At 44.0% G+C, this 144,179-nt stretch overlaps 1 protein-coding gene across 3 annotated transcripts; it reads right to left on the bottom strand.

Moving 5' to 3' along the window:
- Positions 1-55,980: 55,980 nt before the first annotated feature.
- Positions 55,981-138,079, bottom strand: PHF2 (PHD finger protein 2). Of its 3 annotated transcripts, none has more exons than XM_065749764.1 (22): positions 137,894-138,079; positions 93,369-93,454; positions 88,485-88,599; positions 84,723-84,883; positions 81,838-81,979; positions 80,122-80,308; positions 79,422-79,584; positions 78,419-78,506; positions 77,816-77,922; positions 76,571-76,662; positions 75,180-75,269; positions 73,628-73,990; positions 72,605-72,724; positions 71,282-71,400; positions 70,470-70,648; positions 70,181-70,254; positions 68,350-68,507; positions 62,105-62,385; positions 61,557-61,652; positions 60,813-60,922; positions 59,409-59,670; positions 55,981-56,804 (listed from the first exon to the last, which is right to left on the bottom strand). In XM_065749764.1, exons 1-22 carry the CDS (start codon positions 137,989-137,991, stop codon positions 56,716-56,718), a joined length of 3,180 nt encoding a protein of 1,059 aa, XP_065605836.1. In that variant the 5' UTR covers positions 137,992-138,079; the 3' UTR covers positions 55,981-56,715. The 3 variants fall into 3 exon arrangements, with proteins under 3 accessions (XP_065605836.1, XP_065605837.1, XP_065605838.1); XM_065749765.1 differs by having other exon boundaries at positions 62,105-62,382; XM_065749766.1 differs by lacking the exon at positions 59,409-59,670.
- Between the last annotated feature and the right edge of the window lie 6,100 nt (positions 138,080-144,179).

Genomic DNA, 144,179 nt, shown 5'->3' with positions numbered 1-144,179 from the left:
TGCTCAACTTTATATCTTAGCAAGATATTTTCTCTAATGTGCTTCAGTGTCACTAATGACACTGCACTGTCAGACTTGTATGTTGCTAGCGTAACAGTCCTTTTCTTGTCTATCTGTTCTTTAGCCAGTTGTCCTTTCTCAAAATGTTTTCCTATGCTCTTGCATTTAAAGTCTTCACAATTCTTTTCTGATTGGAAAAATGAGCTCCTCCATCTCGTCATCAAGGGACTCATTCTTTGTATTCAGTTTTTTAAAAACAGTTCCTCCCAGTTGGGAGCTGGAACTGTGCATCACCTCACAAATGCAATAACTGCCTGTAGCAATAAGAGTGTTTTGTGTTGTATATATGATGAGTTCTTTGTGCTATATGCAAGAGACGACTGCTTTAGTTTCATTCCTAGTCATGCCATATGGAAATATGGAGAGTTCCTATTTACCCAAACATGCAATTTCCTAATGCTCTCAAGTTCATTTTTTCCCCCAAGTCTGAGTATGGTTAGCAGTGCAATTGATTTATTTATTAGTACTGTTGTTTAACTTCTATATAGAACTCGCTGATCTAATCCCTTAGGTCAGATTTGAGTAGATACGTTGGTAGCCAGTTTTTGTTCTTAACAAACCTAAAAGAATGTTATGTTCTGCATGCAATATTCATATCCTCTTAAATAGTTTCTGAAGTATTTCTTAAGGTGTTAGCAGTTCTTGAAATGCCCTGATTTTGAACGCTTTGGAGTGGGTTTGCCATACATGTTTCCCTCCTTTTTTTTCTTTTTTCTTTTTTTTTTAGACAGGTCACTCATTACGATGTTGGCCTTTTTCTTTGGTTTATCAGCTGACACACTAAAGAACATTCCAGTTCTTTAATTTCCACCGAATGTCTTTCCGTTCTGCACTTTATCGTCATTACTGCTGGATATTCCAACTTCATTACTACATAAACCAGCTATGTTAAAATACTGCAATTTTATTTTTGGAAGCAAGGAAAAAGAGCATCAAGTGCATTAAGGAAATACTTCATAATGACCTCTGTTATCATTCTTTCGGATCCATTAAAACTGTCTGTGCGTGGTAAGTGCCATAATCATAGAATAATAGGAAGCCTGTGGTAGCCCAGAATATGCTTGATGCTGAAGAAATTCATTTGCAGCTGTCCTTGATCCTTGACTGTTTATTACTGATGATATTAAATAGCCCTTGACTGAAGTGTCCATTTGTTGTTCAGGTCTATAACACAGATATTTTAGTGCTTAGGAGTACTTACTGTTACTCTTAATGTAAGATGGTAGTGAGAGCGTGAGAAGTTTCAGCGGTTCGCATCTGCTTCAGTAAAAAGAAAATGTTTGACTTCATGCCCAGCATTTCTAAATACAGAAACTTGGAAAAATAGGAATGTAAAAATACCCTTTCCCTTGAAAATGCTCTGTGATGCTGTTTCCCAGGATGTGTTTTTTGTTGTTGTTTTTAATAACACGGTGATGGACATTTTTTTACTTTTTTTTTTGTGCTAAAATGTAATGTTAGAATTCATTGTTTAATTAATCAGGTGTAAATTGTTACTGGGAATCGCAAAGATTGGGATTGCATACATGGCATACAGCAATTAGAGTGGCAGAATGGTATTCTGGTCTTATGTTGCATTCCCTGCTTCCCTACCACATGTTTGGTGAAGATGTCTCCATAAAACTTTTAAAAGCTGAATATTATAGCTATCCTCAGTATTATGTTGTTTAATACAGTAATAAAATATTACTTTTTCATGAGCACAGGCTTAAGTTCAGCAAAACAGTTCCTATTTAACAGCGTTCCCAGGATTAAATCCTCTCTGTATCAAATGGAGAATGAGGGTAATGCATTGTCAGAGAATGCACAGTGACTTAATCACATCTGGCTGAACTCTGCATTTCAGCTAGCCATCAAAACACTTTATCTTTAAACATTTGGGAGTCGCACAAGGACTGCATGCCACAGCACTGGGTGATTGCAGTGGTCTGGAGTGGCATCTCTCCCTGCCTTATAACTGGCTGGTTGGTGCTACCTTTCTTTTTTCGTAGCAAAGAACCTTTGGCAGAATAAAAGTTGGTGGCTACCTGGTAGTATGTACAAGTACTATATATAGCACAGTTCTTTTGGTTGCTCATTAGTAATTTCCTGCATGGTGGATGCAGCATTAAGACTAGAGTAAGGAACATAAATCTGTGGCCGTCTAGTCGCTCAGTTTATTAGGATAGGAAAAATCCTTATACACTGCAGCAAAAATTCAGCCTAATGCAAGTACCAGCTGAAACTGTTCCTTGAACTCTGTAAAGATTTGGCTTTTAGAACAATTTTGAGGGGATAAGAGCTCTACAGTCAGAAAGTAAAGGCAAAGCACATGAGTACCTTCATTGTTAGCCCAGATGGCATGACTTAATTAAATAAAATATCTGTGCTGCTTATGTGTTGATGTCTGACACTAGCCCTGGACCAGGCTTGCAAATAACTGTGGTTTGCTAACGTGTGGCTTTTCAAACAAAATCTGTATTAGCGCTCATGAACCGTGAGTAGTAATGTGGCCTAGGCTTGGGGCACAAGCTGGGTACTGAGAGATGAACAGAGTGAGGTCTGAAGGAGGAATTTCACAACCTTTAAGAGACGGTACGTTTGTGATGGAATGCACTTACTGAGAAACCCTAGAAATCAGTCTGATGAAAAAATAATGAGCATCCTTTGGTAATGGTTTTTAATTTGTCTCAGGTATGCTAAGACCTTGGTTTTTCGCTGTTTTATTTCAGTGGGAAGCACAGTACAAGGGTGGGTATTAACTGATGTTGTCTTTAGAATCTCAGTGAGCAGAACGCAACAGTGGCATTAAGGCACCCTTCCAACTTCAGGTTTGCCTCAAACTTCTGATTTTCACTGTGCTGCAACAGCTCCCAACAGGACACTGCTTTAACTCAGAGAAAGCATTCCAGCCTCCTCAACTGCTGGTGTTGGTGAGGGACTCCTGACCATTTCTCAGCAGGGGCAGCTAAGGAAATTTCTCTGCTTTACAGAATTGTCAACTTCCCTGGAGAAATATTCCTCAGTGGTAAATTCTGCTCTTTGTGGCCCCTACTCCCCATCAGAATTCAGTAAAGGATACCCAAGGAAGCAGAGTGTTTGGATTGCCAAAATGGTGATGGTTTTTTTCTGTTCTCCCAATGGTAAATATCGAGGTTCCACTTTCAGCTATAATGTGTGAAGTTACTGTGAAAAGATGCTGTCTGAGGAGCAAAAACAGACAGTGTATTCATGTCTAGACTAAAACATGTGCAAGTTTCCAGCTTGGAAAAAAGGTCTAAAGAAAAGTGCTGAAAGAGGACTAAGTAGAAGTTACCTTTGCCACCTGTAGCCAATCGAGAATGTGAATAGCAGAGTGGGGAGCAGGGAGTGGTACTCAGGACAGGGAAGCACTGGGTGGGAAGGAGTTCATGGAGGGCAGGTAGAAGGCTTTGGGGGAAGTGAGATGCCACTGCATTAACTGGGACTCTGCTGTGACTGTGTGAAGGTTTTGTCCGTGGAGTTACCATATCTGTGTTCTTGTCAGAGCATTTCTTTATTTCCTGGGAAATATATGTAAATAGATAAGAGTCAAAATGCTAAAAGCACCCTTTCGATTAAAATGATCTAACACAGAGATTTATTGCATGTAATTTCAATAGTAACTTTAAGTGATGTCTCTTAATTCCTACTTAAGAGGTGCACTTCATGCCATCTGGGAATTGAGATATTATTCTTTGTTACGTTAGCATTTATATAATTTGTCAACAGCACTGAAAAATCCAGAACATTTCATTCCGCAATACATTTCCTTTTTAACTACGAATGCCCTTTTATTCAGATAGATAAATGAATATCTGGTCACACTTTGTATTTGATAAAGAGTAAGCAAGCAGTTCTCCAGCTGGGGGAGAAAATAGCATTTGTGCTGGGTTTTCCTGCACTCCTGTCATCCTCATCCATTTTCAGTAGGGGTGCAATATCTCATTCAGTAAAACCTGGAAACACAAAGTACTGAGCTTAACATATTTGCTAAGTAGCATTTAATTTAACCCTAGACTTAAAGGACTATTACAGTTTCTTTTAACAATGTACTTCTAACCTTTAGACTCAATTAAAGAAGAAATGAGTTATGCTTCAGCAGTCAGACTATGTGGATTAAAAAGAAATTCTGACCTAGAGGAAAGCATGCAAGTGCGAGCTCCCCTGAGGCAGCCTTAATGTAAAAACTGACAAGCCAGTGCATACTTTCTTGCTTGCTAATTTACTTTTTTTTTCAACAAAATGGTGAACTGGTTATGGTAGCTCCCTCATCACAGAGCACATGTGGATAATCCTGTGAATGAAGTCAATGGATAGCAACTTATTCTTCCTTTTAAGAGTGTGAACGGTATTTTGTGAGCTAAAGAGAAAATGAATATCTAAGACAATAAAAATGCTGTAAATGATAAAATAAGATTGCTAGCAGGGAAATAAATCTTGCACTTTGTTTCATACTGTTGCATTCAGAGCATAATCTTGCATAATTTAGCTGGATCAGAAGAGTATCTTGTTTCTGCCATGAGTCTTTGGCTGTAATTATGCTGCTAGTATATTGTTTGGTATCTTCATCTAGTAAAAAATGGGCAAGCTACTTGTTCTGGGCTATTTTTTTCTAAGCGAAGGAGCCTGCTAGCATCAGATGCAGAGCACTATGGTGCCACAGAGCATTTGGCTGCTTCTTCAGAAGACCAGTGAATTTCTTAAGCAGAATGTTGCAGTCTAGGAACGCAGGCTCTGAACACATAAAGCAGGTTTGGTTTCTTTTCTCTCTGAGAAAGTTTGACAGGATACTAGCCCTGACCTCGAGCTGCTCTAATGGTGCAGTTCTGTTCCACGTAGCTCAGTAGTTCATCTGCCCCAATCTGGGTGGCTGTGTTACTGCAGCTGGGTTTGATTTTGGACTTCACAAACATAGGGTCTATGGATGTCCAGCTCATGTGTGCTGCTGCACTGACACTGCTACAGATACTGGAACATATAAAATTATAGCTGTTTTGGTTCTCGATGAAAGCAAGCTCGTCTTAGTTGCAGTTGCAGTGTGGACATACCCCATGGAAACCTTTGCATGTAGGTTTGTTCAGCCAGCACCAAGACAGCCTATCAGTTTGGGGGCAGCTTGTCTTCCAGTTTATTAAACTTTAGCAACAGCTTTATTGGCTTTAATTAATTGTTTGCTTTCTTTGGAGTAAATAATGCTATCTCAGTTAGAGTTGCACTGACAGAAATTACAAAAATCCTTCTAAAGCTTTAATAGGCCTGCTGGGCACTCTTCCTGTTTTCCTTGTAGCTTGCCAGCTCAGCCCTAGCAATGACATTTTAATCCTCTGTACCCACCAATGCCACTACCTTGTTTAGCCAGACCAAGAGGCTACAGCTCTGGTCATTATATTCATTGCTCTTCACAATAAAACATTTGTACTCAAGCTGTCAGTAAATGTTTCTCTTTAACTAGTGATTTAGTGTCCTGGATTATGCTGAAAATACTTTGAACTGATGGTTTTCTTAAAAGGCCAAACCGCTTCTTACATTGCATCCAGTACTGCTTTGAATACACTGAGAAGACTTATCCAGCACTGAATGTTTCTGCAGTTCCTAATGTTAGGAACAAATTCAAAGAATGAAGAATTGCTTTGAAGGTTCTCGAAAGTTCTCACATTTGAGGGAAGAAGTCGTATTATCCTTCCTTAGGATTAGCAGTACCCCTAATACCAATGGATTTCCCTGTGAAAAAGCAAGGAAAGAAGTCCCTTAGCAAGTATTGGCTTGCTTCTCAGGATATGTTTTCCAGGTGATTTGTGCAGTTTTCACAGTGTGCTTTCCATTAATCTTAGGATGAGTGCTGTGCAAATTCCTAGCCAGCACTTGGAATATCTTCACTTTATTTTTTAAAGTGCAGAATTCTTTGTAACTGGAGCTGTACTAGCAGGTACTGGTTTTTGCTAGCTGTCTAGAAAAGCATTCTCAAAAAAAAATGCTCCTATGCATAAATGTATATGTATGTAATTGTGTGCATCGTTTCACATGGCTGAACACAAGTACAAATCAAAGTAGCTAATCACAGGTTCTGGTAGGCGGGATATAGTAATTCACACGGGTTTAAATTGAAGCCTGTTGGAATGAGTGTGTCTTTCTGTCGAGCTTCCTGTGCTTTATATCTGCTTCTCAAACTCCTCTACGCCTGCACGCATTCATCATAAAGTGCTGCTGCAGTCTCGCAGCTCCAGTCCCCAGGATGCTTTCGGAAGGTCCTTACAGAAGCGTTGCTTGCGCTGGAGCTGCAGGGCTCCTCAGCGGACAGAAGTGCTGCGTGCCCTGAAGATTAACGTGTTCTGCGTTGTGCTCTGTGTTGAAGGCTGGTGTATAACAGTGCGAGCAGTCCATCAGCCTTTCTTTTATAGCTCTTGTTGTAGAAATAGTGTGTAAATGAACGGGTCGCTCGCGGGGCGCCCCGCGCCGCTAAAACCGCAGCGCGGACCGCCGCTCTCCCCGGCGGCGCTGCGCTGTGCTGCCCCCTGGCGGGCTGGCCGTGCGCTGCAGGCGGTGGCGCGAGGGCGCCGGGGCTGCCCCGCTCCGAAGCAGGTTTCTTTAGAAAACGGGCTGCACGCCATTGTCTTCTCCTTTTGCTGCTTCCAGACTCTCCTAAAGCAACCGAAGAAGCGTTGAAGTATCTGTCGTCTTGCGCCGAAAGAAGTGTTGAATCCTCTTTGTGTTTTCTGCCGTGCCTTTCTGTCCTTGGGGTGAATGCTTCCCGTCTGGTCAGCTGGTTCTTGAGGAAGCAGCACGAATGCTGTTCCTCAGTAATGTTTTGTCTGTCTCCAGTAAAACTTCGGAATACGTAATTGGTATGAGAAGGAGGCAGCAAAAAATGCAGCCTTAGCAGTGTAGAGCAGCAAATTCTGCAGCTGCTCATCACCTGATTTCTGGTAGCAAGACACAGCTCTATAGAAAAATATCGCGGAAGATCATAATAAGAATAGTAAAATTATCTGCCATTAGTGTCATTGCAACATTTAAATATGTACAAAAAGAAGCGAGTGCAATTTTAGTTGATGGATATATCCATCTATACAAATTTTTGGTGCCTTCTGATTTTATATTCTGCTTTATTTCATAGCTAAGCAGGAATCAAGGGAAAAAGTGTGTACAAAAAGGGATTTGAAGTGTTCATTAATAACATTTATTTGTCCACACGGAATGAGAAAGCACCACCTAATAGTGGTGAAAGTGGAGAAGTTGTTTTAAAGAGAAACTGTTAGAAACCAAAAAAGCATTGTCCTGATATTATACAGAACTCTATAGTATGATCCTTAGCTGTAACTCAAGATCAGTTCTCACTAGCTCAGTGTTTCACTTTCTGGTTAACTACAGAGAACCTTCCTAATGAATATGTGGCAGATATTCATTAGGAAGTTTCTCTAGGTATACGTCAGCATGGCAAATATTGAGCATTTGGAACTAATAGAATAAAAATGCAACTGTTCCAGTAATTGAGGTGCTCTTATTAATAAGTAATGTTCTCTAACTTCTATACATTGTGTGACAAGTGTAGCTTCTGAACTGCTGTAGCTGCGAGCCTCATTTGTAATTCTTATTTTCAGAAACATTGCAAAGAATTGAGATAATTTTCTGCTCACTTAATTTTGGAATCTGTACTATCAGCAAAGGCAGAAATCTGGGCGTTGAAGGGCTGAGCTGGGTTCTGGAAGCATAAGAATGAAAGCATCTCTCATTTAAAATGCTTTGAAGGAAATTCTGCAACTTCCTTGTATATTTGAGTCAGATTTTTGTGGAAAACCTCAGTGTAATTCCAGTGAAGATAATGCTTTATAGCAGCAGTGCATAGTAAACTTTGCACTTCAAACTAAATCAATGGGTAGATGAGCTTGGATTTCTTTTAAATATAATTACTTGTTTAATTGATCAGTCATCCAAGCAAAGCATCACGGCTGTGTTGTTTAAATGTATACACGTTATGTATTTCTTTGTGTTGTGCTCGTGAAGTAATGTGAATATTTGTGTTAACGTTGGCTTGTAATAACAGTAATAACTATGCAGTTCAAACAGATGATGTTGTGGATCTGTTTGCACAACAGGATGTAAACGGGACTAATCTTGTTTAAGGTTTGCCATGTTTTGTTACTTTTGTCTTGGTCTCTTTCGGCACTGCTCACGTAAAGGAGGACTGTGGCTCTTCCAGCGTAGCCTTGATGGTGCTCTACACCTGCTTGCACTTAGGAAAAGAAACATTTCTTGCTCTTATTTATGTAATTGCTTAAATTGCATTTTAATTTTAACAGCTTAAGTATGTTGGTGGAGAAAAATGTTTTCTGAATGAAAGTTGGAGCCAGTGCAAGTCTTTCCATTGACTCGAGAGATTTTTGTTTTGGGCATTTTATTTAAACAGTGCTGCTCTCAGCCATAGCCGAGTAAAATCACAGGCTTCTCATGGATAGAAAATCTGAATAAAAATGTTTCAAATGTTGATATTTAATTCAAGATTTTAAGGAAAAACATCTGAAAATTAAATCTGTTTTACATTTTTTGTGAAATTTAGAATATGCAGCAACTAGCACTTAAGATTTTTTATAAAGACAAAATGTATCTGAGTGTTACAAAACTCAATTTCTTGCTAAAATGGAAATTGGATTAGATTCTGTTGGAGTAAACTCAACAATTGCTTAACTTCTTGTGTGTTATTCTTCGTTCCCATTAATAGGAATAACATGATACCTGTACTCAGCAATTCCCATCACTGTGGGCTCTTAAATAAACATTAGGAAATATTAGTCTCAAAGTTAAAGGCTCCATTTAGCACATTGCCCAGCTATGTATTTTATATTTGCAAATAGTTCTGGCAGTCCAGCCTTTTCTGACCACTCATTGCACTAATGCTCACAAGCTTTCCTGGCGAAATTCTTTACAGATCTGAGCAGGTTCAAAATGTATCAGGGGCCCTTATCACTCAAAGTAAACATTCAAAGCATATTTCCCCTTTGCTGAAAGATTTACATTAGTTGCCTGTTAGACAGTGTATCAGTTACAGTGCTGTGTTTCCTCCATTTCATAGGTACGAGCTTCCCCTTTTCTGCTACCCCAGTGTGAGCTTAAAGCATGCATGTGCTACAAAATCAGGATCTGGCTGTGTGCGCTTAACAAAACTCTGAAATTATTCAGTTGGAATATTGGAGGTGTTAAATCACCCCTGTGTTTGCACAAAGGGCTTTGATGCCCTTGGTTGGGCCCAACAGCACAATGCTGCATGGTTTTCCAACGACTTTTCCAGTGCTACTGTGTAAACATCACTTTAGCTGATCTGATAAGGCTTATCTCCTTGCCTGTCCCTGAGATACGTGATCCTCAGCTAATCTGAGTAATAATTCAGGCCACGTACTTCCTCCAGTGTGGAGGAAAGCTATGTGTTAGAGAGGATTTTTCAGAGATTGAGATGGAGTAGAAATTCCCCTGCTGTGGGTGTCAGCATCCTCTTGCTGCCCTGGGACCAGGAGCCTGCACTCTGCAAGCTGACACGAGAGCCGAGGTGCTGCCAGCACAGGAATGTGCAGGGAGGTTCCCACGTGGGAATGTGACACCAGGAATGAGGATGGATGTATTTTGATCCCTGCGTGGATACTCTGCTTTATGTGTGAAGCAGCTTTGGATCAACATTAAACAGCAGCTCCTTCTCAAACGCATACCAGACAAATTCACATCACCCAGCTGAACACACAGACTTCAAGTAATTTCTAGTGATGTTACAGGAAAATCATAGTTGTTGGTGCATGGGAGGTTTTCTGGTTAGTTTTGTAGGTGTGTGTGTGGGGGGGGGGGTAACAGCAAATGTATTATTTGATATAAACATGTTTCTGTTTACAGAAATTGCTGTCATGCTGTACTCATGTTCTATACTTCCCAGGAAAGCTTTCCTTTTTGCCACATCTATTTATAAACTGTGACCCGATGTTTTTTTATTCGGAGAAGTTGTAATGGGAACCAGGTTAACCTAAACATCGTGAAAAATAAAATGCAATTAGGAATGAGAAAACAGAGAAGGCTGGGAAAAAGCTCTTGTCATAGAGAATGGAGAATTCTGCATTGTGTTTAGTGCAGGGCTCAATTCTTTCCCCTTTTCAAAGATTGAATTTTGTCCTAAGTGACTACTGGACATATCCATTGCCTGTGTTTATGTAGAGATCTCTTCATTTGAAATTTTTCTACTGTGCATTTCTATTAAAGATGTGTAATAGGTAAATAAATGTTGCGTTCAGACTATGAAGGTGAGAGCTAAAGTTCTATGTGAAGTGAGTTCACAGGAGGTCAGGAGAGGTCATCATAGTGGTCCCTCATTTGTCTGTGCCTGTGGCTCTGTAAAAGTTTACTTTTCTTCCTATAATTTTCATCAAGGACTCTAAAATACATTTTCTTACGACGTAAATTCAACTGAAAAATAAATTTATGAAAGTGTCAGCGTAAGTTTCTGTTTGTTGCATGTTTTACAGAGATGAAAAGGAAGGAACAGATGATTACCTGGGGGTATAAAGCCTGTGCGAGCAGGTCGTGTGAACAGGAGACATAGCAAAGGACTGAATTTAAAAGTTAAGAGTGTTAAAGATTCTGAGTAAGTCATCTACTGAAAGGTTGTCTTTTTTTCTTCCTCGGAGAATGTTCTGATTTTTTTCAAGATTTGGAATATCTTTTCTCTGAATGTGAAATATAAAATGGCTGTGAAAACTCGATTCTTACTCACCATGGAAAAACACAAGTTCTGAGGGTAACAGAACCTCCCCGGTAGTGTATGAACCAAAGTGTTCTGACTTAGTTTGTTACTGCTACAATCAGCATTTCTTGTGCTGAAGAGACAAAAAAGGAATGCTTGTACAATCAGGCATTCCCACATATCCATCTGTGCACCTGAAGCTGTTTGTAAAATAGAAATAAGGGAAAACCCATAAAAAGCCATTTCCTCCTGCAGCAGAATGTCTTTTGTCACTAGCAAGTGTTGTCAGCAGAATGAGGAGAGATAACTGTACCCCAGGATGGAGCTGTGATGAAGGAGGGAGACATCATGGGCGCAGAGTAGCTGCCAGTCAATGTCCAGGAGTGTTTTGTCCAAAGTTCAGCTCCATATGGAGTAATAATCCTGACCTTAAACCTATTCCAGCTATGAACTGAGTCCATTAATTCTTCAGTGAACCGAGAATTTCTATATTCTGTGTTTTGGAAGTTCTTGGTTTTAGGGCTTTTATAATTCTTGTTCTACATACTGACAAAAGTCTAAGTGAAACTCATTTCATTTTACACTCACTTTAAGCAGTGACTGTTTAAAATTCCAGTCAACGATTGACTTTTGATGTGATATTTTTGCTCTGAAATTCCACAGTTTAACTACTTACTGTACTTTATCAAGTAAATGCTCACTGGACACTTCATACCTAATCATTTTGATCTACCTTAATCAAGATTTCTTCTAATCTGTCCAACTCCTTGGCAAATGCCACAGCCAACAATGCTAACATATTAATGTCTATGGCTCTGTTATATGTAATGCTGTTTTAGTTTAGGATGTTCAAGAAAAAAATCAAGAAATAATCTGTTTTGTCTGCTTCCTGTCAGGGGTTTCAACTCCACTGGCTTCATTGAGGTTCTCAGGGTAGGGTGGAATAACAAAATTTGTGCAAAGGTGAGGAGTGTTGTAAGACAAAGTGTCACTCCTACAGAGATGACTGACAGAATGCTTCCCTATGTAGTATTCATATGGGGAAGAAATATATCCAATTTGCTCTCATGTTTGTCTAGAATTCTCATAAAGAATTCACTTTTATAGGGATTTTGTCAACTTTGCAAAGTCTAGAGATATCTCAGAACCAGACCTTATGTATACGTAAACATGAAGGCTAAAACAGAAGGGAATTGTGTGCTTACAAGGCAGGAGATGCAATAAATGTTCACTCAGCTCATCATAGAAACCTTTGTGGGTGCAGGTGCTATGTACTTGCAAAAAGTTTTGCTTCTCATAACTTATTTCTTAAATATGTCTGCTTTATTAACTGTGTACAACACTGCAAGAGATTTCAGTTTGAGGTGTATTTTTTTTTTTTACTCTTAAATGAGAGCAGGTGTTTCTATATGAAATTTTGGAATGAATGTGAAGCTTAGTCCAGTATTCTCCAGTTTGCAAATGGTTTGCTGAATGAATGCTGTGACAGTGCCTGCAGCATTCACATGTCAGGTATCAACCAAGCATTCATGGAATCAACCTCAGACTGGGGCTTAATTCATTATTCTCACTGATAGATATTTGTCACTTGAAAATATTTGTCTCGTGATTATTTGGCTTCAGCTGAACATGAGTCAATAGAACCACTGCATGACATTTTTTGATTGAGAACGGCTTGGAAAATAGTTTGTGGCATCAGAACCCTGGGCTGAGTATTAATACATCTAATTTTAAAAGGGGAAGGATGTTACACTCACAAATATACTTGCTCTTTCAACAAGCACAGATTGAAAATACTCTCTGCAATTTGCTTTCATTTATAGTATTTGTGGTGTTTCCGTGGTCAGTGAGTAATTGATCTTTCAAATAACGTTGCAGAAATTTGAATCATTTTCTTCCAGTGGAGATAAAGATGTCATTAAACATGTCATTAAATTAATGACAAGGAGAATCAGGCTGATTAATAGCGTTTCTAAAAAATTGTTAGAATTGGTAGAATTAAATAGTGGGTTATTTTGGTCACAGCTGGAACTGATACCTGCAGTTGTTTTCTGTTATGCTCCATGCTCGACTTTTGTTGTTATTTTTCTTGCAGCTTTAACTCACAGCTGTCAGGGTGAATATTTCTATGAGGATAACAGTGTTCAAACCATATATGAGCACTCTTGTCAGGTGGCACACAGTTAAAATTCCATTTGCAAAGTCCACAGTATATGGTATTGGAGTCTTCTACACCACAAACACTTCTTACAGGCAGTGGGAGACAGAGTACGTTGCCTGCTTGTACTTAACGTAATTGCAAATTAAAACAAAGCAGAAACTTTGCCAGTGATACTTAGAAAACAATACCAGTACATAAAGAGAATATTTTAGATTTCTGCTTCCTGCTTTTGCTGCAAAAACATAAACTCTTAAAGCAGACACTTGTATTTCGAAGCATCGCATGAGTGCTGTGTGTACATGAAGCAGAGCTCCTTCGAAATCCAGCCTGTCCGTTTCATTGCATGTAAACGATAGATAATATGGTTTTACTTAGGAATTGCTCTTCAAGAGTCTGTTCCTTCGTCACCAGTGATGAATGAGTGGGAATGATTTTAAGAGATATGAAAGAGTTATTTCATATTTTATTCACTGTCTTACACATACGCGCATATATGCACATGTTAATGTTTTTACATGCTTGCTCAAAGAAACAGTCTGCATGAAACAGTTTCATTTCTGGAGTTTCATGTGTTTGTGCAAAAATGCAGCCATATGAAGAGATGCTCACGTTCTGTCAGGTAGTAAACCACTCTCTTCTTTCCAGCTCTGCCATTTTGTTCTAAGTGCAGTTATGTGCAGCTTGTGTTTGCAATATTAAACTCATGTCAAAAAACTGGCAGCTTTGCTCGCACGGTTCCAGGGGCTGAAAACTTTTCCCATTAGCAGCAAAAGAGAACAATGCAGATACTTTCTTCATAGTGAATACTGGGACAGGCTTCAAAATGTAAATTTAGATTAAACAATCAAAAACATGTATAACTTGCTTATGTTGTCTGTCAGAGTATAAAGGCAAAATGTATTTGTGCTTTAATATCTTTGAATATAAATGGTTGGATCCAGAGATATATTTGGTCTGGTGACTGCATAAATGAAAAATCGTGGATATGCAAGCTTTTCCTTTAATTCTTCATGTGAACCTTTCTTAAATCTTTTTATAGTACGTGTCAGCCAATAAAGAAGTAACGTAATACATTAAATAAAAGAATCTCGTCAGTTCTTTGGGCTGGAACTGTCTCGTGTTAGATTTCACAGGCTTTGGAGAGGTTTGGATCCTTGTGACAGAAGATTTTGCATGCAATAAGCCAAATTTTACTCATCTTGATCATGTAATCATCCTGCTGATTTCAGTTAGTCATTTCCCCTGATGAAGTCTAGCTCATTTTTGGCACGTTGAGGATTTTTTTTTCTTACGGAAAGCAGCACCCTTAATATGACACAGCACTGGATTCCAGTTTGCAAAGGACAGGAAGAAATGGACGCAATAATACTTGGGTGTCTCAGCAATGCTATTAATAAGTGTTTTAAGATGTGGAAGTGGGAACTTGGAAACGGGACCACCACATACTCAAATATAGACATGGATTTAATACAGCTCATTTATAACTGCTGATTGCTCCGAGGCATCATGGACAAAATCCTTAATGTAAGAGGAAAAAGTGTAGGCTGTCACTTTCAGTTCCAGACTTTAATTTCAGTTGTATGAGCAGGAGCAGCTGCATGTTGCTATCAAGCGTATGAAGTTTTTAGTGCTAAAAAGGCAGCTGGACTGGAAATACCGCAGAAGTACATATCCATTTGTCTGGTTAACTTCAGCACTTAGACTATCAATCAGGTCAGCCTGAAGAAAAATGAATGACATCAGTCAAAACAATAGGATATCTCTGTGCAGTGATTAGCTCCATGTAGTACAAAAACTTAAATAATTTGTTCTTTGAAAATGTGATGATTGATTGGCTTCCATTAGGCTTGGATTTTAAAACATTCCATGAACTCTCAGATAAAATGGCACTAAAATGTTATTGCAATAACCAAATAAATCATATTAGACCATAGTATATATAAGTACTTTAAAACATTATAGATACTAGAACTCTGTGTATAATAAAAAGGTGAAGAATGTAATCCATGAATTTTTTTTTCATGCTCTCATCTCCCACCAGCATTATCCTGGGTTGTTTTCAGGGATAATGTTCCTATAGATATGATTGTTTGCATTTAAATTATATTATGCATACACATCTGTAAAAGTTGCACAGTTCGGGTATGCTTGGTCAAATGGAAAGGTATTAAACAGAATTTATTTGAGCTTTTGTTATGATGGCCATTTGAGCAGCTGAGAAGTATGCAGTTACCATTTAAACATGGTGCTTTTTTCAGTATGAAATATTTGTGGTTCTATTCACGGTCCTTTAGTTCTGGCTCTAGAATCTCTGACCTGTATTAATGTTTGGTATTAAATCTTGTGTAGAGGAATCAAACAAACTCTTGTCCTGATATTTAGGGTGGCAGTGCGATTAACAGTTGTGATTTATGATGCTTCTCCTAATATTTTATGTTTTCCTAATAACCCAGACTCCACAGGCAAATAGTTGTGCAAATCATCACTTCAAAATGAACTGTAGGCACAGTGCATGCAAGACTTGCCTAAATATTACAAACCTTAAGCATTATGAATCAGGAGGCGAGGAAAACAATCCCATTGCAGATGTTTTATTTCATTGTTTTAGGATTTCAGTCATGCATTTTAAGTTCTGCTGTTGGGCTAAAGTAATTGGTGACATTTTAAACTTTCAGAGAATCACAGAAAAACAGCATGCATGCACCATGCACATGCTTGCCTTTGAAGTCAATTTGGAAGTACATGGCATTTATACCACTTGCCAGTGTGTCATGGTATTTTGTAACTTGCTTTCCAATGAGAGAAAAATGAGTATATTTTGAAGGTCCAGATGCCTTCAAAAGAGTTGAGGCATTTACATTGTCTGTCCTCTTCTAAACAGTGCTACCCGTGATCTAGAATTTTGCTTCTTGCTGGAAGTAATTCTCACAAGTTATCGTGTTTCTGCATAGAATGACAGACTTGAGTGACAGCATCATGCTTTAAGATTATCTCACACTCCAAAGCTGATGAAAGCTTTTAGGTATCTAGTGAGATGGCTGAGGGGAAGATCTCAGATCCTCATGTATGCATTTATAAAGTCACTGTTACTAAATAAGCACATCAGTGCAGTCTTCAAATTCTACATTTTGAGAAGGGAAGGCTTAGGGGGATCTTAATAGTGTGCATAAAAACCTGATGGGAGATGGTGGAAAAAATGGAGCCGGGCTCTTCTCAATGGTGCCCAGTGGCAGTATTAAAGGCAATGGACATAAATCAAAATGCGAGAGATTCTACTTAAATGTAAGAAAAATGTGTTTATTGTTCCAGACATGGACTTTGTTGCTGAAAGAGATCTTTGGGTCCAATCCTTGGAGACAATCAGTACCTGACAGAACACATCCTTGAGAAACCTGCTGTACTTGACCCTGGTTCAAACGGAGGGTTTGGGATGGATGATCTCCAGAGGTGCCATTCGGTGATTTTGTGGCTGCAGTGTAAACATTCCAACAAAATTACATCTGCAATGAGAGGTGACTAATTACTAGTGATTAATGGCTGTATTATACGTTTCCTGATTTTGACATTAATGTTTTGTATCATCACTACAAATGAAAATTTCTTTCCTTGAATCATAAAACCGTATTCAGTATTTATTATTAACTTATATTTACATATTGTAGTTCTAATACAGGCTGTCTGAGATAGGCTTGAATTGCCACCTGGGCATTGGTATTATAGTCTGTACTTATGTAAGAAGCAAGTGCAAAGGCAGCACTATCCTGCTTGTTGAAGTGAGATATAATTGAAGCCTAGCTTCAATATTACACAGTAAAAAAATTGTGTCCCAAATTATTACTGTTTAATAAATGGTATAGATGTAACTTCTATTTCAGAGTAGAAGTCGTTTCCATTTTGAAACAAACCTGCATGTTAACAAAACTTAAGAGCTTGAAGTTTTCTTTAGTCTTTGTTGAGAAAAGTTGTATGTGCAAAGATCTTTTCCTAAAAATTGGTGAGATCAAAGCTAGAGCTGAGCAGTGTTGAATTTCCTGATGCCATCTGTTGATAATAACTTTTGCTGCTGGCTTACTTTTTTAGATTTTTCCTTAGTAGATTATTTTGGAATTGGGTGCTTTGAAGGGAAACAAAGGATTTGCTTGTGTATTTGAGCAGTTCCCCACTCAATGGGACTGCTGTGTCACAGACAGGGTTCCAGCACACTGGCTCTTGGCTCCTGTCCCTGGACCTTACTACCTGCAGCTTAGGCAAAATGAAGAGTTGACTGGAACCTTCCTGGAATCAGGTAGGGGAGTTATCTCTCATGCCTTGGTTGTCTTTTCGCTTTCACAACAAATTCTCAACTCCTCCTACTTCATAGCAAACTTCTCCTCTGCCTGTATTTCTTATGGCACTGTTGGGAATGCAGTTATAAAGTAGTTCTCATTCCTAAAAGCGTCAAGAAAAAAAAAAAGTGGATAATTACACTTGAAATGTATTTGTACGTGACTTTTTTTCTATATGAGTTCATATGGCTGCCTAGACTAAGGCTTAACTTCCCTCCTAGCATCCAACGCAAATTAAATAGGCTCATGGTAAGCACCCTTCCAGAAAGTACTGCCTTTCTGTTAATGTTTTGTTTTGCAGCCACGCATACAGAACCTGAGAGGCAGCCAACTGCTCAACAGCTCACTCTGTTGAGTGCTCATCTCCTTTCTGCTGTGCCACTCTTTTGTAAAACAATTCTTGTCTAACCTAACCTGCCTTACTGTACATTGAAATGGGGGAGAGTTGTCCATCTTGGCATTCCTGCAATCTGCAGAGAGATCTGCTAAGAATTGAAGGCCAAAAATAGCCCAGACTCAAGCTCTTCTACGCAGGCTGATTTGCAGAGTAGTAACCATGAAAAATACTTTGTAGTGTCGCTGCAATTAGATGTACCTGATGGGCACAAGATTCCTCACTGCAAATGCCAGCTGCCCTGTATCAATGGATGCTCCTGCTCTTGGAAGTATTGCAGATTTGCAGAATGGACAGGAATAATGCGATAAGGGGAAACTGATTTTCAGGCAGGAGAAGATGAAGGGAGAGAATCATGGCCTTGCCATTAGAGGTCTGGTGTCTGGAAAGGCAGTCTGGTCATTGTTGGTTCCCCCAGGTGAGATCTGTCCCTGCCAGGTGGGATCAGCTCCGCAGCAGGGCATGGCAGAGCTGCTGGGGAAATGTGGAAGCTTTCCAGTCTCACAAAGGGTTCAGGAGTACCTTCAGAAGGCTCTGGGCATCATTTCTTCTGAGCAACCAGGTTTTTGTGCAGAAGGGAGAGAATACTGGCCTTACCTATTTGGAATGAATGTAGAACTTTGTTCTGCATTCTTTGTTCTCAAAGTAGAGAAGTAAAGATTTCAAGTACTGTCCAAGAAAAAACCCAAACAGAAATTGAGTTGTTAGAGACTTCTTGTACCAAAAAAGCAATAAAACTAAAGCAGCATTTTAAAATATGCATTAAATCATTAGTTGCAAGTCTTGGTGGTGGCATCTCTAACAGCTGAATTTTTAACTATAAACATTTAAAATATAAAACCTTTTAAAATTGAGAACCTGCTGTCTGCAGTCCATTACTGGCTTTCTTAAAATGTTAAATGATTTTATTTCATTCATATTGATATTTCTATTCTACCATTCATTTCCATCCTGAGTTTGTGACTGAAAATAAGGCATTTTCCTCTGGCCCCCTTCTGGTCACTTTTTTTGCTTTCATTTTTCCTTACGTGTTAAGAGAAAGTTAGCTGTATCGAGGGAAAAGATATTATGCTACACAGAGAGATGGTCTTAAAACTTTCTTATTAGTCAGTCTTATTATTTCAATAGCTACTTCCGTGCTGAAAATTTGGCCAATGCTAGAAATCATGTTACTAGCAGAATCAAAAAACAGCACTATACTTTAGAAGAAAGCATTTTGGTGACACTGTCTTCCTGAACTAAATCTGCTGTTACTTAACGAAGTGATTTCTTCTTTCATCCCTCATGTATCCCATGTGGATGTCACCAGCAACGTTCCTATCTGAAGTGCTGATTTGTAGTGTAATACCACTTTTGCTCTGGCCCTTGCTTTTCAGCGTGGGTGACCATTCTCCCTTCTCCAGACTGGAATAAAATACCAAATGTATTTCCATTTCAGGCCTGTGAGTTAGTCACAGCTGCTCATGCTGGGTTTCCAGTTGTATTTGTAGTATCTCACTGATTTCAACAGCTTTGGAAATCAGCCTTGCAGTGTTACACCCTTTGAAATAAAGGTCCAGTTGTTAGAATGTTACTCTGGGACCACCTTGCACAGTGCTCTTTCTCATAGGCAACTTGGATGCCTGGAGGATTTCCATGCATGGCATCTGCGTGACAGAGCGAGTAATGAAAAATAGCAATAATGGCTAATCTGCTGGGGAGACAAAAATCACAGAAAGGAGACAAACTTGGGCAAGATCTTCTACATATTTTCACATTGGAAAATCCACCTGGGATATATACTGATACTGATCTGTTCAGTCTCAGTCCTACAATTATCCCTTCTGTTGCTTTTCTTCCACAAGCAGCAACTTCACCAAATGTTAGAAGCTTTGCTGTGAGTTCTTTCATGCTGGGGGTGACAGATCCAGTTTTTGTATTGCACAACACACCTGTTATTGGCACACTTCATTACGACTTCAGGTAGAGTATTAGACCATTGTGTAATGCAGTGTGGAGCACAAGCACTACCTGGAATACATTATACATGGTAATAATATTAAGACAGGTAATAACATGTAGTACATTATTACCTGAAGGTAAGCACCTTTTGGAAACAATAGTGATGGAAACAGCATTGCCTCTCAGGGGCATTCTGTAGGGGGTCTATGTTTCTGTTTTAAATGGTATGTGAATACTTATTCTATTACTGTCTATCTACTGGAAGCTGTGTCTTAAAGCTAACTAATAAACCACTTCTGCTTGGAATTAGCCAAATCTGTTCATAACAGATTACCATCAATAGCTTTTATAGAGGTGATTATCAGTTTCAATTGTCTGCCAAGTGGCATTAGGTTTAGTGTTTCCATCCGCCTAGTCATTAAGCACATGTCAAACTCAAAGTAGTTGGTAATTTCTGCAATTAAGATCACCATTATTGTTTCCTTTACTTAACAAGGAGTCCAAATTACATGGTTGAATATAACCACCATTTGTTCCTTCCCGACACTTAGGGTCTGTACTGCAGAATGGTGTTAATCCTATGGGAATATGTAGTTATAATGTATCTGAAGATAAAGTATTCTACTGCGATCTTAACATAATTTCTTAAAGGGTTGGAATTTGAGAAAAATCACAGATATCAGACAAAGGAATCTCCTGGTATCCTAAGAACAAATAAATTAAAAACTGCTGCTTAAATTTATATATTTGAATGCGGAGATGGAAATAGAACAAACAGATCTATACAGTCAGATCAAAACCTTTTTTATAGCTGATGTATGAGGAGCTGAGAAGCTCAGACTTACCTGAAAAAATGGAGGATTCATGATTCATGAATCAGCACGGAACAAGAAAAGATCAGGAAAAGCATTGCAGGGAGCTGATGAACAGGAATGAGACAAAAACCATGTGAGAATTCCTTGGTCAGTTTATACAGGACCGAGTACAAAGTCCGTTCCCAGCTTGTAGAAGGATTTCCTATTGGCTCCTTCAGTAACTTCAGTAATAGTTCTTAATTCTTATTTTTCTTAGCATTGATGGTAAACAAAGCCTATCACTATAAAAGCATTCATTTGGCATGACCAAATCCATCTGAGACAGCCCGTTTTGTGTTTGGATGAGTGATGAGAACAGGTTAGTCAATATTGCATTTACCACTGGCTACTATTAATTAGGATGAATATTCATAATTACAAATGACCATTTACTTCAGGGACCGATAACTGTTTAACAACTTCTAAAATAATTGTTCGCCCTTTCTCACATCCTCAAGAATGGAAATTTAATACAGTAAGCAATTACATGGCAGTGAGAACCAAGTGTTACTGGTGCAAAGCCACAGAGACTCCCAGGGGAAAGCTGGTAAATTGTTTCTGTTTAACAGTGGTGCCCTTCTCTGTGTAAAGCAGGACTATAGAGGAAGGTGGTACCACTGCAACCTTTTCTGCTTGTTGGTTTAAGCCTAGCTGTTACGTTAGTTAAATCTCAGTTTCTGGATTTGATTGAATGTGTCTTTATTGAGAGACGCAATGCTCTCACATGAATGTGACAGGTTTTGTTTTTTTTCCAAGAGAAAACAAACCTATTCAAGTTGCTTAAAGAAATGTGTAAAAGCCACAGTGAATTTAATTTAATTTGAGGCTATGTTTAATCACCTTTAAGGCACTTAAGGGACTTTGTTGATTCATGTATTTATTAACAGAGGCTCTTTTAGATCTTGCCTCGTGAATGTACGACCTCTACAAATTAAGAGTAAAACTTTGTGTCTATTCTTTAAATCTAGTCATTCCTGGAACTGGTAATGAGAGGGGTACATAAACTGCTGAGGACTCCATACCCTGAAAAGCTAGAAAAGGACCAGGTAGAGAAAACCAGATATACTGAAAAAGAAGAGGTGATACGTTCTCACCTGGCTGTGCACCCTACTTTCCTTCCATGCAGACACACTGCTTTTCCCCAGAAGCACTCATTTCTATCTTGTGGTAACTACAGGTAATGCCACATTTGACTGGGAGAATTTTCACCGTGAACTTTTTTTTTTTTTTTTTTAAGGACATAGATAATATTTTCAGTCAAATATAGGAAATGACATTTATTTCTCCCAGACATAAATATGTACCTTTTAACTTCCAATTTAGATAGAAAAAGGAGGAAAAAAAGTCCACAAAAACTATTACCCTTCCAAATTTTGAAAATATGTATCGGTGCTGTCCTGCAACATGTCTGTTCCTACCAGATATATTTCAAGGTGGTTCTAATATTAATTCCAGCATTAGCTCTTAAAGTTTTTTTGACTGCATTGCTGCACAGTTCCTGAGTGTATACACATACTAACACACCTAAACCATGCATGCAGGCATCTTAATGGACTTCATGGACATGACGTCTTTCCACAACTGTCCAGCATCCCCAGTCCTATGTAGATTAAAAAAATATATATTTTTATTCTTACTGATAGTGTTACCTAGTCCCTTATATCCATCAGTATTATCAAAAGATAGTACAAGGGATTATCATTCTCTAACTGAAGCATACAAAGAAACAGATAAATTAGAAATAAGTTTTATTCCTCAGCAAAATAGTGATGTTTTGATTGGCAGATACAGCTCAGTTCAGAAAATCCTATGTGCCAAAGCATTTGTGAACGTGAAAAACAATAGCACATGTTTGAACAGATCTAGTGACCCTGTTTGGGGTAAACACGAGGACTTAATTAATGTGCTTGTGTTCCAAGTGAAGTTCATGGAGAGGGACTGCTCCCACTAAATCTGGGCGCTTTCAGTGACTTCCACAAGAACTGGCCAAACAGCCCTTGTGGAGTGGATGGATGAATTCCAGTCCTCATGGGTTAGTAAAGTCTTCCTTCAGAGCCAAGAATTTGTAGGATAGATTAAGATGAGATAACAGTCACTGTAGAAGGAAACTCCACCACCAAGAGTGCCTCCGTGGCAAAGCTTTTCTGAGGTACTATGTAGGAAATACGCCTCTCCCTTCGACCACACATTGTAATTTCTCCCTCAAAGCAGTGTCACATCTCTTTATCGGGGGTATAAATATTGATAAGGCCGCTGTGTCAGGCAGAGTTGTGTAAGTGAACTGGAGAAGGAGGGGGTGCGGGAGAGTGGCCCAGGCCGTGACGAACTGCAGACATAGCAGGCCTCTCAGGCACTTGTTACAAGCACATAAACACTTGCTGTTTCAAGATATGGGAGAAGGGCAGCAGCTAAAAACAAGCTAAATCAGAGGGTCTGTGTGACTCTGCTATTTATCAACTCCTAATTAACTGTTAATTTGCTGGTCTTTGGGTTCAAGCACAGCCCTAATTCATCACAGGCAGCAATGACAATGTCAGAGCTGGGGGGGAGGCACTCCGCACAGCACTTTAGCTTTCCTTTCATTAACAAAAAAACATTATGTGAAGCAATTCATATTGCTGTCTGCAGCAGAGATAAGGCTGCATGTAAAACAGAGGAATATTCCAGCAGAGCTTGCATGGGACTGAAATGTGTGTGAGCTGGCAGCTGGCCTCCTGCTGCCACCCAGACGGTGGTATAACATAATATATAATGTATAACGTATAAAGTATAATATATGGTTTCAAGGTGTGCTGGATGGGACTTGCAGCTCCCAGTGCTGCAGGCATCAACCCATGGGATCCATCCCATATATTGGCCAAGTGCATAGCATTCAGCATGTGTAACCATGAGGCTGGTAATGTTTGTGGCAGGAAATGGTTTGTGTTGTATCCATAGCATTTGTGGCACTCTGTAAACAGCTTTTAATAGCAAGGTGTGTTTGCTGTTGGGCTATACACTCCCTGTTTCTTCCCAGCACTGTGATCAGTGCTGCCATCTCCACAAACCTGCCATACATGCTGCTGAAATTATCATTTTCACTCGTGTTACCAAAATTCCTTCCACTGTTGTTACTTGTAAGGAAATATTCTACCCAGAGAGGCTAAAATGAGGAAGACTTTTAACACAGTGGCCTCATAGAGAGCTTGTGACATTTACACACTTTGTGTCACTTCATATCCCCTTGTTATAACACCTAATTAATGTTTTCCCTTTATGGTCTTCCGGGCATAGAGCACCTTATTAATGTCAGGCCTCCAGCTCTCCCAGCCAGGGCTGCCTGCTGAACTGAGCCCTCCCTTCCAGCGGATAATGATTTTGGGAGTGCCTTGAATTAAAGTTAACAGGCAAGTTACACTTGTTAAAGTGCTTTTTGTGCTCTGATAACAGAAAATGCTTCATTGTTTACACCGAAATTTGGCAGGATGCTTAAATATTTACTGCAGCCTTGGGAGCTGGAGTGCTGCTTGGCAAAGATGGCTGCTACATTAACACTTGAAAATCACCTACTGCACAACAGGAGCTTTTCACTGTGATTTCAATAAGCTCGTCTTCATTGAGGTGACCTAGAAATCCAACACTCCCCCTCTTTTTCCTCTACAGGATCTTGGATTTGGGAAAAAGTAGTTTGAGCCTGATCTACATAGATCATGCTCATATTTGCAGTTAAACTGGTTTAGCCTAAATATAAATCATGAAATCAAAAGTGATGCTACTTCTGAACCAAGAGTAAAAGGCAAAAGGGTTTGTTTTCTTGTAGGATTAGTAGGCCTAAATTAGAAGGACAAGGAGTCAGGTTTGTTGATCCATAAATGCACTGTAGGATGATTTTGTAATTTGTTGACTCACTTGGAGTTGCCCAGCTCATTTCTTGCAGCTCTTGCTTCTGAAGGATGGATAGACTGCATGGGAAAGAGCTCACATACACAAAGCCTTGTGTATAGAGATCGCTCTTGATGTATTTTGGGCCAATTAACATGATAAAAGGATAATTATTATACTTATCAATAGATTTTGGTTGCATTACTCTTTTTCATGTTGTGTTGTTTTCTTGATCAAAGTTATTTGTTGGGCCTAGGCTGCTTGAGCTTTGCAGCCGGAAATGCAAAATGCATTGCATAAAAGTAGCTGCTTTCAGGGACTGCCGATGGGTCCAAAGATGGCAAAGTGCTGCTGCAGTGCTTTAGTGGATCTCTGCAATGCTCCAGTATTCAGAGTGCTGAATTTGTCCTGATATGTCCTGAGCTCTGTGAAAGAGCAGTCATTTCATTGTTCACACAGAATTATGGCAAAAGCCATAGGACTATGATTAACAGAGAAAAAAAGTCTGTCCTCTTGTGTATTGTTTCCATATGATGTTGTCAGTGAGCCCAGGACCATTTTACTGACAAACAACTACACTGTGCTATATGACAAACTGATTTAGTAAGAAAAAATGGGAGAGCAGTGTTGTTCCGTTGCTGTGATAGCCCATGAGATACTCCATCAGCTCTGTCTCTAAATCTTGTCACACGACGTCAGAATGATCGAGCTGAATTACCCCACTCCCCATGGAGGGAATTTGTGTTTTCAGAACAAAGCTTGTTGTAGTGGGACAAGTATGTGGGTCTTGTGAAAATGATGAACGGCTTTGCACCTTCACAGGAAGGAAAAGCATTGCTTTTGGGGAATTGCCATCCTGCAGCGAATTGCCAATGGGCTGTGAAGGTGAATATTCGCCCCCCTCTCCTCTGAGCCTGCGGGCAGCATGCAGGCTGCTCATTGCCATTGCTGGGCGCTGAGGACTTCCACATGGATGGAATCCATGAGGCTCTGTATTTTGCAACCAAAGCGAACAAAGATACGTATTCGTATCACAGATACTTCCCCTCTTTCTTCCCACTAAAAAGACATTCACAACTGTTTTTCGATTTCAGAGAACGTGTACGAGGACTTCTTGGTGGTCGCTGGCTGAGCAGCATGTGCAGGCGCTGTCGTGTGTCTCCTCTGCAGGTGGCCTGGAAAAACAGCGTGCTTGCAGGCACTGTAGAAAGTCCCTTGACATTTCACCAAGGAACCAGGTGGGGTATGGGCATTTCTCCAAACCTCATTGTAAGCCAGCTCACAGCTATGGCGGCAGAGAGGTTGGGAGCAGATGGACACCTGACTTATTTGTCAGCTCTTCTTCCTCCAGAACTGGTCAGTTCACATTTGCATTTTGTTATTGCCAAGTATTTGTGATCTAGGTAAATTATGATTTGTGCCTTTGTTTTTAATTAGAGCTTAATGTGGAGACAGCACATTTGTTTACACTCACAGTTACATCATTACATCATTTATTACTCATTAATAGCTAAGTTTGAGGATGTAGAATTATCTCATAGTAAATTGTGCTTTCCAAGTAATCCTTAGCTAAGATGTAAAATGACAACTGTTCTTTAGTGGTGGAAGTTATTAAAAAGAAAGAAAGAATAAAATCTCCTTAAATGACTGTGAAAACCTACAGAATGCCATCATGATGCGGAAAAATAATCTGCTTCCTTTGCTTTCTTATGCACTTGTGCCTTCTTTTCCCATCCTACATTTCATAAGGGTGCCAAGCAGACAGTGAGCTGCCAATAGAGTATAAAATACAGCTATGTCCAAATAAGCCTCTAATTCATTTTGATGACAGATTCCATCCCCATAACGGGTGCAGCCCACTTAACACAGCTGTCAACAGCCAGCTATTATGAGAAGCATACGAGCAACATAACTTCTGTATCTTCTCATGTTGTGTGAGATGAATCCCCCATTCTCCCTCTCCTCTCTCAGACTTGATGTTTATGCAAATTTCCTTCCCTGAAATAAATATTTGCTTGACGGCAAAATAAGTTAATGAGTTCCTAGCTGATGAGTTCCAAGTGAAATGCTTTTCTATATGGTAATACCTCAACCATGAGTGTGTAATCTGAGGAGTGCTCACTTCTGAAAAAGTGCATGCTAACAGGAATTTTTCTTCCCATGTGTTTTCCTGAGTCGTGTATCTCTGTGGTTTATGTCAGAGGATATGAAAAACAATTTCAATAATTCAATCAGAAGAGATGGAGACTGGACCACTGCAGCTCGGCTGGGACTTTGGGTGCCACCTCAGTTCCTGCTCTAACTGAAGCATGTTTATGGTGCTGAAATGCCATATAAAAGTGCTGCCCTGTGACAGGGACCATGACAGGACATTCCTTTGCGATGTCATCAGGGTCCCCATGACTTTCTGTACTTCCCTGGGTAATCAGTTCAGGTCCCCCATCTGTCTGCCCTGCTCTAACTGTGGAAAATGAACTGATTTCATGACACTCTCCCATAAGATAAATGGAATAATAAAATTAGATAAATAACACGATAAATAAAAAAGATATGTCACTTAAACAAACAATATAAAAAAGGCCCTTAAGAAGCCATTAAAATTTTGTGCTGAAAAGCTGTATGTCCAACCAAATAATTATATCCTCAAATTTGCCTGATTATTTTGACTGATTCTTTGTTTTCTCTCTACATTTCTAGATCTTCTTTACAGTGACACTTAAATATATCAAAATGATTTAAGACCTACTTCATCATCACATTATCCCTTCAATTGACCAGAGCTGGAGCCTTCACTGCTAATTCATTTGTCTGCTTCAAGAGAGGAAGAGTCCCCTTAAGCTTCCTTATCTTTCCTTTCAAGTCATCCTGGCACTAATCTAGACTTCCTGAAGGCCCTCTTTGTAAATATGTGCTACATCTGGCTCTGTGATGCACTTGGGTTGTGAGTTCTTGAACACTAGAATTAGGAGACTCAATTAATGGTGACTTGAAGGTGCTCAGCTTCTTGCAGGATTGATCACTGAGATTGGGAGCAAAAAGGTGGCTTCTCCTAAATCACAAAATGTCTGTTTCCTTTAACAGTGGACAAAATCAGGCAATTCCTTCTGCGTTGTCCACAGCAAGTACTTTAATCTCTGAGAGTCATGAGGTATGACATGAGGTATGTTTGCTCCTTGACCTAAGCTGGATTGCTGCTCTTCCCTATGCCTTTTCATGCCTGATTTCTTTTTCTGTCAAGGTTAAAAGTCTTTTCTTTCTCTGTCAAACACTGTTCCATATTGCTGACAGGTAAGGAAATCGCTGTGATGTGCTCCCTTTTGACTACGCTGGGATTTGAGCCTGGGAAACAGTGTGTGCTGAATCCAAGCAAGGTCTGTACCCACTTTGTTTGCAACAACTAGGGAGCAAATATGGTTGTGTTTGGAGCAGGAGTATGGACTGTGTTTATTTGCGAGCGTTCACGGGCGAGCGTGGCAAATACAGAGGATGGTAACAGGGTGCTACCCAGCACACCTCTCAGAGCACCAAGCTGGTGGAATAAATACTGCTGCTGCCCATGCTTTGTGCCATCCAAACCTGCTCATGTCAGGGTTGCCTGGAAAACCTGGAACTAGCCTGTGGCTTGGCTTTGTTTTGTGGTTTTGTATTGAGAGTCAGCTGTAAGGGAAGGAGATGAGGCACATTAGTAGCTCTATTGTCCTTGTTACCTTTATCCTAGTGAGATTGTATGAAGAAAAAGATTGTGAAGCCTTTTAAAGCTGAGTGTGGGTATGTCAGCACCCATTTCCTGTGGCAAGCTTGTTGAATCTCCAAGTGCTGCCCCAGAAGGGAATTTCCATAGCCTTTTGAAAGCAGGAAAGCTAAGAAATGTGGTATAGATTAATTGTTTCTCGAACCAAGATGCTGCAGATGAAACTTGCTTGATTCAAGGACACCTAGTTTGACTGGCATCCGGTGTGAGTTTGTGTCCTGCCTCTGTGGGCTACAGAAAGCCTGAATCAGACAGGAGGAGCGAGAGCCCTTTCATTTTAACTTCCTAGTTACAACCTCCCCCTGCTCAAGAAAGTCCTATTAAATCCACACCTCACACTATGAAAGCTGGAGGAGAAAGCAGGTTTTCCATCTGTTCTTCCCCAAATCTGTGAATTTTCAGGTGAGACTCACAGAATCATTTATGATCAGAAAAGACCTCTAAGATCATCTAGTCCAATCATCAACCCATCACCACTGTGCCTGCTGAGGCTGCCGTCCAGCAGACCATGTATTCACAAAGCCCATCTTGCACCTGTGCGCCCTGACCACTTTGAGTTTGGGTCCCTGTGCTGCACTGCTCCAAATGGCAGTGCACAATTGTGTCTGCATATGTGGAGTGTACTTAGAGCTATTGTTAGTAGGATCAGATTAGCTGTAATTTAATTTTTATGGGAATGTTTATTCTGAAACATCTACAAGTACAAAGAGCCACAAATCATATCTGCCTTTAATTAATTCTCTTGATAAATCAGCTTCTCAGACTGCACCAAATTACCTTAATGAGGAAAAATTCTTGTTTATATCAACAACATTTAGCCAAATGTGGGATGTTTATAGCAATAATTCAACAATGTCCTTCAAGGAGCACAAACAACAATGATGGATGTTCAGGTTGTGTCGTTCTTTCTGTTCTCTTCCGTCCCATTAAATAAATAATGTGTTTGGTTTAAAAATAAATGGCTAAGGGTTAGTATCACTGAAGGGGAAATGGGCTAAATTATAGCACTAAATTATTTGCTTAGGTAAGTGAAGGTCCCACCTAGTTCGAGAAAGACCTTTTATGAATCAGACTCATCCTGAGGATTGGCTTTATTTTAGGGACACTTTGGTTGATATGTTACTTTAGAAACTAAACCCTAGGTAAAGCTGGGGCTGCCTGAGGAATTTCCCCTCCCTTCCAGCACCAGGGAGTGACCCACTCCCCCCACACACCTGCTGGCACCTCGCAGGACCCCACAGCTGGAAGATATAACTTGCTCATAGGAGAAGATACAAAAGAGTTGGTGTGGAATAGAGACTTCTTCAAGGCTGGATTTTGTGAGGAGAATGCAGTCCTTCCTGACAGTGTAAGGCTGGGGCACAGGGTTAACCCTTGGGGAGGATTTTACTGCCATGTTTGGTCTCTCATTTCTTCTTTTTAACTACAGCAAGGAAACTCTACATGGGTCTGCTTGTGATTAGGGCTAAGCAGGACATGCTCAGCAGACATTATTTTCTAATGGATTTTGTGTGTTTCACTGCATTTTTGGAATTGCTCTTTCCAACATAGTTGCTGTTTGAAATCCCTCTCCATTTAATTTCTTTCGCCTAATTTGTCAGCATGATTTAGAAAGTATTCACTCTATTTTTCTTTAATTGGAATTCAGATATTTGGGATTTATATGGAAGACATGCACTAATTTTACGTGGCTTGTTTAAGTTAGCATCCTGCCTCGTGGGTATTTTCCTTTATTTAGGAAGGATGGTCCTTGCCCATCGTGGGCTTTACCCCAACCGTTTCTGGAGAATGTCAGTATAAGAAGGATGCAAGTGTGTATTTGATTCATTGCTTTTTAAAAGTTGAATGGATGCACCAAAAAATATCTTTCAGCCAGCCTTATTCATTGTATTCAATTACAGAGGTTGCCACGCTGTCAATGAAAATGGCATTTCTGTCTTTTCAGTTTTATAGCACCGTTGATTTGGTGTGATTTGCAAGCATTTCTACTTAGATTTTACGTAAAGCTGTATTCATCCCAGTGAACTGTAGGTATTTCATAGTGAAGAGGCCACATCTGAAACAAACTCTTACTCTTGTTGTAATGTTACATGTGGAGGTGGGGAAAAGCTTGTTAAAGCAGCACTGCCTCCAATGAGAACTATGCTTCTCCTTTCCTTTCAGTTTGCTGTCCTTTTTCCTTTCCAAAACAACTCCAGTCATTCCTTGGGAGAAAAAAAAAAAGGGGGGGTGGGGGAGGGTTTATTTAATAAATCAAACTTGAATATAAATAACACTTTGCAATTATGAGTGTTTAAATTCCAAATTTTTGGGGCTAATCACTTTCAGAGACAAACAAGAGATTGAATTTATATCGCCTGCAGTTGTTATTGGAAAGGTATGCTTAGAGATTGCTAAATGAAGTCAGTCCCAGTGCAATTATGATCACTCAAGCATGCTTTCAACGTATCGTGCCAAATTAGGTAGATTTGAGCAATTTGACTTCCTGTAACAAATCTCCAGGGCACTTTTGAGAAAGTACAGACTGTTTACAAACACTCTCAGGTTTCATGAGTAACTCGGCGCAACAGCAGCCCTAGCAGCACACAAGCACACACCTGTCAAGCTGTGACAGCACGGGCTTCTCATGCCACATGTGCTGCAGAAAGACCTCACTCTCTCCGTTTTGTTATCCTTTATTTGCAATTTAAAAAACTAAAAGGCCACCAAAGTTTTAATTACCTCAGACTCGGGCGTTTGAAAACCAAAATGCTACAGCCTGCTAAATGTAAATGTTGCCAGCTTGCTTTCTTACCTTTTTAACTTGAATTCTTTGTTGTTGTTTTTGTCACCAGAGCTGAACTTTTTACTCTCTCTAGCACAGAAATAGTCAGCACACTGAGATAGTGTATCTAGACAGCATACAGTGGTACTAAAGAACTGCTGGTGCCCTGCTCTGGCTCCAATATAGATGGCCACTACCTCTGCGAGAACATTTCAGCAAATCTTTAGCTGACAGAAGAGGTCTCTTTGAGAGGCAGCAACTTTAAACCATGTATTCTCTTACCAAAAACAGACAATTTCTAAGATAAAAGTGAATCTTGCAGAATGTTCTGAAGTTGCCTGTTTGTCGTAGCAGCAGATCTGTAGAGCACAGCTCTTACTGAGCTTACATCAGTTTACTTACATCAGATTGCTGTAATGCAGTCAGTGAGCAGCACTTCTTTTCTTGCTCAATGCACTGTAATGACATCTGTTTCCTGCTCAGGGCCCTGGACCCGGTTCCATACTTGTGTCTCTGCCGTGCCTACTCCAGCAGTGTCCATGTGTATGGGAGGTGGGATGAGTGGGGTACCAGGATAGACCCACACTGTGGTGCTTTCCTTGGCCATGGCCACCATTAGGGTGCAGTAGGGTGGGTGGATGGGTTAAGAGCCGCCAAGAGGAGAATGCTTCCAAGCCCTTCCAGAGCACTGTGTACACACTCACACTGGTCCTCTGCAGGAGCGGAATGCAGTTAGACCTCAGTGCTTTGTAGCAGCCACTTCTCTGTGGGTTACTAAAAAACAAAAACCAGCAGTGCCAGGTAGGATCCTCTGCACCTGTCCGACATGTTGCACAGCATACTTGTAGAGAGGGGTGGGTGTCCCCACTCATCCTACTGCAGCAACCAGCTCATCTGTTTGACATAGCTGTCCCTTTTATGAAGAAGAATGTAAAGCTCTCTGAAGTGTTTTGGCAGCTGGGATGTTTTGCTCAGTTCAGTTTAACTGTTGTCAGGGCTTGAACTGGTGTAGAGTGAGATCTCCTTGATGGCATTCCGGTACCTCACTGCCTTCCTTGGCCTTACCAGTTCGGGCTCTGCCTTTGCTCACCATACGTTTTCATAGTTGGGTTTAGTGTCACAGGGCAGGTCTGCTCTTTCTGCAGGAGACCCTGAGCATCTGGGTTCTCATCAGGCTGTGGTGTTAATTCAAGCTTGTCCTGCCTAACAAGCAGGTGGGCCTGTGCAGGCTGTGCTTGAGGCATGTCCAAGCTTAATGATCAATGAAAATCCCTTACAGCTAGTTGTAGGATTGAAGATTTTCTGTGCTGAGAGATACCCAAGGCTGCTGCAGCAGTGGCCGTGCTCAGTTGCAGCCTAGAAGCAGTCCCTCAGAGCTGCGTGCAGGGCCGCTGGATGCCCAGGGCAGGCTGGATGCAGATGTGCACTGGGTTGGGGCTTTTGCATCTGCTGGTTTTGTGCCTACTGCTCACTGGCACTGTTTCTGTGACATGAAACATTGCATTTCAGCAACAAGTTTTCTGCAGGAGCTGGTAATGCGTCATCTGAATGCATTTCTCCCCAGCCTTTGCCAACCAGACACTGTTTACTTTTAACTTGTATTAACAGTTATAAAGTAGATAAAATACTCATTGTGTAAAATTAAACAAGAGATTCCTAACTTTTGAGGGGGTTTTTTTTGTTTTGTTTTGTTTAATAGCTGTCACTGCAAATTTTTCTATGTTTATGCAAATAGCCGTTCGGAGTTTCAAGAGCACTAAGTAATTGGAAATAAATAAGGAGTATTTATTTAAAAGTCAGCTCCTGTTGGCAGCTGGGACCCAACCTCTGCAGTGCAGAGTGGGAGGGTACAAAGCCAGCACTGCGTGGGGCTGTGCCCCATGGTGCCTTCTACCACACACCATCCCTCCAGGACCCCGAAGCTACAGCCCACACCTCGCACGGTCTGTATGGGAAATAAGCACTGTCAGATAACATCTAGAGATTTTTCCAACTTTGAATGTTTTTTTCCAAGAAATGCAAAGGTCAAGTGGAGTGAAATAGATTTTAAAAACAAACAGGACAACAAAGAAAAGAATTAATTGCAGGTTTGAAATAACATAATGACGTTGAAAAAGAGCGAAATGGATTTGTAGCTTGACTTCTTTTTTGAGATTATTTATGTTCATCATATTTCTGCTTGTAAACAGAGATTAGAGCATAAACTTAATAAATCTCCCACTAAGGCACAGAAAGGCACATGTGCATTGCTAATGTTTTAAAGGTTCCAGTAAAAGCTCTAGGTTTCACTAACAAGCAGACACATTTTTTGTAATGAAAGCCGAGTAGAAAATACTTTCCTGTGAATTAATGAGCTAATTTTTGGATTACGCTCACAGCTGTTACTACATGGGCTGGCTTTGGTCATTGTAATACGTTGTGATAGTCCCCCTAGTAACAAGCAGAGCAGCCCCAAAGCTCTGAGCAGTTCAAAGCTTTTGATCGCACACAGGTCCTCGAGGCTTCCCGGCACCCACTCGCTGTGATGCATGCTCTCCATCCAAGAGCATCCACATGACAGCCGTTTGCAGGAAGGCCTGCTGCAGCAATGCTTTCAAGATGTCAGTAATCAGCTAACAGCAGACATTACAGCCCTTGCCATCCAGGTTTGGGGATTTCTGTGTTCCTTCAGGAACGATCAGATTTAATCTCAGTCATATAGAGCACAGCTTCTCCAAAAGAGATCCAGGCTTGTCACGTGTCACACTATTTTCTCAAGCCAAAAATAAATCTTTTTTTTTTTTTTTTTCCTCCAACTTCTACATTTCACCCATTGTATCAGTTGAAATACAACATGTGCCCTGTGCTGGTGAGCCCAGCCCAGTCGCCCTGCACAGGGCTTTAAATGGGAACGGGCTCCAAGAAAGGCCTGGAACACTGACCCGCGGCTCCGTTCACTTCGTGAATGGTTGGGATTTGTCTTTCTGTTCCAAACTTTACTTCTTGGAGCCCTCGGGTCCCCTTCGTGCCTTATGCATTATACACTTTCCATTAACAGATGCCACATGTTAACAGCTTTAATAGAACTTATTAGGTTTAATGGGATGGCGGTAGGGAAGTAGCAAGCAGAATGATGGATAGTTACAATTCATCCATTAAGAAAGCTTACTTTAAAAGTCTTTGTCGGTGTTTTACCTGTGTTTAAAGCATCTCTAAAGCGATCAATTAGCCAAGAACTTTTAAACAAAATTTAAACCTCAGAGCTGACTTGCAGCCTAACAGAAAGCACCAAAGATAAATGACTTGTGTAGCGCCTCGGCATTTAAACTAATGTGTGTGGGGAGGGTAATTGCATCGTTTTATAGGCTTTCATTTACATAAAAAGGAAATCAGTGCTTGACATGGAACAAAGTTATGTGAGAAATAACCGCAATTTGCTGGACCGCGCACTAGTAAAATTCTGTTTGTTTAAAACGAGACGGCTGTTTTCACAAACATTGTATAAGCAAAGACAACTATTTTATGATCTGTCCTTTTTTCTTCACCCCAAATGCTGTATGTGCTGCAGTGAGTTTTGTAGTAAAGTAGTCTTGGCTTCGTAAATAGAATAAAAATGAGTGGCTGGTAAGCTACCTTGCAACCACACTTTCCCACCGTGAAATTGACAGAAAAAAAAGGTCTATTGCATTTGAATGTGAAGCACTGTGTACACTTTTGGAACTGTACAGCTGGCTATAAAACAGAATTCTTTTCTTGCTTTACCAGGGTTCTCTCTGGTGTTGTGCTGAGGTATTGTTGGAGGTGTGTAAATGTTCATTACTTCAGCTGCTGTCCAATGGACTTGCGTGTCACGAGCTGCTCTGCTTTCAGGCTGGAACCCAACAGGCAAAGAAAGCACTCCTCCTTTTGCCCTCTGTGTTACAGTGCTGTGCCACTGAGTGGATTCTGTACCAAAAGTGAACATAACATTTCAGTGAGCTCTGATCCATGTTCACTTTTTCTGATTTTGGATGAGATTGTCTTGAACAAATGCTTGCATCCACGTATCCTTGCCCTGCATGCTGCTTGGCAGGAGGAGAGTTGTGCATTAGTGAGCTGTAACATCAGCATAAATGTAGGCAAGGGGATTTGGCTGCAATGGGGAAACAGGACCTGTGGGCAGAGCATCAAAAGTTGAAACGGCCTTAGCATGCATTCCTCTCATCCAGTTCAGCACTCCCTAAAGTCCTGGGGACGTTCAGGGCAGAGCTCCGAACTGTCACATTCCAGCTTTCTTCTTGCAGGAAACCAATGAGTTTAAGACTTATTCCTCTTCTGAAAAGTAATTTTTTATCTGTTATATTTCTGAAAGGTGCAATTGTTACCCTGGGTAAGAGTGACTCTGTTATTTAAATCACAGAATATGAATAAGGGTTTATTTATATCCATTCAGTTCCTTAAATGGGAAACAATGCACTCGTGTTTGTTCTAATGCATTATTAATTTCAGTCTGCTGGATTTCTTTTCTTCTGGAATATGAATCTATTGTCGAGAAAGAGCCAAATTTTGTATATATTTAAATATACACAGATTCCCAAAGTTTGAAATTATATGATTTGTGCTCTTTGCAATGTATTTACCCAGAAAGGTTTGACTCCAGTAGAGCATCTGGTTCCCAGTGTGTTCCTAGTTTCTAACCCAGCTTTGGTTTTGACAGAAGAAGACCAAGAGACAGAAGGTCACATATTGGGCCCCTGACTCAGCAGGAGGCGTGAACCATGCTCTGGCTGCCTGCGTGCCTTCTGCTTGACATGCTGGGAACAGGGCAGCACCACAACACGCTGCTCTGAAGAGTTCTGGCCCAAGGCATCTGGTAGGGTGGGAAGCAGCAATGACCTTTGTGTTCAGGGACTTCTGCCTAACCCACATCCTTACCAGCCCCAGATGGGACACAAGGACCATGCTCATTTCCCTTTGTTTGATGAGCAGTGCTGAGGAGCTGCTCCTGATGGACAGGCAGTGCAGGGGCCCATGAGGTAAATGGTGTAGGTGTGGTAGGCTTGGTGTCTTTCCTGTACAGCAAAGGCTGTGTATCAGTGGTTAGAAAAAGCATTGGGTACCTATAGGGGTTCTGCAGTATGAATGTGTGTGGGCATGGTGCAGGAGTGGGAAGACTTAGTGCTGCCCGCTGGGCTGGGTCTGCACAGATGCCGCTGTGGTTTTGGGAAAATCTAAGTCCAGGTGACCAAATCAAACTCAGTAACTGCTCTTTTATTTTCAGATTGAAAGGGGAGACCAGCATGCTGGGACAGCTCTTTGGCTCTGTAAACACAATATCCATTCACATGAATGCAAAAGTACAAATTCAAGCAAGTTTGAATTCTGAGCATTTATTTTTAGCTATGTTTCAGCGAGATACCTGCATCAGAAATTGCACTACTTTCCCAAAGCAAGTGATTGCTTCTCTGCTGTATCTGCAAACAATTAGTCAAAAATGGTACTTATTTGAACTGTAATGGTCTTAATCTTCCTATGCAAGAAAACTCCTAAGCCTTGAGCCAATATTGTGACAGTTAGTTTATTATTTGATAACACAGGCATTCTGTATAACAACATTGCTCTGGATGTGGAGTGTCCTTTAATCAAGTGCAGGGCCGGAGAGAGAAATCATAGACGTATCAGTCTTGTAAGTGATAGGAAGTCATCAGCACTAATTGGTTCGGCAGAAAGCACAGTCCACACAGAGCAGCTCCTCTCTGGAGACCCCCCAGGGTGCCCCTGGCAGCTGTGCAGGGCAGGACCATGACCCATGTAGGACATGAGCTGTCTTGACGTGCTGGAGACAAATACTGATGATCCAAATGAGCGTCATCAGCCCTCGTATTTGCAGTGTTTGAGAAGTGCACAGCTTCTCACTTAGGTCAGAAATCCAGAGCTTCTCCATTTCTGCAAATCCTGATCTTGGTGAGTGTGGAGAAGGTGGAAGCTGCACCTGGCTGCTTCAGCTGGCATCATTCTATGCAGACATGGAAATCATTCATTTGCTCTTTACAGACCTGTTGTCAAATTAAGTTTTGGCAATCCACAAGGATATAAGGCATAACTCTGCAGACATGTTTTCTAGTAACTGGCGGCTGGCACGCAGTAATTTATACTGATTCAGAAACTGATATTCTGTAGCTCTTGCAGCAAAGTCTGAAAACCTTATTCTCTGCTGAGATCCCCCCATAAATTTCTATGGCACATTTCAGTTCCCAGTCTGCATTTAATTTAGGTTTAATAAGACTTTTATAACGTAGTGTACTCACTAACGTCCAGTGACTATTAAAACCTGCAGAGGATTAACAAGTTCCTGGCTCACGCTGGTAACGCCTCCGTGAGCTGTAGGCTTGCAGGTAGAAGTGCCCTGCCCCACCAGGGATGGAGAACTGGTGGGGGATGTCACCTCCTGCCTGGCCCAGAGCAGCCAATGCCACAGCTGAACTCCAATGAAATCCGGGTGAGTTTTACCTCTTGGTTGTGGGAGCCAAGATTTCACCCCCCAGTTTTCCTGCACCCACTTGCTGTGTCCTGCCACACTGCCCACGCTCCTGATTAACTGACCTGCAAACAACAGACAAAACATGAGAAGTATTAGACAAAATAATGGAAGGAAAGCTTACATTTCCCTGTCAAAATATCTGGTTGGGCTGTTGCTGCAGGTCTGACAACGTCTCCTAGCTCATGGCGTGCAAAATGGGAATTATTTCTTGCAGTGCAGAAGGGGGATGCAGCACGACAGGCAATCAGAGCTGCCCTGACACGCCGAACGCTGCCGATAACATCAGGGCAAAGTGCCTGCCAGCAAGTCAGCAGAGGAAAGCTGCCAGAGTGGGGAGGAAAGCATGATAGCGTCATCTCATTCTGCTCGTAAAATAACAAGGTGGGTTTTTACATCACCTAGGCACTAAGTAGCGTTGCACTTGCCAAGCTTTAAGAGAGGCCTTTGTTTAACAGCTGGAAAAGGTGCTTAAATCACTCATAAAATAGTACCTGGGTTTGACAAGTTTATCTAGTAGTGCTGTTGAGATCCTCATCAATGGTGTTTCTGTGATGAAAAAGAGCATTTTATACAAAGGTGGATGTTTAACTATTAAAAGCATTAATAATGGTTTAATGTGATGCTCTTGTGCTGCCTGCCCTGAACCTTTAACCACTTCTGCAGGCTGTTGTGCAAGACACTGTGGTGTTGAGGATTGTGCTGGAAGGAGAAGAGGGGATGGCAGGAGGCAGGCAGCTGTTCATTTCAAACCATAGGTAATATTCTCATCAGTGGGAACTAAAGATGAGGTCCCATCCCGGGGCAGTGAGTGCCAGAAAGTCAGTGGGCACATCGCAATGAGCTCTTCACCCACAATAGTTTATCAAATCTTAGAATTCGGGAATTAAACTGCCATTGTTGTCTGTGGCTTCTGAAATTTCATCCTTGGATTTTCACCCCTGAGCGGGGCAGGAAGGCCGTGATGAAGCGCCTTTTATCCCACTGGGGCTTTTTCCTGCTCTCAACCCATAGGCTGCAGCACCATGAGCCAGGAAGTCCCAGGGCTGGGCAGCAGCCACAGGGCAGTGACACTGCTGCTCTCGGGCCATGGTGTGGTTGGTGCTGGCTGCCTGAATCCGGCCCCAGTTCATCACCCAGCGAGCACAGAGGTCAAGCACCGAGCCCTATGGCGGGGCACCTTGCGGAAAATGAGTGTCCTGGGAGGAGCTCCTGACAGCTTTGATTTTTCCCACACAAGATCTGTTGGTACAAGATGTAACCTGCGAACGAAAGGGCCGTGGACAGGATGATTGGAGACAGCTGCTCCCCAGAGGCCTCCAGCGGCAAGAGCTGCACTGAATGTCCATGGCCCCAGGACAGGAGAGGTGTCAGGCTACAGTGAGGCACAGATGGAAGTGGACAGGATTAAGCAGTGCTAATTAACGATAAGTATTTTTCAGCAGTGTATAATGGCACTTAAAATAAAAGAGGTGTGGCTAAAAGGAGGAGTCTGGGTGCCCACCAGCCTGCTGTAGCCCAGGATGCCCGGGCCAGGCCCCAGATGGGCACCCCGTGTCTGCAGGTGCCTCTGTGCCCAACAGCACTTGGCTTAGAAGAAAAATGAGCCTTGCAGCAAGACTGCCCTGCCACATAACAAGGAGATGTGTTCCTTTTTACAGACACAACATGTGATCGGATTGGGATCAGCAGGCAGGGCAAGAACTGCTCCCATTTTTTACCGAATCTCAGTGGCCATTTTTCCTTTCTTATGCATGAAGAGGTGATTGCAGCAGGTGCTCGGCTCCCTGCTAACTGTTCTCCAGAGGTAAAACACAGGTGTGTGCTCATAGATGCACCTGTAGTGTGTGGGTGAATCCTGCTGGCCTCTGGTCTGAAGGCTGTTTATTCACAGACTTCTCCCACTTTAATTTGTGTTATCAAACCTGAGATGTATGAAGAATAAACACAGCTCTTTCTTGATTCCTTTCTGACATAAATGGATGACGTTCATTTTTTTTAATTGGTTGTTTTGACATTATAATAACAACTCTTAAATCTGAGGAGGTGGAAGTGTGCAATTCCATAGCAGGTATAAAGAATCCATGTTGCTGTGATTGGAGATACACGGGAGAAATTTCCAATATGCAGAATGGCAGATCTAATTTGTGCTGTTTTGAATAATAGAGGTCACGCAGTGGACTTGGGCTCAGACTGACAGTTAGTTTTAATGAGTCTTGAACACATGCTTTCTGTTGGCGCATCAGTAATATTTTTCCCTCCTCTCAACAGCTTTCCTCAATGTGCTCCTGATGCTCTGCAATGCTCTGGTGTCAGGGAAAGCTGATACCAAAGTGCTGATGCTGTAGCCTGGGGAAGGTCTGCTTTTTGTGCTGGTTCTCCCCACCCTTTTAAAGAACCAGTCACATCAGAACCAGCCCCAAGTGCTTTTATTTCCCTCTCAGTTTACACAAGCGTCATGCAGGGGCACCTTGTGCTTTCACACTCAGCAGCTGGGAGCTGTGGGCAGCTCCTGGACCAGGCACTGGTCGTCGATCAGCTACAGATCAGTTGTACACTACTAAACTGCTTTTGCTGCTATCAGAACCCTCCTTGTGCTCCACCACATACCTAAGGTTACATATAATTAAGGTTAGTTAATCCAAAAGAAGAGGAAAACTGAGACAGCAGTCCGTTCCCACTGTGTAATGGAACGATTTCAATTCCCAGATAAACCTGAATGAGTTCCTATTTTGACATTTTGTGCATTCATATATCAGGGTATGCACAATCCCCAAATTGCTATGCTACTGCCCAGGAGTTAGCAGGCACCCCATCTGGAAAAAAAGACACTTCAGTGGGATTATATGATGAAATTTCCATCTGGGGTTGTGATTATTTTGTCTTCATTGTAATAGGCCCAGTGATCATTTTTCCCTTACTTTAGAAGAGAAAAAGACCAGCAATTTCCATAGCTCTGGCACTCAAAAGTATCTGTCATCTTGCCTTCTTACTGGAAATGCCACTGCTCTGACCAAGCAGATGGTTTCAGTGCAGACTGGATTTTGGGAGGCAACAATCCAGTTGCTGAATGCGTGCAGTGCTGGGTAAGAGCCAGAGCAAAGGGAGAACCAGAGAGGAGCAACTTGATAGGATTAATGGCATGATCATTTTCATATAAAATTGTATAATGTTTATTTGTTTATAGACAACTTAAGATCATGAAGTCATGTTTAATACAAAATCTGTTACTTCAGCTCTGCAAAAATACATCTTTCGTTTCTATGGTTGTTTGCGGTAGACATATGCATTTCCTAACAGCTGGAGAAGAAAGCCTCCCACTGTAACTAATTTGTGGTAAAACATTTAACTGTTCATTAGCATGTTTAATTTTGCAGTTTAGAAAACAAAATGTCCCTAATCGGACAGGCCAGGAATGGTTTGGAGCACAGTTTCGTAACAAGCAGTTCTTCCTGCTGCAGATACTGCAATACTGGTGGTTACAAGCACTTGGAAAACACTGCTTGGCAGTGGCTTGCAGAACTTCAATTTATCTACAAGGGCTCTCCAAACGACGGCTGCTCTCTGCAGGAAGGGTACTGTAGGCAAATAGCATGCCTCTTATGAAAGGTAGGAGGTGTAAAGGAGCTCAAGAGTGGTACAGTGTGGAGTGTTGCCTTGTCCTGCTGGATTACAGCAGTGAGAAGCAAGGTGGTGTGATTTAGTTCCTTCAGTGGCTGCAGATGAGCAGGGGCATGGTTGGAAGCATGTGCTTGTTTATGAGGAGGAGCTCAGTAAGACTTGCGTGCCCATGGTACTGTCGGTGTGGCTGACTGCACACAGGCACACAGACAAGACGTGCAGATAGGACATGCAGACCGTATCACAGTTGGACCATAAACCAGGCCTACAGATAGAAGGGAAAACTCACCACTTATGTATAATTTGGCATATTACGTACAGCAAATGATAGGCAAATGGAAAAACAAAAGAGGATCAACTCTTTAGTCATCTCCACCTTCGAACACCACAACAAAGAAATACAAGTTGATCGAGTTTCCTAGAGGTGAATCAAACTCACTGTCAATGAGGAGTCTGGCATTATTTCTCTAAAAGGGCTTTTATTTGCAGGTGGGTCCCAGGCATTTCTCCGCAGGTCATGGTGGAGATTACGTTTCAGGTCAGCAGCCTAATGAGGAGCTGCCTGCCCTGCCAGGCAAAGGAATGCCATATGGCTTTTCTTCCCTACTTAACACATTATGAAAACTAACAGAAACATCACTTGGAGCTGTCTTGGATTGTTAAGAGTACAGGGGGGAAACAGGGCAGAATGTGCGATGCGGTTTGTGAGCAAATGTTAGCAAAATCAGTTTTGTACCAAGCAATATTGGCTTTGTGCTATTTAACAATTTCTGACAGTTATTGTTTAGCATAGTTTGGCAGCACATTAGAAAGATTTGTTCTCTAAACAAGACCCCACTTAATTGTTTACCAGCATCTGCCTTTCTGTTTAATACAGGTAGAGGCAGCTTCCACGTTTGTTCTACCCAAGCAAGGCAGCATGGGGACAAATCCTATGGGCAGTTTGGCCTCCCAGCTATTTCCAGGTAGGTCAGCCACTCCCATATATACCAAAGTTAGCTGCCCATGAATCTGTTGTGATCAAATGGCTGCAAATGTGGTGCACAGGTGCTGCACGGTGCAGCAGCAGGAGGAAATACCTAAAGGCTGCAAGTGAGAAGAAGCCAGTCCGCAGAAGTAGAGTTGTTGTTTTGGGGCAGCTCAGTTGGCAAATTCCCGGTGAAGCTGTTATCGCCCAGAAGACTCTTGGCTTAAAAATTTAGGAATTTTCATTGTAAGCTTTGTCAAAGATCGCTTCAGGACTCACTTTCTCCGACTGGGAGTCTGTCTCCCTTCTCTTGTTTTTGAGTGGGGGTTGCGAGGCTGACGAAGGGATAGACTCCAGATGTCTGGGGAAAAAAAGAAGGGAAAAAAAATCTGAACTGATCCCAGCAGAGAGTACTCTGAATCAATGGCCTCCATAGTCTAACAGCCTGCGAGCCCCAGCTCCAGCCAACAAAGGCATTATCTGTGCCAGGAGCGATGCCGCTCCCGACTGTATTTGTACTACAAGCTTATTCATATTCAGCGGAAGTGCCCTGGGTCGGTGAATGCTCAGCTAGGTAACCCCGGGGTCAGGTTTAATTTCTCTAAAAGGTGGCACATGGCAATGAGTGAGCTCTAATGATTTAGATAGTATCTATTTCACATCAAGAAGTTTCCACTCTGAACAGACCTAATCGAAAGTAATCTGAAAATTAGGGAAAATAAAAACCATGCCCACAATGACCTAAATACCTATTTCCTTGAATTTTATGCCCTAAATAACCTCATTCCTGGGAAGTCCTATTTGTCCCTTCTGCTAAATATACCATTGCCTGGGAGAAATGGTTGGTCATAATCAAGATTTTTAAAGCTGCAACTGTTAAAATATTATTGTTCTACTAAGAGTTCTGGAGGGGAGAGCAGCCACTATAAGGGGAAAGGAATATCCCTAGGCTGTCAGAGTGAATATCACGTGCACTGCTGTCCATGGGAACACTATTTGTGCAGCACTGCTTTTAATTTTATATACGTGTACGTGTATATATATACATGTACACAATGTGTACCGTGTGGTGGGAGAGGGTGACTGCCGCAGCCAGGCAGAAGGGCGTGGTTATTATGGGATGCTGAAGTCTTCAAAGATGCATTCAGGTAACCCCAACAAGTCTAGCATCACTACACCAGATGCATAGACACGCTTTGCCCAGTCCTCTGTTGCACATCAGATGCAACCCATAGGAAGCAGTGCTTTTGCTGTGCTTGTGTCCTGCACAGCTGTCCTGCTGTGTGCCTTTGGTCAGCCATTCTCAGGTAACAGCGAGGTGCACCCATGGTTTGACTGGGGGCATAAGTGGGCATGCAGCCTGAGCCTGCTGCTGGAATTTCAGAGCCCTGAGTATCTGCTTGGTGCCCACATTTGTGCTGGAAAGTCTCAGGCAGGAACATGCTCACCCTCTAGTCAGGCATGCAAACCTACACCCATGGCTGAAGAGGCAGTGGTATTTGGTTTGCTAGCAATTAACGTATTGAAGTATTTGTTTTGAAAAGCTAGTGATTTCTTTATGACCTTGAGCCATCAAAGACTAAGTATGCAATTAGTTTTAGCTGCAGTGAGGCATTTAAAGTCAAGCATGTGTTTTAGTGCTTTGATAAATCAGGGCATAGCAGAAACAAATTTGAAAACAAAAAATATACATAGAGTCTAGGGGAAAACCATTTCAGCGCTGCAATCGTGCCATTTCTAAGGAACACTCATGTCATGCAGCTCTTTTCCTCAGCGACAGCACTGTGTGCCCCAGCGATGGGATCGCTGTGCGTGGATGGAGCCAGGTCTGTGCTGCTGTGCCACGCTGCTGAGCAAGCAGAGCCCAAGGGTCTGTATGCTGTTCTGTGCTCAGCCTGGAGCTTTTAACACAGCATAGGGGCTATGAAGGAGTAGACCTCAGTGCTGTGTTGACTGAATGGAGCTGTACCTGTTTAAAATTTTAATGCAGAGAAAAATTACCGGTTATTATTTGCCTTGGTAAGCTTTCCTTATTGGAGCTAAACCAGAGCTCCCACCGACACCAGCCCTGGATGTGCAAGTTTTGCCTGTGTTTGCTCTCTCATCAGTGAGGAGAAGATGGCACTGGGGAGCCACCGTATGTGACCTGTCAGCTTTTCTATAATAAAAAATCACAGGCAAAATTGCACAGAGCTTCCATCCAATGCAAACCAATGTGGTATGTCCTTGGAGGTGCATGCCGTAACTTACTTTTCTAAGAGGATTTTGTGGCTATTTGTCAAGAAAGAAATGGGATTTAGTGTGCCTGCAGCCATGGCGATGCAGGTAGTGATGGCATAGGGACCAAGCTCAGCCAGCCATGGGAACACTGGTAAAGGGATGGGGAACACACACAGCAATGGGAATGACTTCTGTGGGGAAGCACAAAGGAAATGGGTGGTGAGAAATGATGTGTGTAGCAATACCCTGTGGGAAATCAAGACTCTCATTGCTGAATCCATGGAGCAGTAGAGGCTGTAAGGTCTGAGCCTGTCCCAGCCTCCCACTGCCTGAGGAAAAGGGAAACGAGGACCAGGAGCATGTCCCTGAGGGGTGGCATGATCTAATCTTTTGCTGATGAAGAGAAATAGAAACTGAGGGGACAGAGAGACAAAGGCTTTGATCTGTCTGATGTTCTGCTCCTGTGCCTGGATGTCTGTCCGTCTGCATGCAGGCCACTGGATGGCAAGGAGGTGCTGATGTGTGTGGTGTGAACCTCACACAGATGAGGGGGAATGGGGCCATCCAACCACCCATTTACTTTAAAATGTTTCTTGTGTTCTTCCTCCGTTACCATCTCGGCATCTTGTTGCAAAACACGGACATCCTAAACTATAATTTGCCTTTGTTGAGTTATTGATCCTGATTGTGCCTGAGATTTGGGAGTTTCCCAAATACAATAACAGTGTTTACAAGCAGTAGTCAGGGAGGAAATTGCATGTGAAAGCACTCAATAAGGAGATGGTATTTTGTTGCAATTATACATAAGCCTTGTGTTTACATGGGGTTTTTAAGGAGAATTCAAAGCATATCTCCTTTTTGTGATGCATCAACAAGCATATCAAATGATTGTTCAAAAAGCTTGTGCCTTTTGCAAAAATAGAAACCAAATGGCTGAACAATTTCCAACAGAAAAAAAATTGCCATAACAATTCCATGGTCTATTTAAAACTGCTTTATAAAACCTTTTAAATAATAAAACTCTACACTCTCAGTTAAAAAAAAAAAAAAGCACAACTCTACTGGCTCTCCGGGTTTCAAGTTTCTGAACGTTATACATTATAGGGCCACTATATGAAACACTTATTAGTCCCTGCATGGGCTGTATGTTCTCTTCTTTCTCCATGGCAGTTACTGGGCTGTTCAAGGGGCTCCCATTATGCCACTGGGCTTCATAAGGCACTCACAGTTTCACTGTGGTCCCTGAGCTTGGCCTGGAGCTGCTGAGCAGCTCTGGAGCCATTTTCCTCCCAGGACACACAGCTGAGCTGCTGCTAGTCCTGTGAGCTTGAGAAGCAATAGCTGGAAACCTCTGCTCTCCCCTCATACTGCCTGCTACAAGAGTTTCGGTTGAGTGTAGCAGGATCACTCATGGGAACCACTGTCCAGTGTACAAAAGGTGGAAGAGAATAAAAGAAAATAAAAAGAACGAAGGCTATACACATTTAGATACACAGAAGAAGTCTGTTTTTGGAATGGGTGATTGCAAAACAGAGGCTGATCCTAATGCCATTCAGGAGATTTATTTTCATTTCTTTATTTGCTTCTTTCTAAGGGGAAACACAAGCTCCAGCACACTGTGATCCTGCCACACCACTGTAGCCTGCCCTACGTGTGTCCCTGTCCTGCAAGAAAGCCTGCAGAAAAGATCCCAAGCCTGCAGCAAAGGGTGAGTGTGTGGCTGGCTCCTGCCATATACCTGCAAGGAGCGTGGCACACAGAGCTCATGTGCAAACAGCTTTGAATTCAAAGCTCCTCTTTCATACAAACTGCCTTTAGTGACTGCTGCAAATTGTCTTTCAAGTGCCACACATGCACCTTGGCCAGTCATTCATTTAAAGGACACATCTCATTTTTGGGTTCGTCTTACACAGGCCTCTTAAAAACAATTCTCTCTTCCTTACAGAAAGGTCTGGTAATTTAGCCTCAAAACAAACACGTTAGACACGTTGCAAACTAAAACCATGCTCTTTGCTGTCCCATTACAGCAGCAGGCCAGCTAACCTCATGCATAAACATGCAGATTGGCTTATTCTCATGTTCTATAAACAGGATGCGCTGCACTGAGCGGCAGCATGGCACCTCTGCTTCAGAAATACATCGAGCTTGGCAGGCCCATATTCAGGGCAGGCGGAAGGCGTGCAGCACACTGGAAGCAAACAGATGGGATTAGAAACAGTTCAATCATTTAGTGGGGCTGAGCTGATTGCTGGGATCGGAGCGGGACGTGCACGAGACAGGGTTTGGATGTGGCTGTCTGTGCAGCACCTGGCCTGCACGCGCTCCTTGCAGTGTTTGCACATCCCCGCTGACCTCAGGAAGGCTGTCAGTCTGTCCCTCTGCTTTCCCATCAGTGATGGCTGGCTTCTGCTCTCCTGTGGTGAGTTCTGTTGCCAGAGCTGCTGTTCCCATGCTTTTTAAATGGAAGGTGGGGAATGTGCAGCTCATGTTCTGATGCTCCAGCAAAGGGCTCTGCCCTGTGAACATGAACACTTGATAAAGGCCTAGTAGAAAAGGAACAAGTGTGGAGAGGAAACAGAGACACATTTCGGGTGTTGTGCTCCCTTTACCTCAGCCTGAGGCATTACTTACCCCTCTCACCCTGGTCACTGACCACGGGAGGTGAACGAGGTGAACCACTCTGCCTCTGTCTCTATTGCCATTTTCGACACCGTGACCTCCTAATACCTGAGCAGTGCAGATCCACAGGGCCCCATTGTCTCTCCCAGCCTGCAGCCCACCTCTCCTCTCCGACTCCCTGCTCAGAGGTGCAGGTGCTGCAGGTGAGCATCCCCACAGGGCCCCGTACACCAGGGCCAGGTCATCCCTGCAGTAAATCAGAGGAAACTTCTGTGATTTAAATCTCCTGGCATATGTTTCCATGTTTAGTGTTGTTTAATGAAAACTGCCTTTCTTGTGTGCCTGTGTATGCACACATCTTTGGCCATATTTTTCCAATTACTTTCACAAGCAGATCACATTCAAATGGGACTCTGAGTCTGGCGTGATGGCAGCCAAAAGCACGTGGCCTTTTTGCATGCACTTGTGATATGCTAAAAATCTTTTAGTTTTTAACAAAGCCTTGTTGATAATTCTCTTTTGCAGAGGAAAATATACTAGCCTGAAAGCTTGGATAAAGAGGAACTCTTATGGAGTCCTAGACTCAAAAGCATATTTCCCTTGGTGATTTCTCCAGGATGGCATAGCTGTCTGCCAACACCAGTGCCTCCAGCACTTGCCTGAAGCACAGCTGGCTGCACTCTGGGACCCAGTGTGCACTTTCCAGAAGATACAGATTAGAGGTAGAACCATTTCCTGCCTCAGCTGGAATTCATGGCAAAATGTAAGTCACCCAGGGAGTCCCGGTGTGCCAGGTGTACACCAGGATGAAGCTGCACTCTTGTTTCCATGATCACTTCAGCAACCACAGGCTCTGGAGAAAGCACATCCCATTCAGTCCACCCATAGCTATGCACTTGAGGAAGACCTCAAAGTGGTGGCTGATAGCAGAAACAGTTATCTATGGGTGAGGACATGTTGTTCTTTTTAGATCCATCACTTTTTCTTTCTTCCCTTCCCTCTTTCTTTTCTCTCATCTTGCCATTTTGACTATGACAAGTGGTTGGACCTTTTCTCTCTAGTGCTGAACCCAGGGCTCTGTCTATGCCATGGATGCACAAACAGCATCAGGCCATGCGCTGCTACATACCTTTAGTCAGCACAAATTACCCACTACGTGCTTGATTCTCTTTTTTTGCCCAGCCTTCTGTAGGTCATTTAGCAAGGAGCTGCAGCATACATGGGGCTGGTGAGCAGGATTCCATCCATCCCAGCCCAACCTGCCAGCTGGGAGGCATGGAATGATGTGAGCCTGCTTTCCTTGGAACATGAGCTGAACAGCAATGCTCAAAATAGCTGTGCATTTCAAAGGAAGAAACATTTTTTATGATTGGTTTCAGGTTTATAAGTTTCAAACTCAATCAGAGAAAGCATTTCTGGTTCACAAAGCCAGACTTCCCCAGTCAGCCTCTCTCTCCAGCCATGGGCATTTCCCAGCCACCTGCACATGTGCCACAGCTGCTGGGGTTGCCAGGATGTGCCCAGCAGAATGAGACACTGCCAGCTCTTCAAGCTTGGCTCAGTGCAGCTCACAGACTGCCCTTTGCCAGCCTCCAGCCCCAAGAAATACACTTGTGAAGCAAAGGCCCCCAGCCTTTCCCAGCCTGCTGCATCCCCGCTCCCCAGAGCTCCCTTTGGCCGTGCCTCGTGCTCAGTGCAGCCAGGCACCCCACTTGTCTTTGCTGTTAGAACTCCGGGATCGTCATTCTGATGGCCAGATCACGCTGCTCAGGCTGTGCCATGTTTGTCTGCAAGGAAATGGGATGTTTATGTTTATTCAAATTGATACTGATGGATTACACTTTTGTTCTGGGTAGCAGCTGTTTGGACCATTTTATACCACAAAAGGCGATTAAGTTCCAAAGTACTGTAGGGCTGTGTTATGAGTAAGAGTCATTTAATAGCAATAACAACGAATAATAATGTGAAGTATGGCTTTTAGTTACTATTATGTCTAAGGTTAGTTTGTTTTTCATATCTATAAATGCATACATATATGTATGTATACATACACATGCATCTATATATAAGTGATATACCCATCTGCTCATCTCTTGCTCCTTGGAGTAACAGTCTGTTCAGTCATGCCTGCACAAGTCTGTACTCACACACATACTGCAATTAATGGGGATTCCTGAGACAGACATATGCATCTGGAGGGCTTCACCTGGCTCAGCACTTGATGACCATTCAGGGCCAGCGTGGAGATCGGTCTGAGAAAGACATTTCCTTGCATGTCTGCATATAAATAAATTGCTGCTGACAAGGAATAAGTGTAATTGAGGCTGGTTCCTTGTTACTGGCTAGAGACATGAAGAAGATAATAGCTGAAAATATGGCTTTAAATGGGAGACGCTCATTTATTTTGTACAAATTCTTTAAAATCAGACCTTATAGAGAACACTAAAACATATGACTATTACATTTAAACGACTGCTTAAATCCAAAGGAAAAAATCCTGTGTTCTTATCCTGTCTGACAGGTGGCTTACTTCTGATCCTACCTCTTAATCTTCTAAGTCATGTTTTCTTTCAAACTCTGTTATTCCATTTTAAAAGGAGATTGGGTTATGTAGGACAATGTATTACGAAGGATAATTCTCACTGATGGTAAATCAAATATTATTGAAAAAAGAAAGAAATTCGGGCTCAATGTGTTGACCAGCGATACAAGAAGACATAATCATTTTCAGAGGTTTGGGAGATTGTAGCTGGACAGTTTTTATTTGCAGTCTGTGACACATATATCACTGTGAACAAGATGTGAGCTAGAAGATAATCCAAAAGACGTGCTCAGGATAGCTCTGCTTCTCATGCAGTGTCTGTTGTGTTCCTCCTTGCAGGCACAGGATACTCAGGATACATGTGGGAGGGCTCTGCGTGATGTCAGGTCCACCATGTGTCTCTGTGTGTTGGTGGGTCAGTTCATGGCAAAGGAGGTATGCATGGTCTTTATTTATCACAGGCCAAACAGAGCTAAACAAAGAGCTCTGAGAAATGATTATGATGAGCTGAGTGCTTCTTCCTCCTCAACCCCCATCTCCTCTCTCCTCTCAGCTAGTGCTGCTGCAAAGGAGCACGTGATAGTGAGGTACACCCACCATGACTGCATTTTAGAGATAAAACTGGGAGCAGGTGCTCCTGGGCTTATAGTCAGTCCTCCAAAGCCTGAGAATATCCGTTTGTAGAGAAAGAGAGAGGCATGCTAACATTGCCCCATTAGTAGTTCATAAGATTTTTTTCTACTGAAAGGCAAGCATGAATTAAACAAACAAACAAACAAACAAACAAACAAAAACATTGGCAGCACAGGTTTTTCAGATTTATTTCCCCCCCTGCTCCTCATTTAGTAAACTAAGATTGTTAAAACTCAGGAAAAAATATTTCATGAGGCTCTTGTTGGGTAATGATTGAGTTGGTGTTGTTCCTGAATGAAAATGATAGAGGAAGGTCAGGAACAGACTAGGAATGGCCATTTTACCTTCTAATTCGGTGAGTGTAGTGGAAATGCAATGCAATGCAATGCACCTGAGTGACTGGAAGGGCTGGAGACAGGATCCACCCCTTCCCAGACCTCATTTGAGGGTTGGCAGGGGGAAGGTGAGGATATCTCCTGCTAGAGATCCCTGCCTCCCTGAGGTCTTCTGAAGGTAAGCTGCTCCTTTCCTTCATTTCTGTGGCTGCTGCATTTGGGCTCTTTTGTGATATTGTGTAGATAATGGAGAATCACAATGTTCTTGATTGTTTGTCTTTTCATTTCATGTTAGATATAGCTTGGAAGCTTGAGAAAAGTAGTGGTGCCTGAGGTCACACATAACAAATCAGTGAGGGAAATTTGTGGTTAACTCAAGCTTCTTCCAGTGCTGGAAGCTGTTGGCCAAAGGGCCAAAGAGCAACCAGAGCTTCCTGAAAACAGCACAGGATCAAGTAGAAAGTTACAGACATAGATCAGGTAAAGAATTAATGAGCATTCAGATTTGCCTGGATGTTAGAAGGGAAAAATTCAACATACAGTGATTGTCAAATGACTCTGATAGACAGGCTGTGATGAATGTGTCTGGCAATTAAATGGTGTCTTGAAGGAACTGAGGTTGTAGGTAGAGAAAAAGAAAAGTTTCCTTTGTCTCAAGAGCAGAAAAGTCATCTCACTTGATGAAGGCTTAATCCCTGCAGATGGTCTGAAGCCACAGCATCTTTATTCTCTTCTCACTAGCATCTGTTGAAAAGTTGTCATCACTGCTTATGCCAAATGCTGGATGGGGAACAATTTGTGTAAAACCTGCTCAAAATAACAAGCTCGTTAATAGCTTATATTCTCTGTAAGCAGCCAAGGTACATTTAGCAGTGACAGTTTTCTTTCAGTGGACTTTGAGGTATTATCAGCTGTGACAGCGTAGAGTAGGTGGAATGTAGGGAACAAAAGCCCCACACAAAGGAGGCTCTTTAGGTCTGGGTTCCTCTGCTTCCTAGAGGCCACACAGCACCGAGCTTCGGTGAGATTCTTTTCTCTAATTAATATTTCATTCTCTGAGAGAGTTTCGAGTTATCCCCAGAGATATGTTAAAGGCTTGCACATTTTGAGGAAAAGAAACAAGGCTGCTGAGCTTGAATTAAGAAAGCATGTTGAAAGGAGCTGCTACAGCATTTAAATTTGGGCAAGGGACATGTAAACCATCCAGCGTTAGTGCACTTTTCATTGTATTACTTGTTCTGTGTCCTATTTTATGTCTGCTCCAATAAAGTCATGCATAAATGCTGTTAGGAAACATTCACCTCTTTTTCCCTTTCTACCTCCCCTGGACTGAGGCATCTGATACTTCACTTTTTGTTGAGGCATTTGTTTTCCAAACCAACCCACCAAAATATTTTATGACTGCAATAAAATAAAGTGGCTGTGTGGTTAGAATTGCTGAGTTTAGCAAGGAAGGTGAAAGAATGGCCACTGGAGGAGAGCTGCAGCCACCAGCAAGTGGCAGGAGTCCAGCTAGCACAGGTTGACAGGTCATCCAGGCTCCATGGGGAAGAGCCGTATGAGCCACAGGCACAGTGCTCTGCACCCTTATAGATGTGGTACGTTGGGCACTGCAGTAAGAGAATGACATCAGTCATTACCAGCGAGGCTGTAGCCACACAGGTAGCTAGAAGGTGAAACTGAGCCATTTGTCATGGGCCTCTCAGGCACTCTGTCCCAGGGACCAGGGAAGAGGAAGGCCACTTACTGCAAGGCTCCAGCTGTGTGTAAAAGCTGAGCTGCTCCATCCACTGGTCTTTCATTCCCTTCATCGAGGGCTATTGTTAGACAGCAGTCTCTTAATCCAGCTGTAATTCCTCAGGATACAGCTTGTATCCTGAGCAAAGCAATTACAGATCTCAGCCTTGCTAACTGGAGGTACAGTAAGAAAAATGATGCCACTATGTGTTGAGTGGTTTACCTATGTGCTTATCAGACACCATTTGAAGAAAGCCCTCCCTGGCAGTGCATGGAGAGAGAGAGAGGCACTTAATCTATCTAATGACTCCCGTGACGTTTATATACCATCTCTTTCACTGTTGTGTTAAGGACCTCTTGAGCATTCTGCTCGTGCATCGCTGGGTGATGTTATCCCAGAATGTTATGGCTGGTGGCACACCTAGGTTAGAAGGAATGCTGTGGTGTCCCGAGGAAAACAGATTAAATATCAGTGTCAACCCACCATGAAGCACCTGTAGACCCTCCCCTGTGTGAGGATCCAAGTGGTGTTGTTACACAGTGTCACAAATGTGATCTTAATGAAGGGATGGAGCTTTGTGAGGCCACGAGCAGAGCTGTGGCCCCAGCAGGGGTCTGGCCTTCTCTCAGCTAGTGGCAAGGTGTGATGACAAGCACTGGAGCACTGGCTGTGGCCTGGTGTACAGAACTGAACCAAGATGGCCCAGTGACCTTGGGAAGAAAGGGTGCATCGTGCCTTCCTCCAGCTGCCAAAAAAAGCTTTTGAAAGAGTAAATGAAGGAGTAGTGTAAACATAAGGCCTTTTAAGACATATCTCCTTGTCACTTAAGTGAGTGCTAATTACAAATTTGATGAAGTTGAAGGTGAAAGCAAGACTGCTTTGTCGGAGCAGATCCTCTTTGGGATCTATGGGTCTGTGAGCCAAAGGAAGGGGAGCATGGGCTGGCAGCTCCAGGTTTGGCACGTGCCTTTCTTGGAGCAGTGGCCATGGAGCCAAATGTTTGGTAAATACAGTTAGCTGGGGGAAATAAGTATGTGAAGTTTGACAGAACGGTGACCTAAAAATGGACCTGAAAGTGCATCTCCGTGGCACACCAAAAGCAGAGGGAGACCTAATTAATTATAATTATTAGGCTTTTAAGAGAAGAGGAGAAGCAGACTTTCTCTCATGATATACGGAGAAAAACTTCAAAACTGTTTACACAAATGCTGTGAATTCTGCTGGGTGGGTACTACAAATCCATGTCAGATGTTAATGGAAAGAACGGCTTTTGTCTTGCAGGATGGCAGCGTGCCACTGTTTAAGTAACAAACATGCTCGCTGCGGTGCGGTCAGAGCTGCTGGGGTCACAGATGAAAGATGAATGTCGTTCAGCCAGCCTGACGTGGGGCTGTGCCTGCTGCCAGTTTGTAAATGATTCCTGTCAGTTTCCAGCCAGAAACTGCAGAAACCTGAATGCTATTAGGAATCGTTCAGCTGGAGCATCCGGCAGCCTCTCTGTGTCATTTTGTACAGAACTTACCTCCTTTTTTACACTGAGCAGTGAATCAACAAATGTTCATTTTCCAGTCATGGTAGTAGTAAAGTCTCCTGTGGATTGGTCTACACTGGCAAAAAGAACTGAAAATATTTCACAGGGTTCTGCAGCAGTGTCCAATACAGCATTCACTAAGCACAGTGCTGCTATCAGAGGCTGCTAGATGTCCCCAGGCAACCTTGTCAGAACAAACGTGGATGCACAGGAGCACCCTGTGGCCTCGAATGGCTGTGTGTGTGCTCTTGATGTGTATAGAGCAGGAAGGTGGGAGGAATAGGATCACTGCACAGCCATCTTGCAGTGTTAATTTGTTCTGCGCTGAGAAATGCTGCCCCAAAGTGAAGGAGATGGGACAGTCTGGGGCCTGTGGAGGTATTGCATGCAGCTTGCAACTGAACAGGCTGCGTGGCTGGTGGGAGATAAAGCAAAACGAAACAAGTGATTTTCTGCTTTGCTGATACCTGCACAGCTCTGAGGAGCTGAGCAGACTCTGGACCTGTACCAGGTGCCCCGTGTCTCTGCCTGAGCATGGGGCTGCTGTGTAGATGGGAAGCATCAAGCCAGCCAGATGGTGAAGTAGGCCCATCCCCGTTATTCAGCGTGTACTCTACTGTTATGTATTATTTTAACTGTGTAGGAAAATTTGTCAAACGCAGAGCCCTCTGGAGTTTGCCCCGGGGAGGTGGAGGAGTTGCCTGGGAACAGTCCTGTCAGCATGGAACTGCTCAAAGGGGAAGGCAGCTCAGCACCAGCGTGCCAGGCTCCTTTCGTCTGCGGCAGTTATCGCTCATTTCTGAAGGTGCTTTCTGCAGGGGCTGACTCAGAGCCTGCTGGTGGTCTCCTCGGGCTGCTGGGCCTGCTACAGTTGGAATGAGCCACAGGGCATCCTCAGCAGCGCTGCAAGAAACCTGGTGAACAGGCAGCGTGTCCCCGAGCCGCGAGGTGCTGGGCGTTTTATGGCTCCGGGTCCTTAGAGGCCGTGGTTGTGTTTCTGAACTGTGAACTCCCCCAGCTGGCGAACGGCTGCCATTACCATGAGCCACCTTAACCTCCAGTCCAAAATGTCGCTGTGAGGACATATTGCAGGACCATCCCAAAACCTCAGCCGTCTGTCTGAAGCATTGCTGTTTTGGCCTTTGAATTCGTGAGGAGCTAATGACCAACACTCGACCAACAGTTCTCTGCTGGAAGAGAACCAAACCGCTGCCTCTCTTGGTGCTTTCATTGAGCTGGTGCCCTATTCCCTGCAGGAACGTTCCCTGGGTCGCCCTGTATGTGTGCCATGCTGTCTGCAGCCAAAAGTCATGCTGAAAGTAACTTCAGATTGCTCAATGTAGCTGCATTCACGGTGCCATCCCCTGGAAAACACCACCGTAGTCCACCCATCATGTGTCACCACTGGTCTGTAAAGCTGACAGCATCTACCTGCAATCACTCTTGTATGTAGTATCCAACAACCATGTCTCCATGTAGAAGGATTTGGGATAGACACAGAGAAAGGAAGGCTCCCCAAAAAGAAGCCATCAGCAAACTGCATGCTTGGCCTACTGTTTGTCTTAAGGAATTACAACAGAAGTATATCAAGAGATAGATACCCTTTGTTGGAAGAGATGCAGCTGGTGAAATGATCAGTGTTATCCCCCCTTCTTCTCATTGGCATCTACATAGTGGGTTTGAGGCCACATCATCTGAGCAGTGGACTTTGCAGCACAAACGTTGAGCCTTTTGAGGCTGCCAAAGTGAGTAATGGGTAATTTTCTGTAGGTCTCAGTCAGTTCCTCTCATTGTCCCCTTAGTACGTGCCAGTAACGAGGGAGCAGCCTGGGCATGGGAGAGGTGAACAGCCTTGTGTTGAGAAAGAGAAGTGCAGAAGCAGCAGACTTTGTACATGTTGATGGCATCACACTGACTCTTCTGTGGTAAGGAAGGAATATTTGGGTAACAGCACCACGGGCAGGAAGGTCACTCCAGACAAATGGCTCAGAGTAATGACCATAAACCAAGTAAGTGCCCTGCGGAGCTGGGCGGGGTGGCAGAGGTGCCAAGACATTGTCTGGAGGTGTTGGTGGAGACTGCTGCAGCAAGCACAGAGGGCACTGCCTTAGCTCTGGGGTATGCTTGCGCAGGCTGAGCACAGCTCCCCAGGGCCTGCATGTGCTGGGGGAGCAGCAGAACAGTGAACGCTGTGCTGAGCCTCTTGCCCTGCCCTGCACTGCTCCACCGAGCCCACACACTGCCCCTCGCCGACCCCACAAAAAGGCCAGGCCCAGGCAGTTGTATACAAAACCTGAAATAGTTTACTTTGCTTTCTCTTCTTTTTTTTTCTTTCTTTCCTTTTTTCTTTCTTTTTTTTCCTTTTTTTTAAACTTTTTTGATCTAAGTTTACTTAGATTTCATGAACTCGATACAAGAGCATTTGATATGAATTGGTAAATAAAACACCGTCATCGATAGATAGCCACGATAAACTTTGTTAGAAATGTACATGTCGCGAAAAAATAATAATACTAATAATAATAATCATAATAAAAAAAGCTGGCTTGATGCCCAGGCCAGCACGGCCCCGACGGCCGTGGGCTGCGGGTGGCTCTGGTTCCCCGCGGACACCATGCCCCAGTAATGTGTGTATATAAACAAAGCCCATAAGAAATGTACAAATATAAAAAGCTACAAACATTAATAAATTACATCGTCACAAAACACGGAAACACTCCACAAGGTGCTAGTAAAATAACTGTCTCCCTCCTCGTACAAGAAGTTACGCAAAGAGCTGGTAAGGGCCGCTGCAGCAGGCGGCGCCCGGAGAGACTTTCCCCTTATAAAAAACAGGTGGTCATTATTCCAAAAGCTATGTACAAGCTACATTCTAGGAAAAGGATGCCTCGGGAAATGCATCGACATGGCACGGCCGGGGGGAACGCGCCCAGTGCCCCCAGTCCCCCACCACACACTGTCCCCGACCCGGCCCCTCGCTGCCCTCCCCACCGGGTGCACGCTCACCTCCCAGCACGTGGGGCCAGGTGAGTGAGTGTTAACTTTTTGCGGACTAGTCGCTCTCAGCACTCTGAGAAAGGACATCTATATTAAAAAATATTTATAGCAGGATTCTGTACACTCCGACCGCCGAAAGTTAAGAGGGTTGTCATTGTGGTGCTCAAAGCTAGGCGGCGGCGGCCCCGCCGCTAAAGGAGCAGCTTCCCGTTCCGGTGGATCTTCAGGATCTTGCCGAGCCGCTGCTTGGCCGTGGCCATCCCCTTCTTCGTGCGCTTTCCTGGAGGAAGAGTGGCAGTGGTGAGGCCCAGACTCCTGCCCCCACGCCAACCCACAGCAGCGAGCCCTCAGCCCCACACCACCATCTCCCTGCCCCCATCCCCACCCCAGCACCTCCAGGAGACCACAGCTGTCCCTCGAGCTTGATGGCTCTCCCACACCACCCCAAACCCAGAGGTGCCTCAGAGGGGAGCACAGCCTCTTGCAGGTCAGCCCCACCACAGCCAGGACAGATCCCAGTGCGTACCTGGGGCACCAGCTGCTTCCACAGTGCCAGCCCTGCTGTGCTGTGCCCGTACCCAACCCTGAGCCTGCACACCTCTGCTCTAGGGGTGCCCCAGCATGACCACCCAACCCCAGTCACTCCGGCACCGCCCCATGCCTCAGTGCTCATCAGAACAATACCTCTGCATAGGTATTGCCCCACGCACAGTCACTCAGCAGGCTGTAAACACCCTGCTTTCACAACACAAATGCACCTCCAGGATCCCTGAGCATTTCTCCACTATTTCACACATCCTCAAGGGAGAATCTGATGCACAGGGCACAGCTTGCATGCCACCTCACTGACACCACCATCCTGCTTCCTCACTTTCTCTTTCCCTAGTGCTACAGACACCATCTCCAGTCAGCAAGCCACTGAATGCATACACACACACACTGATTCAGGTTAGCACCAGTGCACTGCAAAGCACTCAAAGAGGGCAACCTCCCCTTTCCTCATACTCCTGAGATAGAAACATTATCACTAACCAGACCCGTGTTCATAGGCTGCCATTCAGGAAGGTCTGTGCTCCCTGTACAGCTTTCTGCAAGGACTAGTGCAGCAAGCATAGCTGATCTCTGCCTCTTCTCTCACCTGCTCCCACTTTACAGACAGAAACTTCATGGGTCTCCAAGACATCTGAAACTTGGCACCACACAAACCCATGCAACTCCTTCCTATTACACCACTATTTGTGAACCCATACCTGAAGAATCTCAGCTGCTTTCGACTTTGACCATCTACATTAAGTGCCCCAGGTCATGACAGTGTGGGTGACACTTTCCATGGGATTACACAAGCCCAAATGCAAACAGTGACTTCCATACGATAGCTTTCCTCAACAAGGATTGTGCTTCTACAGTCACTGACAGTACTGAGAGACCATTTATAGTTTCTTCATTTTTCATCCTTTTGCCTCATTCTGAGTTCTCTCTCCTCTCTGAGGTGGTCTGAGAGCTCCCTGATTCTGCTTCATCCCATCATCTCTTCATTACCAATGATACCCAGCCGGGAACTCCCTGTATTCCATGCAAGAGAGTCACCTTGATGTCCGCTTGGTGGCCCCGGCTGTCTCGAGACCCTGCACTGGAGGCTCTGAAAGTGCTCCTCTCCCTGCACGGTTGGGCACACACTCTTGGCACATGGTTTATTCCCTCCTTTGAGGATCGAGCTAAAGCACAGGCAAGGTGCATTCCACATGCCCATAAAAGCTCCCTCCACGATGCCCTGGCTGGGTCGCCCAACTCACTGGCCTGACTGGGGGGAGGTTGGGCTCCATTCAGCACTTCTCTTTCCACCACTTCTTCCACGGAGCTCTTGGACCTTCATGACACAATTTCACCACAAAGACACAATTCCAGGCAAGTATTTTCACTTCACTCCAGTTCTGAAGACAGTCACAGGTGTTGTCAGCTCCTGGAAGAGCCCTACAGTCTATAACGAGCACATCCTCCTATATGGCCTGTTCAGCTGCTCTGATGTTTTACTGGCTGGCACCCCTCCGAGGGGCTGCAGGACACCACGCACTATCTCTAGTTAGTTCCACTCACATACAGAAGAATACTGGAAACATCTGCCACCAAGCCTCACTTTCTACAAAAGGCCCTCCTGTGGGATGGCACACTTGCTCTTCATCATATACAGTGCACTCATCTGGGGTTTCTGCCCGTCCCACACACCTGCCTTTATCGTGCATTCTCAGCAAAGTTCAATCGAGGAACAGGAGCTCCTGGCCCAGGCCCGGGACAGCTCTGGCTTTTTAATGCCTTCTCTATAGCAGATAGCAAGCGACCTCTTCCTCTCTTGGTTCTGGTTGTGTGGTGGGGTAACTCCCAAGGCTTGACATTCCTCTGCTCCCTTGCTGCAGCTCTCATGCCAGCTTTGCAGATTCTTACTGCTCTACACTCGCTGGGCAGGATGTCCTCATTTACACCTCTGCACAAACAGAAGCCTAAAACAGCAGTGCCTGACCCAGCCCTGAGCACAAAAGCCTTGATGGATGCCTCCTTCCCTTGTCAAGGCTTCACCAGACAGGCTGGACTGTGACGTGATCACTGCGTGTCCTCCTCAGAAAGCCCGGAGCATGCTCAGAATATTTCCTAGCATCGGATGCCTCACAGTCTACAACAACAAATGCCAGGCAGCAAAGCACAGATTTAGGCCCACAGTACCAGGGCAGCCAAGGCTACGGGCCAGATCTCCAACCGGCTTTGCCCTACCAAAACACTTCCACAGACCCATGACAGACACCACACACGAAGGCCCTGCAGAGGGCGTGGATTATATGACCAAATCACCCTTCCCCATTCCTACACCATAACCCCAGGCGTTTCCTGGTACCTTTGGCGGAGGCATTGTTCTGCGAGGATGATGAGGGTCTCCTCTGTGTGAGGAAAACACCGGGTGCCATCGGCTGCGATCCCCTGTTAGGCTGGGCGGCCCCAAAGGTGCTGGCCCCTGCGGTGTACTCGTGATCTGTGAGGCTGCTGGCATGTGACTCCAGCTTCGGCTCTGGCGAGCTGCCTTCCTGAGCCGGTTTGTTCGCGTTGTTGGTTGACAGCTTCTTTTTGGTATTTTTTTTCTTCTTGCCTTTTTGTTCCTCCTTTAAAATGACAAACATGAAGCTCAGATTAATCCCCAGAAGACCTTTAGCTATGGCAAGGGCCAGCGGCGTTGCTTAGGGTCCTGATACAATGAAAAAACAACGAAGTTTGCCATGTACAAACTGTTCAGGGTCTGTTCCGATAGCATCCCGCTCACAGCTCTCTGCCACACGCGCACGCTGCCTTTCTTGCATCTACGTTTGTGCTTTGAGCAGAGCCTCCTTGCTTGTTAGCTCTCTGTACACTGCAGTGAGAGGGAGCCAGGCCAAAATGACCCTGCCTTGGGAGACCAGCGTGACTTTGAATGAACAAACGGTTCGATGTTCCACATACACTGGCATCTCCTATCTTCAGGTATCTTCGTATGCTTTCACCACAGAAGGACATTAAACACCCCACTTATTCTCAGAAGCTGCTTCTTGCTAAGGTAACGCCTATAGCTGTACTTACACACACTGACAGAAAAGCAGTCTGTCACCATCCTGTTTCCCTCACCTATCTACGAGTCCACTTCCTGACAAAATTCCACTACCCAACAGCACCCACCACAAACGCACAGTGCCTCCAAAAGCCACATCTCCAGCAACTTCCCAGCCTTCCTCTGGCAGACCTCATGCTATGCGGTGTCATTTTTGTGGGGTCATTGTGCATGAGGCACTCTGCACCTACCTGACCCCTCCAGAGATCAAAGGATACCTTTCAACAGCCACAAGTGCCTTTGTTAAACTGATGTTAGCTGCCCTCGGTTAACCAAAGCTTTGGGAGTAAGCCCTAATGCTTCCCAGCAGCCAATTCAAACAGGTAAGGCAATCACACCATCCAGACTTTCAGCATATCAACGTGCCATTCATGCACACTCCTTTTGGGGATCCTGCTTCCATCGCTAGCCTGCAAGAATGTAGGTAGATATGCGTGCTCTCCCAGTGCTTCTCTGCATGCCCAGTACAGCTCCTGCTCTGCACCATGACACTGTCAGGTATGGTGCAACACTGCTGGATTTTCCTCCTATTTATTTTCCTGAGACTGATAATCCTTGCCAAGCTGGCACAGATAAACCCCAAGAAGGGCTGGCACTGCTCTGCTGTTTGGGCATGACTGCTGCTTTCATTGTGGACAGCTACTGCTTCTCAAGCAACCTCACCTGCTGTGACAACTTCGCGGCTGCAGCGGCAAGTCCAGTTTCAATGGAGGCGACCCTTGTTCCCTCTCGCACCGGTCTGTCTTGCCGAGGCACTGAGGGGCCGACTCGTGCTGCAAGGAAAGCAATCAGAGGTGAAGCACCTGCAGAACCACACACTGAGCAGCAGGACCACCCTCCTGAGCAGGAGATGGATGTGCAGCGTTGCAAGCTAAGACACGGGCTGCTTGTCACACACACAGTGAGCTGTGGAGATTCCCTTGTCAGTGGCCACAGCAAAGGGTGCCTGGGGATCCCCAGGCTTTGCACTGCCTCTGGTGAGCTGCAACAAAAACAGCCTTCCAGACTATCAGCACTGGCTGAACCCAGAGGAGACCATTCCTGTATTTTGTGCTCGTTTCTCTTTACACAGCCAGCACCAAAAGCCAGGGCCGATCAACTGCCTGGGGTTTCACTACTACACTACTGCCACCAATCCTTCCTTCACAGGAGCATGAGGGAAAACAAATCAAAAACCTACCCAAAAGAGCACTTTTCCTGACAATTGATTGATGGAGAAAGACTACCACATCAGTACACATCCCAGCATGTGAAATCATCCCACAGTGTACTGGAGAGGGTTAATCCTTCACATTACAGATAAATTGCTCATTTTTGGTCTTGTAGTTTCCACATTCCTTGAAAAATGGCTGGTTCCTGAGGGACCTGCACAGCTTAGTTTGAGTAGCACAGATTGTATGAGCTTACCCGTTGGGCTGTAAGGGGCATCATCAGAACTTTTCCTTTTCTTTGATCGGGATTTGAATACTGGATTATCTTCATCCGATTCAAGAGAAGGGTAAACTACAGTAGGAAACAAAGAGTAGTTTCAGTGTAGGAGACAATTTTAGGCTGCACAGAGGCCCACTTGCTGTATACAGCGATGGTGACCACAGGCATCACAGCTAGAAGGGCAAAGTCCCCCAGAGGTCCTGCTGCGAGGTGACAGCTGGAAATCATCCAGGGACATTCTCCTGTTCTCATCCACACTACACTTAGGAGCTGCTGTCACTGAGCTGTGACACAGAGAAAGTTTTCAAACAGGAAGATCAGTCTTCCTGTTGTCTGGCGTGGCAGCATAGCTGCAAGAAAGACAAGTTTCTTATTCCAAGCCAGACTGAAACCCATCAGTGCCAATCTCATGACCCATTGTGAGACAAGATGTGGATTTGTGCATCAAGGAGACACATGGAAGGGGCATCTGCAGATATGAACAAATAGGCACGCACACACTCAGACTGCTTCGCTATACTTACCGTAATCTGAATCTTTAAAACAGGCATCTAAGTGGTCCTGATCTTCATCATAGTCTTCAATGTCAATACTGTTTTTTGTGCTTTTCTTTAGTAATCGCTTGCCAGCGTTTTTGTTGCCACCGCCGCCTGTTTTTTTAGAGTTCTGTGAGGAGATGGAGTTATTCTTGGCCTGGTTGGTACCCCACGAGGCCTGCAGGCAGGAGTCCGACGACTGGAGGTTTGCCATTGACAGCATGCCCTGGATTGCTTCCTGTGTGCTGGGTGAGGCAGGTGGCTGACTGCTGGAAAACATGGAGAAATACAGGAGCTATCAGCAATTCCAGGAAAACACACACCTCTCACAAATAGCTGACTCCTTTCATCTGACAGTGCTGCTAGAGCAAACTTCCTATTGCTGCGCTTTAAGCAGCTGGGCACGCCACAAACAGCACTGGTTATTTTTACTTTAACAGCAACATCATCGTGCATTAGATCTGGGGTTGCTGCCTTGGAAGTCAGGAAGCTGTGCACCACTTGGCTATGTGTGAGATGTGCAGCTCTGTGGGGGCTGTCATCATTGGTGTGCAAGGACAGAGGTCAGGTTACTTTTCAAAGCCCCAGGCAGCACTCCCAGCAATGCAGCAATTCTACCACCCAGCTCTGAGGCCACCTCCCCAGCTCCTTGCTCATACACCCAAATTCCAATCTTCCTGTATCACAGCTAGAGTGGGCAAGAACCACGTTGCTTTCACAGAGCTGAAGGATGAGGCCCCTGCTCTTGGCCAATACCTTTCCAAATTCTTTTCAGACTCCTCCATCCCTTCCTTCACATGACAAAATGCGAAAGCAAAGCCTGAAGGTGAGGGGGAACCACAGAGGTACCACCCCAGTGTGCAGGCTCTCCTGCACCCCACTGAAGGAACACAGCTTGGGGAATGGAGGAGGGCGACTGAGCAGTGGCTGCATGAAGTGGTGGAACAGCCTGCAAAGCCAGAGCTGGACAGATATGGACTGGATGAGAGGACTACAGGGTGGTGGAAACTTTGCTCCCATTGAACTTGCTTTTGGCATTTTGTTGCCAGCTGTCAACACGTGCTGGACATCTACTACAGAAAACAGTACATCCCTATAGAGCAGGCTGAGGCTAAATGATGTGTGAGTTCTGACAGGAGTGCACACCTGATGGAGTGTAATGTATGCTCCCCATGATATAGAAAAACAAAGAAGAACACTCATCAGAAAACACTAGTGAAATGCAGAATGCCCCAACAAGTATTTCTAGAACCTTGGAGTGGAGTTTAAACAATGACATGCAAAAAACATTGCAAAAGCAGTTATGCAACAGAAGCCCCTAACGTACATCTTTTCCGAAGTAAATTAGCAGTACCACATCACTTTCACTGATTTGATCTTAATTTAATCCACTTAAAGCCTTTACAAGACTCTGGATACAGTAACATATAAGACATAAAGGGAGTTTCTGGGCACTAATTGCATTTATAAATAATCCTGAAAATGACTTAAGACTGCTGTCAATAGCTTGCAGCTCAAGGAATAAAAGAACACTGAAACATTTATTTAGTGAAGAGACATTTTAATCCCCTTATTATCATGCCAGATGCCTCAGCCTCCTCCCTAACAAAGGCATATTTTGCACCACCTCTAAGAAATTAACATATTTTCTTCCCATTTTTCCCCTCCCAACAGTTTTTGCAAACACCGGGCTCTCAAAACAGTGCAAACAGACCATCAAAAAATGACCACTAAGTGGGCAAATCAGAGAGGAACTGCCTTAAGCAACACAAGCTTCAACAAATAAATTGTGGAATATGATCAAAACCAGTGGTTCTGAGTCAAACCACAACCTGAACGCATGGGTAACGTCTTAAAGAGACATAGCTGCACACGGAGCAAAGTGTTTCTCATTAGGGCATGTGCCTGCCTGTGCTTCTATCCAAAGTATTTCAGCTTTCTAAGCCAAAGAAAAAAAAAAAAGAAAGAGAACTGGGAAGTAATTCTTAAGCTCTTGAAGGCCATATCCCCTTTCTGTAGCTTCACAATAGTTAAAAAACAAACATAACCAACATGTTTATGAAAGTAAACTATGAGTTCCAACTATGACCTAAACCTTCAAAAACAGGAGCAGAACCAGAGAAAAGGACACTGTTGAACGGACTGACAGCAGCTTGTGCCTTTTGCAGTGGGCTCCACTCCAGCATTGTGCATGGCTTCCCTTTTGGGGATCTTGTTGTTTCTTTTTACTCTCCTAAAGGAACTCTGCAAAGGAGCCTCTCATGCTGTTAACAGAGAGGAGGGAACAAACGCTGCTGAAACTCGTTCCAAATAACATCTCCCCCAGGGCTGACCAGGGAAGGGCACGTCACTCTAGGTCTAGCAAGCCTAGGGGCCTTGCCATCCCAGGGCAGCTTCTTTCTGTCAGCATTATCTTCATCAGAGTGCAGTGCACAGAGCAGCCCTTCGGGCTATGCTTTGGGGCTTTCACAAGGCCTCTTTCCCTCCTGGACTTGACAGAAGCATCCTTTCCCCTACATCACACTCCAGAGCAGGTGTTGACAGGCAGACAGCTGTGACTGCTGAGAGCACACATGGCTCAGCCCCAGCAGGTTAAGGCTTTCCCTCCCTAACCGAGGCTGGTCCCCATGCTACCTGGGCACAGGACCTTCACAGTGCCTTGAAGGGGTATAACATGGGGAGCCAGGGCTTCTCTTGGAAAGGGCCGTGCTGATGGCCGAGCAGCTCACAGTGAGAAGCTGCAGAATCTCCATCCCTACGTACAAAACTCAGCAGGGCAGTGCTCTGCACAACCAGGCCAGACTTCACAGCTGTCCGTGTTGTGAGCCAGCAGCTGCACAGGCCCCTTCCAGCTGCTGTTGTCCTGGAATACTGCATGTAAGAACTGCTGAAAAACACTGATACATGTGAGGAGGAGGTAATAAATCACCATTCTCCCCCTGTGATAGTTTCCCCATCATTTCTGCATTTCCTCTCACCCTCCCCATGGCAAGATGTAAATGAACCATGAAGGAGTGAAGCAGAGACAGTAATGACTTGTCAGCATTTTAGAGAAGGGACAAATGTATAGAACTGTGAAACTTACTTAACTTCAAGTACAAAATCGGTATTTTCTTCCATTTTTTTAAATCAAACCTGGGAACAAATAATTTGCTCAGTTCAAAATCACATGACTAGCAGTCTCCTAAGCTTTTTTTTCTACATTCTTTTTCAAACCTTTCAGTCTGTTCCCAAGTTTATGGTATCCTTTCTGAAGGACCTCTGTCCCCTCATCTCTTCTCATCTTGCTACCACTGTCATAGGTATAGGAAATGCAGCTCTCTAGAGCAACCTACATGAATGTCACCAGGGATTTTGATTTGGTCAGCTGAAAAAGAATCTAACGTTTTACTGAATCAAGCTTCACACAATTCAGGTAAGGTTTTTCCACACAAAACAACAGCAACAACAAAAAATGCTGTCCTAAGTTACTACTGAGGTTCAGCAGCTTTGGTGCTGGTCTTGACTCCATGCTTCCCACCTCTGAGCTGAACACTGTGCGAGCAGAGGACATTCCAGCTGGACTGCCTGCACTTCTGCAGTCTGGAGCATCCAAAATATACATAAATATGTATATGTATATAGAGAAATGCATACACACACGTAACCCTTAAGTACCATATAAATAAGAGAAAACTAGAGAAAGATGAAACTTGTTTCTGAGTCAGGCAGGATCACATTGGCATTACATTGTGACACAGTATGTTTGCATATCAGGTTTCTCCCTTTTTCTTTTTTTAAAAGCATGTTATAGCCATTTAAAAAGCCTGACACGATTATGAATTGAAACATAGCTATTTCATTTATCAGGAGCTTTTTTCAATCAAGCTGCAACACACACTGCCAAAACCTAATTGTTTATACAAGAGCCAAAATTGATATGACACATTCCCACTGAACTACCGCACACAGTGCAGTAATTCATGCAGAGTTCAGTTATGTGACTGCATTTGCAACTTTGATTTCAGAAACCACAAACTCCACAAATAGACTGGATACAGAGCCCAGGTTGAAGGGGAAAAAATGAAAGGTTCTGACTATTATTCTGTTACTGAATGGCAGTTTTAACCCATGGCAGACAGCAAAAGAGAGGAGGAGTCAAGAACAATAGAGGATCTCTGAGGACCATTTCTTTAACCTGTATTTTTAGCTTCTCTCTGCATTTTTGCACATCATAAGCAGGCAACGAACCACATTATATGTGAAAAAGCACTGTATACATGGCCAAGGCAGAGCTCTTAAAATTCCTGACCTTTTCTTTTTATAGGGAGCTTCATGCATGGGAGTCCTATTACACCAGCAGCTCTATTCCCACAGTGAAATGCACCTAACAACCTGCCGAAATGTCTAATTACCTGCCAAAAGGTAAGCATAAATTTGATATAAACTCTGGTTCCATTACACACCATAATGCAGAATGAAAAATGAGTTCACAAGAACTGCTAAACCAACCAGTACCAATATGATTATTTCAGTGTTTTTTGAAGGACAGGCCCAAATCTCAAGAGATGAGGAAAATCTAGAACCCCTATCACATCTGGAGACACACTGGTACATCTCCCCATATACTCTGCAGTCTTTTGGTTTTGAACAATTACTCCTTGCTAGAGGAATGGCAGTAATGGAAGAAAACCAACACCAAACTGAGATTGGGTCTCTTCCCTAGAGATAACAGCCTTGTCAAGATAAGCCTACTAAGTACAGTTGCTATGTAATTTGATTTTAAGATCACTGGCTTTTTTCACCTGCAGTCCTGCTGAGACACATACTGCAAGGAATAACATGGGAACACATTAGGAATGAACAGAAACTCTTACAGGAGACTTCACATGTACACCCGTTGTATTCAGGGGTGGGGATCTCTGCCAACAATCTGCAAAAGTAACTCTAAATGCTTATGCACATAGGCAAGTCTGGCTCTCATGGGCTGCCTGGTACTTCACCATGGGTGTACTGTGAATGAAGGCAGTCTGCATACTACGCTTTAATCTCCTGTAATTATCCATGCCGCAAAACAGACCATTACCTAATAAACAGATCTATGCTGGAACATCTTCTGGTTTAGCAGTGCTCCCTCATTTAGATTTCCCCGAATCTCTGTTACCAGATTGCAGCTTATAAAGAATTCCACCTTTCTTCTTAACATTAAAAACCTCTCCACCTCACTGATAAAATTTGCTCTCTATGGTTTCCTTTGATAACTTATTCCATATGTTCCCCTTTGACCATGAGACATATCTTTTGGAATTCTCAGTTATGGCTTCTAACTTCCAATCTTTCCCAGGCTTAGATCATATCTTCCTCTCTGAGGGAAACTTCTGATTCCACTTTAACAGGTCCTTTCAAATTTTATGGTCACACACCCAACACTCAGCCAGGGTACAGCCTGGGTGAGAAGGGTGGCACCAGTCTCACTTTGCCAAGTCTGTTCTCGACTCTCAAACCCACAAATACAGCTGTTTTTACTTCCTGCACAGAATATGAGGCTTCACATAGTCAAGGCAGACCTAAAGAAAGCAGGGAAGAAAAAGATGCTTTGGGGGTCCACAGGTTCCAAAGGTATGAAGCTGGCTCCTGTGGAGCAGAGGAGGATGTTTCAGTTCTACAGATGGGACAAATCACTCTTAATCAACTTACTTAACCAACAGACTGAGAGGGAGAGCAGGGCGTAGGACATAGCAGTATATGTCTGTTGCGCCATTCTGTGCACGTCAGCTGTAAAACCAGTTGATGTTCCCAAAACTCCTTCCCAGGGCTCTGGTCTCAAGGTTTGAATTAAGGAAGACATTACTATATGTGAAAAGTTCCACTCAGCTTCTTTTGAAATGGCAAGCATACCCAAATTCTGTTATCTGTAGTTTAAGATCAGACTTGGCACATTAAGAGCAGAGGCAGTGAACTCAAGCTGCATTCATTGAGCTTTCTCTTCCTTTTGAATGATTCATCTATTATAGTATTATTGCTAAAAAGGACATTCAGCATTTACAGATGTGAAATGCCTCTATTTGTTTAAATTATACCACAAAAACCTTTCCCACACACTTTTTCCACCTCTCCCTCCAGTTCTAAGGATAAAGGAAGAATTTGCTTTCTGGAGAAAAAGCAAAGTTCATTCTCTCACTCTCACACACAGAACCACGAAAGAACAATTCTTTCTTACAGGTTAAGAGTGAAAAACATCCCTTTGTGCATACCTGTTGGTGTTATACTCTAAACCCCCAACTTCCTTGCTTGCCTGCAAAAGGTCAAGAATTCCTGCTGAACTTCCACTCTCTTTCTTTACTTTGGAATTACGCCCTGGCTTTGCCTCTGTGTCAATGTGAAGTAAATCTTCATCTGATGAGTCATCACTCTGGAAAAACAAGAAAAAGGCTCAAAAAATGGAAGCTTACTAAGTTAGTTAATAAGAACAACACAAGAATTTCTACAGCCCGCTGTTCTTCTGAGATGCAGGGCTGACCTTTCTAAGGTTGCCCCTTACTAACAAGAGATAAAAGTGAAAATTGGAGACACGATAAAATCAATCTGCTTGTAGACATGGCAGGCTTTCCTGTTCCCTTGCAGCACTGGAAAACCAGCTTCAAGATCTGATCCTGTGCACGGAATCACATCACACCACTGTACCATCAGTGTTTCTAGGTGCTGTGTTCCATTCCCACACACCTTGCCTATTTTTCAGATCAGAAGAAGCAAATCTGTGGCTGTTTCTTTGTCTGCCCAGACACATTTCAGAGCACAGTTCTGGATATTGCAAGACTCTTAACATAGCCAGCTCAGGCACAGGGACAGACCCACTTCTGTCATCCCTGCTGCGAGAGGGCAGGAAAGTCCAACAGGGGAATAGGACAGACATGTATGAACACACCATCGAAGGACATTAGAGGAGGCTACCTGCACCTATTTGGAGCTGATACCTCTCTGTACTGCAGACAGTAATAAAACAACAGAAGTTGAGAGGTCAGCATGCTTTGCCCCACTCCCTGTGCAGGACTTCAACTGAGGCAAGGAGATAGGCACTTTTAGACATCCCTGAGCCGAACCAGGACGAAAAAGACTGCTTAGCTTTTAGGGTCAAAACCTTCAGTCACCTACAGCTCTGTGTTAACAGTTATTTTTATTTCCATGGCTGATTCTGGTATCATAATATGGATTTATGTTAACTTCAGTTAGACAAAACATTTCAGCGTGTCATTTAATTTCCAGCATTGAGCTACAAAGCTAACACAAACAAGAGCAAACTTGTATCTGTGCTGTTAAGCTGCTGCTGCTTCTCTGAGAGAATGGTCAGGCACTGGAATGGGCTGTCCAGGAAGGTGGTGGAGTCACCAACCCTGGAAGTGTTCAAGAAACAGATGTTGTACTGAGGGACATAGTTTAGTCAGAAATATTGTTTTTAGGTGGATGGTTGGACTGGAAGATCATGGAGGTCCTTTCCAGCCTTCATGATTCCATGATTCTTGATGCTAAGTGTCAACAGGCAGATTGATGTCACCTCAAGTTAGGGACGTGCTAAAGTATCAGGCTGAGCCAAGGGCATGCTAGCTGTAAGCCCATTACAGGCAAGGGAGAATCTGCTAGGTGATAATAATAATGCTTTTAATGGCTACATGGGACGTGCAGTAATGTGAAACACCAAATGAGGTGTCCAATTGTATTAGCATTACTCCTGAGTTTCATTTGTCAGACAGTGCCAATTTATGCTTAGTCCTTATGTCTGAGTGCTACCTCTACTGGGCAGACTGGGACTACAGAATGATGTAGAGGACGTGACAGTCTGAAAGAAATCTTCATTACCATCATTCCCTGCACTGTGCTGCCGTTTTGCATGGGCAGGAAAAAGATGCTATTACTCTGTGAATGGTAGTCACTGGGTAATACACACACCAAGGCACATTGCATACCTGCCATTAAACACTGCCTAGCATGTCTGAGCCAAGTTTCCAGGCAGTTTTTGGATAAGATTGCACAAACTATAAGAGATATACAATGGGTGCTTGATTATGATAGGAGCAAAAATTGCCATACCTTATATGACACTGACTCCACCTTTGGCTTTTTAACAGGAGTGTGCTGCAGAGTGTCTTTTTTATCTGAAAAAACTGATTTAAAAAAGAGAAAAATGAAGTCTCAGTCCTCTTAAAAAAATAGCACTCCTAAGCCCAAACTTCAAAAGCAATTCAAATCCAGTTCTATTTGACTGACAGTTAAGATATTATTTTCTTTACGGTAAATCAGATAACATGAAGAACAATTTTGGACAGCCAGCACAAGAATTTGTCATACAGATAAGACAAAAAAAAAGAAATATCCTTACAGGGCAGTTCTCTCTTTGTAGTGTTTTTCTTCCTTCTGATTGGAAACTCATCAATTTTTAGCTCACCATCATCTGACACATACTCGTATTCATCTCGTACAGGTTTTGCTTTATCTTCCTTAAAATTCTGCAGTGACCCAAACACACTAGTATTCAGCTGGGTTTTTACTCCCTTTGAACTGGAAAAAAAAAAAAAAGATATATTACAAATCAGTATAACACATAGGCTGGAAATCATTTTCAGAACAGACAGAGAGGAAGACAAACGAGAGCCTTTCCTCATGCAGAAATCTCAGCCAGCCTGAACATGCACAGAGGTGCCAGAGCAATTCAAATCAGTTCACAAACTCATTTCTGTACCTACCATTTTTTCTCCTAATACAATGCAGACCAGAGTGGCTTTCCTGACTTCAAATGAGCCCTACACTATTAAAAGCTGTCTCAAAGTAGACGACATATGTCATGCTGGCGCGGCATGGAAGTTTGTCAGTGTTTATTTAAATTTTTTTTAAATGTACCCTGAATAGGATCTGCAAAAAAATCATTTAACATAACAAACTCAAATTGGTAAGAACCCAAAGTGACAAAGCAAGAGATACAGCCTGAATACGGAAGGCAGTAATCTCAACCTTCCACTAAGGATGGCTCTAGGTAAATCAAGATCTGGACTGAAAAACGAAGTGTATTTTCTACACTGACCAGAAAGGCAGAGATGCATCTGCCTGTATTTAGAAAAAAATAATAATAATAATAATCACAGGATTTTTAACCTTCTTTTTTAATTAATGAATATAGTTCAGATTTTAACTTACCCAAGTAACTTCTTATTAGCAAAAGAAAAAGTAAATTTGTTGTCCTTATTTCCTGATAAAGGTGTCTTTTCAGATTTGTGTTCCTCTTCCATTTTTAGTAGTGAATCAGGCTTACTGTTCTGAAAGGCAGAAAGATCCACAATAAAACAATAAAATCAGTCAAGTGAGTTGCTAGTATTTCAGATTCCCAGATAGTGGCAGAGAATTCGTTGATCTTTATACATAAAAATATATGCCCCACAGATATGCTAAGTAATGGATAGTTGTAGTATTCCTTAGACAATCTTCTGTTTAGTTCAGGGATTTGTCCTCATTCAACACCAGTTAAGTAGTGCCCACTGCAAACACTCCTGGTGCCAGACTTAAATGTTACTCTACTAAATTGGTATCGACTCTTCAGCATCGTGCTTGTGCAGCTAAGGACAGAATCTAGCTCAGTGCCTGTAACCTCACAAATACGTCTGCATGTTATTGCCAGGTTCCATCTACTTCTTTCACACTTTCAGAAGAGCTTGAACTATGAATAACTTAATACCAAAGTCATTCAGTCTTTGATGAATTTTTAAGCCTAGCCCTAATACTTTCCTAAGCTGTACCAGATGGGTGATCTGATCACACTATCCATAACAGTTGTTAACACACACAAAAAATGAAATTAGATGTCTCTGTTAAGAAGTCAGAATTCTTAGTAGCTTTCCCCACATGAAGAGACACTTATCTTTCAAGGAATTTGTTTGCACTGAAAAATCTCACTATTAAAACTCTTCTCTCTGGTCTTACCAAGAATGAGAACAGACAGTTCAGCATATTCTTCTGAAGAGCGATCCCCACACACCTTTACCAATGCTTGCTTTTGCTCAAAAAACATTCATTGGGAACTGGAAATTGGTGGTCACACTCTCTGCATAGGCAGACCTATGTACATTTCTCCACCCTTGACTTATCTCTGTATGGTTGAATCAGAAAATAAATAAATAAATAAATTGATGTGAGACCTTTGTATGGGAACTGCTGAATCACGGCCTGAACCACTGATGGGTCACCTGAGGTGAGCACCGAGTCAGCCATGGGGGCACAGGTGAAGGTGATATGCCTGTGTGATTGGAAGGGCTGGAGCCTGGCTCCACCTCTCCCAAACCCCATTTAAGGGCTGACCACCACCAGGGGAGGATCTCTTCTTGGTGATCCCTCCCACGTGGAGCCCCCTGTAAGCCTTGACATCCTGAAGGTGAGCCATCTTCTCTTTTGTATTATTTGTATCCTATCTATACTATTTCCTTGTGAAGTACTATCCTTGGGAGTTATTTACCCCACAGACCTTACCTTATATTTCCATTTGGCTTCTGTTTTGCTTTTGTTTTGCTCTCGAACTTCAAATTTCTCCACCTCATTCTGCTTACTGGGTGTTTCCTTATTGGGAACACTTAAAACATTCTTAGCGGCCTGGGGAAAAAATTAGTGTGTACTCTTAATGAAGATCAAGCACTGGCATGTCACACATATGTTTTCATCTAGAATATGACACAGCATATTTCTGAAAACTCCTTTTCTGATTAATCCATTTTTGAAATGAAGTATTGCTATTTCAGAAAGTGCAGAAGATTACCTGCATTTCTCCTTCATATAGAAACATACAAGATTGCTGTAAAAACATGCTCATCTCCCTGTCTCTTGCTCCATGGACATGTTTTGCAACTGCATATAAACTACTAGGAAACTCGGAAGCACTTAAGAAAAACCTTATGGATTCTTCTCAGCATCATCAATAACAACAACCAAGTGTACAGTGCATTATTCTTCAATGAAATCCTTAGTCTTGCTGAATTTAGCAGCAAAATTCATTTAACAGATATCAAAATGAGACTTGTCAAACATGGGCAAAAATGGACGTGAACCGTTGCTTTATCTTCATTCACTCATTCTAGCACAATATCTCATGAAAACAAGGTGTCTCAGAAATGAGTCTGTCTTGTCTCTGGTAACTGATTATGGACATCCACTATGGAAAAGGAAAAACAATATTAACGTCACTTAATTTTTGTGTCCTCTAAGCTTGGAGAGGGATCTGACAGTAGTTTCCCAGATTCAACTTGAATCAGTGTTTCTTTTTTCATATCAAATGAGTCAGTTATCATGCAAACAGTAAAATGAGACTGAACCTCAGATAAAAAAAATAAATATAGATACTTATATATGGTGATAAGTTGGCAAAGAGAAAACTCTCATTTACTTCAGCAAAGATAGGGTGCTACACTGGTGCTTGGTTATTTTTTTCCATGATAGCTAAGGAGAGACTTTATCCCCACTGTGGCAGTAACAACAGGGCAGGGTTAAAATCCAACCCACCTTGCCCTTCTTTGGCGTCTCGATCTTTGTCAATGCCTCCTTTGTGTGTGCCTCCAGCAAGTCGAGGTTTGGGATGGCTGGTGGTGGGCTCTCTTTTCCCTTCTTTCCTTTCTTCTTTCCTTCTCCCTTAACTTTTGGTGTTTTGGGTGGTTTGGGTGGTTTGGGAGGCTTGGGGGGTTTGGATGGCTTAAGTTGCTTGGAGGCTTTCACAGTTTTCGGAGTCTTTTTTTTAGGGAGCTTTTCTACAGGTGGGGACGGTGGTGTCACTTGGACAGGTGATGGTGCCTCCTCCTTCTCCACTGGACAGATCTCCTCAGTGTTCGTGTTGGCACTCGTGTCTGCTTTGCTGGCTTTTGAAGCATTCTGTAGCACAAAACAGGAAGACATTCAGACCTGCCTGTGACATGTTAGTATTCCCCTACACTCCCCCTTCCCTGAGGGAACAACTAGCAGTAATCTCCCCTTCAGAAGAGGGGTATCTACATTCACGAGCACCCAGTGTCATAGTGATGCTCTTCTCACCACTGGTTTCGGCCCAGCAGCTGCCCAGGCACGACTTCGACCTGGAGAAACTCCAGTGCCACTGTGGGGAAGTTAAATCTCCCCGCATTACATCAGGTAGGACACTTAAATGGACGGGCAGTACAAACAAATGTGTGACATGAATGGGCTTTTGTCTAAAATGCTAATTGGCTTGAGCACAAACCAATTTAACTCAGATGGGATAAATGTAGCAGAATCGTGTTTCATGCCCTCAGGTAAAATAGCTGCCCAATTAAAATTAATACTATCTGACTAATTATAAAGAAATTATTTTCTGCTTCAGTTGCCGTTCTGACGATCAAAAAATGCACATGCTACATCAAAGAGGTTAAGATAGATTTCAGTGCTGAGGTCTCTGGATACAGTTAAGTATTGGAATGCAACACAGTATCTCAAAACACAAACGAGCTATAGCTATTGTCCCCCTGCACTGTCGCACACCCCCACTAGGCGGAATGTGACACCAGGCTTATTGGACAACGGCTCCGTGCAACATCTGTGTTTCTGTGAGTTTATTTTAAAAACAACTTTCATGTTTAATATCATAACCAGCCAGGAGCAAGGCCTCCTTCTGGGACAGGCACTGAATGACTGACTGCCCCTAGCTCAGAGAATGTCACAGGTAAGATCAGTGACCATAAGGACATGCCGTATATCGAGCACGATTAAGGGACAGCAACAGCATTCTTTGAGTGCTACTGTATTTTTGGGTAGAAAGCAGATAGAGGAAAAAATAAAGAAGAGCGTAGCGTGGCCAGTCCAGCTAGAAGAACACAGAGGATGAAAGATGTAGGGCAGGCATGCACAGCATGAAGACATGGAGAAAGCAAACAAGAGTCCAAAACATGTGGCCAGATAGCCACACACAAACATCCTACTGCTTAAACCTCTTATGAATACTTTTAATGAGCAGAATGGGGAAAAAAAGATTCATTTTAAGTCCTCAGTTTTATAGTCTATGCTACTGAAGAACACGCAGTGCAGCTAATATGACAAAAAGAGCACAAACCTCACTTAATCTTATTTCTTTGGCAAGGTCCTTGATAAGCTGTGCTGGTTTGAAGTTTTCGGGTAGTTCATCTTCATGCTCTGCTAAAGCCTAAATGAGAACAAAGCCAAACTGATGTTTCTGTGCATGTTTTTCTGCAAAAATATACTAAAACTCATTAAGTGACACTTATTTTTTTTTCCTAAATGCTGAAATCAATACAGGCTACACATGTAATATGGAAAAAGCTCTCATATGTACTTTATTTACTCTTCTGGGTGTTATTACTGTTCCCTCAGGACAACTACAATGTCAACAGTTACAATGTCAGCAGTCCTTTTCATATATTATTGCATGTTCACAACTGTAACATCAGTTTGCTTAACCTCTATATGAAATTCTCAGAAAGACTTCTTTTCTACACCTACAAGGAGACACTCTCTCAGAATGACAACTTCAGTGCACTCACCAGGCACACACCTTGCCAGCAGAGCAGTTTGGGAACTAGCTGGCAGTTTCATTCATGTGCGATGTTACAGTATTCTAATTTCAGCTTTGCTTAGCTGCCAACACTGCCTGACTTCCTTTTGCTCACTACTGCACAGCCGTGAGGCAAGTGGAAAAACAAACAGGGTAAGATCAGGAAGAGAGCTTCCACACTGGCCAACCCTACTACAGGAAACCAGGAGCAATTCAGAACTGGGGCTCAAGCACTCTTATTGCAGTCGGGAGCAGCAAATTCCCTGGCTACAGTTAAACCTGGGACAGTCATGTAAGTGACCTAAACTGTATTTGCTACACTGTGTACTCAGCTGCTCGCTCCTTCTGAGAGTGCCTGAAAATCCTAAAGCTGCTAGTTTCCCTGTTCATGTGTTATGATTGAATGGCCTGCCTCCTGCAGTTAATTCCCCAAAACTCTAGGAGCAACAGATGCAGGAACAACCTTGCTGAAATGACCGCAGAGGGAAATTTGGGCTGAAAATCTCTAAGCCATCTCTCTAGGCAGTGTGCATTTCCTGGTTTAATTGATGTGTTGATTTGCAGGAAATGAGCACCTTGTGCACAGAGAAATGCAGGTGTTGTTGTAGGCCTTGCTTGCATACACAGCCTTTACTTAATTGATTACACATATGAAAACACTTAGAGCTATAAGAAAATTCATTCAGTGTCTTGTTGATCATAAGCAGAATTGACATTTTTTAGACCTTGGTGTCCTTTTTTTACCTGCTCACTCATCACATAGCACCATGGAATTCCTGCTATCACTCTTCTTGCCTGCTCTCCTGGTCCCTGTTTAGGATTCCAGAACTAGCTGCTTTGCTAGGACAGCACTGCTTGTTTTAGCATTTGCCCCCAGTTCCAGTGGCTGACAAACCCAAGGAACACAATTTCAAACTGGGGTCTTCTCCTACCTGCTTTTTAGTCCATGACCTGAAAGCACCATTGAGAATTTTCGCTCCTTGGAGTAAATGAGCAGGAGGTTGTTGCCCAGCTTTGTGCAAACCTTAAGAGAAAAACAGTGCCATTCAGACAATGAGAATTGAGATCTTTCTGCATAAATTCTCTTATTCTAAAAAGTTTAACTGTGGAAGTTACCTTTTTAAAACTTGGTCAGCACAAGCAAATCCCTATTGTGACTTGATGGTAAATAAAGAGTATATTTATCGTGCCATAAATCCAACCCTGCCTTCCTACAGAGTGTTCCTGTAAGTAATGTTTACACTGGCAGTCCTTTGGTTCCTTTCTTGCTCACATACTTGAGCTAGCTCCCATGCATATACATCCTAGGCTGTGGGAATACAAAGCTAACATGAGAAGTTCTTTCATCCTTCTGAAAAAACCAAGTACCAATATGTGGAAACAAAGCCATACCGGGCAACTTTCTCTTCATGAGTACAGGCTTGCCTGAGCTTTTCTGCACAGTCACAAAATTGACTATCACTCCCCTCTGGGATACTCAGAGGATCCTCTCACATTGCTTATTAATTAGACACATTTTACTTGCTGTACAATACCCAGTGAGTGGCTGTAGACACACTCCATAATAAGAAATAAAGGCAAAGAGCAAAGCAAAATTGAATTTGTTAAGAACATGCATGCATGGATGTCTGGATCAGTTCCAAAGGAATTTGACTTAGATGATCTTGAATTTCATAGAAAACTTTGCTTTAATTCTCAGTGCTCCCACCCATCAGTGGTATTTCTGTTAAGTCATGTATACATCTGACCTGCTCACATATTTCCACCAGAATCAGCAGAATTATGCAAGAAGAAGTGCTGTTCAGCGTGCCTTGGGCTGACAGAGCATGCAGCACTTTATGTTAAATCAGGGAACGAATCCTAGCCACTAGCCTAGGTGGCTGCTTACAATCTTATTTGCCTCTGAAGGAACTTAAATATGTTTTATAAAACAAGGGTGAAATCTTTACTTGGGCATAGGTAGGAGAGACAGGTAAGGTTCTTCCTAGAGCAAGGTGCCACGCTGATTCAGATGACAGCCAGACCAGACCTGCACGTTTAGCCAGTATGTTCATATCTGATGGCTGCTTCTAACAAGAATGACTTTGGCCACCTGTGGTGTGCCAGTAAAAATTATGAGTAGCTATTTCCAGGTCCCCACATCTAAGCAATTAAAGCAGGTAAAGAAATGCAGTTACCTTTGAATGTTTCTAGTAGATGCTTTCCCATATACCAACATGCAGTCTCATAGTTTGGAAACTGGGTTAGACTGACAATTTTCAACCGTCTTTCTACTTCATATGCCCTGCAATACAAAGTAAGCTGATCTTAAAGGCATAGCAGCTCACAAGGATGTTGGACAGTGATGAGCACTGCTCATAAAAGCCCAATGCTCATTTTGCAGTGCACACGGAAGGATATTTTCTCTGTGCAGCTACCAAGAATTCTGGCATCACAACAAAAGCCAAATACAAAAATAACACTGACAAGAAACTGTGTGATTTACATGTAAGATAGTTTTATTCCATTATTTGTCCAGCATCAGTAAAGACTGTTCTTATTGTTTTAGCCTGGGCAAAGAGCCCAGCTGAGCAGGTGAGTGCTTATCCAGAAAGCAAACAGCATGCTGCAAGGGAAAAATCCCAACAGTTTGTTACAGTTCTTCCTTCAGGGAGAACAGCCACATCAGTACAACCACCTCCGATATCCTTCCATGCACTATGCAATAGGAGAAAAACAGCTTGGAATAACCACTTCAGGAGAAAATTACAGAATGTTGTGACATTTTAAAGGTGGATTACCTCATCTGCATTTCGACACTTAGACTATGTAGAAAATGTCCAGCAAAGGCCAGGCAGTCAACAGGTGTAAGAGTTGCATAAATCCAACCTAGGTGAGAAAGAAAAGAGTCTTAAGAATTAAAACTGGGTACGGGGTAAAGAAGAACTAATTCCCCAGGTGACTGCCGTAATTTACTCAGCGCATTACTTCCTAAATAACAACGGTGCTCTCCAGTCTGAGTAGGCACCGGGACCCCACGTGCTTAGAACAAAGCTGGACCCTTTATTTTGCATTACAAAGGCCCAGTGCAGAAGGTACTTAGCACCTCAGACAAACCTTCAACTATGGCAAGATCAGACAGATAGACAAAGGCCACGTTGGTCCAAGTGCCCTTTCTTGTTACTGTCAAAAGCAGCAGCAGCAGCTCGTAATAGTGGCTGCTTTCGCATCACCACAAAAATCTGTGGCATCATCTGACACTGAGCTTACAGTACTGCCTGCTTGGTGCTTAGTCCGGGCTGAGGCTTCCAGGCAACATAGGTAACAGCCTGTCAAGCAGCCTATACAAATCCGTGTCACTCAGGTCTTCAGCCTCACGTGAAAACACAAACACACATTCACACCACACAGCCTCCTATAGTTCTTCGGTGTCGAAGGGAATCCGTGGCAGAAAATGTCCTGGAGGTCACAGTCAGCAAGCAATTCAACATGAGCTCTCCCTTAGATACTGTGACAAAAACCATCAGTATCATACTTGGATATATAGAGAGGACTTGCAGCTTAGCTAGACCAAGAGTGGAACACTGTAAGCAACAGCTGTATAAATAAAAACACAAATATTTTGCACAAATTTTGAAAGGAAGGAGTAAAACTTCTGATTTTCATCTTTTGTTCTAAGTGCATGAAATTAGACTTCGTACTTTGTCAGAGAAAGGTGGTCAAATCACATTCCTGAAGCACTCTGGCCATGCTGTTTCAGCGGCTGTAAAACAGAGGAAACCCCACCTGTAACTGCTCGCTCACCTGAAGGAATGAAGAGTGTCTGTCCTTGTTTAACCGTGCATTTGTAACATTTATCTACCTGGTCTGCAAAAAACATTTCACTGTGGTTTGCTGCCGACTGCCAGCGTTCGTAGAGAGAAATATTTGCAGAGGCTGGTTTGATGAGATAAAATATTTTTTCTCCCTGAATTAGAAAATACACCATTAGAAACAAGCAGTTATATCAAGCAATGCTGCACTGGTTCAAGTACAAGCAGACACAAATATGACATCATCAGTTTTAACATTACGTAAGTAAAACTTGCAAGTCAGCTTTGCACAGAGGGCTGGAATAATTAAACCACTAGCTGACCACATTTGTTCAGACTTGTGGGACAGATGGTACAGAGAGTTTGTAGTGTCAGATCCCATTACTCTGCAAAGCAGGATGGGGTATCTTCCAGGTCTTTGGAGAAGTACACGCAGAAGGCACCAAGCAAATATTTGGTGATAAACTCACAGACAGTTTAAGTGAGAAAACACAGACAACTTCCACATGCCAAACTGCTCTCTCGATATGTAGACCCTGGCACTATTGAGCACACCCACTAACAGCACTGAAGGCCCTGCGTATTTCTTACAGATATAACTGGACTGTGGGGAAGAAAATATTAGATCGAGGGAACTTTCGGTTGGCTTTCACATATGAAGCTTAGTCTGTTGCTAAGAGATACACCCTCACCTTCAGCACATGGTACCATGCAGAAGCTCCTCCCGAATCTATGTGGAAGTCCGTGTAGCTGTCCTTCACGCAGATCAGGCAGTACTTGGTCACTTTTGGCTTGGCCAGAAGAGCGTCGTCAGGCCAATAGTTTTCCACCCAAGACAACTTCTTCACTATATCTGGAGGCTCTACAAAACTGGACATCCTTTGCAGGAAGAATTAAAAGAATTAAAATAATCACACATCTCTTGAATCGAAGAGTGCAACAATCATGATAACATTAATTTTTAAGACTTGTGAACTAAGTCTTGATCAAATGTTGAAAATCACAGTTATGTTTTTAGTTAGACTGATTAAATTACACGAAAGGCTCTGAAGAAGGAAAAATCTAATTTGGCTTGATAAGGTGTTTAAAATACAATATATGAGATGTGTAAAATGAATGTAATTTATACAAATTTCTATAATTATTTACATTAAGCACACATATTTCAATTAATACATTTAATAAATTGTATCATTATTAACGAAAATGACATAGTAGCATAATAAACACATATTAAAGTCAATCATCCCAAAATGGGCTGAATTTAATATATAAATAGTCCAAAATCTGGCCTAACATTTAGAGGGGGCGGTGGCTCCCTGCTGGACACTCAAATATATCACTTCCATATAAAAGTATCTACACTTCAGACTAAAATTAAATGCTCCCATGTGTCATTTATGCTCACTGTCAAATACAGATGACAGTAGATCCTTTTAAAATGGCAAGGAAAGATGGAGCAGTGCATTCAATTAAAATGTCACTGTCTATGCTAAGAAATAAAATATTTGCTAGTTAATGTCTAAATTAGCAGCGTATGAGTGACAGCCCCAGCAGCCCTGCAGAACAAAGACCTCCCATTATTCTCTGATAATGGCGGAAAGCTAAAAAATCTCTACCAAAAATACCAGTAATCTTTGAAGCCAGTAATTAATACAAATGCTCTCTGCAGAAATGGGCGTGCAGTGCTAAAACACTAACTACAGGGCTAAGAAGTAATGGCTTAAAATAAATTAGCTGGCAATTATTCAACAGCCACGTTCTTTAAGGCTACCTTAAGTCTCATGTCTGCTTGTCTAAATGGAATGCTCCCCAAATCAACCACTCTCTATATTTTTGTTGGTGCTCATCATTTTAATCTGTATAGAAATAAATCTTTTCCTCCACAAATTCTAGATATCTAAGGCTACAAGAACTGCAAAAGCAATTTGCACAGTTGTGTGAGCTTCAGTACGTTATAGACACATCTGAGTATTATTTATGGAATAAAGTCACAGCTCAGCTGATGAATACAGCTATATAAAGCACAAAGCAATAACTTGAATTCTTAGGCATTTGCATCAGCTAATTATCTACACGTAAGGCATGTCATTTAAAACTGGAGAATAGTAGGTTTCTTGTCACTGAAGATTGATGACATTCACATTGGCAGTGCCATGACATCCATTTCACTGCATCACTAAAGCACCCCAGCCTCAAATTCAGGGCTCATCTGCTGCAGTATGTGCATGGTGGTGACACTAGAAAGTTGGTGATGCACAGGTCTGAACTGCCATGACAAACACGAGCCCATTTAGTCCATCCCTGACCATCCTCTCCATACAGCTACAGCATTTTCAGTTCTGTGCCTTGCCTGAAGCAGCTACAGACTGGCAGAGTGGTGAAGGCCATGGACACAGGAAGGTTACCTCGTGTCTGAGAACTCCAGGTTGGTCACGTTGAGCACCCTTTTCCTGTTTGTACTGTAGTAGTAATCCACAAACTCCTTGAGCTTCATCTTGCAGTCTTTCTGTTTGGTGACATCTGTGACATCAACACTTCTCTCCGGTCCTAAATATTAATTTGGTGAAAAAGAGAGACTGAATGGTGTCCTGAGGCATCCCATAGCATATGCTCAGGGGTGAGTTCACATTTCTAGAATGCTAGAAACATCAATCTTTCTATTTTCCAACCTTTTTAGCCTCTGGAAGTTTTCTGCTTTGCTTCTAAAACAAAACTGCATAGGTTTTAAAGGGTGCATTTGTATTCATGCCCCATGACATAATTATTTCTGTACTTTTTCTCTTTTAATAACTAATGTTATTTTCAATAATCTCCTTTCTTTGTTTTTGTTGTTTGTTTTTTTTGCTTGGTGAAAATTGAACACAAACACTTGGACATCCACAGAGCCAGCCTTACTCACCATGCTGTAACATTTTTGTGATTGGACATAGGATACTGAGGTGCAGGATATTGAGTAAAATGGATTTTTCAAAATCGTAAGTTCCTTCATGCTCCAGTATAGATTTTACGTAGAAATTTTTAAAACACATTTCAAGAGTACCATGAAAAAATCAACTTTTTGTTATTTTACTTAAACTCATTGAAATTCCACCCCCTCTGTGCTTGAGTACAGAGAATAAGCTGCTAGTACATATATATTTCCTTGACAAACCTCATTGGATGCCAATCTCCAGCAGTAACACTAACATTAGTAGCTGATTGCATCAGTGGAATTCTGCTCAGGGCACATCATAGGGAACGTGGAGAAAGCCACAGCTTTCTCAGTGCTCATTTCTAAGCACACTTTCCTTTACTCCTACCGTTTCAACTCTCCAGACTTTTTAGCCTTCCATTTTAATTGGTGATATTTTTCTTTTCCCAGTGCATCATTCCTATCTTTTATCACATTAGAATTTATTTTTTTCCTAAAATGCCAGTGAAGTAATAACATACTTGGCAATACCATTGGTGGTGTTTAGTCCTCTGCTACTTCATTTAGATTGTTTCTAGAAGACATTCTGGGTCCAAAGTAATAAACTATGAAACAGTGACTGTGAAACCTCATTCAAGCCAACCAATCCCATGGAGGTTATACCTCCATATATGGAGTATACTTATTTTGTTCACTTTAAAATCTGGTGCCAGCTTCAGATTAAATAGCCTCTGTTCTTCCCTTCAGCTTTTCACTAACAGTGCTGTTGGGAGGGTGGATGATTTCAGCTAGAGTCTGAGATAACCCCAGCAGATGCACGAAGAGCACTGAGGTCAAGCAAGAAAATCTGCTACATGTACCAGACAGGCAAGGAAAATATGTTTCCTGTAGAAGCAATGGGACAGATATAACAGTAAAAGCAGGAGTCTTGAATTCTCCTTTATTCACAGAACCTCACTCCATATAATCGTTGCAATAGGACCATGAAGAGTCAAGAACAGCAGTGGCCTGGTAAGCAGCACGCACTATAAGGAGGTAAGGGAGCCCTGAATCATAGACTCATATAAGAGCTGGAGTCATGGATCCAAAAGGACGATGGCTTTCCAGAAAGCTGGAAGGAACATGAATCTGAGAAATTGACTCAGAAGAGGGACAGAATGAGAGAGAACAAGAGATGGGACCACATGTGCTAAAAAAGGAAGTGGAGACAAAATGAGAGACATCAGAACAGTTTCAGGGCTGCTGGCCACGGTATGTCTTCCAAGGCTGAGTGATGTGATGGCTTGCAGGAAGATGCAGCATAACACACTCCCCAAGCTAGGGACAGAAGGATGCCAGCATGAATGCAAATGACCAGCAGCAATGAAAAAAAGCTCTCTATAAGGTGACAGGAGTGTTGAAACTGACTGCCTCTGCAGAGCGAGTGTGTCAGTCTAGTAATTGCTCCAGGACAAAGTGAGATGTCAGCAATCAATTAAGGGCTGGCCCAAGGAAACAGTTTCTTGATAGTGACTGTTCTCTTAACATAGTGCTGTGGAGTGCAGTGTAGTCTGGCTCAGACTACCTCTAAAGTACACATGTTGGGACAAGAAACACGAGTGAATTAATTGCTAATTACAAGTAACCATTACATAATGAACATTACAATCTGCATGGCTCAAGTTGTGATGTCAGTATTTTACAGTAAGATAACCTCCTTCCTAATTTGGTCATAAAACACACACAGACAGTCCCCTGTCCCCAGATTTCCCATTCACTGCTCTCTGTGAAATCAGAAGGGCAAATGTCCCTGGCTCTGAGCTGGGAGGTAGCAGCAGCCAACCTGCCAGCCCCCACCTCTCACAGTCACTGCTCATTGGGACCATGCAGGCAGCAGAACGAAAACTACCCTGGGATTATTCTGACACACACCAAAAGCCATACCCAGGGGATGCAGGAATACATGCATGGTGTGCAATACTGTCTTTCTGCCTCTCCAGGGTTTCCTCTGTAGTATACATTGTGTGCATGTGTGTGTGTTTTCAAACCCTTCAAATAAATACAGGACAAAATATGTTGTAATTTAATCTGTAGCTGGCTGCTACCCTGTCTGCAGCAATGTTCCCAAGTTGCTTTTGTTTTATTGAGGGAATCAACCTGATCTGAACACAAGGAATGGTCCCAAGATCCCTCCCCCATCCCATTCCCAATTACTCCTTGGCTTCCTATCATGACCTGACACTAATTCAAGGAGCTGCCTGGCCATAGCTGCCTGGACCCAGAGCCAGTGCAGAGCAGTTCCAGGCAGGGTGTTGGTTTTCTTTTTCCCCCAACATTAGGACCAACTTTAAGGAAGCAGCTGAGCTTTAACAATATATCACCACTGCCCCAGATACACACCAACATAGTTTTCAACATCGCTGACGTAGAACGTAGGCGCAGGTACAGACAACCCCAGGCCATCCTTCTTGGGAACCAGGATGGGCTCTGTGAAGCCATTTTCTTCCAAATACTCTGCTGTTAGTTGGCTGCCTGGCACTTTCGCTACTATATCTTCAGCACTAGAAAAGCAAAGATAGAACCAGTGATAAGGAGCCTCCATGCAGAGCTTGGCATCTTCTGCATTTTGCTACTGAAAGGAAAATGTTACAGGTAGGCAAGAATAAGCTGACATCATCAGTAAGCAGCCACTTCATCCCAACGCCCATGTTACACATTTTGCTCTTTAGCAGCATCCAGTATTCCTCTTGAATAGATTTAAGTAACTACACACGAAGGAAAGTGATAGAATCAAAGGCTTAGATCTCTTTGTACCTAAGAGGCTACTTGCAATCCTATGAACCACATGGATGATCTCAGCTAACTGCAAAACCTCAATATATGCAAAGCAGGTTCATACAACAAAAGCCACAAAGCACAGTGTTACAAAGCACATAAAGCACAGCAAAATCATCTGCAATCACCCAACTCTAATACACCAACTACTGGAAACTTCTGAAATAACATCTCATGGTGAGACCATTTTCCTAACTAGAGGAATCTACCTTGTTACTGGTGACCAAAGAAATTAGTGTTAAACGTTTCAATTTAAAGAGGGTAATATTTAAAATGTTGCAAAATCTCAAATAAATTGCCTGGGAAGGACTTTGCAAATCATTTTTAAGTAGGCAAATAAATGGTTCAGGAAATATTCTGCAAATCATTTTCCAGCAGCTGAGAGGGCTTCAAAGTGACAAATCAAAGGACAAGTTTATCAAGCGATCCCTCATTCAACTCAAAAGAGAGCTTCTAATCCAATTTCTAGATCTTTTCAGGAGCAAAACATTTTGAATTCCGAGAGAGAAATGACGAGGCTGTAAATGAAGAAAAGTCCTAGGAGCACTCCAGCAAAGATGTGGCAGGTCTCTCTTCACACCACCTCAGGTAACCAAGCCAAGGCTGGGCTCTGTGCAGGCGTTCCTGAGCTCTGTCCCCGGCAGGCTGGGGCCGGGGGAAATAATAAAACGCTGCCAGTTTACCCCCAAAAGCATTACCTCGGGGAACCTTTAAGGCTAATACATGACTGCCCTCTTCTGCATCAGCTCTGAACTACAGCCCACGTTCTCAGCTCCCAAAAAGGAGGGCAAGGCAGGTATGTCCTCCAGCTTGGCATGGATCATAGCATTCCATAATTATGCAAGCACGAAGAACTGTGGCTGGAAACGTTAAAGAGCTAGAAGTGAACTACAGAAGCTCACAGGAAGGCAGCATCTGGTAAATGAGGTCTTTGTCTTGTGCTTTTTGAGCTTGACACTTCTCTGCTGCCTACAGAGTGCACATCGGGCTCACTGAGGGCTTCCAGCTTCAGAGAGCCAGGACACCTCTTGACAAACTAGATACTAATTAACTGCAGCTAAGCTCCTCCTTAAATTCCAGGTAATCTTGTGAGTTGATAATGAAGAGGAGGAAAGCATTTGGGAAACGAAGAGCACAGACTAGAACAGCGTGCAATAACAAAGCAAAGCGTAAAACTGGATGAATCAAAAGAATCTATCTTTTGGAAAGCTCCAGAGCATGTTCATGGAGCTCAGTTATCTCCAGGGTATAAAATGGCACCCGACAGGCTGGCAGAGGTATGTCTAGTGTGCCTGGCCTCAATGGGACATCAAAGAAGCACAGGAATGGGGGTACCATGCAAGCTGAAGAAATGAACGGTGAGAGATACTGCAGCAGTAACTCATGGGGAGCTGCATGTTACCCAGACAGGTTCCTTCCTCTGCTCTCCTGGTGAACATACCCTGTGCAACACACTCTTTCAATTAACTCACAGTTTGTATAAACACTGATATATTATTAAACCTCTGTAGTTTACAGTGATCATCATATCTCACATACTTGTTGTTCAAGCCTGATTTGCTTCTGTGTGTACCACAGAATCATCTAGTAATGATGATGCCAAAATGGAGAGTAACACCTACACTGCAGTGCCTGAACAACGAATTTAGTTGTTGTTATTGTTACTACACCACCACTATTTTGGCGTTAAAAATTCAGGAGCCAAATGACATGAACCCAGCTTTTTGCTTGTTTGCTTTCCTCAGGGTTCCTTTTCATCTGAGCTCCACCAAGGGACTGAGCTCAGCTCAGCGCTACATTCTGTGCACCAGCAATGCTGCTTCTGCTTTTAAACAGAGTCCCTCCTTTCCCAGTTCATCACTGCTGGGTGCTGGGTCCATCCTGTGAACATCTGCAGATTTCATTTATTTTCTCTAGAACATTTCTCAACAAGACTGTTTGCTAATGCCACTGCCAGCGGCCTGCATCTCACAGGGACAAACTTTGACTACAGACTCTTCTTGATCTGAAACTTTACTTTGTCAGGAGCGATTTTCTTATCTGGCAGCATGGATTTTCCCATATACACATGTAAATGGGAAACAAAAAAAAAAAAAGCCAAAACAAAAATGGAAGTCCATACTTTTTCACTGTTTGGGAACCATACAACATACTGAGTCAAATTCCTCTATGGATAAATCCCATACAATTTCGTATAACTTTCACTGAGGTGCTGAAAGCATTAATTGAGAACACATCTCCCTGGAGTGACTGGGGAAGTGAAGACATCCACTAAAAACCAGAATCCCTATCTTTCTCTGGAAGGAGTCTGAATTCTAAATGCAATCCTTGCCTTTTTAGGGTACATTGCTGGTTTGGTTTTCTGCACAAGGCCAAGGTTTTGGTTACAGAAGCCACCAGCACCTGCAGTTTCACAGGTCATTCTAGGTTGCTGAAATCATTCTGCCTAGATGTTGGCCTCTTTCTTCACAAAACCAGCTCTGCGATTGCTCTGTATTAAAAAATAAGACAAAGCCTAAGACAAAAATAGAACAGGACTGAAAAAAAATAGCCAAACGGATAAAATTACTGAGTCCTGAATCAAGTGGAATACATCTGTAAGCAGTGCAACACTCTGCTGGGGGTATTTCAGCCTTCCCCTTAACCAGACTGGTGACCACTATCTGAAATGAAATGTGAAATTAAATCCTCGCTAAAACAAAGAAGTTTTTTGTTTACCAAGCACATTTTACCAGCCTCCATGGATACTTCTAAAACACTCAGTCATTAATAATTGAGAATTTACTTGGCTAAGACCTACATTAAAGATCGAGAGGAAAATCATCACTCTTACGAATGGCTGTGGAACAGCCTGATAAAGTGTGGAACACACCACCTAACAATTAGCACTATTCATTACCCTAAATAAGGGAGTCTTTATCACTGTAGCAACTGAGTACGTCATTGTTCTTCTTTGCAAGATGGAGAGAGAGTTCAGTAAAACCAGTAGTATTTTCGAGAATTGGATAATGCTATGCAACAAATTTCTTAGTCTCTTATTCAAGCGTATGATGTAGGGGCCAAATGCATTCTTGTTCTTGTGTCCACAAATACTGGTGTCTACCAAAAGCTGTGGGAGCTGGACTCAGTCAACAGTAGATCTTAATACTGCTGCACAAACAGAAAAAGGGGAGAGCCTGGGACATCCATAACAAAACAATTTACTTGGACATCATTTCCCCACACCACCTACTGCTTCCAGGGAGATTCACGACCAGCTTCATATGAAATGGGCTGTACCTGCTTCTCCACAAGAACGCCGTTTACTTACAAAGCTGAACAACTTACCTCGGAAAAGTACGACTTCGAAGCTCCTTTATAAAGACTTGGCTTCCATTCTGTACAGGTTTGACCTCTGTGCTCTGCCCAGTATCATGTTTATGCCAATTTCTTTTCTTTTTCACTGAAAAAGAATGATTTGGACAGTACCAAATGCTAAGTAGAAGAAAATGAAGACATCTGAAGGAATGACACATCACAGCATTTCTTAGATGAGCAGAGAAGAGGGAGCTCCCACCATAGTGCAGTGCCAATTTTAATACTGCTCTCAATTCACCATTAAACAGTTATACTGTAGCCTGAAGATCCATTACATACTGAACAGTGCTCGTTCTGTAACATAAGGGCAACCAGACGGATAATTACTGAACTGCACAGCTATCACAGGCTTCATGCAAACACAGGCTCTGGACGTTTTGTACTTGTCATATACACAAAAAGCCCTTGGAAAGCCACTTTTCTGCTCTTTTACTATGTCATATAGATCTTCACAAACATATTTGTTATAAATTACCTTTGTCTAACCGTCTTTCCAGCAGTGGTAGATTTGACACCAATTTGGTTGGGCTTTGAATTATGCCCTACACACAACAATCACATAAAAGGGGAGAGAAAAAAAAAAAAAAGGAAAAAGATGCGAGGGCACCACAGATGCAATTTTTAGAACTTCTTCATAGGTTTTGAAAGGCCAGGCAGGCTCAGGCTTTGAAATGAGGCCATCAGAGGGAAGGCCCCTTAGCTACGCTCCCAGCTGGTGACATATAAGCAAGTTTCTCATGGAAAAAGGGTCAGCTGAAATAAGCACAAATAAGCAAGTCAGATGTCTGCCTCGCCTTTGACAGCCAGATAACGCGGAGCAAGAAAAACTAGTCCAGTTTTTATCTTAGTCAGCACTCTCTCTCTCAGCTATTCCTACTACCGTAGTCTGTTTGGGCAGGATCAATCCACTTAGAAGAATTTTCACGTCACAACTTTCTTCTATTTTTTTTACCCTTGTTTTATATCACAAAACTCAATCTCTAACCCCCAGATCAAGTAGCCATGTGTGGATGGCACTCTCCTCACACTTCGCACTTGCACACACACATTTCCACGTACTTTTTCATTAAGGAAGGAATTTGGAGGCCGCAGCTATAAGACAAAAGGTCTGGAAAAAGCTAACTTTGTTTTCCTGACCACAACCCTGGGATAACTCACGCAAAGATATCTACTGAGGAATCCACCCCGGGTTTTGCACAAAGCATGCTGGTTTTATTAGTTCCATGCGGCTCTGCAGCCTAGCTGGATATATTCATTAAAGCTGCAAGTTCTTTATCTTAATGACTCTCAGGCTTAGTGCATTAATTCAGTGCTCCTGGTAACAAAGGAAGCAAGCCATACATGAATGCCAAAGCTTCCTCCTCTTCTGCCCCTCTCCGTGCCTGCCCCCTCCCCTCACACTGATCTATCCAGCACTGGGACTCTTAGCACAAGTCCCAGCAAAACAGGTGTTGCTTGTCACATGGAGAATTGTTAGCATGTTCTTTTATTGTGTCTCACGTGGTGTGGAACACTGAGAAATAAAAACAGCAGATCAGCACGCCGTTGGGAAATACACTACAACACCTCCAAGAGCACAAGGGAGCTTTTCCTGTGGTGCTGCTGGGATCCACCTCCAGCACAGCACCAGCACCCAAACCCCTGGCTTGCCATGAGCCTCGGGCTGGAGGCCATCCCACGGCATCAAACATCAGCAGTTGGCCCATTTTCAGCCTCTTTATGATTCATCTGTACCATGAAGACCACAGTAAGGATTAAAGGCCATTAACATGTGCAACAAATACGAGCTCTGGCCTGAAAGGGCACTTTTTTTTTTTTCTTAAATGATTACAGATTTATTTTTCTGCAGAACTTTCTGATCCAAATTTGACCTTTGGAAAGCATAATCCTCTCCTCCTACAGAAAACGCCTCAGAGGAAATAGAGAATGCATTTCTACAGCCTCAAAATGCATAATTCCAGGCTTCAAAGGCACATTCTTCTCAATCATATTTGTGACGAAGGGATACCTTGAAGCACCCTCATGGTTCTCTATCAGTCTGCACTGAAGGTTTTAACTACTTGAAGAGACTCAGCCTAACATCGGTCCGCTCGCATACATACAGCTTCACTGATTCCAGAAAACGTATCCTGATCGTCACTGCTGCAAATCAAACAGCAATCAAGCCAAACATTTCAGACTGTGCTATGAAACGAGTCAAGCCTTAACAAAGCACTTACATCTTACTTAATTGATGTCAGAGCCACTTCTGTGAATGCATATAATTTTTCCCAAAGAGAAGTCCCTACAAATTTCATTAAACTGAAATGGCTTGAAATGTCATATGACAGGAAGCAATTTTCTGAAATAGTAGCCACTAAGCCACATTGGCAAAGTGGAAAAATGTTAGAGGAGGAAAATGATTTTTAAATTTGACATCTGGAAAACATATATTGAGGAATGCATGTTCCAGAAATACACATATATTTTTAAATCCAGACAAGTTGCATAACAGACAATTGGTGTCTGTGTTTCCCTCTGCTAATCTCACAGTAATTAAATCCTACCAGTGAACTACTGGCTCTGGCATAACACTTTTTTATTACAAAACTGATACTGCTAGATAACTAGTTTAAACGTATATTGTAACAGCTAATAAACAAATGAAACTGATCGTCCCGCGGAAGTCCCAGCAGAGCCCAAGCGCTGTGGAGCAGGATGTACTGCATACAAATGCCTGCCAAAATGAATGCATTAAGTCAAGCTGTTCCTGCCGTCATGTAATTGGTCTTTCGACTTTTCTAGCCTATTGCACTCCACAAGAGGTGGCTGCAGCATAATAGCATTTTTTTTCCAGCAGAATCCATGATTCCATTAGTTAATGGTGGAAACTGCTATGCAGCTCGAGGATCCTGTGATCTTCCACCAAAACAAAAGGTAAGGCAATCAATAACTAATGCCTAAATGTTACCAAAATCTTTACACACCGCTACTTTGATGATTGTAACCATCTAACTTTCTGTAGTGCCTTTGCAGGGAGAAATACATCAAACTTGCACTGATATAGTAGAGAATGCCATCATGTTCTGCACTTCTGCCACACTGAAGGGTATAACTAGCAGCAGTGATCTAGAAACACCTTCTGCTGTGCATTGCGACTGAGGGTCATACTGCCAAGTCAGGGTCTGTCTGAAGTAAAGAGAATTAAATAGCCAGGAGTCTTCCGAGAGCAAAAGAGGACTGCGGTTGGTTTAATTCTCCTCATCTTAACTGGTATATTCAACTTGTAATCTTTTTATTGGAACCGCCATTTCTTGAATTCTAAGATTACGTTTCAAAAAGGCTTTCTGTTTAAGTCCTGATTACTGACTTTGGCTACTTCTGTCTGATTTTTCCCCCTCTCACAATGAAAAGTAGCTGCCCCTCATTGCCAGTTCAAAGCAAACTGGAAGAGACCAAAGCACTAGACATCTCTCTCAATGCCATGCAAAACCCTCAGAGGCAAGAAGCCCTGCCCAGAAGGAGCCTCACACTGTCTGCAGGTCTGCCTCACTTTTCAGTACAACCCATCCTATAATGGCAAATTATTCACTCTAAGATAACTTGTGGTTGATTGTTTGACATATCTCTTGTGTTTTTTGGTAGGAACCTCCCAAAAAAAAAAACAAAAAACCAAACACTAGAAATGCAGATTCATTCAATCAGAACAGACATACTGACTTTGTCAAGTCCATCGTGACCTCCCTCCCAAGGGCTTTTTGCCCAATTTGTCCATGCCCTGCTTTGTGCCACAGTTGTAGCAAAACCACCTGGGAGACAGAGTAACTGCAGTTTGTTCTGGTTTCCAGTTTGGAAGAGTCAAAGTAAAAAAAAAAACGATTCAACTTTTTGCCCACAGAACATTTCAGAGTTTTCCCCTTTTATCTTTGGAACATTTTTAAACCTGAATTCTCAGGACAGGACAGAAATAACGGGCCTTTTTCAGTTTTACTGAGTTCGAACAGAACAGAAATCAGCTTCCAGCCATCCTTTATTTTTCACTAAAAAGAAACATTACAGTTCTGTGCTCTTGGGAGATGAGCACAGCACTCTTCCTCAGTGTGTGGCTGTAACGCCGCAAAGTAATGGGGAAATGTGCATCGCTGTTGCTTATTTACAATAAATGGCTTTCAAGTAAAGCATTTAATCTTTTACAGCAATTGGTCTCTTTTTTTTCCCCATTGTGAAATAGAAAGAATTTGTAAATTAATCTGACCAAAAGCAAACACATCCCACAGTTCTTTCCCAGACAAAACTCCCACTGAGATCAACTGTCACTTCTATTCAGGAGAACTTTTGCCTGTGAAATAACAGCCAGAACTGGCACCCTCGGTGCATCCTACAATTTTGACTGCTGCTGAAATTGCTGCACTTTCATACCCAGGCCAAGCAGAACACATCGATTCTTACTCTTCTCATCAAAAGACAAAAATCACCATGCCGTTTTAAAAAATCACTGTATTAGAGCTTGCTGCCACTGTAGGGCTTTTCTAGTCTACAGCAGTAGGTACCTCACAGTGCTCACAGAGGGAACAGTTATTTTCTTGCACAGACCAGGACTGAAGCAGAACAGTGAGGTGCTCGCGTTAGCTTGCATGCACTGCCCAAGGCCCAGTGGGACCAGGAGCAGGACTCACACCTTCAGAATCCAATCCTGTTTCTCCCCTCACCAACATCTTTTTTTTTTTTTTTTTTTTACATCATTTTGAATTTTTAATTTTTATGGCACAAACGATTTAAACGTGTCCTTCTGTAACGAAACAACAAACCAACCAACCAACCCAACCCCCTTCTTTTGTTGAAGCGTACAAAATCTATCTAAGCAAGTATACTTACAAGTAGACTTCCCGTGAGTTTTCTCACAATTTGGACAATGATAGATGTCGATATCTGGTGCCTCCTCTTCTTCAACACCCACGCAGCTGGAATGTTTAAAGACAAATATGACATTAGCATGAGCCCATTTCTAAGCAAGCAGGCAAGGTAATGAAATAAACCCCCCTGCCCTATAAGCTGTGCGCTCACTATGCTGACCACTCATGGCAATACCAAAGCCAAGCTCAGGTGCTGCTGCACCTGTACAGCCAGAGCTGACATTCTGCAGCCCACATTCGTGATGCAGTGCTAAAAAGCACCGTTCTGAAGGGTGCTATCAGGCATATATGGACTGCTGTTGGCTACCGGAGCACTCCTGCAAAGGTACACCCTACGCAAGGCTTCTGTAGTTTCCACCTCATTACTACTCATTACATTACTCATTATTAATATATGAAGACAAAAAGTAGATACACAGCTCACAGCCCTGCTGTCTGCCAAGAGGATGGGCTGCAGAGACCAGCTTCAAGGCAGTTAAGACTGCATTAGGCAAAGAATCTAAAGCAAAAAAGGCCAATCAATAAGCTCCTTCTAGGGCTTTTTTGAAGCCAACAAGGCACTGTGCCTGCACCAGGGCTGGAAGCTTGTGGGTGGACTATATAGCTAGCAGGGAAGAAGCTGGCACTGCCCACTCTTTATCTCTTGACCTTGACCCTTGGATACTAGGCTATAAACAGCTCCAGGGAGGGCTGAAGCTAGCTTCCTCCCACTCAGCACATCAGGTGGGAAAAGGTGTTGGTAGTGTCTGAAGCTGTCTTTAGTCATGGTCTCCAGACAGCAAGCTTGCCACAAGAAGACTGCGGGGACTCATAAACTTGCCTAGAAATATGGCAGTACAGGGCTCTGGTTGCAGGGAGTGCTTAAGCCCGCTGCTGCTAGGGTGGGGTGGCCAGGCTTTCACCTGCATGAGGTGTGAGCAGGTGGATGAGCTGCCCAGCCTGGAGCAGGTGTAACTCAGGGAGGAGACGGAGACAGTGAGAGCTATCAGGGAGTGTGAATGGAAGACTGCTGCGGTGAATCACTGGCAGGACAGAAGGAAGGGTGCCAGGGGGACACCCTCAAAAAAGTAGTGGACCCCCTGTCCTATCACAGTTTGACAGATCTGATATGTAATGAGAACTGGAAAAAAATCCCAGCTTGCCATCAAGGGCAAACACCCTGCCTGCCTACCCTGCTTCCCCAGGTCCCCTTAAGCAGTAGGTTTGGGGTGCTGGAAACTGGTGAGGAGATGAGAGGGGAGGCAAGAGAGGATCTGCCTAAGAGGGTGATTAGCGTGAAGTGGTCATCCTCATGCCTTGAAGCTGCCTCTGCCATTATAGACAGAAGAGTAATTGTGGTAGGCAATTCCATTCTTAGGGGAACAGAGGGCACCATATGCAGCCCTGACCCAATCTGTAGAGAGGTGTGCTGCCTCCCTGGGGCCTGGGTCAGGGACATCACCAAAAAACTCCCTGTACTTAGCGGCTTTCCTCAGGGATCAGTGCTGGGTCAGTCCTGTTCAATGCCCTCATCAATGACCTTGATGAGGGGGTAGAGTCCACCCCCAGCAAGCTTGCTGATGATACAAAGCTGGGAGGAATGACTGACATGCCAGCAGGATGTGCTGCCATTCAGCAAGACCTGGACAGGCTGGAGAGTTGGGCAGAGAGGAACTTGGTGATGTTTAACAAGAGCAAGTGTAGAGTCTTGCACCTAGGGGGGAATAACCGCATGCACCGGTACAGGCTGGGGGATGGTCTGATCTGATCTTGGCCCTGATGGACAAGAAGGGATCCTGGGGTGCATTAAGAAGAGCGTGGCCAGCAGGGAGGTGATCCTCCCCCTCTACTGTGCCTTGGTGAGGCCTCACTTGGAATACTGTATTCAGATCTGGGCTCCCGAGTACAAAACAGGCAGGGATCTCCTTGAAAAACTCCAACAGAGGGCCACAAAGATGATAAAGAGCATGGAACACTTTTGTTACGTGGAAAGGCTGAGAGACCTGGGTCTGTTTAGCCTTGAAAAAAGAAGAATCAAGGGGGGGATATGATCCACATCTATAAATATCTGAGGAGTAGGAGGCAAAGGGACAAGGCTGGACTCTGCAGAGGCAGTGTGTGGTGATCGGACAAGGGGAAACGGCCACAAATGGAAGCATAGGAAGTTCTGCACAAATGTGCATGGGAACTTCTTCACAGTGCAGTGATGGAGCACTGGAGCTGCACAGAGATGTGGTGGAGTCTCCTTCTCTGGAGATGTTCAAGACCCACCTGGACACCTACCTGTGCAACCTGGGCTAGGGAGATGCTTTAGCAGGGAGGTTGGACTCAATGATCTCTAGAGGTCACTTCCAACCCCTACAATTCTGTGATTCTGTGATCATGGCAGCTGCTGGAACACCCACTGAGATTATTTGGATGGCACACCGTATGTAAGAATGCAGCGCAGCCTGCAGGCACACAGTGTGGGTACAAGGCAATGGCACAGCACCGGGGAAAAACAGAACTAAACTGCAAAGGAATTAAGTACCCAAGGTAAAATGTCGTGCAGTCAAAGCGCTGAGCAGCCAGCCAAAGAATCTAACTCCAGAATGGCACCGTTCCTCAGGAGGAGGAAAAGCAAACAGGATTTTGTTCCTGCTTGTTCTGCCTGAAGCTGCTCAGGCTGCAAGGCACGTTTTTGTAGTGTATGAAAAACCCTTCCGCTTCCTTGCAGCAAGCTGGGTGCTGTGGGACGCAGCCCTTGTGCCACAGCTCCATCAGAGCTCAGCCAGGCAAGGGACCCCAGCCCCTGCAGAAACCAGGCAGGGTGCCCCATGTCCAGAGCCATCTTGGAGTTTTCTGAACTGCTGAGCCCTGAAATGCTTCTCAGAGCTCCTCAGTCAGCAAAACACTCCAACGTTTCTTTTCTGCCAGGGGAAGTGTTTGGGCACGCACCATGGAAATTTCAGCTCCACATACACAGTAGCGTTCAGCTCTCCTGCACACCGCTGGCGATGAGCACAGGAAGAGTGGAATTCATGGGCGCGAGCAGCTTGTTCTGATCCAGAAGTAGGTAACAAAATACACCGTGACCCTCTGTCTTTAACAAAGGTGGGCTTGAAACCACTTTGAATTGAAGTCACACTGTGATGGATAACTGTAAGGATCAGGATTACAAGCCACAAATCTTGCTTTTGAAAAACAGTATCCACAAAATCCTCACCAGGCTGGAAAAAGCCAAAGAGGGTAAAATAGAGAAATAAGTCTTATTTGTAACCACTGTAAATATTTTGTCAAAGCCAGAAACCTTTGTGGACATTCATCCACAGCTGACGTTGCAGCCATCACTGCAAGTATTGGACCCAGCCCTTCCCAAACCAAAGAGCAAAGATGGGAGAAATCAAACCTGGATAAATTCTTGTTTCTGAGAGCACAACCTGCAAACAGCACTGCAGCACTGCTGGTAAACAAAGAACTATTTCTGAATCACGTAAAAGCAATCACAGATTTGGCTCATGTTTTTCATAATAAGCAGTTACTTGAAAATACACAAAGCCATCAGGTCTCCTTGGGCAGGCAACACAGAAAACTGAAGAGTAAGTTCGCAGACAGGAAAAAATCATCACAACACAGCCCTCAGAGTCAAGTATGTACAGGCAGTGAAATTCCAGATTAAGCACTAGGAAATTTAAACAAACCCTGGCAGATTAGAACAGGCGTAACAGAATGTAGGGGATTCCTCTACCCATAAAGCTGCATCAGCTGCTTATGTCACTGGATTCAGCTTGTCAAGCTTAGTAAAGGTATGGATTAGGCTCTGTACGAGGGCTTGAAAAGTCTATATTTAGCTAAACTAAGCAGATGAGACCCTTGGGCACTGCATGGATTGCTACAGAGGAGGTATGAAAAGCTTTGCAATGGGCAAAAGCTCCAGTGTGGTGGGAACTATTGTTCTGAGAGCAAGTACAAATATTTAGCTAGAACAAAATGGAAGAGTAAAAATAACTGTCCTCAGACTTGAGTGGTCCTCTAAAGGATGCAGTCAACTTTTCCAGCTAGAACACAGCTTTTGAACAGTGTCTGGCCATTTACAGCTGCTCAGAGCCAGAATCTGCGAACTTTACTGAACCTGAAACTCAAGTGCTAGCTTCCCAGGCAATCCAGCCTACTGAAAAGCCTCAGATGATCTTCAAGAATGAACCAGCTCCAGTTTGTGCCCCTTGCCTCAAGGAATCGTGCTTGCTTTGCAGTTGCTTCCACCAGCAAAACTGCCATGTGAATATTGGCACAAATAAAGAATTCTCGTAGTTGAAGAGTCCCTAAAGAACATTCCTGTGAGCAGAGCGAGGCAGTCCTGCCGGGCTGCTGGCAGTTCCTCAGCAGTGACCTGTCCTCGGGTTTGTCTCAAGAGCGTGTTTGCACGGTGAAGGGGAAGCATGAGAAGTGTGCCACCTTCAGGCAGAAGCTGGTGGGGTCCTGGAGAGGTGTCCTCTGTAACTCACCTGTGCATTTGTTCCTCAGGAACACTAGCGGAAAATATAATAAAATCAAAACATTTCTGTAGGTGAAGGAAGCCATTTCATCAACCTCAGCAGAACAGCGCTGTCCATTCCTGCAAGCCCTGCCTCCACCCTCAAACTTTAGCACAAAAGGTGCATTGTATTTTGCAACTGTTTTGTTTTTTTTCGTGAGAATGCTCCACTTTGGTCCCTCCGATTTCTTTTTTTTTTTTTTTTTTTTTTCCAGTTCTATTTGCCTGCGAGGAACACAAACATAAAAAAGGCTGGAGTCAAACATTTGACCCCCTACAGCGATCAAACGGGCTCAGAGTCAGACAATGCAGGATCCCACGCAGCATGCTGGGGAGCAGCCTCCAGCAACAGCCCCTGCTGCACTGACTCGCAAATTAATCTGTCAATACAAACCCTGGACGTGCTACCATCAGCAGCAAGGAACTGGAAAAGCTCTCAGTAGCGCTTCTGTGAGGTTATTCGGATCAGCCGATGAGGTAAAAGTGGCCTTAAGAGGTTCAGTAAGGGAACTGCAAATGTGGGGTTGAGGCAGAGCTCATAAAGGCACAGCCTGAGCTGGAAACAGGCGTGGGGAGCGGAGTGACAGGACAGCAGGGATGCAAGGTGGGCACGGATGACGTCCTGCTCACAGCCTGTGGGGCTGGAGGCCTTGGGAACAGCAGCAAAAAAGCAGATTGGAAGGAGAAAACTTTAAATTGGTGAAAGCTAACAAAGAAATGAAGGGAAACCCTCCCTGGATCTCCTGCAAAGAGTCTCATTCCCCAGGACACGAGCACTAACGCACACGCCCAAGGGGAGCCATGGTGCAGGGAGCAGCTCCCACCCACTGCTCCCCCAGCAGAGAACCACAGTTCTGCCCAAGTGCAGTGAGGATAGGACGAAAGGTTAATTATTGTGTATCTGAAAGTATCTTCTTGGGATGATATAAAGCAACTTAATAGTTGACATCAAAATGCTATTAAAATTATTTCACTTGGGTTGCCTCAGTGAAAAATCCATTTGATAATCAGATTAAAGTGAAGCACCATTACTACTGCATTTTGATTTTAACAAGTAATAACGAAATGTAAAGCCTTTGATACGGTAGCTGTTTAAGCCCATATATCACATTTTACAGCGATTTAAATGAGAAATAGCACAAACAAGCTTTTGCAGTCAGAGGTTAGAAATACACATTTATTAGAATTGTTGCACTTTGCCTCTTAAAGATGGAATTGCTTGTGCTCACAATGAAGAGAAATTCAGATTTCAGTGTTGGGACAAAGCTGACAACTTTCTAACACAGGCAACAATAATAAAAGGTGCATACAACTGAGTTTTTATAGCATGAATGTCTACAAGGGCCTTCCTTTGCAAGCATCAACGATTAGGGTTAATGATAAAAGTTATTTGTGGAGAAAAATTAACCCATTTAATTAATAGGTTAAAATAATTCCATTCCACGAAGATCACATAATGCCCACTATCAAACAGAAGTACAGAAAAATATCAAAAATAAAACAACAAAAGGTGACTTGGTGGGAAAGAATGTAACATATAGTGATACCTAAATGAAGCTTCTGAAAACAAACCAGTCATGCATTTTATCATTCTCATGAGCACCGGCCGTGGCACTAACTGCAAAGCAACACGAAATGAGCAGCACAGAGCACTGGTCTCTAAGAAACGTTGCAGGACAACACAGCTGGGAGCTGGGGCAGCCCCTGGGGTGCTGTCAGCAGTGCCATGCTGCAGCCGTTCGGTGAGCTGCCACAGGCACCTCATCCCAGTCCCACCTGATCCCCAGCTACAGCTGCTGGAGCAGGGAAGAGTGACCCATCCCTACAAGCAGGCCCACGCAGCAGCACCGCAGATGTAAGCTGTTAGCTTTCATTTCATGTCATTTATCCACTTCCTGACGGGGAACACAGTGTAAGAATCTCTGCTAGAGCATTACATGTTCTTCACAAAGCAGACCTCCAAATACACTGTCTTTACATACAGAGGCCAGCACAATCGGGCCTTTTACAGATAAAGAACCTGTCACAAGCAGGACTGGGGGGATTGGCTCAGGTTTCCCCCACAGGAGCTGAGCGCAGAGCAGGTCTTCAGAGCTCACTGCTGGGTGCAGAAGTGTCTGCCACATCTCCTGCCAAAAGCGTTGCTCAGGATATGTAACCAGTCAGCAGAACACTGAAGGAGGTGTTTAGTTTAACTTCCATTTCCATCCTTTTCCACTTTGCTAGATGCATGCAGAAAACTAGAATTTTCATACTGGTAAAAAACAATGACATTTCAACCCTTATTTCACACAACCACATATCTGCTTCTCCCTCTCTCCCAGAATCAGCCTGACCCCAAATCACTTTTATCACCAGCCACAAACCTGGAAAGGCACTGCATGGATGAGTAAGTCCTTCACGCTTCAGCAGCAGTATCATCTAGCTGCTTCACGAACACGAATCCAGACACACAGGAGCAGTGTAGTGCACCACGTACATACAGCCTTTGAGGCACATGGGGACTCGGCAGCAAGAGACATAGGGCAACCTCTGCCACACTCTTGCAGGGAAGCAGCGGTGCTCTTCCCCCTGGTACAAGGCATGTGCTCTGTGCACAGCCCCAGGTGAGGGTATGTGGACTTCAGAACACCAGACACTGACCCACATCTACTGAATAAAGACTGCGGTACCTGACAGTCCTTTAGCAACTTTCTCTTGTGTGCTTAACAACGAATGAGCAGAGTCATCTGGAGACCTAGGAACACAGTTGTCCTCCCCCTCAGCATTTCCTTGCCTCATCTGATAAGAACAGCAGAGGGTTCCTGCACAGTGATGTTCTCCTGACGAGACTGTGTGGTAACTGCCCCTCCAGGACACTGAGAACAACTTAAGCAAAGACCTCTCAAGAATGATTCAGATGAGTGCTACCTGTGAGTAGGGGGTACAAGCGAGAACATTCCATGTCACTTCAGATTTAAAGAAGGACCATTAATACTGGAAAACAGCGCTAGATCTCATGTTTCTCTTCTCTCAGAAGGTGGAAACGGCCAGTGTGATGTAGGAGAGTAAAGAGCTGTGCTGAAGGGCACAGTTCTCAGCATGCAGGGCCTGAGCCTGGGGACAGGGCACTCAGGGCCAGGCATGGGCAGCCTCAGCACATGAGGACAAAGAATCAGAGCCCAGGTGGGGCAGCTGTCACAGAGCAGAAGAGGCATTCATGGCATTGTTACTGGTCATAAGAGTGGTAATTAATAATTAACCTGACCTCATCCTCAACCCTTAACAACAGGGCATCTACTGGTATAACTTCTTGACATGTAATTTATCACGTTACACAATAATGCTCCTCCTTAACAACAAGATGCCACTTACAGTAAAGAGAACCATCCAGTTTCAGAAGCCTCCACCATCCAAAAAGAAGCAGAGGTACTGCAGGAAAATCAGGACTTGCCAGCAATGGAAAGAACCACGTGCACATTTTAATGCATACCTGGTGTCTATGTATTGTTTGATCACGTGTTTATTACTTGTTTTCATCAGACCTACCAAAGCAGTTTCAGCTGTCCCCAAAGTGAAGCAGTCACTTGGTTATGCAGCAGTTATCAGATGGGCCAATGTTGTGACAGAGGTTTTTTGTGTCCACATCAGAGCATCTAGAACTGCAGCAGCCAATATTGCAGACATGAGATGTGATGGAAAAATCATAAAAAAGGAAAAGAAACAGGCAGTTCCAAGGGGAACAAATCTGGTGGAACAGGCTGTTCCTTGGGTTTCGGTCTCGTGTTCTCCTGGTGGCTGCATTATTGGGTAAATGCCGACCAGGGCTCTCACTTGTATGTTCTCCTGTCTGATAGGCAAACAGACAAGCCCTTCACTAAATAGAAGGATCTGTCTCATCTAATCTGCCATGTATTTTTACAGAACATACAGGATTTTTTAAGACCTCAAGCCTGCTGTCAGATACGGTTAAAGCTAAGTAGTGGGTTGAAAAATCATTTTGGAGAACAGAAGGATGCACATGCTAAGTGTTACTCCACTAGGAAACCCAGGAGCAAGCAGTGGTAGGAGAAAAATGATGTGCTGGCTTAAGTACAACTGCAAGTGTTTAATACAAGAGACTTGTTGAATAAGGGCCTAACTGAGAGATAATGCTGGCGGGAAGTTGCGGGTTCACTCTGGGGCACAGTTTGGTCCACCAGCAGGCTGTCCCACCAGACAGGCACTGCTGGAATTACAGCAGGACCTACAGACAGTGCTGCTGAGGTAGCAGGGTGCTGCTGTACAACACGGCAGCCTAAGTTCTACTTGTTGTTATGACTCTCTTTAATCCCAAGTAAATTGCATAACTTCTTTGACTCAGTTTCTCCACCTAGAAAACAGTATTATTAATACATGCCTGATAACCTCAAAGGATAGCATAGTATAATTAACAAACGCGCTCAGTCCTTTGAAGATGGGAATCTGTGCAAGTGCTCAGTTGCGCACACAGACTTCTTATTTTAGAGTTTTGTCTCTCCCGTGCACAAATTCTCCTGTGGGGATTTACAAACAAATCATACAATATTCTGAGTTGGCAGGGACCCAACGAGGATCATCAGATCCATGTCGGCTCTGCATAGGACCACCCAAAAACCAAATGCTATGTCTGAGAGCAGTATCCAAAAACCCCTTGAACTCTGGCTGTGCCAGGACTCACAGGGACTGGACAGAGAGTGTGTGCTTGTGTTTTGCTCCACGTGTATCTTCCAATGAAACCAATGTCAAAGCAAACATACCATGTAGGTGAAGTAGGAAGAACAACGTCCACTGGCCTATAAAAATCCCAAAGAGAGTTAATTTCCACAGAACATTGGCACTGGCTGGTCAGGGTGTCTGGGTCAGTGCCAGCCCCTTGCACAGCCCAGTACTAGCCTTCCCTCAGAGTTCTGGTGGGAAATAGGGCATGAGCTGAAGTCAAGAAGGATGCCACGTAATGCTCTCCTTTCTCATGAAACATTATCTTGCTTTGAAGGCACGGTCCTACAATCCCTCCAGCCACGGAAAGAGAGGGGGAATGCCATCACAGGGCATGGCAGTGAGATGCCTCCATTTGCACTTTGCCATTTGGATGCTCCTTCTGATGTTTGCAGTCTTACTGGAAGTAAGTCACTTGCTCAAAAATAGGTGCCCTTAGGTTTTAAAAAGAGGAACAGAGCACATCTGCTCGTAACAGTCCAGTTCAGAAACGCAAACAGTACTGAACTACGTCGAGAAGCTGCTCTCACTGCTTCTCCTGTGTACCTCAGCCAGTTGTACAAGTTCTGCTGTCTTGGATAAACTTTGCTCTTTGGTTGACTGACCACATTTTGCAATTCTATTTTCAAACTTGTTTGCAGTTGTGGTATGCAGCAGAGAATTAGCTCTTTGGCAGAAAGCATGGATTACTTGACCTCTATAAAACTTTGCAAAAATGAGTGAAATCAGGACCTCCCTGAAAAACAAATGTTACAGCCAACTAAGCCAGCTGCAGAATATGTTTTTAATTGCAAATGGCTGAGGGACTTCATGGACTTGGTGGCTATGGCAGGTGCTCTCTTGGACGAGAGAGAAATCTGCCCTATTTCTGGTGTGTGAAAACATTATCTCTGCAGTACATAAGCATTAAGGCATACAGCATATCTACTTGTTTATCACAGAGACAGAGCTGAAAAGGTTTCAACACAAATATCTTGAACCCCAGTGATGCAAAATACTCAGCTGCGAGGAACAACGGCATGCTGCTCTGGTTGGTCTGCTGAACTCTGGAGAGCAAGCAGCACAACTACAGCTTTTAACATGGACGGAACTTTTATTTTTCCTAGAAGGAGCACCTGGAATGGTAAGGAAAGCTAAAATAGAAGTAACAAAATGAAGACATTGAGAACTTAAATTACATTCAGAGAATCGCAGACTTTATGCAATCAATATCCAGATTGTTTGTGCCTGAGTCATAAAACTGGTTTGAAAGCACGAAAAACAAATCATGTTCAGCAGCTGAGACTGTTATTATAGGATACGTTTCTCTGAGGTGTAATAGTTTCATCTCTATTACACTGAATGCTGTTAATGATAATCTGTCCTCGGTCGCTATTTTTGTTAGCAGGTTATTTGTTGTGGATAAGGCTTCCTGTTTTTTGAACACTTCCTATCTGATCCGCTCTCCGAAGTCCCCAGTGATATCTGTAATCTCAAGGCATTACAAAGGAAAGAAAAGTTTCGTTCACTCTGCAGAGAGTTACTATTTTTACATGGTTGCATTGCTGCTATTCATAGCTACAAAATGTTAAACTGCTGCAGCAGTTCAGATGCAGAAAACCCATTTTCAGCTTCTTCCTACATTCAAAATGCCGTCAGAGAGATTCCTACAAATTTATGGTAAGAAAATGAGCCCTTAAAATGTACTGCATGCTGTACTACTAGTTCACCATAGAAAGAAGCACATTAGAAGGAAAACTATGTTTCTCCCCAAAACAGGCAGTAAAAAAACAATACCAAAAAATAAAAAAAATAAACAAAAAAAAAGGGTCTCTGTCTTGAATCAAACAGCTGAGTGAATCTGGGTGTCATTCTTAAAGGCTCTTCAGAAGACACCTGGAAGCCTACATCTGATTTTAGTCAGTGGTATTCACACCCAGAAGCCTCTGATATGTACGTTAGTAACTACATAAAATGGTTAGTGAACAAAACACACAAAGGGCTCGATAACTGCTGGCCTCAGCTAGAAGGAGGGAAAGGGAGTTCTGCAACACAGCCAACTGACTGCATGATAACCGACAGCTCTCCAGCTCTCACCCCGTTCCTGGCACCTCAGACCAGTGAACAGCCACCCCTGGCTTTGTGAGGAGCAAGGAGGGCCAGGGGAGCTCCTCTCACCCCAAAGCCATCTGCAAACATCACAGCAAGGACCACCGCAGAGGAAGAGAAGCCCTGGGCTGCTCTCCCAACATGGGTCACGCTGTAGCTGGATCTTGGCAGAGGGTCATACCAACCAGGCAAGGAAGCCTGGTAGTTCCCAACCTGGGGCACTTTCTCCATTTCACATTCTAAAAATAGTTTTCTACAGCTTTCCTCATGTAAGCCTCCCAGCAAACGCCTGACTGCAGCACAAAACAATCCTTCAAACATCTCCATTTCACCCAAGAGAGACAATTCCAGCCTCTCTAGCTTTTTACAAAACCCTTCTAAGAGCTCAGCTCTCCCTTTCACAAGCAGCTCACCTTCCCCTAAAATGCGTGGTTATGAATGGAGTGAAAATAGCAGCAATGTGTTCCTGCCATAACAAGGTCCCCAGCTGATGTGTTTTCTGACATCACCCCCAGCACTGCAGGACTCAGTCAGTCTGACAGCCCATGCTGCTGTTCCCAGGACACCAGCACCGCTCCACAAACAACAACTATTCACCTCATCTACCGCATGCAGGTCAGCAGCCAGGTGCCTTATAAAGCGGCACAGGTTTGGCTTCAATTTTTCTGTTCTTTGACTGTGCATTTGGATTCAAACTATGAGGCAAATTCTGGGTCCTGTTCTAGTATTTCTGACCTGCTCCTGGGGCACAAAGGGCTGAGCAATTGCCTTAATTGCTCAGCTGAGAATTAAGCCAGCGCAGAGGAATGCCCTGGTGCCGCATAACCAGCCTGAGTGATCCACTTTCACATCAAGTAACGTAAGTTCTCAGTAATGCATCAAACAACTAATTTAATTCTCTTTTCTTTACAGAAAAAAGTAATCACTCCAGTCAGAATAACACAGTCATGATCTTTACGCATTTAATGTATAGAAAGAGATCTGAAATCCCTATATGCTGTTACTAAAATATCTTTTTCTCTCTTAATATCATGTTTATCTAATGTAATTACTTAAAAGCGGCTTCCCAACCTTTGCCATTATATGGAGGACTGATATTTTCCTGGTGTCCCACTCACAGCAAACACCTACCGACACAGATTTGTTTTTCTTAGATCAAAAATCTGTTAAAAAACGAGCAAGGATTTCAATGCAGTCCTTGCCTTATTCTGAATTAGAAATATCTTTTTCTTTCTGACAACTGGAGAAATGACTAAAGATATGAACCAGTCTACTTTTTGGCCAATCAACCTTCTAAGAAAGCAAGGGCAATTCAAAAGTTACTTTATATTAAAAGAGCTATCAGTGCTTCCAGTAACACTGCTGCATTTGTTAAGGCACAAACACAGCTGTAAATGGAGTTTACAGCGCCTGATTTTTAAGCTTAGCAGCCACCCAGTCTGGATGTTCACAACAGTACCAACACGAAGCTGCAATTGTTGTAGAATAAAGCTTGCCATCCTAAACAAATACTCAGCAATTATCAACAATCTGTCACGTTCAGATTTGACATGCTAATACCGTACTCTCCCTTAACAAACGATTCAGATTTTAAAAGTTCAGAACTTCACTGTGTTAGTTTTATTTCAGAATGTGTTTTCTTTCTGGTGCACCCACGGCTTTATCACAGCAGCTGTTTGGGATTTGAACACAGGTCAACATGCAGTCCCCACCTCCTTTCTGGCCTTACTATTTCCCCTATGCATGCCAAATTCCTTCCTGTTGAGAAGCCAGCCAGCATTGCTGTTCTCACCCAGCTATCATGAAGGCCTCCAGGAAGAGCCGAGAGTATTTTACAAACATCAGCTTGCATAAGAATCCGATTTTCCTGGTTCTGCATTTAAACCTCCATTGTGCCCAGGAACCACAAATCTTTCTGTGATGTGTTCAGTGTCAGAGAAACTCACAATACAAAACACACCTGATTCTATATTTATGTTAGAGAATACCCCCAGAAAAGCTGTTCTTAACTTGTACGCAAGAGCCTTTGCACAACCCAGATCTAAGACACTAGCCTAAGGACTGTGCCTGTGAAAAACTTGACCCATACACACACACACACATTATGATCTGCATCTTCATGATGAAGTTACCAGCTGAAGTTATCTGGAGGCCTTCCTGACCTCCTCTGTGAACGCCAGATTTCAAGACAAGAGCTCAAACTCTTGCTTCTCCACAGGGGCCGGAATGAAATCATGCTCTCAGGGTACGTTTACAGGACACATTGCAGCTCGTTGAAGAGCTAGAAGAACACAGCTCCATCAGCAAATGCTCTGCCCAGGAATATAATCTCTGTAGGACTGGTTACACCAGGGGCCAACTGCCATAGTGCTCCAGCTCCTGGCAGGTGGAACAGCCAGCTGCACCCAAAGCAAGCATGCACGTCCTGGCCAGAAAGGAAGGAGGAAACCACAGCCTTCTTATCTCTTCAGTAAAAGTGCACCTGGCACTTCTGCAGCCGTGCTGCTTCCACTACCAGAGCTAACACAAGTGGCTTTAAGCGGCAGCTCTTGGCACCACGCTCAGGGCTGGTGCTTGGCAGCAGCGCCCTACAAGCCATAATTAGCACAGCTAGCCCCATGCAAGCTCAGACCTGCTATTCTGTTCCCTCCAGGAGCAGTGACAAACTGTAAGCACTGCCCAAATAACCTCTTGAAAGCAAGTGGTGTCTGTTTAAAATAAACCTCCCTCAACATTGACTGCGTGCCTGTGTTTCTCCTAACTGTTCCTACTCTATGCTAGTGAGAGCAGGAGCCTCCAAGATGCTTTTTCCTTAGGTAATTTGAAAGCCACCTCCTTTCTGTTCTTCAGGTGTTTCAGTGAGTTTAAAGACCTTTTGATCTCTAAGTCCTCTGCTGCAAACCATGGCCTGAGAGAAGGACCTTTCAAAAAAGCACTTCGCTTCTTATTTTTCAAGGGACACACCAAGCTGTCCTGGGTTACTCTTCCACAGCCTCCTCTGAAGGTACCTAAGTACAGATTTGAAAACTTCTGATAATCTGTGGAGCAGACGGACTGAAGTCACTCCTGAGGGTCCAGGATCAGAAGAAACCGGTACTCTTTGAGACGCAGGTAGTTTTCTAGATGTCTGGAGGCTAAGCCTGTTTCCTCATAGTTCCCAAGAACCCCAGTTTTTCCATCAAGAAAGAAAAAAAACAAACTCACAGTATTTTAAAGGTAGATGTTCACGTAAGATGAATTTAATTCAGTAATGTAAAGACAGTGTATACTCTTCCAGAGAAGCAATGATCTTTACCATGAGCAGCAGGAAATACAAATTAATACAAAGCTCAATGTCTTGTCACAAGTGTCCCCGTGCTCCTTTCAACACGCTGTAGCCCACTAATTAAGTACTGCTTTAATTTTCTCTGAAAACCGTTCTTTGAAAAAAGGGCAAGAAGTTCACCAGTAGATCATTTTGCCACACAGCTCATGTCAGTCCTAAAGCCCTAACTCACTTTTCATTTGGGTTACTTTCTCAATGCAGCCCTCTCTGAGGCTAGGAATGCGCAGCAAGGAACAGTCCCAGCTTTTGCTGTTATTCCCTGCCACTGAATACCTGTGCAGTTTCTTAGTTTTGTACTGGAGGAGAAGCTAAGATGCAGAGAGATACGATCCTGCCTTTTTTTCTATAAATGCAACAATAACTAGGTCATGAGCTGAGCAGAGATGTAATCTCTCTCTCTCTCTTTTGCTTTAAGCAAAACATGTAAATTTAAAAAAATGAATACAGTACCAAGGAGACACCAAGCCCATGCAGAAGACAAAATACTAACATAAATAAACTGAAATATCCTTTTTGTACCTGAGTGTTCCCCCATTCTGTGATGTAAATAGTGATTTGTATTAGGACTCAGAGATGTGTATTTCCTATTGTGCTCCATCTTCTGGAGACTGACACTTGTGTCATGGTACCATAGAAACAATACATTTCCAATCACAAGAAAGGAGATCAGTTAAAATGCCTAGCGAAATGTAAATTCACACGCGCACACAACACGAATCATTTAAGACAATTTCTGCTGTTAGAATCCATCCTCTTCTATGCATGTGGGAGTTAAATTTGGGTCCGTTTATGTTTTACTAATAGAGAGACACGTAAATATGAATAATGAAATGAAACAAGGAAAATACCTGAACTGAAACAATTTAAAGCATGCTAGAAATAGGAAGGCTGCTTTTCAAATACAAACAGATCTAGCCCAAGTCTTCTCATGACTGGATGCTGTATTCTGTATCAAATGTCTTTTTCCTGGGTTTCAGAGGAAGTTTTGCCTCACAGTCCTTTTTACCATATAAATATTCAGAACAACCTTCCCATTCAGTTTAGTTCCTGACTGAGTTGCATCATTTTATTTTTTTTTCTTTTTATAAATGACTTTATAGTTTCCAGGATAAAATGCTATAAACTTAAATCCTCTGAAGTCAATAGCAGAATTTGTCAAATTTAAGGGAAGGGAACCTGCTCCTTCAGAACACTCAAAGACATTAAATCACTTCTTTTTCCACCGGCTGAGGAACAGTTACCTCTATTCTAATGCAGACCTACACAGAAAGATACAAATAACATTTTTCCTACAGCCATAGTTTTGACCCCAAATATACCCCATGAAGCCTACCAGAGAATTTCTGCTGACTTGGTCTGGGGGATGCTCAGAACCTGCAGAACTGAATGCAACGTAGAAGCCTAAGATTATATATTTAGATGACAGGCATTTAACTGTTTGCTGTGACTCATCTAGGGACAGCTCCAACTCATACTCATTCCAGTATTTGCGCAGTCGAACTGCTGACAAGACTTAGAGGTAAAAGATACACAGTTAATTGATGGACCTTTCATTTTTAGTCAGCGAGACTGTAAATATTAGTAACACAATCACTCATCTCCTATGGGCTGTACGAGCAGAGGAGGCAGGGCCTTTCAGGGGCAGAGAAACCCGAACAAACACGAAGACTTCTGCCATTTTGTCTGCACCAGAGGATTTAAAATACCACCTAATCCCTAAGGAGGTCTGTCATTGGAAACGGGGAATTTTCCACCATCTCTATCAGTAGCCAGTCTGTAAACCAAGACTCAGGAAAGCAAACAAACCAAAAATACCCCAGCATAGTTAAAAACACCGCGGATGGAAGCAATGCAATAGGCCCTGTGTGAGAGAGGGCCATGAGGCACCCGCAGCCCTGGGGAGGGGAGGACGAAGGGGCCCTGAATGCTGACAAAATGGCATCAGTGACATCACAGCACAGAACCCTGCCCCAATGTCCCTCGTATAACCCTCTGTGGCACACACAGCCACATCCGCTGAAGCGCTGCAGCACGATGCCAGGGCAGGCTCCCACCTCCCTGCTGACAGCAAATCCAGAACAAAGAGAGAGCTGCGCTGAGCTAGCCCAGTTCTGTCAGTCGGACCTAGTTTAAAATCAGATTAGCCCCAACCTTCAAAAGAAAACCCTGATGTTCTTGTAACTCACCAAGTTTCTAATTGAAAGCAAATTCTGTATGAGATGGTGCAACAAAAGCCCAGGCTCACCATGCTACTGGGAGAAGAAACTGGTGCTGTAGACATACAGCTGCTGAGTGCTGCCCAAAGGAAAGGCTCTGAACCTTCACACTGTTGGAACTGCCTCAGCATCTGTGCATTCCCCAACAAAACTCAGGAAGTGATGGCAATGTAGGGAGAAACACAGAATGGCTTAGGTTGGAAGAGACCTTAAAGATCATCTAGTTCCTATGCCCCTGCCAAGAGCAGGGTTGTCACCCACCAGCGCAGGCTGCCCGGGCCTCTATCCAAACTGGCCTTCAACACCTCCAGCAGAGGGATACCTGCAACCTCTCTGGGCCAGAGTTCTCTCTCCGGCAGTGCCTCACCTCCAAGTAAAGAATCTCCTCTTAACATCTAACCTAGATCTCCTCTCTTTTAGTCTAAAGCTATTCCCCCTTGTCCTGTCACCATCAGATCATGTAAAAATGTCAGTCCCCCTCCTGCCTAAAAGCTCCCTTCAGGTACTGAAAGGAAGTTGCCCACAACTTAGTCTTTTGGTGAATTAAGACCTGTGTCTCCTAATTTCAGAAAGACATTAAAAAAAAATTAGGCTCACACCTTAAATTTCTACAGATACTGTAACTGTTTAAACTTCAGGAATTTGCACTCAACGTATGTGCAGCTGATTACACAATTTTAAGTGTAGGAGTGTCAGGCCAGCCAGCGAGCTGAGGGCTGGGGTAAGCACTGGCACAACTGATGCAGTGAAAGACAAATGAGATCTGAGAATACAGCACCAGAGGTATTGGTTATTGATAAACCTGTCCCAAAGTCAAGCAGTGTTTCAGCAGGTACTCACTGCTAATTTCAAACAGAAGTTGAAATGCAGTTCCGTAGGAAAATTTTGCACCATCTGGGCCTTATATTACAGCATTTTTCCACTGAGTAGCACTTGTGCAAGGCATAACTCTCCCAGAAGCAAAGCTTACGTCTTTATTTAAAGCTCAATTGCTCTCCTCCACCCCTTAAATAATTGTAGAGCAGGATCTGGAGAATAACGATAAAAATTCCTCTTACTATGTTCTGAAGAAGGGGCTAAATATTGCAGATCATCATCATAATTATGGAGAAAAATGAGCCTGCATAATTCAGTCAAGCTGGACTAGATGTAAAGCACAGCCACTGTGTTGTCCGCTCACAGCCCATTAGGGCCAGTGTGGCAAGTTGGCTGCGAGGCACATCATGCTCTCAGCCTCCCGTAACAGAATGATGTGCCAGGTCATAGGTCTCCACACAGGACTATGCCCTTCCTTTATTAACATCATCTGTCCTTACGTATCTTTGGTTTACAAGTAACTGTTACTGTCGTCACCTGAATTCCTGCAACTTCAGGACAGAAAGGGCTCTCAAGGAACAAGTGGAGAACCCAGCTTCCATGTATGTCAAAATCAATGCCTTGGGTGAAAATCTGATGGCTTGTGTTTCTTCAAAGTTCTGATATCAGCATGCAATTAAATGATAAAAGCAGAGATATGCACTACAACCACTTTTCCAGATCTATCCAAGTTTCTTCCCTCAATCATTATTTTTGGGCCTTGATGAGCCACTGCAATCATTTCTGGAGGGTGATGGAAAAGTCCTAGTCTTGATCCAGACAACTGAAACCAAAACTGTGCCAGGGGTCCACCTGCAAGGCTGCATTCTTAACCTGAAGGTTCCTCAGAACAAGCTGAGCAGCAGGCTGCAGTGAGGAACGTCAAGAACATCCTAGGCCTGGACTGTTTGCCATCAAAAAAATCCCACTGAGCGTAAAATCACCTGCTCAGGCTCTGACAGGCTCCCAAGGGCTTCTGAGAAGAGGTCCCACTATAAACCAATGAAACAAAAGGTAGTCTTAAAAGATAGCTGCAGAGCTCTGACAAGGTGCCAGACCCCAGAGTTAAAAGCTTTTGTCCATTAGAGAAGCACATTTTTCCTCTGTCCTGACCTACCAGAAGCACCTTGGACGCACAGCCTCCATTTTACATTTGCCTCCCAATTAGTGCCCACCATGTGAGTGACCACAGCATTTGGACACTGTCAGCTACTGCTGGGCTGGGAGCAGCATCTCACATGGCAGGCTGCTGGCTGCACTGCTGCTGCTGGCAAACTGTATGCTGAGGACCCCGGAGCCAATTACCAAAACTTAGGGATGGTGATTTTATGTTTTGCCTTGTTATAAATAATAAGGTTACATTTTGTTCATAGATCTTTTGATTTTTGATTTCTTTTCTTTTTTCCTTTGGGAGACTTGTGGGTTTTAATGTCATTAATTTCTATTTGCCAACCTTGTCCCTATAAATGAGGATGTTCGTTAAATTAATGTTAAGCGATGAGCACTATAATTAGAACACATTTAAAATGCAGTGCATCTAAATCAAAGACCATCCAAGATGTTCTCTTTTTTATTAAGATATAATTTGAAGGAGACATACTGTTTAGTTTAAAACAAATGATATTTTTCAGCAATCTCTTCCCACTGAGGCAATGCACAGGCCAAGGCAATACACCACTCAGTGCCTCTTTCCAGTTGATATTTTTCCATGTTCTCTGGAGTCTGATGCTTTCTGCTAGCTATTATATTAATACTTAAGGGAGAACATTGAATTTACTGCTTAGATTTTGCCATCATTAGCCATGAAAAAATAAAAATTAAAAAAAAATAAAAAAGGAAGGAAAACAGTTGTGATTCTGGGAAGGAAACTGTAATATCACAACTTTGATGATATGCTGCCCAGGTTATAGCCGCTGCAGTTTATTTTATTTCACTAGGAGCAGAGACTCACTGGAGATAGACACAAGCACCCTTGAGAAGGAAGCAGCTAAGGTAGAAGTACATACACCAGGCATGCTATAACATCAAGCCAAGGCCCAACTTCATTCCTAGAGAGTGCTATATGCTGTCCCATGTAGATAACTTAAGAGTGCCTGGAGCTGCCATTTAGCTATAGTAGGCCAGGATGGCTGCAGCTGCAGACTAGTCAAGTTCTAGTCTTTGACTGCCAACACTGCTCAGCAGGACTCACTCCGCTCTGTCACTTCATGCTTACAGCACTGGTCAGATAGCCCTCTCCAGCCCTGCACTATAAGCATCGGATGCCCTGCTTAGCCCTACCTGGAACACGGGGTCCCAGAGACCATAAAAGGCAAATTATAATGTGCTCAGGGAATAAGGGCTCTCACATAGCCCACTGCAACCCACTGCTTAAACACCGTTAACCTCAGTCAGGTACAGAGCTGCCATTAGCCCTTCCTCTCATGCAGGGGATCAAGACTTAGGTAGTTAAACTGACTTGCTGCAGGTAATACAGAAAACCAGTTAAGAAGCAGATACAGTTCTTCTAACTCCTACTGTTGGAAAGACAGCACTCACAGAAATATATCAACCACAAACAAAAGTAGGCTGAAAAGGTTTCTAAATAGGGGTGGGGGTGAAAAGTGCCAGATGAAACTCTTTTCCGCCTTGTTATTTTATATCAAACCAAAATTCACCTCACTCTTGTATAATTTAAAATAATTAAAGGCTTAGTGATTTGACCCCAATGTTTAATCATGCAATTCCAGCTGACTGCAACGTCTGTCATGCAGATGACATCAAAGGCAACACCTTGAAAAGGTCTCATTTACCAGAGTCAACATGGAGAGAATGGGTCATGCATTTCCTCAAACAGCAACCATCTAGATCCAAAACTCGTCCTCTGCTTATGACATCTTGCTAACCAGAGCCTGATTCTGCTCATCAGGCTGTCATGTAGGGCCATGCTAATGGTGGGACACATCCCAATATAGCTAAGAATTTAGATTTACCATTTTAGCTTCTTTCCCAAATCTGTACAGCAGTTATGAAGTTCGTCCTTGAGTTTCTCTGCTTGACTGCTGCCCTCTCATCTTGCCTTCTGGTCAATCCCTCAACCATATGCCACGTACAGTATTTGCTCTCAGCGCAGGACATTTGTGGAGGCACCTGTTAGTGTGCCAAGGATTCATTGCTGAAAACAGGGCCCTGCCAAAGGCAGTCTGTTTGGCGGAGAAACTGCTCAGCCCTGTGTGATTACAGCTGTTCTGAGTCTTGTTTGGGCCCTTCTCCTTACTGGATTTTCCAAAAGCATATGGGAAATAAGCCAAGAGGGAAACAACAGAGAAAGAGGCAGTGGTAAAAAGCAGAAAGAAAACAAAAACTTAAGGAGAAAATTGCAAAGCTAGAGTGAATTAAAAACAAAAGGGCAAGAAGTGCTTTAAACAACATAAAAATAACCTGCCTCTCAAAATCATCCTCTTATTTTACAATTTATTCCTTGTGCAACTCAACTGAAAGAAGTGGCATTCATCCACAAAAGAATCCGGCCACACGCAGTAATAAAACTTCCATTCTTTACAGGCTACTCTGACATAAGGAAATTGCAGGGAGCCCAGAAGTGCTCATTATGACCTGGTAGCTGGGGGAGGTTACGCTGGTTGGCAGACTGCACCATTATACAAGCGTTCAAAAGCACTGCATTGTATCTGAGCTATGCAACAGAAGATTTTGATGCGGGTAACAAAGCTCCGTGCTTTAAGGTGTAAGCTGATAGCCTGCAGGTGTGAAAGAAGAACTTGTATGCACGCATTTTTTTTCTCTGTTGCTTCCTTTCTCTCCTCACTCCTTTCTCCAGTTACTTTCTGTTCTTCACATAGTTTTCCATTTCATCCTCAACTGATGTGCCAGGTGTTAGCTAATGACTGCAAAATAGATACCAGCCAAGACACTGCGCTGACTCAGCGTGATACTCTGTTACAAAACGTGAAGGCAATATAGTATTCAAAATATATACTTGAACAGACCATTTCTGGCACCCTGAAGGAAAAATTCAAAGGCAAAGCCAATTATGTGGAGTGGAAGAGATCAGGAGTCAGCACAGTGCCTTGTGGATATTTCGTTTTGTTAGTGCCAGGGTCTCCATGGAGCCCACGGATTGCCTGGCTATGACTACAGATTTAAGAATAATCCCTTGTCTAAAGACCTTGCTGAAGCTCGCACAGTTGGCCTACTCCAGTCACATCAGCCTCTATCCCCATCTCTTCAGAAGTGCCTGAAGAAAAGGTGTTGTGGTACCATGTAAAGTAAGATTTGTGCCATCACTTTGCCAGAAAGCTTTCAGCCAGGCATGCTGCTCAGCAGACAGCTCTCCAAGTGCACCAACGTACATTTTTCCATCTGTAATCCCTTCTCAGCACAATGCTTTTAATGACTGAAACCCAGGGCTGGACTTCTCAACATGCTGACGAGCACACCGATGGGCTGCACACCTCCTGCTTCCTCTTCCACACACCCCACCAACACTGCACAACCCCTTCTCCACTTAAGTTTGTCCTTCTAACCAAGATCCTAGAGAAGAAGACACAAAGCACTGAGACCTGGGACTAAAGCATCATTAAACTTGATCACGATACATGCCTGCAACATACTCCAGTTCCTTCAGCTAAGAGAGCTTGCCCAAACACACCCCAGATAATGGGAATGTTCTCCTTGTCTGGAATTCCTGAAAGCACTGAGGTATTTCTGTTTGTTTCTGCAAGAACCAGTCGTGCCTTCTGTGTCAGTGCGGATTTCTTTCCAAACAGGCCCAGCCTATGTTTACACGTATTTGAATTTTGAGGATTTTTTTTTTTTTGCATCAGTATGCAAACGTCACCTTCATAAAATGATATTAATACCTTTTGGATCTATGTCACATTTGATAGAGACTGCTAAGGAGAGACTTTCTTCTGCTTTCTAACTCAAACAACAGCTCAATCTCAGCTGCAAACTAGACGGAGGGCTGGGAACAGCAAACAGTACACAGATTTGTGGGGTCTTAAAGCTATCTTCTCTTTTCAGTACACACTCCACATTTGTGACCTACAAGCAACAGAAGCCACAGAGCTTTGCAGTGCAAGATGTAGAACTACATCTGCTACACAAGTTGAGTTCAAGGGAAAACAGCTCAGCTCGCAGGAATGACAGAGCAGAAAGGAGCACAGGAAGTCATGTGAGAAAACACTTCTGAGAGAGTACAAATGCTTGAAGTGGAGTACTGTGCCCTGGAATCCAAAGTGTTTATTTTCTATACAGGGAAAAAAAAAATGACCTGTCCTATTTCAAGGATGGGTCATTCCATGCAATCACAGCCAGTTCAAATGAGAGCTAACCCATTTTAATCTGTCCTAAAGGAAGTAGCAGCTTCCCAGTCTCTAACAGAACATGTAGCTTCAGTGGCTGCTATCAGGTTTCAGCACAGAAAAGCCTTACGTTCACCTTGCAGGCACAATGCATTCAGATCTGTGATACTCCCATTAGAATTTTGCCTGTCACAGAATGATCTTCTCTCCTCTATTCTGAGCCAAATTCTCATTTGTCCAAGGCTCCCTGTCCTCTGTAAGCCACACTGTCGTGTCCCCCCCCCCCAACCGACTCATCTAACACTGAGCAATCCCTTCCTTCGTTGGGCTCAATGCAGAAAAACAGGTCAAATAAAGCCAGACACTGAAGTACACTCAACACTGACAAAACAACGAACTCTATCATGTGCCGGATCTGGATAGTAACTTCAGTTATTCAGCAGAGTTAACTTCTCATACCAGGTTTCTTGATGGCTGAGATCTAAAAAAAACACATGGGGAAGAGTACTGAAATTGTTGCCTCAGTAGGATTCCCCCTGAAGTCCTTAGGAGCTTTATCTAAGTACAGAGCAGCTGCAAGCCAAGTGCTGCTCCTGGGGCTCACTCTGGATTTAAGCTCTCTGTTGTTTCAGTGGCTGTATATGAAAAACCAAACCAAACTCACACACAAAATTGCCTTTTCCCCATTCAGGCTTGCAGCTTGCTACCAGGCTGACAGGGTGACTTCCAGATAACCACAAATCCCCTGCGTAACTGCACACACCTCCAAAACGTTTGTATGGCTTTCAGTGCTGGGTTGGTCCAAGCAAGTCATTATTTACCAGTGGCACACAATCAAGTGATGAAGTGCTTTCCTTAATCAATCCTGAGTGTGAATTGCAACAATAAACAAAAAGTAATCGCTGTGTACTCATTTCCACGTACGTTTTGGGAATCATAGGCCAAGTTCTGCATGGAAAGGGAATTCAAGCACTGCAACAAGGCTGCAGCAAGTGGTGGAAGCAGCTCTTGGAGAACTGTGTCTTGGGAATTCAGTTTAAGAGCCTGACCTGCTCCTTCTCACAGCAGCATCAAGAACAGCTTGAGACCGATACCCACAGCATGCCCTGTGTCAGTTCAGTCCTACTGTGGTACTTGTACACTAATGTTTCCAGCAACTGTGCTGCCAAGCAAATGCGACATCTGCATGTCAGCTCTTCAGATGGGGCACAGCTCTGTCACTCCACATCTCTGTCACAGCAATACTCTGTGTGGTTCTTGCATTACTGTGAACTATGATGCCACAGCAACAGCAGCAGAAACTGTCCAGGGGAAAAAATGCACCTTTGATTTATAATACGACCACCAAAACTTGATGATATCAGTATCCCAGAACATCCCTTGTACACAACCAGCCCTGCTGTTCAGCCAGGACAAGAGGAAAAGGCACTTCATAAACAGAAGAAAGACAGTCTCTGTCCAAGAACAGGTACCACAATACCTGGTTTAGTGGGCAGTATTCATTGTAGGTGGTTGGTTGGACTAGATGACCTTAGAGATCATTTCCAGCCTTAATGATTTTATGATTTGAATACTTAACACTTGGTTTTATGTGAAGTATTTAACTACATGACTAAATTAAAAGAGCAACAGGAATCAATCCTTTGTACCTTGAGTGGTACAAGAGCTGACTCTTGAAAGAGTTCAGGACCTCTCTGCCTGTCTCCACAGAATTATCCTACTCACTTACAACCCCCACACAGCTGTGATTACATCTTCCATCCCACACCTAACAGCACCTGTTCTATTTACCACTGCCCCACGAAAAGATGCAAGATGCAGCCCATACAAAATACAGTGCCAAAATAATCTCACATCACAACCACACACCCAAACCAACAGAAAGTGTTCTGTGCAAGGAAGCTCTGTGTCTTATCCTCTGTTTGTTTTCATTAATGTGTCACTTTCTGAGTAAGTACAGGTCAAAACCACTTTAGAAAACTGTCTGCTAGTAACAAGTGTTTTCTGTTCCTCAGCTGAAACAAACCAGTATTGCATAAATGAAATATTACATATCTCAGACAAAAGAGGAAATCAATCAAACAGATGTTTCTAGACCAAGGCAGTCTGAAGTTACCAAACAACCAAAATTTCTGCCAGCATCACACTGCTATGTGGCCATCCCAGAGCTGGTATACACCAACTGCAAACACAGTTTCCAAAGGCAATTGTCAGAAACCCCATCTCAGCAATACTACAGGCCCCACAGAGAGAGGGCTGCAGGTCCTTCTGTGACTCTTTCCTTTTATTTCTTCTTAAAAAAGGAACATTACTGCAAATGTTACCACAAGAGTGTCCTGTCACCACGGTAAAAATAGCCATGCAACAGATCCGTAGCAGCGGCCTATTATAAACTCATGGCTGCAGCTTGGTACAACCCTCAGCCACTTTCATTTTCTGACTTGCAGTTTAAAAGCAACAGTTCTCAGAGCAACATGGCTCCATCACTGTGGCAGTACTGCTATTACACCAGGCAACTTCCTGCAAGGAGGCTCAGGTAACAGCAGCCGTGGTGTGCTCCGCTGCTGGAGATGCTCGTGTCACTGGTCATCAAGTCAGCCATTATTTCTACCTTCAGCTGATGCATGGCAGCATCTGAGGAGGTGCAGGCACTGGTACTCAATGGGATATGGGCACAGTGGCTGGCAGCTTTGTGCTGGACCTCTGATGCACCTCAAAGACACACACTAACTCTGGTAAGCAGCAGGAAAGGTTCTGGCTGACCAGCTCTGCCTGCTGATAAGCGACCAGTGTGAATTTAAAGGGGAGCTTCAGAGAACTGAAAATGTAATTAGAAAAATATACATTAAGAGACTTTTGACCCAAAACGCTGATCTATAATTCAGTGCTGTTTATAAAAGCGACGTACCTTTCACCAACCAAAGATGCTAGAACTATGGACAATAATTTTACACTCCTATTTTTCCAGCAGTAAGCAAAAGACCCATGTTCAGGCTGCTCTCTGCCCTCCCTCTCACACCTCCACGTTGTCAGCCCTCTGCCATCCACTGAGGGCCATTCTGCAGCCAAAAGAGAACACTTCTCTAGGCACTTGCTTCATTTGAAACGCACGTGAAAATACAGGAGGAAGGGCAGAGAGGGATGTGTGCCTACAACAGCAAGCATGTGTGTGTATGGACTCACTCCTTGGGCACTGTTAAAAATATTACTACACTTATCTACAATTTTAACACCTACAATTCCAGCAGCACAAAGCGCTGCCTCGGGCTGATCCTTCTCACTCCTGTTTTCTTTTAGAGAATCATTTTCAGGTTTTGTGGATAATTTAAGAGGAGCGTTCCATGCTGCTTTAATCAATAAAATGAGAAGGAATAGGGCTTTCTCCTTGTGCTAAGAGAGACTTCACATCATTTCCCTGTGCACAGATAACAAGACTGGTTTGGATTTCAAACTAAGTAGAGCACACCTGCACATACATGCACTTTTATATTGAGAAATGTGGTTCACAAATAATTTGTTTGAATTAGATGCTATTAAACTTATTGAAATGCGGCCCAGAGATTAAATGATACCTGACTATAAAACCCTGAACACCAGTCAGAGGGCACATCCATAGAGAGAGAAACATATTAGTAACTTTTAGTGCTGAAGTTACACTGGTATGCAGTGCTCTGGATTTAGTGTCTACATGGGAGTTCCATCAAGTCTCAGTCTCAGTCCCTCAGTCGCTGGAGCTACATATGTGCATTAAAATAAAACAACCGATGGCTGCCATGGCTGCTCTGCCCTCCGATGGAAAAAGATCCTCAGAAAACAGTTCTTTTCAGATATCAGAGCACCATTTGCACAAGCAGCTGTGCACCAATACAGTTCCTCTTGGCCAACCACACCACCAAGTCAGCCGCTCTTCAAATGAACGGGCAACTGCTAACTTCTCCAGCAGCTGTTGTACGCTGTGATTTGCAGAGGTTTACTGTTCCAGGAACGCAGGGCTTGCCATATCCACTCTAACCACCTACCTATCGAATCAAGAATCCAGCTATCTGAGCACCACAGGCAAAGCCTGTGGACTGAAAGAACACACTGGAGACGTGTGATCAACAAACACGACTACACTACAGATAAATGCACATAAACATGTTACAAATAAACCAGACGGCAGCAAGGCCCTGGGCAACATCACTGAGTTTGTACAATAGCCACTATACCAAAGTGTACATAAATAACATTTCTACTACTGCTTGTGTTTGCTTTGCTTGAATTGCACATCCATTTACGTCATTTATTTATTTATTATTTATTTTAAATCTAAGGTAATGCCTTATGCAAGCTATGCTTGTTATTATGCTAAGATCTCACTGAAACTACACATCAACATTTTGCTGGTTTCTCGTTTTCATCCATACATACACTTTTGTACTCCTTCTAATACACAGTAGTCCTGATAGTGCATTGATGTTACTGTTTTTCATGCTCTATTTTGCATGGCAAATGATCTGAGCCAACTGTAATGCTCACATGGGAAAATCCAACAATGAACCAATGGGATACCAAGGAGGGAAGGGGAATGTTTTTCACTTTCCCATTTATGAAGAACCTATTACATTCAAGCTGTCAACAATGCTATTTAAGGATGTCATTTTGAATAGATTATTAACAGAAACCCCCAAATCACTCTTGGCTATTTCTGCTGTTCAGTTGCATAACCTGCTCTTGTATCTAAACTTCATTAGCATTCAGCATTTTGAATATATTTCTTTCTGAAGATTCATATCCAATTTCAAATGATTTAATTACAGGTTTATCATGTTTCATTTCCATTTCAAGATGGTAAATAGGCTTCATGTGTGCACGTGGACACCCGTGCTGTTCACCGTACATCTTACATGAACAACTCTTTGCAGGTATGGCAGATTCATCTCAAAAATTACTGACTAGTACAGCCACACGCGACCATTCTGCCCTCCCAGTGCTCTTCGTTGTCAACACTGCTGAAGACATCCACCATGGAGATGATATCTTTTCTCCTTTGACATGGGGATAGGATAAATAGCTCAGTACGACAGATACTATATGCAATAGAGAAAATGAAGCAAAACTGCACCTTCAGGAAGAAAACATGGTAGCCATGTTTTCATATCCAGGGCCATAAAATATACAGGTTTCCTTAGTTCAGACATTAAGACGAATCACTGGGCTGACACAGAAAGTAGTGGTGCCCTTTATGTCCATCATAATGAGTAATAAGGATTTACTCCACCTGATGAAATTCAGCTGTAAATGCACACACTTCATTGACTAACTGGTACTACTGGTCTCCTCTTGATCTGCAGAGTTATTGATTTAACTTCCATTAAGTTGTATGACATAATAGGTTGGTGATGCTTTGATTCACAGAGAGAAACACAAGGCTCAGTGTAACATGAAAACAAGTGAAAGCAAAACAAGCTCCTTCCCAACAGCTATATGTTCTACAAGTAGTAGGAAACAGGATTTTTCTCCCTCACAAGCCAATGTTAAAGACATAAACAAATATAACCCTGAAAAATAGAAAGAAAAAACCCTCACTAATTATGAATCTACCTGTGTCACTCAGCTAAGAGTAAATGTGACACACTGTGGCAAAGCCAGTCAAATCTACACACACATTCAAATAATAAGAACCACACTGAACCACAGGGCTTGATCTTAGGGCCCCTTTTCTCCCTCCTGACTTCAACAGAAACTCTATTTACGGAAACAGGGCCCAGAGGACTGCTGTTGCATAAATTCCTTCTGTGTACTGCATTAATTTGTGTTTATCATTGTTTATCAGCAATTTTAGAGCACATGTCTACTTAACATATTAGCATGTGTCCCAGCAAATTACTCATTACCGCTTTCAGAAGAGTAACTCATCCAAAGGCACTGCTTTGAAAAACCCAGCAGCCTGTTGGGCACCGCAGCAGCACAAGCTCTCACGGATCCGATAAGCAATTCCTAAAGAATTAATTTGCTATGAACTATCCTTACATTGTACTTCACAAAGCTGTTCTATTCAGCTCTACTCTGGGCTGAAATCTTAGAGGCTGAGTCAGCGCAACCCAGCACTGCTCCCCTGCCACCGAGGTGAGCTGGCACTTACTCACGTGAGCAGCACTGCAGACGTGGTGCAGCAGTCAGGATCTGATCTCCTGCTGAGGGAAAAGAGTTTCATGGCCATTCTACCCCAGGAGCACGTGCAGTGGGATTTACAGAGCTGGTTAACATGCAGCGGTCTCACCAAAAGTCAGAAGTAATTTCTGGTCTCGTAGCTGTTCAGAAGCAAAGCAATACCTAACACGTTCTAAAGTCACACACATCGAGTCCACCTGACATTTAAACAAACTTCCAAAGGAACACAGATATTGTCTGTAAGGTAATTCTGGCTAAAGTAAAGCATAAACCAAAGCAAACTAAAAGCAGGTGCAGATCAGGAGGTTGAGGGTTCTGGGCAAGACACCTGGCATACCTAAAACTACTTAGAATTTGTGGTAGGGAGAATTCATGAACAGTATCAGAACTTGATTTACCCAGGTGTTTTAACTGGAATAAGGAAGCAGATGGATTTTTGGGAAACACACAGCAGCAGCCCCACAAAAGAGCCCACTTCGGCCTGCTGCTCCCACTCCTGCTGCTGCCACCACCATTGCCTGTGTCGGTTGGTTACCCTGCCATGCTTCTGCAGTAAAAGCATGCAATGCCAGAGCTGGAACACAGCTGATATGGGCAAACTTTGTTGTGTTCATATTATCCCAATGGAATTCCAAGCAACTCTTTAAAGAGAAACTTCCTGCTCCTTGTGCACCAGTATCCCAATTCACTCCCAATTATTCTCTTTGATTTTCAGCTGCTTCAATCGCTTTTTTGTTCCTGCAAATGTCTGTTTTGGCCAGAACAGATAAGATCTTGGGATACTTTCTGTAGTTTGAGTAGGTAGCAAAAGCCAAGCCTCAGAAGTGGCTGTTGGGTTGCATTACGTGTCAAGCTGGTCCCATTCTGGCAGTGGAACTACACACATTTAAGATGCCTCAGCTTTGCAGTAACACTCAGTGCCATCAGTTCCTGAACGACGGCCCTGAGATGGCACACCACTGTGTGTGCTGAGTTACGCTGCTGCAAACTGCTGCTTGCTTCAACTGATGCCACGTCTGCAAATTGACATTTACTGCATGCAATTTATGAAGCACATTTCCAATTACCAAAGAAATGTAAAAAAACAACTGTAAGATGTTAAATTTTGAGACATGGACTAAATGTCTCCAGAAACATGCTGAATTGTTCATACACCTGCAGTCCTGGTTCTTTCAGTCTGCAACCCCCAATGTGCAATACTGAACTCCAGCTATTGCTCTGCAAAGCTTCAGGTGAAACATCGTTCTCATTCCCATACACAATCCTTAGCAAAATTAACATTCTGCTTAATGTTATGCTTTAAAATTATCTTTTAAAAAGTATATTGTATGCATCAAAATGCTACGCTTACTGGAACTCAGATGAAGTAAGAGTAAGAAGAACTGCTACCACTGGCATTCGTTTCCAAAGCTACTGAAGATGTTATATAGGAAACAAAAAATGTCACTTTTAGGCCATTTTACAAACCTAGCATGAAGTGCTGATATTGTTTCCCTGCTTGTGGCTTATCAACATAAAACAAGAGCCCCGTTTTGCTTCTCCTTGAAAGGGAAAACTTTACCCAAAGAGTGAAAGCTGCAGATGCCCGCAGGCTGCCTTTTCCCTCGGATGTTCATTGCAGGACGGTCCTGCTGCACAGCAGCCTTTCTCTGTATGCACACCCACCTTTGATAAAAGCACACCTAAGCACAAATACACTTGCTGAGCTTCATAGCAATAAGCCACCTACCATGCCTACTTCCCTCAGTCGTACTAAAGTCGCAGTACTCTGGGGAGTTTACTCGCAGCACTGATCCAAAAAGCTGCAAAACGCCAAGGTTTTAAACGAAGACTGAGAAGCACTCCAGGTTTTCTGGAGCCTTTGCAGAGCACTAGCACATCTGTGAGCAGGAAACTCCCCATGAGTTAAATTCTGCTCTTCTGAGGATACGTTCCGCTTTCAGTAATCTCTGTGGGAACCAGACATGGACATCTGTGCATACAGCGGCTTGCTGATGTTTAAATTTCTCTATTTCTGTTCCCTCGAAGATTTGTGGCACAAGCAGGAGGCAGGACGGAGCTGCTCTCCTGGCAGCAGGCATTTTGCCACCAACTTCCGTGGGAACACAAGCTGGCCAGTGCAGCTGAACCGCGCTGATGTTGGCCGTGTCCTGCATTTAAAATGAACGGTTCTGCTTCGACAAGAGTTTCTTAGCTCCAAGAGTGCAATGAAACACAGAATTGAAAAAGAAGAAAATGAAAGAAGCAGCAGACAGCTTCAGATCGTGACCACCAGCTATCAGTTGGGGCCTGAAAGCACAGTACCACTAAATTGGGTGTGAGCATTGCTCAGAAGCACGCTCCACAAACCATACTTGCTTCAATCTGCATGAAAATGCAGAACACTGTACTCAGAAGAGTGTATCAGCTCTGTTGTATCAGCAAAAACCTTCCTGCTGCCACAGGCCCAGGTAACACATCTCTCCTCCTCCTCCTGTTGGGCTTCTGCCCTTGGTAGAAGCAAGCGAACAGCGACATCTCCCAGGTAACAGTGATAGGATGAGGGGGAATGGGGAATGGTCTCACTTTGTGCATGGGGGGTTCAAACTGGGTATTAGGAAAAACATTTCTGAAGAAGTGGTCAAGTATTGGCACGGGATGCCCAGGGAAGTGCTGGAGTCACTGTTCCTGGAGGTATTCCAGACTCATGGAGATGTGGCACTGAGGGACGCGGTCTACAGTGGTCACAGGCATGGACTGATGGTCAGACTCCATGATCTTAGTGGTCTTCCCAACCAGCGTCTCTGATTAATCATGATATGCTGAACTGGCATTTCCATATGCTTCCTTTTGAAGCATAAAGAAATAATTACAATTACTGCTTACTACAGCCCTTCGAGTAATTTTCCAACAACAGTGAATTAATTTAATTTCAGCAATAGTAATATATTTTTAAATGGAAAAAAAATGTAGCAATATTATAAAAAGTGATATAAATTGTATATCAGAGTTAAGTAGTCGGAGAGTCAGGGAGCAGCTCAGTGGATATCTCACAGATTAGTTGTACACATGGCGTAGAGGCTTTATTTATATCTCCATGCTGTTCCTCCTGCTGCACTCCCTCTCCTTCACTTTTGCAAATCACAGCACTCCCACAACAGGAGGCAATACCAGTGAGGAGCTGGGCCAAGCAGTGAGAGCCTGCCCTCAGGGAGCACTCCAGGGCACTTCCAGCACAGTGCACAGAGCTCCTGCTCCCACTGCTGCGGGAGGCTGAGGCACATTAGGAGCTGCCCTAATTCGTGAATGGGACACACCAGTGATAAACTCAGTGTGAGGTGGGGATTTACACCATGTCCTCAAAGCTGTTCTGCACATGGCTTCTGCTGGATATCACAGCCACACTAATGGCACCGATTTTCTTACTCCCAAGATGACATAGCTTGCAAACTTTAAAAGTGAATTTGAAACAAGCATCTAATTTTAGAGTAATATCTGCAGCACCCAACAAGGGCAATGGACCACATTCAGCCCAAAACACAAAAGAATGTAATCACTTCGCTGCACATCACCTGAGAATGAGCTCACATTCTTTTTTCTGGTCACAGTGAGCTGGAATCGAGTCCAGCTGTTAAGAAACCACTAAGCTATTTAAGAAGTGAAAGCAGGTAATTTCTGCTGAGAAAAAGTGAAACTGAAAATGAAATTAAAAAAAAAAGAAGAAAAACACAGAAGAGTGATCAAATGACACTCCCCAAGCTCCTGGTAGCAGCATTCTAGAAACCTGAAGTCGTACACAGATTTGTTGACTCAAGCAGCACGTATACCAGGAGCTAAGTGTTCTGACACACACACAAATCGCAGCGGTTTGTTACTCCTCTGCTGTGCCATTATTGCTGCCAAGCTGCAAGCAGCACAGCATGCAAGGGACACACACTCAGCCTTAAAGAAATACTTTCCTTAAGATTCTAAGTAGGCACAGTGTTATGAAGATCATCGATACACACCTGCCACATTGCACCTGGCAGAAGGAAAGCAAAGAGAATGCTGCAGTAGTGGCGGCACAACTCGGGATCAGAAGCAACCCAGAGGGCAGCCTGTCCTAAGGGATGGCATCCAACAAACATTATATCTTGCAGATACAAGCTACTCACTGTCTTCATTGTGTCATTTTTACATTTAAAATATTCATGAGGAGTACAAGGGATATTTTATCCAAAGAGCTCAAAACACTTGCTATGTTCTAATTACATGTTACTGCATGCTATAGGAAAGAAGGCTCAGTATTATGGCCTTGGCTCAATCAGTGTGTTAGCAGTACACTCCATACTGCACGTGTGAGAGTTAATCCAAAGCCCAGCTAGGTCAGCTGATGGGACAGAAACTCAGGAGGAAATGAAGAGCAAAGCCAGAAACCAAATCTTGCAGCCCCATCTCCTTTTCCTCTGCCTTAATCTCAGTGTTTAACCAGTGTGACTGAAAATATAAACAGCTCTGAACTGCCAACATATTTAATGCAGAATTACAACTCTCATAGTTTACACAGCAACTTTAAACCCACACTGGCTCTCACCCTCCTCACACAGGGATAGCTGCAGCACATCATGCAGGGCACAGAGGGGAGGTGATGCCTGCAGACACCCAAGGTCAGGCTGGGTGGGCTCTGAGCATCTGATGGAGCTGTATGTGTCCCTGTTCAGTGCAGGGGAGTTGGACCAGATGGCCATTAGGGTTTCCTTCCAACTCAAATGGTTCTGTGACTCCATGATTTCACTATGCATTGCAGCAGTGGGTGAAAGTATAGTTCATCGTCTCGTCGGCCCCTAAAGATGACTGAAATACAAGGTTCAAGAAAGGAGTTTGTACGGCGCTCGGGTGAATCTATTGTCACCTTGTTGCTGCGGTGTTGGGACAATGGTGCCAGCAGCGTGTCCCTAGATGGCAGCGAAGCCTGCCAACTGGGAAGCATTGCCCGAGACCCAGCTATCGACAGAGGAATTGGCACATGTCTGAATGGAGTCGCTACCCTCTGGGAACGAGTACTGTAAAGGATAGATATCCTTACAAAGATGATCTGGAGCCTAAGGTGGAAAGACGGAACACCGTGGAGAAAGGCATCCAATTTTTGAGGGAAACAGCCGCAGTAGAGATGCTGTATGATCCCAATTTTGTCCCTAACAATCCACACCAGGACTGTGATCCTGATAGAGTAAGGTGTACACCTGATGTATATCGTAAGCTCTCAAAAACAGCACCAGAGAGGTACGCAGTACCCCATGCTACCGCCCGAAACACCATCTTAGGTGCTTGAGAAACAAGTCCTGTGGCAACATGGCACAGAGAGAACTGAGCTCCTCCAGCATGACGCTGGAGAATTGGCTCAATACTCATCCAAAGGGCAGCGTGTCACTTCCTAAGTTCTCGTTACCAGCTTTGTCAACACCAAGCCTTACTGCACAGCACTCAGCTTTCACTTAGTCCACAAGATCTTACAGGCCATAACTATGGGTACTATAGAAGGAACAGGGACATTTCAATGAAAATATCCACGTCATTAGTAATCCACAACTGCTTTCAGTAATAATAACAGTGAGAGTAAAACTACAGGAGACTGTAAGTAACATCATGGGGTGAAATGCAGTGGTGGATGTGAAAACCAACAACCATCAGTACTACTTCTGACACAGTTCACATTACAATGTGAAGACAAAGTCAGTGCAGAAAGTGTGGAACATCTAACCAAGCAGAGCAGATTCTGAAGGTTATATGCACTATTTCTCCTAACTCTTTGGAAACCCAGAGAACTACTCTCCAAATGGAGCAAGTATTTCACAGACATGTCGCCTTTACTTCTTCTGTAGGGCTCAGCACTTCTACTGTGACACTGTCTGAGCACCCTGCTGTATTCTGAAGTTCTACTGAAAAATTTTACCCTCACTTCATTATTAAAATAGACTGAGAGCAGAGAATGTGTATTCTTATACACAACGCTGTCAGTAAGTTTCCCCAGCTAACACAATACTCGGCACATGAAACATGCAGACAACAGTTGCAAACTCACCACGTTGCAGACAGTTTTACCTTCTAAAAGCTCAGAGTCTTCTGCTAGTATTCATCATTTATTATTTCAAAAGGCAAAAAAAAACCACTTTCAAATCTGAATTGTTTTAAAAAAATAATCAGTAAATTCACATCTGGCTTCTCTACAAGTTTATTGCTGAGTGGAAGGTATGTGAAAACATTCAGCAAAGCATGGACAAAAATCATGTCTCTGTACGGAAGTAGGAAATATTTCTCAAGCATATTTCTTGGACTCCAGAATAAATGCTCTAACTACTTTCTCAGCCAAGCTCAAAAGAACAGTTAAACCTTCTGACTGAAGAAGTAAGGCGACTCTTAACAGTAGGACATCAACGTGCTGATGGAAAAATCTGAGAAAGAGGGCTCAGCACACAAAATAATAAGGTACAGCAACTAGAAAGGGAAACTAAGCAAACTGATTGGAAATAGCTTAATTTTTTTTTTGTCAGTACTGAAACAATAAACCATTGGAATAACTCGCTAATGAATTCGTTGACTTTTCCTCAACAATAGATGTGCTTTCATTCAGCTCATGTGTTTGTTTTCATGGAAAAAAAAAAGTGATTGCTTGATAAGAATATGTAAGTTATGTAAGTGTTCAGAACACCATCAGTGGCATTAATGTCTGTGAATCTACAGCATTTGCTCAGAACAAGTCTAAGCACTTCAAGAGCACCACAGCCATCCAAGAGCTCACCCCCCATTTTAGGACAAAAGTCCTGCACTTCATTCTAAGGAAATGGCGTTCTGATCTTTCTCAGATATTCTCTAGAACTCTCTGCCATCTTTATGATGTTCAATATTGAAAACTTTAAGTGAAAGGTCTTGCATCCAGACCAGAAACTAGGCAAATCTTTAGAGTGATTAATCCCTGGTCGGTAACTAGAAGTAGAGTACAAGCATTACGGTCTGATACACGAGGAGTAGGCATGAGTGAATGGAGACTGCTGAGACTGCCTATGGAGTTCTTTTCTAGCTAGATTACACACAGGGTAATCGGGTTCTTGGTCATTCTTGAGCCTTGCTGCTATTGATGATGCTTCTGTGCCTTCAGCTTCTGAAGTGACAATGGAAAAAGTACTTAACAGCCTTACAAGTTTGCTATTCTTCTCTCAATTAGCATTTGCTCAGGTACATAGCTGTAATCCTCACCACAGCAGCATTCTTTATTTCAACAAAAAACACTTCTGGGAGAGGAGCACATATGCTCTAACTATAGTAATCTGTAGGGAGATAGGTGTTCAAGTGGTCCTACTCCCAGTTAATTCCAGTTAAAAAAAAGACAAGTTGTAACTCAAATATATATATATATACACACATTTTACATATGTTTTTACATTCCTCATGAACCACTGCAACTGCATCTGAGGGTTTTTAACAATCACTACTGGAAAGAAAGAAAATCACCAATGGACAGAGCTGTGGTACAGGAGCTGGTCCCGTCGCACAGACCCAGGCCTCTCCACAGCAGAAGGCTGAACCCTTTCCCTTCAACCTCCTGCCTGATCCAGGGACTCTATGATCTATGATCAGTAGGGGGACTAAATGCTGCTGCAGCTCTGGTCATTTGGTTTGTGTTCCTGAAGGATGATCAGTCACTGCTTCACGTGTTCCTACGTTATCCCATGTTCATCCAGGAAGGTAATGAGAAACATCTGCATTCGTTGCTGTATCTGGATCGGAACGCTGAAGACTTTGAAGTACCCATCACTAGAAATTTACAATGAGACACTGTTCTACACCAAATTACTACTAATAAAGATCTGAGCCGAAAGGGTAAATCACAACCACATGGCTCACATTTAATAAGTGTATTTTTATACACACGAACAATCACAAATGCATACTATAATCACGCATACTACATGTGCAAACCCCATGAACACCACAGACCTCATCCCGTCAAACGAAATGACTGTTCTGTCCAAACACAGAGCATAGTGCCACTGAGCCAAAGGAACGCAGGAAGATTATGAGTATTACTATTTTTTTAGTAATTATTATGTATTAACTAGATTTTTTTTTAAATCACTATAATTTGCCCATATCACAGCCAGCGTTTCCAGGCCGATGAATGGCACATATGACATAGGAACAATGTTCCTGCCAATTTTCACATTTCTGCTGTTTACCATTGAGACGCTAACAGCGCAGAAAGGAGGCTGAAGAAGAAATCACAACTAATGATCCTTAGCTCAAATATCTCACTTTTTTCACCATTCCTGTGCCAGATGAAAACTTTCAGGAAAAACAATCTCCCTGAGAGCAAGTGTGCAGGAGGAGAATGAAATGAAATCCATAAGCAACTCATTAAAAACAAAAGGGCAACCGTAACTGCAAGTGCTTTCCGAGATCAGATGAATAACTGCAAATACAAAATATAAAAGTGTTTTTGTATTTTTTTTTAATTCTGTGGTCTTTTTTTTTTTCATGAGAGAATATATTCTTGCTTAACTTTGTGCCTGACTTGATTACTTACTAAAAGTAATGGTTCAAGTGCTGAATGCGCTCGTGGTAGAGACCTACACAGCTGTGCAACTGCGAGCACAAGGAACCGGCGGTGAAAACCTGTTTTCTGCTCAGGACTGAGGGCCCACTGCTAAGCTGTGGCCTGAGCAGGAGGAGGAGGTGGTCCCTCCCAGGGATCTGCCCATAGCCCGTGGCAGAGGAACTACCCCTCCCGATGGCGGGGCATCCTTCCCGCCCTCAACCTCTGACACCAACCCCACCAGATGCCTGCAGAGGTCAGCAGGATGGGGTCTCTACTCTCCGAGAGCACGAGGAAATGATCTCCTCGTGTGCTGGATGCACTCCCAGGCTGGGATTCCAGCTACGGTGAGCACAAAATAGCAGAACAAGAGAGGAACCCTTGCAGTCAGACCAGATCACATCCTCAGGGAGCACAGCCACCACCACCCACCCGACTTTCTGCAACTTCTTATCAGGAGTGCTTATTTGGCCATGACGTGGAGGATAAACCTAAACTTGTGTAATTATGGCAATGCAATCAAAAAGACAGGTGCAGCAGCAATTGCGTTATAAATCCTATGTATTAATTAGTGTACCCGGAGAGAATACTGAGTACATTCACATATTCAGACTACGCTGGGCTAACACTTTAGGAAGTCTTATTTTAAAGTATTATACTCACTGATCTGTGGCTGGTGTCATTTCATGTTTATAATATTTTTTATATGCTTTGGAGTTATATTTTGGCAAGTAAGATTATGCATAATTTACACAATATAGTAATTAAGCAGGCAATACTCTGAAAAAAAAAAAAACAGCAGAGAATCAGGGAATTCAAGAAATCTGCTAAAAACCTTATTATTGTCTATGTACTCTATCTGAAAGGTACTTGGATGCAATAAGCAGCAAGATCATGTCTCCAAATAGCTTGCGCACGATGCCCTAAAATAGCTTGTGCACAGCCTTATTGTTTTCAAATAAAAACCTGGAAAGGAATTACTATTTATATCACTGAGCAAGTCGAGGAGTTTCTAATACACAGACACACATGACTGCGCTCCCTGCCGCAGACTGAGCAGAGAAAATGGCTACTGTGAGAAATCCAGTGCACTCCAGAGTTCACTCACTGTATCACCCAAAAGCAAGCCTCCAGCAGCACACCTCTACCACATACCACAGCTCTGCTTAATAAAATGCCCTGAGAAACTGCTAGCTATTTTGTACACCGAAATTAAGACAAGCAGGGCCACCAGCCCTAACAACCACAAAGTCAGCGCCACACAGATGATGAGTTCTGCTCACTGGAAGCATGCTGTAACAAAAATATACTACTACTTGCAGGGTTTTACATTTGCTGCGACAGGAGTGGAATGCTCGTTAAGTGCTATGAAGTTTCGCTAATGAAGCTTTCAGCAAGAAGATCCCTTGCTTGTGAAAGTGAAAGCACAGCCCGCGGCCGGCAGCACAGCACAGCACGGCACGGCACGGCACGGCACGGCACGGCACGGCACGGCACAGCAGCTGCTCGGCACAGGGCACTCATCACAGCCGGCCCACCGACACCGCGGCCCGACAGCGAAATGCAGACCCACGAGGGCACAGCAAAGCCAGCTCTGCACCGCTCCAGGCACCGAGTGTTTGCTCAGACCTTGTGCAATCACACAGCTGTACAAACTGTACCCGGGCTGCAGCCCGTGCTCGCTTTATTACAGGCTGCCACAGGCAGGACGACTAAGCAGGCTGTAAAAACGCCATTAGTTTTCACTGTGGATATGCTATCAGAGAACTGAAGGGATCACATCCGAGGCTAACCGCGCTTCCTAAATCTCACCCCTCCGGGCACTACAAGGAGCCACGCTGCCCTTCTGGAGCCTTCCTCCTGAGCCCCATGGCCACCGCAGGCAGCCGGGCCTGCAGGACTGCTCAGCCGGGCACCTGTTACTGCTGCTCGCGCGGGAAGCAGCAGCACCCGAGTAACAGAGGCGGCACGCTCACTGGAAGAAGCACATCGATTGGAAAGGGGAGAATATGCTACGCTAATATTAAAAATGATTGGGTCTAGAGAGGCCTATAATGCATCTGGAACGTATTTTCTCCTCACCATTTTTAATCCAGACGTAGTTCCAGTCATTTTTTCAAGATATTTTTATCTATTCCCTTCATTACAGAGCTATTTAGCAATAAGGAAAAAGCAGCAGGTTGGTTAATCAAGCCTCTGTTTTCTTGCAGAACTGATTTTTGTTGCCTGAGAAACGCCATCACTTTCACTTTCCTGGTAACAGCACAGCACCTGCGGAGGGTGCGATCCTGCTGCTGCTGGCCCGAGCCAAGCACGGCCCGGCCAAAGGCCTGCACTGCTGCACAGCACTCCTTCACTTATACATACTCATTTTATCATCAGTTCAAAACTTCACATTCCATATTCACAACTCATATATATATATATATATATTTTTTTTCCCTTGGCTTATTTGGGTTCTAAGGGAAATAAATCTCACTACAGCGGCTGTATGGACAGTTTATCCAGAACAATCAGCACCGTCTGTGGAGTCTATAAAAACACTTCTCAACAAACCCTTACTTATTTTATTTTATTTTATTTTATTTTATTTTAATTTCTCCTGTAATAAATCATCTGTAAGGAAACAGGTTCCTGGATTGGTGTTCACCCAGCTTCTTCACAAAGCCTGCCCTGGTTGGCCTCCAGCATAACCGGGACTGTAAAGTGGACAAACTCTTCAGGCAAACATGAAATAATGTTAAACCATGACTGATAAAAAGCTTACTTATTTGTCCTCTCTAAACTTTTGATACTAAATGCAATCTTTTCTGCAGAGTTGTCAATTAACCTTAGTAACTCTCTCCACTGTGACAGCACTGAGGGAAACTGAGTAGCACTTTTAGGGTCACCCAAATGTTAGCACTATCCTGTCTTCAAGTTTTAACCAAATGCTCAGATTTGGCCACAGCTAGTGATGCAGCTATGTAAGAGAGGAACTAGACACTGCCAGGCAAAGCCAGACCTATTTAAAGAAAGAGACTGTTTAAAGAAGAGCTGCATCTCCCCCATGCACCCTGTTTTCAGTTTTGCAATGTAACAAGTGTATTCCTTAATCTAGATGGAGTTCACTCTGGGCATCAAGATTCGACAGCTAAAAATCATCCTAACCCTATGTTGCTACAGGAATTGCAATAACAGCTTTTAGGTTAGCGAAACCTTCCATAACTATTCTGAGATATCACTTCAGCTGTGACCATGGCAATAAGTTTGAAAGTTTAAATGCAGGTGGATAGGAATATAAAAAAACGGGCAGCCCATTCACTCTTTGGAGAAGAAACTTTAACAAACATCCAACCTGAATCTCCTCTAGGTCACTTTATTTAGCAATGCTATGTTCCTCCCATTAAAAGAGCAGATTCAAAGTACTGGTAACAAAACAACTATTGCAGAGAAACAACAACTCATCCCCTTCCACCTACAGACTTAATAACTCAGAACAGATTTCCAGTGGAACGAACTTGAGCAAAAGGATTCACCTTGCCCTGAGTTCTGCAAACTTCCATAACAAGTGACCTGGGTAGTTAGAAGCTTGCTATTAAGTACAGCTACATCCACCTATTAGATTTTTCATCCACAAACTCTCAGCAAAACTGCCACAGCTGCTCCCAACTGCAGCAAAGGTGCACAGGAAAAGAGGGCATCTCTAAAAAAGGCAGCTCCTAAACCCCATGCAGCTTCATACGTGGTAACTACCATCTGGGAGCAGGCAAGGTGGCAGCACCCCTCACCAGGCATGATATGCTTTGAGAAATGATTCTACCACGCCAACTCAGTGACCGTGGCCACTGGACACCACTGTCACTGAGCAAATGCAGGCTGTAGGATTTCCCATCTGACCTAAGTGGTGCCTTCCTTGGGTTCCCACTTAGAGTCGTGCAGGTTGAGGGATCCAGCATGGTCACTGCAACAGGGAAACCCAGGAGTGCTGCTCTGCAGGAATTCTCTGCCAGCATAGGTACAGCAGAGGACAGGCACAGGCACAGGCAGGACCTGCAGGCAGGACCAGCACAGCTCCTGAGGAGTGCAAGAGTCGGCGTCTCAAAGCATCCCAGCTCCAGGAACCAGTTTGGCAAAAGTTCTGTCCTTTAGAAGCAGCGGTGCCCAACAGCCCTGCTCCATATCTGCAGTGGCATTTCTTTTCCTTTTGCCTCTAAGACCATCCCCATCCTCCCCAGGGCTGGAAGCACAGAAATGACTGAAACTCGGTCTAACAAGAAGTCACAAAGCAGCGCCCTGCGAACATGCCGGTGGCTGCACAGTTCAGTACGCCTCATAAACAGCGGCTGGGGGCCCTGATGATGGGTAACATATGGAGCTGTAACAAAGAGCCTCCGAAAGCTCTGCAGAGAAAGGAACAGAGCCAATGATGAAGAAGTCTTTCCTCTTTCTTCTTAGAGATCAGCAACACCACACGACCGCTGATGCACAAAACCAACGCGGACGCCCTAGTCTGGCAGAAAAAAAACTACCCGCCACATACACCACTCACCCTATATGCTAATGCAGTCACTTTGCTGCACGCAGGCCTGGCTCCTGAGCAATGAAAACAGAGGAAAGCCTCTGCTACACCACTTTCTCCTGCCATACAAAAGTTTAGATACAGCAGTGGGCTTCTGAGGATTAAGTTAGGATTTCTATAGAGAGATCTAACGCTGCTTCACAAGAGAAATCCTCCCTGAGGAAGATCACAGAGGTTCCCATGATGAGTGAGACCTGAAGGCCCCGGGAGCCTAGCTCATCCCTCCCTGACACACTGCAGAGCGGTCGCTTCCAACTGCAGTCAGTGGCACGTCAGCAAAGCGGAGGGTTGGGAAGCACTTGCCTGTCTCATGGTGATGGCTGAGCTCGGCTTCCAGCTCCTAAACGACACTGAGCAAGTTTAACTTACTTTTAATATTCGTAATAATATGGATTTAGCATCAGATGTGTTAAAGTGCCACAGAGGCGTCACCAGCATTAGGAGTGAGGTGGACCACACCTGCCCTGTGACAGAACCCTGGAAAAACAGGTATTGAGATCTCTGGAAGCTGCTGTCGGAGCAGAAGCATGAAAACCCCTGATCTGCTTCTACAGAACTGAAACAGGAATGGCACTTTTTCTGAAAGGTGCTGTGCATATGTTAAAAAGAGAAAGAAACTGTCTTTAAATGGGCAAGCCTTTGTAAGAGCACAGAGCTTTGCACACCTGGTTGCTTTTGTCGCAGCACACTAAGTACACAGGCACTAACACCAGCAGCGCTTTGGAAAGGGAAGAGACAGGACAACTCTCCACGTACGAATCCTGACGTATATTTCTCACAGCTGATTATTTATTAGCCCGTACAATACCAAGAAAATCAGGCAGGAACGGATACAGGTGGTTTCTTAGTCAGTCTTCTAAGAAAGACAAACTCCAACACCCCAGGGCGGGTGCTCTCCCCATCTCTGCTGACTTTGAAGCCCACCTCTGGGCGCTACCCGGGCGCCGAGCGAAGGGCACCGTGCAGCGGGACGCGGAGCCGTCACCGCGCCGTGCACACCGCACACCGCCGCACCGGGCGCTCCTTCCCGGCGCCCTTAACCAACTTCCCCGTCTCTCGCGGAGGAGGAAGCAGAAATAAAACCCCAAACGCTCCCCGAAGTTCAGTATCACGGCATTCACACAAGTGCGCCCGCTCTGCCATTGTCTCCCGCGCGACAGCCCGCCCGCGCTCGCTATCCGTGACAAAGCTGTAGGGGAGAAACGAACCGAGGGCCGAAGTCCGCCTTTGTCCGCCCTACACAAACTCTCCCGCTGCCCTCCCTCCCTTTCTCCTCGGCCCCCGGCGGCGGCGCGGGGCGGGGGGCAGCGCCGGGAGCCCCTCCCTCCCGTCGAGGCGGGGGCCGCGCGGCGCGGGGCGGGCTCGGCGCTGCCGGGGCTTTCCCCGCCCGGCCGCCGCCGCGGCTCCCTACGCGGAGGGGCTTCCCCTCGCCCCGCGGAACCGCCGCGGCTCCGCGTTTCCCTTCCGCCCCGCCCCGCCAAGGGTTAAGCCGCAGGGCCGGCCCGGCGATGGCAGCCCCGGCAGACGGGAAACACCCGGCTGCCCCGACAGGGCCGCGGTGGGGGGGGGGGAGGGGGAGGGGTGAGATCCCCGCGCGGGCGAGGCGCGCCCGGCCCGGAGCTCCGGGCGTGGAGCCCGCTGACAGCCGTGCCCCGCCGCCCTAAGCCGGGACGCGGCTCCGCGCCGCCCGAAGCCGTATCCCCGCCGGCCCGAGCCCGGTTCTGAGCGGCCGAGGCGGGAGGTGCAGCCCCGTAGCCGGGCGCGGGCAGCCGGCAGCGGCACGGTCCGCGCTCCGCTCCGCGCACCCCGCGGCGTTTCACCCCGGGGAAAGAAGCACAATGCCCCCCCCCCAACCCACACTCACACACACACACACACTCACACACACACACACACACCAATGACACCGGAGCCCCGGGGAGGCAAGGGGGGGGGAGGGGGCTTTGTGCGGGGAATTGAAGGAAAATTTACAAAACAAAACAAAAAAAAAATACAACGCGGGGAGAGAGAGGGAGAGAGAGAGAGAGAGAGAGAGAGACGGGGGCAGAGTGGCTCCTCCTCCTCCTCTCCAAAAAGGCCTGTTGGAAAACTGCACACGGCGGCGGCTCCAACGGCACCATCGCCGCGCTCTGCCCTGGAGAGAAAAGGAGGCGAAAGGCACCGAGCGAGAGGGAGGGGTGGGGGGGGACCGCGGCGAAAGGGGGGAAAAGGCCCGATCTCTTTGTGTTACCTGCCGTGAAACCAGTCCTTGCAGGCATCGCATTCAATCATGAAGCGGGTTACGTCGTAGGGCAGCCTACAGATGCAATAGACGGGCACCGTCGCCATGTTAGCTCCCTTCAAAACAACACCGGACTCGCGGAGAGGCGAGCGGGGCTGGCGGCGGCTCCTGCCGCTCGGTAGCTTTGGCGGCTGCTCCTTCCGAAACGCGAGCGAATTTGCGATGTCGAGAGACGGAGCGGGGAGGAGGGGGGGGTGGGGGGGGGGGGGAAGGGGGGAGAAAAGAAGGGGAAAAAAAAAAAAATCAGATAATGCAATTACGGCTCCTCAAGGGCGAGCGAGCAATGTCAGAAAAATAAGAAAGGGCTTCGCAAAGTTTGGCTGCATGGTTCCTCCGGCTCCGCGAGCGCCGACCGGACCGGGGCTTTTTTGTTGTTGTTGTTGTTAAATGATTATTATTCAAAATGTTTGGCGAAATGCATTATATTGCATGCCCCCTGGTGACAGTACAGTACCGAGGCTTTTCATAAACACTCCGAAATGTAGCCCTTTCCTTGTAATGTCCTTACGTCAGCTTGCAACATTGCAATATTTCCTCTGCCGGGGCTGGGGCTGGGGCGGGCGGAGGGGGAGGCGAAGCGAGGCGGCAGCGCCGGCCGGGAGGGAGCCGCGGTGAGACGGGGCTGCGCGCACGGCGATGGGGGGAAACGGAGGGAGGGGGTGCGGGGCTCTGCGCCTCGCCACCCGCGGGGACTTGGTGAAGAAAGTGGCCTGGGTGCGGCGGGGCGGGGCGGGGAGCGCCGCGGGACGGGACACGGAGCGCCGAGAGCTCCACGTGCGTGCCCCGACACACCGCGCTGCAGCCGGGGAGGCACGGCGGGGCTGGGCGGCCTCGGGACGCAGCCCGCGCACGCGTGGGTTTCTATTAAAAATAATAATAACAATAAGAAGTCTTTTTTTTTTCTTTTTGGAATTATATTGTAACTTGGGAAGGCGTCCCGCCTCCATCCGCGCCTGCCCCATCGCTGTTGCACACTGGGCTGCTGCCCCGGAGCTGCAGGTAAATAATACCTTGTGCCTACTGAGCGCCGATCCAGAGCCACGAGGTGTGGGGCTTGTGCTGAGGACCACCTGCACGCGCTGCTGCACAGCCCTGCACTGCAAAAGCCCGCGGTGCTTCTTCCCCCTAGGTGAGTGAGCAGCACTGGTGAAGGCAAAAGAGGAACCCTTGAGTTTGAGCAGAGATTGAGAACACACGACTTGTCCCAGTCATGTGCCCTTTGGCTGGTTATGCTTTGAGGCTGCTGCTTCTTCTCAGTGCAGTGACGGAGCACTGGAGCTGCGCACAGAGGTGGTGGAGTCTCCTTCTCTGGAGACATTCAAGACCCTCCTGGATGCCTACCTGTGCAACCTGGGCTGGGAGCTGCTTTGGCAGGGGGTTGGACTAGAGGATCTCTGGAGGTCCCTTCCAACCCCTACAGTTCTGTGAGGCATTCTGCTGGGACACACATCCTGAGCATCTTCAACAGCCACTGACACATTTCCTTCCAAGCATGAGAACATTGCATAAAATAGTCACAAAGTGTCCCAGCTGATGTGCAAGTGCCAGTTATGACAGATCCGGTGTCTTGAATCCATCTCGTTTTGGGAAGGAGGATAATATCTGTCTTCGAGCAAAAAGAGAAAAGCGGGCATTTCTCTGTGTTGTTTTTTTTTTTTCATCAGTCTGTCAAAACAGAAATCAACTGTAATGGTCAAAGGAAACTCAAGGGCCCAAATAACTTTAGGTTTTGCTACATCAAGAGATACAGCAAAGATAGGCGCAGGGGAAAAAATCAGATGAAGCAATGTCAGAAAAATAAGGCAGCACTTACCAAAGTTTGGCTGCATGGTTCCTGAGGCTCTGAGAGAAAGAAGGCCTCTCGATACAGGCAGAACCTGTCTAGGCCGACCGAAGGGAGCCCATCAGAACTGCTCTCCTTGCCCCTTGGACTGACATGTGACAGAAGTAACTAACTTTTAGGCAGTGCTCATGCAGAGCTCCATGCCAACCAGTGCCAGGAATGGCATTCCAGGGTCATGAATCCATCATGAATGTTAGCAAGTGAAACTGAACTTCTGGCGTAGCTCGAGGTGTGCTAACACAGGACTGAGATTATAGGCCTACATCATGACTCAGCTGTTTTGAACGACGTCTTGAGACGCACAAAGTGCCTGCTTTCCTCAGTGCTGAGTGGCAAAAATACATACGTGAAAAAAAACTAGACCCCATTTTCAGTCTGAATTGATTTTAATCGCTCAGTGTTTCCAGCCAGAAGAGTAGAAGAGCAAGTCTAGGGCGTAACTTGGCCTCACGTTGCACCAGGGGAGATCATCTAGTCCAGCCACCCACCTACCACCAGTACTGCCCACCGACCCTTTGGTATAGGACAGTCACACACAAACTGTCTCCTTGCCTCTGCACACTGGAAGGCATGCAGCTGCAACCTGCACTGCTTTCTTCCATTTGTAACATCAGCATTTTAATTTTAAAGAGCAGCATTGGCTATTGCGGTAGCTAACACCGAGTCCTGTGCTTTTCTTCATCTCGTCACTGATTCATGGGCTGCTTACACCAAGCCCATACGATCTGTGGAGAATTATATTCTTGTTGCCTTTTCATTTCACGTTCCACGAGCATCTCCATGAAAACAGCCTTATTTCCAAAGCACTGCCGGAGTTCTGGTGTCAGCGCATCTCCCGGTGAGCTGGACATTCCCGATGCTGCAGCCTTTGGTGGTGGCACAGGGGTGATGCTGATGTGGCTGAGCGCTGCGAGCTCCTCAGCTGCTCACCTCAGAGCCAGCTGGGATTTCTGATGTGTTGGGGGCTGCCTAAATTGCACAGAGACAAGCTATTGGAGACCTGGGTGCTCTGTTCGAGGAACCTGGATATTGTATGAGTGGTTTTGCTGGGATCTGCCGTCATCTTGGAGTGCATGGGAGGGGATGGGATTTTTCGGCAGCATTTAATGATCCAGGAGCACACGTGTCACCATGACACCTTGAATTATTTGGGCGTTTCTGAGGAGCCTCCAGCTGCTCCTTTAGTAAAGGACAGTAAAGGCTCAAAGGACGTGCACCTAGCCTGACTGCTGCACAGAAAAGGCTCTCATTTGATCATCAACACCGAGGGAAGCACCACTGCCATTTCTTGAACTTTCCACTTGTTCTTCTTATCATTGTGAAGGGTTCTTCCTTTAGATCTCTACAGTGAGTGTATGCAAACTTATTTTACTTACGATGCTCTGCAGCTATAGACACATTGTCCCCTGAATTATTTCCATGGCAGTGCAGAGAAGTAAATCAAGTTATCTTTCTTCCTTTCAAACATATCTGCTCTTTAAATAAATGCTCGCAAAGAAGCTGTGCATGAAACCAACCATGCAACAACAGGGCTCACTGGGCTTCATCAAGAGAGGAGCTAGTGGTGACTGCATTCCTCTCTTCCAGTGTTCTCCATCTGACAGCAGATCTCATGACGATAATTGGGTAGATCTCACAGATCACCATACCGTGCTATCTTGGCTTCTGAGCCAAGGTAAGGAACTGAACAATCAAAACTGTAAAAGGTGACTGGGTTAAAAGGGCCTTTCATAGAGCAAATTAGCTTAAAGATTTAGTTAAAGAATGTACTTTCTATTCATAACAGTTAACACAGATTACATTTATCACTCCGTACATGTACTTTCCTGCTTGAACGCTCTTCTTTTGCCTCATTTCAGCCCACAATGTCATGTTACACAGAACCCTGACGTGAGGAAACGACCTCATTGGGCTCCAGCATCATTGTGACAACAACATTCTGCTTCAGCATGGCCCACCAGAGCCTTGTCAGGGAACGTGAAAGCTGAACGTTGACCAGAGCTGAATAAAAATTAACCAGTTTCTTTTATAAGATGTTAAAGTGAATGAAAACAGAGTGAAGGAGAATGCGGGCCGCGGCCTGGATTTGCTGTGTGTGGGTTACACACACACAGAAGGCCCCAGCTTTTGGGAAGTGTTTTGGCGGAGGTGTGGTTGTGCTCGGCAGCCCTCTGCAGGCAAACGGGGCTGCGGGAGCTCCGGCACTCCTTGGCACTCACAGACAAAAGCACGCGGCTTGGTGCTCCCGCGCAGCCCTCCCTCCTGTTCATCAGCGCATTGAAACCGTTTGTAATCAAGATTTCATGACATGGCAGTCGGGCTCCTGTCCTTACCACTCGTGCTGCTGTCTGAGAGCTGCCTTCTGCCTCCATCCACTGCAGTGCCAGGGCCCCAGGAGGGGCTCCTCCCGTGTTTTGGAGTTTTTCGCACCTAGGCTCACACATTGTGCATGACACAGTTTATCCAGAACAATAACACACAGCTCTCTGAGCTAATGCCTCAGAAAGGCAGCTCCTGAAGGCAGCAGGGAGCTCGTTCATCACCGGCAAAGCACAAGTTTGCCAAGAGAAAGAAAGTTTTGGAATGTCGGTTTTCTGTTTCAATTTGCTGAGACCCTGTGGTAAAGCAGAAGGTAGCACCTAAATAAACAGGTCTGGATGAGGGGTGTGAGTGCATCCTCAGTACGCCAGCAGATGACAGCAAGCTGGGGGAAACATGGATCTGCCTGAGGGCAGGAAGGCCCCACAGAGGGACCCAGGCGGGCTGGATCTCTGGGCTGAGGCCAATGGGATGAAGTTCAACAAGACCAAGAGCTGGGTCCTGTGCTTTGGCCACAACCCCAGGCTGTGCTACAGGTTTGGGGCAAATTCCTGTCAGTGAGGAGCTCCTGGGCACCACTGCCTTCCATGTGGCAGTGGCTCGGATGCGGTGGGGAAGGGGCCTGGAACAGCAGCATCACACCCTCCAGTTATGGAAGTGACCTTTAGGGAGCACAGCTCCCAGGAGTGCAGTGAACAGAGTATGGCACATCCGTTTGCATGGCAGTTCAAGCAGGCAAGCTGAGCTGGGGGGCAGAACAGTCCCCCCCCACTCAGGAGCCTGGCTTACCTAGCTACTGCCTCCCAGAGAACGCAGCTCCATGAGGCAGAAAGCTCTTGCCAAAAAGAATGCAGTGACCAGACTGAGTTCCTGCCCAGAAGCGTGTCTGTTCAGATTTCTGGCTGCACAAGGAGTGCCTGAGCCTGCTGCTGCCACTGCAGGGTGCCTGAGATACCACCTGCGTGAGGTGTGAGCAGGCGGATGGGCTGCTTCGCACGGTGGCACAGCTTGAGGAGAGATTAAGGAGCACCAGGGAGTGTGAGCAGGAGGAGATTGGTGGAGTGACTCCACGCCATACCACTGAAGAAGGCACCAGGGTGATACACCCCATGTAGGTTGCCATGACACCATGAGTTTAAAGCTCTGGAAGCCCAAGGATGGGTAATGTCTCGCAACGATATCTGAAAAGTCTTTGAGACTGGAAAAAGGGACCGTCACATCCATTTTTTTAAGGGGAGAAAGGATAACCCAGGGAACTATGGACCTGTCGGCCTCACCTCTGTGCCGGGGAAGATGATGGAGGAGATCAATAAAAGCTGGGGGTATAAGGATGGAGCCCAGCTCTGCCAAAGCGGATGTGGGGTACTGCTGAGTGGTCAGCTGAACATGAGCCAGCAGTGTGCACTCACAGCCCAGAAAGCCAGCCGTACCCTGGGCTGTGTGAAATGCAGCATGGCCAGCAGAGCGAGGGAGGAGATCCTGCCCCTCTGCTGTGTGCTGTGAGACCTCACCTGAGTGCTGTGTCCAGATGTAGAGTCCTCAGTACAGGAGACATGGATCTGTTGGGAGTTTTTTTCCAGAGGAAGGCCACACAAATGACACAAAGGATGGGACACCTCCCCTACAGGGACGGGCTGAGAGCTGGGGCTGTTCAACCTGGAGGAGAGGAGGCTCCAGGGAGAACAGAGAGCGGCCTGTCGGTATCTAAGGGCACTGAAAGAAAGAAGGGAACGGACTCTTCGTTGGGGTCTGTGTGAATGTCAATTGCAAAAAGTCAATGCACTCTTCACACCCGGGGCAGTGCCCATGCACCTTCACATCCCAGCTTTAGCCATGATCGCGTGGACAGCTCGTGAAGTTTGGTGGCTTCGTGATGGAAATGAATAAAATCACTGTTTATCTCCAGCACATGGCACACAGGTGACACCTCCCATGTACTCAACAGCAGCCCACATTTATTTCTACGGATGCACCAATGCCCCCCTCTGCTACTGCTGAAGGAGGTAAACAATGCTTTGTGACTTCGTGGGAACACGAGCAGACAAGAACAATCCCAGGAGGACGCTACATGGG

Source organism: Cyrtonyx montezumae, unplaced genomic scaffold (genome assembly GCF_038088225.1).
Source record: "Cyrtonyx montezumae isolate F1298 unplaced genomic scaffold, pur_monq_1.0 scaffold_6, whole genome shotgun sequence".
Lineage (NCBI taxonomy): Eukaryota > Metazoa > Chordata > Aves > Galliformes > Odontophoridae > Cyrtonyx > Cyrtonyx montezumae.
The sequence above is the reverse complement of the archived record's forward strand: the minus strand, read 5'-3'. Positions and strand labels throughout refer to the sequence as shown.

What these genes read in the sequence shown, in the direction of transcription:
- PHF2 (XM_065749764.1), bottom strand. Translation starts at nt 137,991, where the DNA reads ATGGCGACGGTGCCCGTCTATTGCATCTGTAGGCTGCCCTACGACGTA. An exon ending in TCTACTAGAAACATTCAAAG is followed by an intron (nt 76,663 to 77,815) that starts GTAACTGCATTT and finishes TTTTCTCTTAAG; the next exon opens with GTTTGCACAAAGCTGGGCAA. An exon ending in GAACAATGCCTCCGCCAAAG is followed by an intron (nt 56,805 to 59,408) that starts GTACCAGGAAAC and finishes CTCTTCCTCCAG; the next exon opens with GAAAGCGCACGAAGAAGGGG.